The 144,179-nt window shown below is 37.6% G+C and overlaps 5 protein-coding genes across 6 annotated transcripts; 3 read left to right on the top strand and 2 right to left on the bottom strand.

Annotated features, from left to right (window-relative positions):
- The first annotated feature begins 69,029 nt into the window (after positions 1–69,029).
- kpna6 (karyopherin alpha 6 (importin alpha 7)) lies at positions 69,030–86,854 on the top strand. Its single transcript, XM_007249403.4, has 14 exons — positions 69,030–69,223; positions 74,292–74,425; positions 74,517–74,612; positions 75,157–75,256; positions 75,353–75,447; positions 75,554–75,685; positions 76,152–76,240; positions 76,386–76,485; positions 77,994–78,157; positions 78,295–78,373; positions 78,494–78,619; positions 78,834–78,961; positions 79,518–79,696; positions 80,027–86,854. Exons 1-14 carry the CDS (start codon positions 69,220–69,222, stop codon positions 80,212–80,214), a joined length of 1,614 nt encoding a protein of 537 aa, XP_007249465.1. The 5' UTR covers positions 69,030–69,219; the 3' UTR covers positions 80,215–86,854.
- Positions 86,855–88,169: 1,315 nt separating this feature from the next.
- Positions 88,170–98,992, top strand: txlna (taxilin alpha). Its single transcript, XM_007249402.4, has 11 exons — positions 88,170–88,328; positions 89,211–89,390; positions 91,327–91,587; positions 91,776–91,867; positions 92,964–93,134; positions 93,257–93,451; positions 94,136–94,255; positions 94,374–94,448; positions 94,607–94,699; positions 95,189–95,284; positions 95,849–98,992. Exons 2-11 carry the CDS (start codon positions 89,219–89,221, stop codon positions 96,173–96,175), a joined length of 1,602 nt encoding a protein of 533 aa, XP_007249464.2. The 5' UTR covers positions 88,170–88,328; positions 89,211–89,218; the 3' UTR covers positions 96,176–98,992.
- A 3,889-nt stretch (positions 98,993–102,881) lies between these two features.
- Positions 102,882–108,934, top strand: eif3i (eukaryotic translation initiation factor 3, subunit I). Its single transcript, XM_007249401.3, has 11 exons — positions 102,882–103,019; positions 104,637–104,729; positions 104,822–104,909; positions 105,519–105,584; positions 105,738–105,887; positions 106,031–106,158; positions 106,571–106,681; positions 106,775–106,864; positions 107,272–107,345; positions 108,327–108,419; positions 108,627–108,934. The coding sequence occupies exons 1-11, from the start codon at positions 103,017–103,019 to the stop codon at positions 108,706–108,708; spliced, it is 978 nt and encodes a 325-aa protein (XP_007249463.1). The 5' UTR covers positions 102,882–103,016; the 3' UTR covers positions 108,709–108,934.
- Positions 108,935–110,478: 1,544 nt separating this feature from the next.
- hdac1 (histone deacetylase 1) lies at positions 110,479–118,701 on the bottom strand. 2 transcript variants are annotated; one of them, XM_007249405.4, is made up of 14 exons: positions 118,583–118,701; positions 116,630–116,742; positions 116,418–116,535; positions 115,878–115,952; positions 115,633–115,771; positions 114,947–115,088; positions 114,700–114,792; positions 114,514–114,622; positions 114,286–114,426; positions 113,514–113,622; positions 112,500–112,627; positions 112,140–112,298; positions 111,469–111,517; positions 110,479–111,262 (listed from the first exon to the last, which is right to left on the bottom strand). In XM_007249405.4, exons 1-14 carry the CDS (start codon positions 118,632–118,634, stop codon positions 111,235–111,237), a joined length of 1,455 nt encoding a protein of 484 aa, XP_007249467.3. In that variant the 5' UTR covers positions 118,635–118,701; the 3' UTR covers positions 110,479–111,234. The 2 variants fall into 2 exon arrangements, with proteins under 2 accessions (XP_007249467.3, XP_007249469.3); XM_007249407.4 differs by having other exon boundaries at positions 112,152–112,298.
- A 5,052-nt stretch (positions 118,702–123,753) lies between these two features.
- marcksl1b (MARCKS-like 1b) lies at positions 123,754–126,405 on the bottom strand. The gene is made up of 2 exons (XM_007249408.4): positions 126,108–126,405; positions 123,754–125,102 (listed from the first exon to the last, which is right to left on the bottom strand). The coding sequence occupies exons 1-2, from the start codon at positions 126,186–126,188 to the stop codon at positions 124,539–124,541; spliced, it is 645 nt and encodes a 214-aa protein (XP_007249470.3). The 5' UTR covers positions 126,189–126,405; the 3' UTR covers positions 123,754–124,538.
- Between the last annotated feature and the right edge of the window lie 17,774 nt (positions 126,406–144,179).

Below are 144,179 nucleotides of genomic sequence, written 5' to 3'. Positions count from 1 at the left end.
CAGGAGCAAACTATGTACAGATCTTTTTTTCACTTTATAATAGATAAATAAAATGGGAAATCAAATGCACCCAGATTAAATTAAATGACAGGAATATAATTTGGTGGGTAGTCAGGGCAGGTGCACTATTCCAAAAGGACAATGCTCATCCACGTACTGATGCCATTAAAAAAAAAACTTGAAGCCTCTGAGCCTTGAAGATACAGATGCTATGCCATGGACAACCACTGTGCTAGCACTGTGGTTAGTGGCTAATGCTAATGCTGCTGCACGCAGCCTTAGTGCTGGAGAAACTTCACAAAAAAAACTCACCCTTATAGTGCTATACTTAAGCAGAGTGGCTTTACTGCTTCTTAATACCTGCCTGGTAAAATACATACATAAGGCGCTTTGGATTATAAGGGGCACTGTCAATTTTTAGGAAAATTAAAGGATTTAAAGTGAGCCTTATAGTCCGAAAAATGGGGTAAATCAATTTCAACTTCAGCCAGTTGCTAAGTTGTTGCTATCGTATTTGGGTAATTGCTGTGGAGTTGCTAATTGCTTGCTACAAGGATGCTATGGTATTGCCAGTGAGGGATTCTATTGGACACGCTATTAACATTTAATCCCTACTGCAAAATCAGGCTTCATAGCATGAAATATCAACCATTAGGACACCATTAGGAACCTCTACAACTCCATGCAGAGACATAGGGCATGTAGCGTTACACATTCTTTACACTCCACTAGTAATGACCAAGAGTTCTTATCAATCTGAATGTTTAGTCATTTATTTTTCTTGGTCATCTTTATCATCCTTCTGTGGAAGATTGCAAAACCAAACCTTTCAAAATATTTATTTGAAGATGAGAGTATAAATCAGCAATGTTTTTTTTTTTTTTTCAAGAAAACTGGAATTCCAAATCAAATAACTTGGTTTTGATTGGGACTAATGATGAAAAAAGCCTGGAGTTTCAGTGTCAGACTTTTTAAAATAAAAGATTGTGCATTTTACACTTAAAATGTTCCCTCCCAAACTGAACTTTCTGGATTGAAAAAATAGTAATTTTCGTCTAATATGAAATGGGCCTGAAATTAAGCTTAGGAGAATTGTCTCATTAGGATAGATCAAACGAAGCTTCACATTTGGGTGTCTTTCTAACGTTATTTCATCACAGAGGTTTCCTCCAAATGTGCTAATTTGTTTAATCGTTGCTTTAAATTACACACTGTTGAATAATAGCTGAGTATTGAGCTTTCGCTCCTGTTTGTTTTCCACAGGGGAAATACCCCAAACCCTTTATTTGTGAGAGTTAAAGCTGAATCCCTTTGATGACGGAGGAAAGTTAATAACATCACTGTTTTGTCTTTCATTATTAATGCAATGTGGCAAGACTGGGATGCACAAGAGGCTAATGTCTTCTGAACTCGATATCAAATGATGCCAAGAATCAATCCATGCTCTCTTTTAATGTGACGGCACAGAGGTGATAAAAGTATTCCCCTGCTCTGGAGACATGTATGCAGCATTCACTCACTGATCCTATTGGATTTAAAGAAGGCCTATAGTGGTATAGTGTTGTAGATATAGCTGTATTGATGGGTTTAGAAGGTAAGAATTTAGTGTCCATAAGGAAATGTGTCTTGGACACATACAATTCCTGCTGGTAAAAACAACAAACACTGACTATCTATAATGGTACTAACAAAATTCTCAACAAGAAATATTATTTATCATATTATTATTTATCACCATATTCTACAGGATAATGTGGGAGTGTCTGTACATAAGCTGAAAGTCTGTAAAAGTTTTGGCACATAATGTTTGTCAATAGCCTTGTGTTGGATGAAGATCAGATCACATTTTATGACACATTTATGCAAAAAAAAGCAATTAAATCCCAAAAGGTCCACATACTTTTTCTTGCAACTGTAGTTGCATCTATGGGTAAAGTGTAGCTCTGGAAAAAAATAAGAGACCACTTAAAAATGATGAGTTTATTTGATTTTTACCAAATTAAAAACCTCTGGAAAATAATTTAACAGGAAGATGGATAATCACAAGCCATCAAACCAAGCTAAACTACTTACATTTTTGCTTCAGGAGTTGCATAAAGGTATCCAAAAGCAGTGTGTAAGACTGGTGGAGGAGAACATGCCAAGATGCATGAGAACTGTGATTAAAAACCAGAGTTATTTCACCAAATACTGATTTCTGAACTCTTAAAACTGAATATGACCTTTTTTTCTTTGCATTGCTTGAGTTTTGAAAGCTCTGAAAGTATTGTTTCCTATAACTGTACGTATTTAAACTACAGTTGGTATACTGTAGAGTGTTTTGTTGTATTTATGGGTATGGTGTAGTAGATATAACTGTATTAGCTGTACTGCATAGTGTGTACAGTTATATTGGTTGCAGTGGCACAGCAAGTTAAATCTGTATCAGCTATGTAGCATAATGGTTATACATCTATCCATCAATTTATTGCTGTAGGCATATCTAAATCGGTTGGTATAGTGTTTCGTTTTGTGTAGTACCAGTCAAAAGTTTGGAGACCTTATATTTAGTGGGTTTTCATTATTTTAAAATGTTCTGCAATTTAGAATAATACTAAAGCCATTCGAAAACTATGAAGGAAAACATATAGAATTAAACAAAACAAAAAAGTTGGCACCTCTTGCTTACATGGCAGCTTGACATTTTCACAGTCAGCTTCACGAGGTAGTTAACAGCTGTGCTGAACTTGTCAAGAGTGTGCCTCCCATTGTGTTTAAGAGCATCAGTTGTAAAGTTATAAAGAGGTAGAGTTGGTGGACAGTGAATAGCCCTATTTGAGTAATGTTCTAATTCATATTATGGCAAAAACTTCTCAACTAAATACAGAAAAAAATACTTGAAGAACTTTAAAAGTATCCTCAAGTGCAGTCGCAAAGACCAGCAAACGTTATGATGAAACTGGCACTCATCAGGGCCGCCCCAGAAAATAAATACCAAGGAAGTTCAGGAAGTTCATCAGAGTTACCAGCCAAATTAACAGTACTCTAGATAAGAACACCTAGCATTTTGGTGTTTAACATGTTAAATCACTATATAATTCATTATGTGTTTCTTTATAGTGTGAATGACTTCAGTATTAATGCACAATGTAGAAAAAAAAAGGGAAATCTAAAACCATTGAGAAGGTGTGTCCAAATGTTTACTAGTACTGTAACTGTAATGACTGTATGGTAAAATGGGTTAAGCTGTATTTTTTTCAGTACTTCTGGATTATGTTCACATATGTAGATGAGGTATAAGTATCTCTGGGTGTGATGTAGTGCAGGGTTGGGCAACAGAGGCTGAAGTCCAGCAGAGTTTGCTGATTTCCATGTCCTATTGATTTCCAACAGACCTACTAAACCTAGCAATTAACAGGTGAGTTGAATCAGATATGCTTGACTAGAAAGAGCAAAAAGTGAGCCTGAACCCAGCCCTGCAGGCCCGGAACTGCTCACCTCTGGTAAAGTGGGTATAGCTGTGTCAGCTCTATAGCATAGTTAGTATAGTTGAATTGGCTGCATTAGCCTAATAGGTACAGGAACAGCAACGGTATCATTTACAGCTCTGGAAAAAATTAAGAGATCACTTTTGACTAGTTTCTGAATCAGTTTCTCTGATTTTGCTATTTATAGGTATATGTTTGAGTAAAATGAACAATGTTGTTTTATTCTATAAACTACAGAAAACATTTATCCCAAATTCCAAATAAAAATATTGTCATTTCAAGCATTTATTTGGGGAAAATGAGAAATGGCTGAAATAACAAAAAAAACATTCAGACATCAATATTTGGTGGAATAACCCTGGTTTTTAATCACAGTTTTCATGTATATTGGCATGTTCTCCTCCACCAGTCTTACACACTGCTTTTGGATAACTTTATGCCACTCCCGGTGCAAAAATTCTAGCAGTTCAGCTTGGTTTGATGGCTTGTGATCATCCATCTTCCTCTTGATTATATAACAGAGGTTTTCACTTTGGTAAAATCAAGAAATATGAAACTCATAATTTTTAAGTGGTCTCATATTTTTTTTCCAAAGCTGTATATAGTTGTAGCGGTGGGAATAGTGTAGCGGATAACATAATTGCCTTGTTTTATGTCCATATGGCACCCAGATTTGTATTTTTATTGAACTTTTATTCTAAATATTTACAAATGACAGTTTTTTAAATGTTTTTCTATCACTAAACAATGGTGACATTTATATTTCCTATTTGAATTCCCGTTTAAAGAGCTGTTTGTGCTTTTCTATGTGAATCGTCATCATTGTAAATGCTAAATGATCCTTGCCCATGTCTGAGTAATAGCAGCTTTTTTGTCACTGTCAGCTCGCCTAAACAAATCCCCATATTCATACCTTGGTGTTCTCTCATAAGCATATGCGTTCGTTCATCCCAATTATACTGTCTGTCTTCTGTCAGTGTTCGACTGCAGATAAATTCATCCATCTGGCAGAAGTTACTAATTCATCATCTCTACAGGATGGAACAAAATCCTGTCCCACACTCTCCTCCCACCCTCCCAACACTTTCATCCTTCTGTCAGGTCTTTGTTGCTGTTGATTAAATAGAGTATGGTGGCAATATGTTTTTTTTTAAGCTACAGATCTATTTATAGACTCCACTTCTTATAGTCTGAAACAGAGGGTGTTCATTAGTGGAGAATTGTACACACATGCAGCCGCCTATTATGTCTAATGTTGCTGCTCTCTGTGTGAGACTTTTAATCATGGTCTTCTACCGTAAATAGATCCATTCATTTAGTGTTTATTTAACTCTCTGTTCTCTTTTTCCCTCATCGTCCTCCTCCTCGTTCTCCTCACACATCACTAATGGAAGACAGGTTCCTGCTACTACATGCCATCAGGTCTGCACCAGCATTTGTCTTATTAGTTATGAGTTATTGTCAAAATGACAGAAAAACCCAGGTACTGTAAATAAAGGAAAGCTAAGGAAAATAGGCTTGATTATATCGTGGCTTCTGCATCTCAGTCAAGCCCACCCTATAGTTTCCTAGAACAACATTTGTGGAAATTACTTTAAATTAAAAGTAAATTATTATTATAAGGTGATTTTACAACCTAAACAGGGTACTCCACGTTACAGTTACTGTTGTTAGAAAAAAATATGCATGCAATGTCTGAATTATATACATATAACAAAAATTATCAGTTATCACCTAATATTTAAAATAATATAACAGATTTGGTTATTATTATTATTATTATTATTATTATTATTATTATGTATTGGCATGTCAATTCTGTCATATATTTACATTTTCTCCTGCGCTTTTATTTTTTTTTCTACTGAGAGCTCTTCTTAAGATGGTGTCCTTTTATGTAAAAGAATGTAACTTTAAGTTACATAGAGATTTTTATAAACATCAGGACATGTGGTCTTACTGTGAACTACAAATGAACAGAAGTCACGTTACAGCAGTATTTCTCAACCCTGTTCTTACATATTCTACTGCATATTAACACTGTTCTGCATGTTCTTGAGCTTCCTCTGCTTTAAAGGCATTTAATAAAGTGGTGGTATGATGTGTCTAATACACTGCTGGATTTACATGATTAATTTAGGCTCCATAGGGGGCTAAAGGATTTTAACAGGTAAACTCAGTAAATGACTGTTTATTAGCTGATCAGGTGGAAAACACAGATTTAGGGCAGTGATCAGGGTTAAGAAACTGCTTTAAACTACAAACATAAAGTACTGTACTAAATCCTGGCTATCCACTACATGTAGCTTCTAGTTAACTAGTTAGCTAAATTCATTTTCGTTCATTATAGCTCACACTAAGTCCTGCAATCCTAAATTAATAAACAGTTTGAAAATGAAATAGTGATTAGCTGATCAGGTACAGGTCAAGTTGAACATTACATATATATATTTTTTTCTTTAACCCTGACTCCCTATCTAATTAATTTAAGTTAAACTAACTCACTAACACAGCTGCAGTTTATTAATCACAGTGGGTTTAAACTGTGTGCTGATTCAGAGACGTGTATTTTTAACCAGTTATCAGAAACATATCATCACAGTTTACGTGGTTAGCCTATCGTTACCTTTCTGTTAGAAAAATCTCCGTATATCCAGATCTGTTTTAAAATCAGCTGAAGCGGCTGCAGCCCGATCCCGCTGCTAAATCTCACAGCGAGGGGGCGGGGCTTCCCCAACAGCAAACTGACTCTCCTCCTCCGATTGGTCCGGTCTGTCTCCTCATTAATAATACAGCTGACCTGAGCGAACTGATTTCATTTTTGGGGGGGACAAATCCACCTATTTCTAATATTGGGTGGGACATGTCCCACCCATCCCCCCCGGTTCCTACGCCTATGATCTCAGTAGTGGTGGAGCAACAGCGCTCAGCATAGCCAAAAATAAAGTTTTCTAACACTCAGAAAGTCTCCTCATGTCTCTGCGGTTGTCCCACATTGTCTCATGAATATCTCATATTGCCTTCAGCAGGCCTGAGATTTCATATCTGAGGAAGCTTTCATATGTGGCTTACATGATTTTTATGGTCAGCGGATCATTTCCTGTGGATGGAGGAAATTTTAATCCAACAGGTGAGAGAGGAGACCCTTCCAGTCAACACAGGAATGCATTAAACAGGCTTTAACACAAAACACAGGTAATGGCATTATGTATTAAGGGCACCAATAAATAGTAATTGTAATTTGTAACAGTAAAAAAAAAACATAGGTAATTAAAAGATTATAAGAAAGGATTACATTACATAAGGGTATCAAACATCAAGTCCAATAAAGGATCTTATCTGAGCCACCAAATAAAGGTACTAACTAAAAGAAATCAACGCTCTCTAAAACCTCACTGACATTAACCTATATAGGCATGTAGACGACCAATCTCAAAAGCTCAACCAATCAGAATCTCCAATTTGCTGGGGTGGGACAGTAAAGAGTCAAACTTGGAGGCAGAGCCAATCAGATCCTTGATATCAGATAGGGTGGATTCAGAATCTTTGTTTCGGGAAAATGTTGAATTTTACAAGAGTAAAACTGTTGCAGATCATTAATCCAGTTTTTTTTTTTACTGCAAGTACATTAACGTAAAGTGACCAGACCTCATTTTATTCCCTGAACATGCCCTCTTTTTGGATCAGATTGCATCAGGTTGAGACTTCTAAATTGCATTAAATGGGGGGGAAATTTATTTAATTTTTTTTTTTTCTATAGTCACCTCACTTTTTTAAATGTCCCAGTTTCCCAGACAGGGATTAAGGCTGGTCTTGGACTACAGAATATTCTAAATGGAAGATCTCCATTGAAAAGAGACTTTAGTCTAAGATTTTATTTTAAACCTCGTCTGAGAACCAGAAACTGAACTTCTCTTGAAGTGTCTCCAATCTGGTCTGTATGTATCTGCAATTACACAACCACTAGCCAAATTACTTACTAAGCTAATTACTGGTCAGCAGAACAAATGACATTAGCAGAAGCAAACTACAAACACTCTTACTGTTTAAAGTATATTTTATCTACTTTATTTTCCAATTATGTGTTGATGTACCAGATAAATCAAAGGACAAACATAATATTTGAGCTGTTTATGTATTTTGTAATATTATAAGCAGATAACTCCAAACTCCAAAACCTCAACATTAACTCCAAAACCAATGCTGCAGCTAGACTGGCAGGACTGCCAGCTCAAAGTGTGTGGACAAATATATACACTACAATTGTGTGTGTATTCTCCTTTTGCTCTCAGCCTAGCCATGAGTTGCACAACATGTTGGAAACATTCTTTTAAGATTCTAGTTAATTCCTTACACAGTTCATTAAGATATGTAAGGTGTAACTCTCCCATTCTACCTCATTTCAGTGGATGTAATGGCATTGAAACCAGTTTGAGACAACTTTCGCCTTGTGTTATGATGCATTGTCATGCTAATGGTTACACTTTAAACATGCATTTCTGGACATGCTGAGAGATCTGAAAGTAGCAACTGACAGGAGCATGTAGTGTTGTTTTCCTGCCTGCTTCACCAAAGTTACATAGTGTATATGTAAGGGGGGGTGGAGTGCTATACAAACAGCAGCTCCAACCACACAATCGGCAGACCCAGTCGCAGACCAGTAGATCTCAAAGCAGGTAAACCCAAGAAAAAGGGATAATAATAATAATAATAATAATAATTAATATATAATTGTTAATATATATATATTTATATATATATTATATTAATAGGATATATATATATATATATATATATATATATATATATATATATATATATATATATATATACTATTCTTATTATTGGACCCCACCCCACGCGGGGATCGAACCCGGGCCGCCGCGGTCGCAGCCCAATGCTCAACCACTGCCCCAGAGAGTGGATTGGGACGCGGCCGGTTTAATCGCGCTTAAGAGGCTCCGCTGAAAGGGGCGGAGCAACGAAAACGGGCGGAGGATGAAAACGAGTGGAAAACAAAATTCAAGCCTAGCGTGAGTCAGAGAGAGAGAGAGGGGGGGAGAAAATGTAAACAAGTATCGCGGAGGAAGATCAGCTACCTCTTATAAAACGAGGTGAAGGATTAACTAAACAAAAGAGCTTCCAAAGAAAACAAAACTGAACTAAGGTGCTTATGGATTAAATGCTGTTTCACCAGAGAGGAGAGAAACAGCGAGGGAAAGAGAGAAGGTGAGCAAACCGCGTGCCTCGCGGCTGCTACACACACACACACACACACACACACACACACAGACAGACTCGAGAATGGGGCGGCGGAGGAGAGCACACTGCTCTGCTCCACCAGACTAGAGACAGAGAGATGGAGGATGTGGAGCTCACTGCTCTACACAGCTACACCAAACTCGGAAGGGAAAAAACGGCACTTGCTGTGGATAGGACAGAATGGAAAAGAGATGAGCCGAAGCTCGCTCTGAAAACCGGCATAGATTCGCTCTGAGAAGCGCCAGAGATCCAGCGCCAAGTGGCTGGTTGGCGTTGCTTATAAGGTGTTGAAAGCAGGTGTTGATAATTAGCCAATTAACCCTCGGCGCTGGCCTGGCGCGCCCTCCGATGCCCCGGAGGACACCGCGATCGTGCACCAGCCCTTACAGTATAGTACATAGTGCAAGCGTGAAACAGCAAAAATAGAGATGCTATCCTTAGTATTACAAGCTCCCGAATACAGCATCAACGTAATTTTGTAGCCGTTATGTTAAGGTACAAGTGATACATAATCTGCATATAATCTCTTACATTGTGTTGTTGATTCATCCATCATTTTTTATGTTTTTATTTTTTCTTAACTGAACAACAAAATTTGATCAGAAACAGTTGATAAACATCAAAGTAAGACATCTGTGCATCTGTGAGCAACTGCTGTTTTATCACTGCCAGCGTGCATCACAAGATATCAGTCATTAGTCATATAAAACACAATTTGGCAAACACACTTCCCCAGGCTCTTTTCTGTTTGTAAAACTAAACAGGATTAGTGATTCAATGTTAGTCTGAAATGATATACTGTACATAACAAGCCCGAGGACGCCAGCCAGGCAGCTATTTTGCTAGTAATATGATATTCCTTTAAGTGGCTGCCACTGACTGCCTGCATTTTATCTCTTTAATAGAAACTACAGAAAAGCGAGAAAAACGTTACAGTGGGAGCATTTAAGAGAAAACAAGAATATGAGAGCATTAGAAATGTCCAATAACACCCCACACAAAGAGGCCCAGTGGATTAATGGATAAGGCACTGGCTTTCGGAGCCGGGAGTTGTGTATTTGAGCTCCATCTGGGTCAGTTTATGCATAGGAGGATGAAATAGCACGCTAGACGTTTGATCAAAGCCAGTGCTCTTGAGGAGGGCTTCCTGACCATACTAATGGAGATCAACAACCCTGGACAGTGTAGCTACAGCACTTAACTAACAAACCAGTTGCAGATGGACAAGCTTAAAGCCCCCATCTTTTGAGTATATACAGTACACTATTGATTATTACTACTATGAATTACTGAGTATTGTTCAGTACTAGTATTACTATGAATTATCTAGTATCTAGCTATTTATATTCGTTCAGCATCCACCTAGAGGACTGCATCGAGCACTACAGCATTTACCCAGGACAGAGTGCCAATCCAAATCTGGGCACACAGTCATACATACACTTACACACACACAAATTTACATACATACCACCAGTGATGTCAGTAACGCGTTACTCTAATCTGACCCTTTTTTTCAGTAACGAGTAATCTAACGCGTTACTATTTCCAATCCAGTAATCAGATTAAAGTTATTTATCCAAGTCACTGTGCGTTACTCTCTCTCTCTCTCAACCTCACACTCACACACACACAGACACACACTGATTGGCAGAGGAGAGCATTTGAAGATTTTGTGCCGCAGTGCGCGTATACCGTAAAGACAAGAAAAGTTCTGACGCTTTAAATGAACGCTGTCAAAATTAAATCCTTTTCAGTAGTTTACTGGTTTGGGTCCGCACTGGACAACGTGTGGGTCCAGACCCGGACCGCAGTCCGCATGTATGTGATCCCTGGCCTAGACCATATACACGGTTCTGTTTTATAAAACCACTCTTTGCTGCCCTGCAGAGAACAACAGGTTCAATGTTAAGATTTACAGTGTTAAATATTTCAGGTCAAGAAAGACTTTCTTTATTTTTCTTTTTTATAAAAACAAGTATTTATGTTAAGTGAAATCAAGAAAGACCATATTTTATTTTTTATAAAAAAATATATTTATGTTAAGTTAATTCAAGAGAAATGTCTTTTATTTTTATAAAAAAAACTTATTTTTTCAGGAAATAGTTAAACTTTAAATGTCTAGAGATACATTGTTGCTGTTAAAAATGCAATTTCCAATAAAGGGAGTATTGGCAAAACTGGTTATAGTTTTGATGTTAAGGCGGTGCTGCGGCGGGAGGTGGTGTCTGCAGCTGCTGAAAGTAACTAATAAAGTAACTGGTAAAGTAACTTAGTTACTTTTAAAATCAAGTAATCCATAAAGTAACTAAGTTACTTTTTAAAGGAGTAATCAGTCATCAGTAATCGGATTACTTTTTCAAAGTAACTATACCATTACTGCATACCACACACTTACACACCAGATCAATTTAGAGTATTTAATTTTCTGGTCAATTTAGATTATTCAATTAACCAGATCAATTTTAGAGTATTTAATTTTCTGGGCAATTTAGAGTATTCAATTAACCAGATCAATTTAGAGTATTAAATTTTCTGGTCAATTTAGATTATTCAATTTACCAGATCAATTTAGAGTATTAAATTTTTCTGGGCAATTTTAGAGTATCCAATTGACCTGATCTCCATGTTTTTGGACTGTGGGAGGAAACCTGAGTCCCCGGAAGAAACCCACACAGACACAGGGAGGACATGGAAACTCCACCCAGATAGGGACTTGAACCCAAGACTCCAGTGCTGGGAGGCGAACGTGCTAACCACTAATCCACCGTGCCGCCCAATGGGTGACTAAAGATGAATTTCCATAACAAACATATTCCATTCTTTTCTATTCTACTGCCATGTTGGACACTTTAGGTTGTCTACTAAACGACCTAAACAAAAATGCAAACTCACTAACCTGAAATCAAAAGACAAATACAGTGTTCTAACCTCTGAAACACAGCTTGTGATTCACTGTATTCAGGCTACAGCAGGGTACATTTGGTCTAGTTGGTAAGAGGGCAGGTGGCACAGGTGAAGCAGTACTGCAGCAGACCATCACTCTTTGATGATCTACTGACCTTTAGATAGCCGGAGCGCCCCCTGCTGTGACCAAAAGTAAAAAGTGACAAATCTAGACTCTTCCAGACACGTCCTATCACAGAGAAGACAAACCAGCAAAAGAAAAGCACACACAGCTGCACAAACACAATAAGTGTCACAACAATGTACCGACAGTGGTCCAGCGATGCTGAAACCACAAACCGGTGACAGTGTGTTGAGCTCCCTATGCCTTATCATTGAGCAAGTGTAACAAAGGCCTTCCAGTGTGGACTGAACTGACAGAAAGACTACTGTAGCACAGAAGTCACCGACATTTTAATGATGTTTACAGGAGAAATGTGTCTCTACATACGGTGCAGTGCATCTTCTGAATATGGGGCAACACACTGTAAATATAGATCTGTCAGAGTGACTATGCTAACACCTGTCCACTATCGAAAGTCCCTAAAATGGACAGAGAACTGCACCTTGAACTGCACCTTGGAGCAATGGAAGGATGCATGGTTTCAGGGGTCTTGTTCCTTTCTATCCTTCACATGAATGGATGGATGGATGAATGAATGAATGGATCAAACTAATTGACCAAGCAAATGCCTTAAAACACAAAGTAAAATTAAATAGGCATTGTATGTGTTATAGAATGATGTATGTTGTATACAACACTTTTTAGCATAGCATAACACACCTCAATAATTTCAGGTAAAATGCACTGTCACATAAATTCACAATTAGGATTAGCAGCCTTTTTTTAATTAAAACTTTGAGTTAGGGCCAATTAAACACTTAGACTTTTTTTTATTATAGAAACATTAACAGAAACATTAAGCTACCTTTTCCAATGGCGTAGTAATGCATTAGTGCATGAGTTTAAGCACAGTAACCTTTATCCAACATGAAGCCACGCTCAGCAGTAGAGAAAGGGTTAGCTTGCTCTTACAGCCTTAAACAAGGCAAATTAGACAGTGAACCATTACATGTATAGCTAAGAGAATAAAACCTGCAAGAATGAATATCGTTGCTGTCCTATGAAAAACACTTGTCTCCATTTTTGACGATTTTTAGTTTACTGCATAATTTGAACAGACAAACAGTCCCTTACACTGTGCCAAAATTTCTTGATAAACGGACCGATAGAAACTCTTCAAAATGACCTGAAATAAACTCTTTTTACGTTGATGTCCATTGAAAGTTTACAAGGGTTTTTTTCTGTCCGGTAAAGTTGCTGTTTTGGAGATTTCTCCCCGGAGTCAGTAATGGTCTCAATAATTAACTCATGTTGTAAACATAGTGTTGAAATCTGACAAGTGGTGCCCTTTAAAAGTGGTTCTGGGCAGAGTGAGGATATTGAGAACATGCTGTAAATGTACTGTGTGTTATACAGTATATTGTAGACCTAATGTATTTATAATTTGCAGATCATACATAAAATGTACTGTGACTTAAATTCACAATTAGAAGTAGCTGCTTTTATTTAAATCTGTGAATTAGTGTGAGTTGAACGCTTAGATTTTTTATTGAAATGTTAACAGATGCTACCTTTTCCAACGGCATTAAAATATACAGTATATACAACTAAGAGAAGATAGCTGGGAAAAACTACAGAGCTAACTTCTCCTGAGAGTCAATAATGGAAGTGTTAGACTGTTCCAATAATGGACTCTTGTAAAAATACTATTGAAATCAGACAAATGGTGCCCTTTAAAAGTGGTTCTGGGCAGAGTGAGGATTTTGAGAATATGCTGTAAATGTTATACTGTGTGTTATATATTGCAGACCCAATGTATTCACAATTTGCATATCATTTCTGAATAGTTAATGATTGTGTCAAAGTGCCTGCCTAACAGCACATCATCAAGCCATCATATTCAAAAGTCATTTGGCCGGAGGCGAGTTTAATGGCACTGTTTTCCTTCTTAATCCAGTTAAATTTACATTGCAGCATGCTCTATTAATGTACGCCCCAAACGGCTAACAGTGATAAATTGAGCTCTGACCTTGTCCACTCAGCTCAGTCCTACACAAGGCGTAGAAAGAGGCAGTGGAAGTGGCAGTGTCTCTTAATTATGTGGCTATAACAGCACTAAGGAGGTCCGGCCTCCTCTTCATTAAAACGTCTCTAAAAATAGAAGAAAGGGAAGAGCTGCTCTCTTAGCCTGATACAGAATCCAGCAAACTAACGAGCATAAGTGAAAGTCATTCTCAAGTGTGGAAAGTTGAGACAGTATGAAGAAGAAAAAATAGTGTTTCGTGCATTTACATTTACATATTCATTGTTTTGTCTGGTCAACTTCATTTAGTTTGTTAATTTACTGTTCATGCATTTCTGCATTTCAGGCCTGTAACACTTTCCAAAAAAAGAGACTATGCAAATTTAGAGCTAAAAAAAAGCACAAAATTTTACTGTAGGTGGCAAGTGTTTTTTTTTTTTTTTTTCGCCATGCATACCATCCTCCAAATAACAAAATTTTAAATCCATCAGTCCACAACACCTTATTCCAAAATGAAGCTGGCTTGTCCAAACGTGCTTTAGCATACCTCAAGCGACTCTGTTTGTGGCGTGTGCTCATAAAAGGCTTCTTCTGCATCACTCTCCCATACAGCCTCTCCTTGTGCAAAGTGCGCTGAATAGTCGAACGATGCACAGTGACTCCATCTGCAGCAAGATGATGTTGTAGGTCTTTGGAGCTGGCCTTTTTTTGACTATGACTTTTTTCACCATGTAATGGGTGAAAACGCGTGTGGTGGAGGAGCTAGCAGAGAAAATACACTTAATCCTGGCTTCCCTCGAGGCACACACACAGGACACACTCCATGCGGGGATAGAAGACGGGTTTAATAGTACATAAGCACCATCGCATCTCCCCATTACTGTCCAGATAGCTTAGAGTAGGCACATCAGACCGGAAGCCATACTACAGCTAGCTCACCGTCTTCCTAGAGAAGCACAACTCTGGCGCACATGCGCAGTAGTACAATACACATAAAACCACCGTTACAACCATCCTTTTCATCTGATTATCTGAGATTTTTCTTGTTCTGCCACTTCGGGTCTTAACTAGAACTGTGTCTGTGTTCTTCCATTTCCTCACTCTGTTCCTTACAGTGAAAACTAATAGCTGAAATCTTATCCTTTCCCTAAAAACCATGATGTTGAACAATCTTTGTTTTCAGGTCATTTGAGAGAAGAGTGTTTTGAGGCTCTCATGCTGCCGGTCTTCAGAGAAGATGCAAGAGGAGAAAAACTTGCAGTTGTTTACCTTAACTCTATCTCATAATTGGATTCACCTGTGTATGTAGGTCAAGGGTCAATGAGCTTAAACAAATTTTGTCTTCCAATAATTAGTGCTAAAGGTATTCAAATCAATATAACGACAAGGGTGCCCACATTATGCTTATTCTAATTCTTATAAACTTCATTTCACTTCTCAAATATCACTGTGTTCGTCTGCTATATGATATATTTAACTGAAATTACTGATTCAACCAACAACTAAAATATTAACAAATGAACTGATGCATTTCACTACCTTACAGTAACAACTACATTTATTGTATAATGTATTCTATCCATGCAACCCTATCTATAAATATTCGCAACATTGATATTCCTCTGCAATTCTTTAAAAGGAATTTGCCTGACAGCTGAGAGTGACAATATTAGAATTGGATTCTGTTTGTGTTGTTATATGTTTGTATAGCTGTGATGTTTCTATCTGTGTCACAGTGTAAGCAGTGCATTCAATCAGTGTTCTTGCTTTTGTTGCCTCTGTAGTGTGTACTTGAAAATTAATAATGAAAGTATCTCTCTCTTTCTCTCTCTCTCTCTCTTCCTCACTTCAGAAGGCCACACAGGCTGCATGTGAAGGCTGTATTCAAGGTCCTTTAGAAACTGCATTTCTCTATTTTGTTGCTGAAACAAAGCCATGCGTCTGTAAAACCATCAGCTTGCCCACCGAGCGCTTTGTGTGATGAGCACTTCAGAGCTATGAACAATCAGTGTGTGTGTGTGTGTGTTTTTTTTTTTTTTTTTTTTACTTGAGGGAATATGTTTATGCAGAGGTACGTGTGTTTTTGCATGCACATATTGTATCTTAAGGCTGTATAAAATGTGATTATATGAATGTGTGCACGTGCATGTGTGCATGTATGCTCTGGAGGTAATGCAATGCAATGTAATGCAATGCTGTTATACTGTATCTGTTTAGTGGTTTAGTTATAGTTATAGCTGTGTCTGTATTCAGATTTTAAACCCAAATTAGACATAGTCTAAACCTAAAAAATCACTCACTCTAAAATGTCCTTTTAAGTGGATGTTTCTATCCACTAAAATATTTATATCTAATATATAAAATAAAATTTCTGTCAATAAATGCACAAATAAAAGCATAATTTTGTAAATTCCTCATGTGCTGTGTCAGTTTGTATAGCATTTTTTGTGTGTACGCATGTGCATGTGTGACTGAGTGTGCGTGTGTGTGTGTGTGCGTGCGTGTGCATGAACGTACACCCTCCTAGCCCCCTGTGGCTGTTTGAATAGTCATGAGTCAGCAGGTTTGCGTTAGCCGCTGGGAGCTGAAGCGTGTTTAGATGTAAGAGCGTCTCATCACGCTGCGTATGCTAAGCGAAAGTGTGCCTGCGACTGCTGTGCCATTTACTACATGACTTACTGCTCACCCTTCAGGGAATTTCTTCATTTTGTGGTCTTCATGGATTAAACATTAATTTTATCGCTGTTAAAACATAAACCCTCACAGGACGTCTGCATCCATATTTAATGCCCTTTGTTTCGCTGTTTGCTCGATTGTTTATTGCTGTATTTTGGCAATATTGTAATTTATTCATCGGGAGCTGAGTGAAACTTCAGCCTCAGAAGCCTGAAGCCAAAGACTTTATGGGGCCACTTAGTCATTTATTAATGGCATTTTGATTAATGCTATTCATAATATATGGCATTTATCCAAGACAGAGGGAAATTAAGTTTAATTTTTTTTTAACGGATTATTTCACTGCACTCAACTTCTGAACTTTCAGCGGAAGTCTACGTAAAACAAAATACTTCAACTCATTCTTGAGCATTTTATTGGATCACCATAACATTGTAGCACAATGTGAAGAACTGCCTGATTTAAAGATATGTCAAAATATGATTTAAAGATATGTTAACAACATTAAAGTAATGGTTTGGTGGACAAATATATACACATTTGCACTTACCCCAGATATATTATTCAAGGCATATTTTTATACACGGGCTCACTCCTGAATATTTGCGAAACCTCATCTTCTCATATATTCTATTATAAACCACCACGATTACTTAAATCACAATGTACTGGTTTCTTAAAGTAGTTCCTAAAATTCAGAGGAGCTCTGCGGGAGGAAGAGCTTTCTCTTATAAAGCTCCCCAACTCTGGAATAACCTTCCCAAATATGTCCAGGACTCAGACACAGCCTCAATCTTTAAGTCTAGACTAAAAACTTACCACCACAGATCAGCTGCCCATCCATCATAGAGTTTATTCACCTTCACTCTCCACTGCTGATTGCATCAAAGTTTACATGAACTTTAACTGCTTCCATTACTCATGTTGTTATACACCTAAATATATAAGACCTGTGTGAATGCATAATGACTTAATATTAATTTAAAAGCTGTTTGACCAGTGGTAGGATGGTCCCTCTTATATGTCTTAAGAGTCTCACAAGGTGTCTTCTCCTCCAGCTCTGAGGGAGGTTCTCCTTGCCTTCACACTCTTAAGGCTCTTAAAACTCTTGCTAAATATGACTTTCTTCGTTCTTATCTCAATTTATTTACTGTTTCTAGCTAAAATGTAAGGTAACACTTTACTTGGATGGTCCATTTTATGGCCTTGTTGATGCTCAACTGACATTTAACTAACACTGAATAGAATGTCCATTAAATTTAACTTAACCCTATGTTGAATGTAAATGATTCAAAATAGAACCTAACCCTACACCTAACCCTAACCTTAACCCTTAATCAACCATAAAATCAAACCCTACAGCTTAAAATTTAAGCTTAAAATCTAACCCTAAACATAATCCTAAAATATTAAGATAAGCGTTTGGGTTAGAGTTGGATGTAGGGTTATATTCAATAGATAATAATTTACTTTCACCTTTTATTTCATTTGCATTTAATAGACATGTAGTTGAATGTTAGTTGAATGTCAGTTGAGCATCAAAGAGGCCATCAAATGGACCATCCAATTAAAGTGTTACCAAATGTATTTATTCAGTTTACTTAAGTGTTGTTTAAAGGTCGAATTTCGTTGTATTTTTTTAGATCTGTTTTTTGGCTCAGATCAAACAAGGTAGGTGTGAAAGTCCATATGGACTTAAATGTAGTCAAATAATCCAAAGGTGGCTGAAGCTGGACTGTTGGCATCTGGTCTGTGGAGGGTAACAAGGAATCCAGATGGTTTCAATCCTGTACATATGCAGCATATTCAATCAAGTCCTGTACATATGCAGTATTGACAATAAAACTATGCGACTTGACTTGACTTAGTTAAATTTCCATAATTTAAGGTTAAAAGATTAACTAGTTCTGACTGGATTTATGAAAATCAGAAAATATGAAATATTAGTGTGGCTAATGAGTCCCTCGATCAGTCCTGATAACTCTGCAACTCTCACTACCTCATTCTCTGCTTTTATCTTCTTGACTCCACTGCAAGAGCTGCTGGCCCAGGTTTGCTTTTATCTTAAGAATGACATTTCACTCCAATTCCCATGTATCTATCTGACCATTTCCTTATTTCCTTCAAAATAGCATGCTGTTAAAGTATATTTTCCCACTGAACTCCATAACATTGTGATGTATCACCCTCCTGGTCTTTCAGATGTTTTTCCCTCAATTATTTATTCAAGCTGTAGAATTCCTGACTTCTTCCACTATAGTTCTTTTGATTCCACCTTTGACCAGTCTCCTTCAACACAAACAGCATGCAACGTATTGGACCTGATCTTCAGTAGACCTGTACCAGTGTTGGATCTGACAGTAACTCTTCTTGACTTCTCTGATCAACACTTTTTGTCTGTCACATTCTTCTTCTCTGCTTCCTCTCCTGCACATACCACCTCTACATGTTTGTCCAGATTCAACCACAATAGCAATCTCCCACAACAAAAAATCCTTCTCCTTCTGGAAACACTTCCCCATTTCACCATTCTCCTCTTCAATTAATGTTAAGATCATTCTCACTTGCACCATGGCTGATGGCTGAACGGTACATCAAAGATTTTTGTACATTTGGTCAAGGGTAAGAGCAGTTTTTGTGACCAGGAACTGTCAGTTTCTGTTGAAAAAGTTCTGCTAGGAGACATGTGATGCTACAGCACTCATTTCCTGACCAATCACCAGCTTTCCCTGCCTTTAAGAGAATGTGACTCACACACTCTCTTTGCTTCTGAGAAGCCTAGATTTTTTTTCCCTCCATCCTTCCCACCATCTCTAGGATTGTCTGGACTCCACACCAGCTATAAATGTACAGCAGGACCTGATCCAGATCAAGTCCAGATTCGACAGAACCTGAGCTGGCAATGGGGCATTATTATAATCTTCTATATTTAATTGTTAAATCCTATTCAGATTAAAATATTTCTTCTAGAATTCTTGGTTTCTTGCATTCTTGGTTCTAAATGGAATTGTATGCAGCACAGGCATTTTATTTTACAGGGGAACCTGAATCAAATCCATGCAAACTCTATGCAAACTCCACCTTTACCTTTTTCTCTGTTATTCAAAACCCCCACACTCTCCAGCCACCTCATTTCCTCTCCCCAGAACAGAAGATCAACAAGAACTATAATTTTCTCCTGTCTCTACTCCTCTATCAGACAGTATCTTTATCCACCTAAGTCTAGACTTATTTTACCCAGATGTAATTCCACATAAATCTGAGATGACCTTCAACCACATGTCTGCTAGACCCTTTTCCAAGCACCCTCTTCCTTTTCTCAAGACCTCTGCTCAGAACTGTCTTTGAGCTCCTTGTTATTAAGTTTTCAGACCTCAGAAACTACAACCATGTATCTCTCATTTCTTTCCAATTAAAGATCACTGATATTGTGTATATAATACAAAAAAGAACAACCTGTAACACCGTTCTGGTTTTAAACCAGCACATTCTACAGAAAATGCCCTCATAGTTGCTACTGAGGGGCTATACCAAGAAACGGCATCCAAAAGTGCTAATCGTTTCTAAACCTATAATACAGTCAAACACAAGACCATTCTATCAATATTCACCAATCCTTGAATGCTGCCATCATTTGGGCAGCCGAGGATTTATTTTTTTTGGATACAATCCAGGTCAGCACCCGAACATCCCTTTCAGAAAGCTTCCTCTTGCGTCCACAGTTAATCCTGTTGGATGTGGTTCGTCCTTCTTGTGGTATGCTGACATTACCCTGGATACAGTGGCTCTTGATGCATCACAAAGACGTGCTGTCTTGGTCACAGATGCGCCAGCAAGACGTGCACCAACAATTTGTCCTCTTTTGAACTCTGGTATGTTACACATAATCTTGTGTTCATTGCAATTGTGTTCATTGTGCTCTTACCCTGCAAATTGAACCTTCACACTCTGCTCTTACTGGTGCAATAATGTGCAATTAATGAAGATTGGCCACCAGGCTGCTCCAATTTAGCCACGAAACCTCCCACACTAAAATGACATGTGAAAAAGGTTAAAATCTGCCTAATGCAGAGTTTCTACCGTTGTCCCACAAGGCTCAGTGCTTAGTCCTCTTCCTTTCTCACTCATTTATTACAGAATTATCCTCTCTTGAGTTCTTCTACCACTGCTGCTGTGATGACACTTCAGTCACCTTTCTCTCCAGCTGCCTGGCACTCAGCTTTCTGTTCATCCAGTATCTTGACATGTCTTGCTGACACTTAACACTTAAGTGTAGTAAATCACTCTGGATAAAAGCATACGCTAAATGCTATAAATGTAAAGGTAAATGCAAATGCGTGCCCACACATGTCTCTCAACCTGCTCCAACTGTATTCAGGTCTTCAGTAAGGTCATGCAGTCTTATTTGTGAGGTTAAGGCCAGATGACTGATGACTGACTGAGGAGGAACAAAACTTAACAAATGTATCTGAAAGAAGGTGATGTGTCTATTTAATCATATTTATTTTCCAGGCATCCAGCAGAAGAACAGCACCTTAAAGATTAAAGGAAACAATTAAAAATCTGACAGTGGTGATTTAATTAAAACAAATAAATACATTATTTTCCTACATGATGTACAAGAATACAGAAAGGATTCTGCAAGAAAAAGGCTTGGCACCATAATTTGTCATACAGCACCCAAAACCGCACTGGCAAGAGACCTGCATGTGTTTTGAGTGGGTTGTGAAGAAGTGTGTTGGCATATATTTTTGGAAACATTTTGGAGGATTATTGATTTCTTGTGTTGTTGTTTTTTTATGCCTGGCTCACACAACAGCTTTTTATAAATCTTAATCAATATTAAAAACATAAAGAGAACTCACACCAGAAGACATTTTTAATAATTTTATGTTTTAACTATTTTATTCATCAAACTCCCTACACTACACAATCTTCATTGAAAAAAAAAAACAGCAAACACTTGAAAGGTGCCATTTCACTAAAAAAACATTTAGTTCTTGCTCTTTTTGAAATTCTTTTTTAAAGTGTTTATTGAAAAGCAATCATACAAATTACAAATTCTTCACATCAGTAAATATTATTGACAAGATATACCATAACAGTTCAGTCTTATATGCATCGGTGTACACATACCCAGATACATTTACAGATGTCCACACCTACATACATGCATACACACTTGGGCATGCTCACATATATGCATATATACCCATGCATATACATACATGTACACATACATACTTTCATACACTCTTATACCTCCTCAACAGTTTCTACAATATTACAGATTATGTACCTCCTATTTACAGGGTTTGAGGGAGATTACAGTGAGTGTCCTATAAAACAAATTGCCTGTATTAACCAATAAAAACAAAATGAATGAAGCCTACATTGGCTTGCGACCGCTCACAAGAAAAGAACCATGGTGCAGTTAGCCAATCGGTGGCGAGACATTTGCAAGTCATGTATATTCATGTAAGTAAGAATTGAAATCCTGTCATTCTTCCCTGCCCACTAATCCTCATTTCTCACAAAAACACATACTATAATACTACCATACTACCAATGCAACAATTATAATAATAATAATAAAAAAACATGAAATGAGACCTTTAAGATTTTAAACACGCAACCAATGATTCCGATTTTCAAAACCTTGCAGAAGTTTTTTGCTAACTGGTACATTGTGGAAACAAGAGGGAGTTTCTCACAAACGGGATGTAAACAAACATGGAAAATGACAGAAAAACACTGAAATGCTAGTTGTAATGATTTCTGCTCAGAAAAAGCCAAGAAAAAGAAAAGGATATATGGATAAAACAATGGCTGAGAAGTAAAGCCCTAAGTCAATAGGGCTTATACATACTACTATATGTAGTAACACAAGTCTAAGGTAAATACACATACCATCGCTGTCCAATGAAAAACAAGCATCTCCAAAACAGACACTTTACAGTGAAGAGAAAAAACCTAAACTTTCAATGGAAGTCAATGTAATAAGAGTTTATTTCAAGTCATCTTTAAGTATTTCTATTGGTCCATTCCTCAAGAGATTTTGGCACAGTGTAAGGGACAGTTTGTCGGTTCAAAAATAGCCAAAAAATGGAGATACTACATACATACTACATACATAGCTATATACGTAATAACACATAATTCAAAGACATATGCAGTAGCTATAGGTAACATATGTATATTGCCGCTGTGCAATGAAAAACAAATATCTCCAAAACAGCAGCTTAACAGAAGAGCATTTAAAACTGCTTAGCTGTCAACAGAAGTCAATAAAATAAGAGATTAATTCTGGTATTGTTTTTGAGAATTCCTGTTGACACAGAGTAAGGGTCAATTTGTGGGTTTAAATTATGCAAACTACATAAATTATGTAGTAAAATAATTTTCATTGGACAATCATTTTAATTGGCAACAATACTAACCACTTAAAAATCACATATTTGAAATACCAGGTGTGAATGTTTTAAAGCTTTATTTTTTTTAAAGAGCATATTTTATTTAGTTATCACATCTGTTTTTAGAGTGGATGAATCTGGTGACTCTATCCAGCTCTCTTTTAGCTTGCCAGTTCAGCTCTTCAGTTTTAAATTTGTGTTTCTTTAGCTTTATGTTTTGTGAACGATCAGATAAACACTAAATATTGCGTTTTTGAAATTGTTGTGTTCGTAGTAGCTCTTGTATCAGCATCATTAGCAGTGCTACAGTTGCTCTTTGTGAAAGCTGTTGCGGTCACACTGATTTAATATATGAATATATTTGTCTTTGCAGGGATTGGTTGCATTTTTAGAATTATTTGTTCCTCCACCACTAAAGAATTGCTTTAAATAAAAAAATACATATATTAAGGACTGCTGCTTTAAACATGCTTTATATTAACAATTCATGATAGGACAGTTGAGACTGCTTTGAGAAAGGTCCGGAAGACTAAAGACAGAAATACAGACAACACACACTACAAGATAATCTGGAAAGATCATTATTAACAATCACCCTGAAATTGGTAAACACTTTGTGATTGTCAGGAAGAGCAAATTGGCCTTGAAATTGGCCTGATTATCCTGTAGTCTGGGCCAGGCATCAGCCATAGAGTGGAAATAGAAAATAGAGTAAAAAATGAATACCAGTTGTGTTCTGGCCAATCACCTATATTTGCTATATTTAGGAAATTGTATAAACTTAAACTGAACCTGTTATATAAGGCAGATGAGTACTAGAAGCTTATCTACAAGCTTAACAATTACCCATCATTATCAGAAAGTATTTGTACATAAGATCATTTTATTAGTGTAGATTAGATTTTTGCCTTGTGAATAAGGATTAAATCTGGTTTGAGGAAGACACACTGTAGAGTTCATTCTGTTTAGTTAGGTGGTTTGGGTAAGAGAGCTGATGTGAAAGCCTACTCAGACCATTCTAAATTGCCATGTATTTTCATTTCTGCAAAGGTAAATTTACAAGAAAAGATAATAACTCAGGAAATGAAACTGACTCATGGATGTATGCCCTTTAAAAACATGCATTATTCGAGTAATGTGGTTTTTAGAGAGATAATTGTCCTATGGAGGTGGAACAGGTTACTAACTTCAACCAGGAATAATGAGGCTTGCACATTTTCTAAAGAGCTGTGTTTCCAGTTGCTTCTCTACTCACCAAATTCCCCCAGTTATTATATCCTTTTACACATCTTGTGAGAAATGAAGGCCTGGAGCGCACATATAGGGTTGAAAATAACAGTTGCAAAAATGGTTATTTGGAACAATTCTATAAAATCCTATTTTTTTTTTCCTGCTTACCCTTTAAAATAATGATTGTTTGATCTCTATATAGTCTCTTAAGTTTTATTTTTTGACCCGTTGAGTGTAAGGCACAGGATCCAAAGTATTTGATGTGAGTTTAAAGACAGTAAAAATATACCACACTTGCAATGAGTTGTCTATGTTATAGGCATCAATGTGATGAGTATTATGCACAAAGATGGTCAATAGAAATATATATATATAATTTACACTTAATTTTGCTGTAATTAATCACATTTCCTCTTTTTTACATTTAAGTAATTAGTGAGAACCCTGAATAATGTAATTCTTAGCAACACAATCATTATTTCACACCCCAGATTAAAAAAAAAAAAACATTACAAACAAAAAGTAATTTCTGCTCAACATTAAATATGAATATGGATGAAAATCTCTCTCTATAATCTGTGATCAATTAATTCATATTTGTGCATACTCTCTGAAAGGTATCGAATAGCAGATAAAGATAAAACAGAGTAGTACGACTAAAAATCTCAGTCCAGGTATAATAAAAATTTACGTTGATTCTATTTATTTACACTGATGCATCTTTCACACCTTTTTTTTACAGTAGTAATTTATCATAACCTCCTCCATCACCATGTTTTTTGTTATAAGAAATTTTGACTCAAAATTGCTTTCTCGCCAATCTAAAGCAATGCTCATCTCAGAGCTCCAGTTTAAATCAAATAAAGTGAAATTTAAATAGCAGTTGTGTCTGGCAAATCACCTATTTTTGGACTATTTAAAAAAATGTATAAACTTAAACCAAACATTTTATTTAAGGCAGATCTTATAATGGTCTGAATATTAAATGCATTTAGAACAGTCATTACTACACACTTAACCATTAACCATTATTATGTAAGTATTACGTATTAAGTATTTGTACATAAGATCATTGTAATATTTTAGAAGCATATTCTAGTTTGAGAAAGACACAAACTAGTCAAGTTAATTTTGGACTAAACTGTTTGGTATGTGTAAGAGAGCTGATGTGGAAGCCTACTCAGAACAAATCTAAATGACCATTTATTTTCATTTCTGCAAAGGTAATTTTTACAAGAAAAGATTATAACTCAGGAAATGAAACTGACTCATGGAAGGATGCCCTTTAAAACATGCAATATTTGAGTAATGTTTTTGTTTATATGAAATTTTGACTCAAAACTCCTCTAAAGAATCTAAAATCTAAAGCAGTGTTTCCAAACCCAGGTCCTTGTTGGTGTTGTGCCTGATTTAACCCTAGAACACTAATGTTAAAATGAGTAACACCATCACTAACGTTGGGTATACACTGTGTGCCAAGTTTTGGAACCCTTCTTTAATTTTACAACATCACATACCATGGATAACTCTATAAAAAAGCAGAGAATTTGTAGGAAAATCTAGTAATCCTTAACAGTTAATGTCCTAACAAAAAAAAATGCTGTTGGAAACTTGGGCTTTGGTCCACCCATTCCTGGGACATGTGAGCGCCTGATTTAAACACACAAACACTAACATTAGGTAAATTACACCCATAAAATATGTTACTCTCTCTCACTAACATCAGATGAAAATTATCTGAATGTATGTCTCTTGAAAAAACATAGATGGAGGATGGAATCAACCATAACATTAAAGACTGGACTTTTACATTGTACATTCTATTTTTTTATTTTATTGTATTTATATGTATCGTTATATTTTATCCTTTTGTAACTCTGTGTATCATACCTGCTGCTGGATGTCTAGAATTTCCCCTCTGTGATCAATAAAGTGTGTGTCTATAGATAGATAGATAGATAGATAGATAGATAGATAGATAGATAGATAGATAGATATAGATATATATTAATGACATCAGTGAGCGTCCTGAAGAGACCCAAAGTCTCATGCAGACAGCAGCAGCACAATGAAAATCACATTCATTCATCATCAATTAAAATTGTGTGGGTGAAAACGCTTCATTATTAGCATTCTAGGGTTAACCCGCACACTAAAGCTCTGCAAAAGCACAAAAACCAATCTGTGTGGAACCCAAGCAAGGAGAACTTTCCAGCCTGCTACTGTTAACCATGGGTGATACAGTCAACTCTACTTAATGCACAATAATCACTCAGAGAAACCACTTCAGATAAAAATATATATATATAAAAAAATCACGACCCAAATCTGGTTTATATAAATTTTAGTAATTTATCCATATCAGTAAATCTGAGATTTTAAAAGAAATGTTCTGTGCCTGCCTGAAAGGGTTAATGTTGTAGTTTCAGCAGTACCAGACTGCTTTCTGTGCTCTGTTGCAGCTTTTTTCTCCCAGAATGCACCAAAGCTCTTTCAGGCAACTTTAATAACGGTTAAGTGAAAAGATAAATGAGCCAATGTAAACTCAAAGCCATTGAAACTCGCCCTCTAAGCAATCTAGCCCTGCTTGGCCTCTTTCCATGCTGCTGAATGTGCACCCGCTTCCCGGAAATCTATTAAACACATGTAAAAGTGGAGTTCAGCTGTCAGAGCCCCACATCTCGAAATATATCTCTGCAGATGAACCTGTGGCGGTCCCCGCCTGCTCCCACTCCCACCCCCAACCCCCCCCGGCCGTCCCCGCCCGCTCCCTGTGAGCCGTAGCACAATGAGAGCTGTTGGAGCGAGCGGCTTATCAGGAGAAACAGATGAGAGTGGGCATTTCTGGCAGGCTGGGCTGAGGGACGGACGCTGAGAAGGTGAGGAGGCCGGCCCTGACCTCTGACCCCTGCGTTAAATGAAATCGTCTGTGTGCTTATTGCTTTGTAGGCATGAAGCGATGAGATCTGCCGCTCTATGGGGAGTCGGTGTGCTGCCACGGGCTGAGTTCCAAATCGAACGTTTTGCAAACTATTGTCACTTTTCTGAAACGTTGGTGATAGATCACACAAATGAATCAGTGTTTCCATTAGTGACTGTTTTGCACTGGTTCTCAACACCAGGATCTCCTTCATCATGCGTGTTCTGTTCAGGCGTTTATTATCTGTATTTAGAGCGGTTTTGAGCAACCTGTATATATGGCTGCAGTTCTGCAATCCTCCTGATTGTCCATCTGATTGTCTAATCTGCCTTTTCAGCTCCACTAAGCATACAGAAGCACTTTGTAGTTCTAGAATTAATAACTGTAGTCCTTATGTTTCTCTGCACACTTTATTATCCTGTTCTTTAATGGGCAGGACCTTGCAGGACCACCACAGATCTAGTAAGTGTGTTGGTTAAGCCCTATACTGATGGGATTCGTTTCTCAGAGGGTCCTGGGTTAATTTCTCCTTTTACAGGGGGGTCCTCTGTGATTTTATTCCTGTCCAAAATGACCAGATATGTGTTTTTCTCAGACGTTCTCCAGTACTGTGTGTGTATGGAGGAGCTATTGGATAAAGCAGCTACTGGTTAAAAGTTTGGACACCCCGCACGCCCAGAGCAACCTAGTGTCCATCGCCACACCATGTATAATCTGATTTATGCAAATACATTACTCAGCTACCACCTAGCAACACCTTAGAAACAATATAGCAACAACCATGGATCCCATAGCAACACCTTAGCAACCACCTCCAAACCACTTAGAAACAACATAACAACCAACAAGGATACCATAGCAACACCTTAGCAACCACCACTGATACCGTACCAACACAAATGCCTTAGGAACCACCAGGCAACACCTTAGCAATCACCTTAGCAACCACCTAGCAACCACTTAGCAACACCATAGCCATGGCAAGGCTAACTCTAATCACAGGATTGTGAAGGTTATAGGTTTAATGCATGTTTTGTTTTGTTGTGAGAAAAAGATTGACATTAACAATGCATTTGTTTCTGTTGCTTACGCAAAGAACACAGTTGTATAAGGGCAGAACAGGCAGTGATTCATCCTGGCCTGTGCACTCGCTGTACACTTTCTGCCTTGTATCTCTCCTTGCAGCAATTTAAAGCTCATAGGGCTTGAGTGCAGGCAAAGGTGTGCATAATGATAGTGGCCAGCAGCTGAATGGAAATCTCCTCTGTTTGACATTCAGACATTCAGAGAGGAAAGCATTACATACTTCCCTTTGAACTGCCAGTGTGAAGAACCGTGGGCAGGCACATGTACATGCACAGCGGGCAGGCCTTACACGTGTGCATGCACTCATACACACACACACACACACACACAACAAACACTCATTCTGATGGATGTATTCTCTGTGAGAGCTGTAGTGAAACTGACTTATTTATTCCTTCTGAAGATTACTTTTCTCTCTCTCTCTCTCTCTTTCTCACTTTCTCTCTCTCTGCCTCTTTTTTGGATGTGAAGGGGGGCTGATGGGACGCGGGGCAGGCGAGGGAGATTAAAACAGTTTTTTGAAGTCCCTGAGGAGGTTGCAGGAGGTGTGCTGACAGGGCAGAGTTTTCAGTAAGCGCTGTCGCTCCTGCATTATTTATGGCACTGGCGCTCCCATTATCTTCCACTGCGCCACTCCGCTGGCCAGACACCCAGCCAGCCTACACTTCTTCGCTCTCTCCCTCTGTGTATGTGTGTGTGTGTATACGTGTGTGTATGTGTACATGTGTGTGACTGTGTTTTCATACATTTCCAGGACACTGTATGTCTTGACTTTGTATGAAACCCAAAGAAAGCCTGCAGGGTCAACAACATGGTCCTGAGCTTATGTAGTGCTTTCTAGAAAACCTAATTTAATGTAATGCTCCTGTACATGTTTTATACCATAGATAATCAACAAGTATTCAGATAAACATCTATTAAATGCAAAAAAAAAAAATAATAATAATAATAATAATAATTAATATAGGTCTGAAGTGAATCCTAACCATAAACCAGCATCAACCCAAAACTGAAATTTTTACCCGTGAAAAATATAATCCTAACCCTAATTTCGATAACACCTAAATTGAGAGGTCATTTGTAAATATTTAATAAACTCTTAACCAAATGTTAGTAACATATTAACCACATATCAACAACATATCAGTGTAGTAGCAGTAGTGAAGCTTCTGAATATATTTAGGTAAAAAATATGATGCATTACTTACATTCAGTAGTTATGGTGTTAATGTGATCCATTAAATACATTTAATATGTCATTTCCATAAAGCAAAACTTACCTCACTCTTACCAAAAACCTAACCCTAAGATTAACCTCAGTACAGAACCTAATCCTAACCTTGGCACTAATCCTTATTCTAACCTCAGCACAAAGCCTAATCCTAACCATCATCCTGGTCCTTGTTTTAACGTTAATCCAAAACCTAGTCCTAACCAAAACCTAAATCCAATATCTAAGCCTATCCCTCTGTCTGGCCTCCCTAATCTCAACATAATCTGGTTTAGTGTCAGTTAAAGGAAAGCAGCAGTGTGTCCATAAAATAGGATGTTGAGTCTGTATTAAAGCTGTTATTTGATCAGTAATTAATCCCCAAACCCAGTCCTATCCCTAAATTAAAGCCAAAACCTAATTTTAATCCTAACACTAAAACTAATCCTATCCCTAACCTCAACTCAAAACCTAATCCTAACCCTTGATTCATCTCAAAACCCAATCATATCTCTAAATTAAAGCCAAAACATAATCTTAATCCTAACACTAAAACTAATCCTATCCCTAACCTCAACTCAAAACCTAATCCTAACCCTTGATTCATCCCCAAACCCAGTCCTATCCCTAAATTAAAGCCAAGACATAATCTTAATCCTAACACTAAAACTAATCCTATCGCTAACCGCATCTCAAAACCTAATCCTAACCCTTGATTAATCCCCAAACCCAGTCCTATCCCTAAATTAAAGCCAAGACATAATCTTAATCCTAACACTAAAACTAATCCTATCGCTAACCGCATCTCAAAACCTAATCCTAACCCTTGATTAATCCCCAAACCCAGTCCTATCCCTAAATTAAAGCCAAGACATAATCTTAATCCTAACACTTAAACTAATCCTATCGCTAACCGCATCTCAAAACCTAATCCTAACCCTTGATTAATCCCCAAACCCAATCCTATCCCTAAATTAAAGCCAAAACATAATCTTAATCCTAATACTAAAACTAATCCTATCCCTAACCTCAACTCAAAACCTAAACATATCATCTACATATCTTCAATCTAAAATTTAATCCTAAACCTAGCATCAAACCAAAACTTAATACTAACCCTAAAATAAACCCAAAACCTAATTCAACATTAAATTCAGTCTCAAACTTTTAACCCCAGTGTTAACCTAAAACTCAATTCTAACCATAAATTAAACCTAAACCTAATACTAAACCCAGAATCATCCCAAAACAAACTCTATCACCCCAAAATCTGAACTCTAACTTTAACCCAAAGTGAAATCCTAACCTCAACATCAATCTAAATCCTATTTTTAACCCTAATTTCAATTCAAAACCTAATCCTAACTCCACCTTCATCCTAAAACCTAATCATTGTGTGTTATTGAGCATTTGTCTAATCTATCTAGTTACATAAAGTGTTTTCTTTTCTTATGACAAACTGTATGATTTAAAAATGGTGGAGATAAAAGATAACAGCAGAATTAAAATGTACTAGAAAAATTAAAAAAGGAAAGGATTATTGCAGAAATGCCAGCTGGGATGCTGAAGGGAGAAAAAGTATAATTATTCCTGAAACAGAGCACACTCACACCGTGTGATGTTTTTATTTGTGTTTCTTTTCAGTTTGGTAGCAGAGGGTTTGAGTAGTTTAATAATGCACTACTTTAAGATGCTCGTTTACAAGAAGAGCTTCAATTAAAACAGCACATTCTAAACTTTAGCACTTATTAAAGAAACTAATCTGGGAATCTGGGAAAAGACACAGTATTAAAACCATCTATCCAGCCAAAATAGCCACATGTATCTGCGTTCATGTTTTAGCTGGGGTACTTTTCACGCTTAACTAAGTACAGGAAGAGTATCAGACTGGATTAGACGTCTGTGTGATGTAAGGATGGTTTACATGAGCACTCAGTCGCTCTTTGGAGATCATTTAAAGCACTTGTGAATACGGATGCTCAATCGAGGCACTTATGAATATGGATGCGCAATTTATTGGAAAGTGGTTTATAGTGGTCTAAATCATTCGAGGTCTAAAGGGACCCATTTATGGTGGCGTGAACATAAATCAGCAGTCAAAAGGCCTCGTCATTGTGAGCAGTTGCTCGGCGTCCCAGGGGGTCTCCTCCAAACGAGGGCTTGTAGCTGTTCCTCACCCTGCTCCCTGTTAATCGACCTGCTCCCTCCATTCATCACCACTGACAGTGATGTGTGAGAGAACGAGAAGTAGAGGACAGGAACAGAGGAGGAACGGATCTGGAGCAGCTAAAGTGAGGAAAAAGAGAGTAAGGCTGACCTTTTGACCGACATGCCAACATATGACAACATAAAACACATTTATAGTCATATTTGTGTGAAACGTGTGACATGAACGTGTAAAGGCTCATGCATCTTCATTTTTTGACTGAAATGCTAAAAAAAATATATGAACTAAACTGATTTTTAAACTACTTTTTCCAACTACTGTCTATCAAATGCAACATTTCTGCATGAGTTAATTGCTAGACATACCAAAAGAATAGAAGTATGGGATAGAAGTATGTCAACTGATCATGAAGTTAAACTGTGACAGAGCTTACAAATATATCTACGCTGCTGGGCATGGTTGTCTGGAAGTGAAGTGTGTTCAGGTAAATTTCAGATAAATTGCTATCTTGGCAATGGAAAATAGGTGCGCCTTTGACTGATTTGAACCCAGACAACAGTCAACAGTCAGACATCCATTGCTATCTTGGCAAAAAAGATGCAAGATCGTTAAATACACGTGGACACACAGCAGTTAAGAAAGTACTTTTACATCAACAATAAACAGAAAGCAAACTACGATAACATTGCTGTTCCTGATCACGCACCTTTACAGGTGAGTTTCCTCTGCTGAGATCAATCTGCCAAAGTCAGAGCACACTTGGCTCTTAAAGAAAAAAGCAAGTGACATACTGATTAATTAATTAAGAGAAATGTAATTTTCCAGTTGTTACGATAGCAAAGACACACTGACACACCCTAAATCAATTGTTGTGGTGCGCAGTAGATGGCTTGCTTATAGAATGCTAAAATAGGGCCATTAGGGTTTGTTTACTGGTCAGGAATTTAGCCAAGTCCTAGACTAAATGTTTCGTTCAATGTCAAATCTTTATTCACACTGCTGTATAGTCCTGTCTGTGGAAACCAATCCATAATTTAACTACATAATTAGCATTTTGTAGTTAGCATAATTGTATACATTTTTCTGCAATCACATGTTTAGACGTGAAGGCCCTGATAGGCCTGCAAGCTGAAAAGTTTCCAATATACATTTTTCTAAGTAAAATATGAAGAAGAGTATATATATCTTGGAATTTTCATGCTGTTTTTTTTATTAAGAGCTGCCTTGTTTTAGCTATATCAATACAATTTTATAAAATTGCACTTTCACATTACAATGATATTGGGTTTATATTTACAGTTCCACAAAACACTGTCAGGCTAGATCTCTGGTGCAGAAGGACATCAGTGCAAAGATAGACATTACACAGAACAAGATGCGTACAGTAGATTGCAGAAAATATATACAATAAATACAATTTAAAAGTATCTACATGGTGCAGCTATAACTAAATGTGGAGAATATGTAGTGCAGTGATATAACTGGTTGATGTGCATATAGTGAATAGTTCAGAGCTGAGGTATCGTCTGTAGAGGTAGAGGTGCTATAGATTATTTTGACCTAAAACTATATATGGCTGATGAGAGGATGGAAAGTCAGGGGTTATCAGATCATACTGTCAAGAAAATGGTGGTTAACGAGCCATATTTCATGTTCTAAAAGAACACACACATACAACTACTTTAGGGTTAGAATTATAAGGGTAAGGAGGTCAAAACAAACACACAGGTTTCTCTGCTCAACACGATGAAGAACATCAGAAGGTCAGCTAAGGAATGTAAGTAGGCGGCCTTGAGAAAAGACCTCCGGGCCCTGATCTTTCCTTTCCTTCTCTTTTTCTTTCTTTTAAAAGCACACTCACTCAGATGCTCATACACACACACACACACACACTGAGAAGTTGAGCTTTTCATATTGCAGATGCCACCGGCAACTGGGTTGAATGTATGAGCCAGGGTGAGGAGGGTAGAGTAGTCGTCTGTGACAAATATGTCTCCAATCCCACAAATCCCCTGCAGACGCAGTCCTGCTCCACCATGAGGAATCATATTACAGTACGAAACACAGCATGAGCCTGCTTGTCTCATAAATTTGACTGCCAAAACAGCACTCATATTTAGTCATATTTATAAACAGCCAGTGGACAGATTTTTGAGTCATTCCACCGACAGCGTACTCAATAAAACTTGACTCATAACGTTCGCAAACAGCCATTAATGATTATATAATTAGCTGTATTAATGTACATGGAGGGCCAGAGCCGAATGAAGGATATCGTGTCAGAATGTAGTTTAAAGACCTGTTCTCATATCGTACACAGGACAGAGCAGCTGAGGTAAAGTTTATCATGTCCTCTGGAGATCACAGGGGATAAAGCGGACAAATAATTCAGACAGCTCATGAATGGCTTCAAGGTAATGCATAATCATGCGCATTTGTGTGTGTGAGTGTGTGTGTGTGTGTGTGTGTGTGTGAGAGAGAGAGAGAGAGAGAGAGAGAGAGAGACTGAGGCTGTTGACAAGAGAACAGTTTGGATTGGTTTCTCAGACAGGAATTAAGGAAATAAGCTTAGTCCTGTATTATACGGGTCAAAGACAAGTCAGTGTACAAATACTCTTGAGTCCGAGAAAAAAAGTATAATGCTGTTTAATGAAAAACAAGTATCTAGTTTTTTTGTCGATTTTTAGTTTACTATATACAAGAGTTGGACAATGAAACTGAAACACCTGGTTTTAGACCACAATAATTGATTGTTCTGACAGACAGTTCTGGTTGAAACAGGAGAGCTGAGGTGAACATTGAATTCTGTCGTGATTTGAGCAGCCGTGGATTTATGTTTTTTGGATACTATCCGAGTTAGCAACCAAACATCCCTTTCAGACAGCTTCCTCTTGCGTCCACAGTTAATCCTGTTGGATGTGGTTGGTTCTTCTTGGTGTTATGCTGACATTACCCTGGATACCGTGGCTCTTGATACATCACAAAGACTTGCTGTCTTGGTCACAAATGCGCCAGCAAGACGTGCACCAACAATTTGTCCTCCTTTGAACTCTGGTATGTCACCCATAATGTTGTGTGCATTGCAATATTTAGAGCAAAACTGTGCTCTTACCCTGCTAATTAAACCTTCACACTCTGCTCTTACTGGTGCAATAATGTGCAATTAATGAAGATTGTCCACCAGACTGATCCAATTTAGCCATGAACCCTCCCACACTAAAATGACAGGTGTTTCAGTTTCATTGTCCAACCCCTGTAAATTGAGCACACATATTGTCTCTTACAATTGACCAAACTTTCTTGATGAATGGACCAATAGAAAGTATCCAAAATTACCTGAAATAAACTCTTTTTACATAGATTTTCAATGAAAGTTAATGTTTTATTTCTTTCCTGTAATATTTCTCCTTTGGACATACATGTGCCATGAGCACACTGGCCAGTGTTTAATTTCACTCACATGATAACACCTCACAACTACATACACTGGTGTGAGCTTTCCCAAATTCTTTCCTGAGCCAACATGAACAATTTGCTATCCCAAACTGCTATCCCATGACTTCTGCCATCACAGTTTATATCACTATTGTCAAGTTAAATATATTTTTTTCATGTTAAAAAAATAATAACCTTTTAGAAGTATAAAACAAATTATTATCTTTAAATGAAAGTCAATGTAAAAAATATTTATTTACAAGTTATTTACAAGATATTAGAGACTGTGGCCCATCTTTTGTTGTACAGTTTTGGGCAGATTCTCAGACTGGAATTAAGCTTAGTCCTGCTCTTCTCTGCATTCTGAATAGAGATTATTTTTTGCGTTAGCCATCCTCCAGAACTTTATAAGTCGTCTGATATCCAGAGATGTATCAAGTAATTCATACCCAGACTTGAGTAAAAGTACAAGCACTCTTTTAAAAAATTTACTCAAGTAGAAGATAAAGTTAGGGCTGCATGATATATATATATATATATATATATATATATATATATATATATATATATATATATATACAGTTGTGGTCAAAAGTTTACATACACTTGTAAAAAAACATAATGTTATGGCTGTCTTGAGTTTTCAATAAGTTCTACAACTCTTATTTTTCTGTGATAGAGTGATCGGAACACATACATGTTTGTCACAAAAAACAGTCATAAAATTTGGTTCTTTCATAAATTTATTATGGGTCTGCTGAAAATGTCACCAAATCTGCTGGGTCAAAAATATACATACAGCAACATTAGTATTTGGTTACATGTCCCTTGGCCATTTTCACGGCAACTAGGCGCTTTTGGTAGCCATCCACAAGCTCCTGGCAAGCTTCAGGTCGAATGTTTGACCACTCTTCTTGACAGAATTGGTGCAGTTCAGCTAAATGTGATGGTTTTCTTGCATGAACCCGTTTCTTTAGCACTGTCCACATGTTCTCAATGGGGTTTAAGTCAGGACTTTGGGAAGGCCATTCTAAAACCTTAATTCTAGCCTGGTTTAGCCATTCCTTTACCACTTTTGATGTGTGTTTTGGGTCATTGTCTTGTTGGAACACCCAACTGCGCCCAAGACCCAACCTTCGGGCTGATGGTTTTAAGTTTTCCTGCAGAATTTGGAGGTAATCCTCCTTCTTCATTATCCCATTTACTTTCTGCAAAGAACCAGTTCCACTGGCAGCAAAACATCCCCAGAGCATAATACTACCACCACCATGCTTGACAGTAGGCATGGTGTTCCTGGGATTAAAGGCCTCACCTTTTCTCCTCCAAACATATTGCTGGGTGTTGTGGCCAAACAGCTCAATTTTTGTTTCGTCTGACCAGAGAACTTTCCTCCAGAAGGTTTTATCTTTGTCCATGTGATCAGCAGCAAACTTCAGCCGAGTCTTAAGGTGCCTTTTCTGGAGCAAGGGCTTCTTTCTTGCACGGCAGCCTCTCAGTCCATGGCGATGTAAAACACGCTTGACTGTGGAGACTGACACCTGTGTTCCATCAGCTTCCAAATCCTTGCAGACCTGCTTCTTGGTGATTCTTGGTTGACTCTTGACCATCCTGACCAATCTCCTCTCGGCAGCATGTGATAGCTTGCGTTTTCTTCCTGATCGTGGCAGTGACACAACTGTTCCATGCACTTTATACTTGCGAATAATTGTCTGCACAGTTGCTCTTGGGACCTGTAGCTGCTTTGAAATGGCTCCAAGTGACTTCCCTGACTTGTTCAAGTCAATAATTCGCTTTTTCAGATCCACACTGAGTTCCTTTGACTTTCCCATTGTAGCTTTTGTAGCTGAGTCTAATCACTGGGTCAAATGAGCCCTATTTAAATGGGCTCATGAGAAGTCAACAGCTGTAGTCAATCAGAATCACTTACAAGAAGTGAAGAGGCCATGACATGAAGCTAATTTGATTGACACAACTCGCTACATCACCAAAATTGACAAATTTTGTTGCTGTATGTATATTTTTGACCCAGCAGATTTGGTGACATTTTCAGCAGACCCATAATAAATTTATGAAAGAACCAAATTTTATGACTGTTTTTTGTGACAAACATGTATGTGTTCCGATCACTCTATCACAGAAAAATAATAGTTGTAGAACTTATTGAAAACTCAAGACAGCCATAACATTATGTTTTTTTACAAGTGTATGTAAACTTTTGACCACAACTGTATATATATATATATATATATACACTGCTCAAAAAAATAAAGGGAACACTCAAATAACACAATATAACTCCAAGTAAATCAAACTTCTGTGAAATTAACACTGATTGACAATCAATTTCACCTGCTGTTGTGCAAATGGAATAGACAGGTGGAAATTATTGGCAATTAGCAAGACACACTCAATAAAGGAGTGGTTCTGCAGGTGGGGACCACAGACCACTTCTCAGAACCTATGCTGTCTGGCTGATGTTTTGGTCAGTTTTGAATGTTGGTGGTGCTTTCACACTCGTGGTAGCATGAGACGGACTCTACAACCCACACAAGTGGCTCAGGTAGTGCAGCTCATCCAGGATGGCACATCAATGCGAGCTGTGGCAAGAAGGTTTGCTGTGTCTGTCAGCGTAGTGTCCAGAGGCTGGAGGCGCTACCAGGGGACAGGCCAGTACACCAGGAGACGTGGAGGAGGCCGTAGGAGGGCAACAACCCAGCAGCAGGACCGCTACCTCCGCCTTTGTGCAAGAAGGAACAGGAGGAGCACTGCCAGAGCCCTGCAAAATGACCTCCAGCAGGCCACAAATGTGCATGTGTCTGCACAAACGGTTAGAAACCGACTCCATGAGGATGGTATGAGGGCCCGACGTCCACAGATGGGGGTTGTGCTCACAGCCCAACACCGTGCAGGACGCTTGGCATTTCCCAGAGAACACCAGGATTGGCAAATTCGCCACTGGCGCCTTGTGCTCTTCACAGATGAAAGCAGGTTCACACTGAGCACATGACAGACGTGACAGAGTCTGGAGACGCCGTGGAGAGCGGTCTGCTGCCTGCAACATCCTTCAGCATGACCGGTTTGGCAGTGGGTCAGTAATGGTGTGGGGTGGCATTTCTTTGGAGGGCCGCACAGCCCTCCATGTGCTCACCAGAGGTAGCCTGACTGCCATTAGGTACCGAGATGAGATCCTCAGACCCCTTGTAAGACCATATGCTGGTGTGGTTGGCCCTGGGTTCCTCCTAATGCAGGACAATGCTAGACCTCATGTGGCTGGAGTGTGTCAGCAGTTCCTGCAAGATGAAGGCATTGAAGCTATGGACTGGCCCGCCCGTTCCCCAGACCTGAATCCGATTGAGCACATCTGGGACATCATGTCTCGCTCCATCCACCAACGTCACGTTGCACCACAGACTGTCCAGGAGTTGGCGGATGCTTTAGTCCAGGTCTGGGAGGAGATCCCTCAGGAGACCATCCGCCACCTCATCAGGAGCATGCCCAGGCATTGTAGGGAGGTCATACAGGCACGTGTAGGCCACACACAATACTGAGCCTCATTTTGACTTGTTTTAAAGACATTACATTAAAGTTGGATCAGCCTGTAGTGTGTTTTTTCACTTTAATTTTGTGTGTGGCTCCAAATCCAGGCCTCCATTGGTTAATAAATTTGATTTCCATTGATGATTTTTGTGTGATTTTGTTGTCAGCACATTCAACTTTGTACAGAACAAAGTATTCAATGAGAATATTTCATTCATTCAGATCTAGGATGTGTTATTTGAGTGTTCCCTTTATTTTTTTGAGCAGTGTATATATATATATATATATATATATATATATATATATATATATATATATATATATATATATATATATATATCATGCAGCCCTAACTTTATCTTCTACTTGAGTAATTTTTTTTTATCGTGATATTATATATTAAAAAATGTTTACAAGCATGTGCCAGTCATGTGGTTACCTCGTGTTCACGCCTCTCAGGGAGCAGCAGCCTGTCACTCACATAGAGGCGCTTCTCATTTAGAAAATTAGAACGCTGTGTATCTACTTCTTGTGTCAAGAATAAAACATTGATGTGTTTGGTTTAATTGCCTTAGGTGACATTTCACCTCCTGCCATGTGATTATTGTGCAAGCGAATATCACGATGGCGATGTTTAAATGATATATCGTGCAGCCCTAGTTGAAGTGTTCTTTAAGCTCCACACTTAAGTGGAAGATCTATGGTATTCAACTTTTTTGTCCTAAAAGGAGAACTCCAGTGTGAAATTGACTTGGGTGTAGTAAAACATGATAAAGAGTACTAACCTTTGTTAAATACAGCCCACCTCCGCTCTCCCGCAGCTTTCTGAGATACAGTAAATTTGTGCTTTTTGCCCCGCACAACACTAAAAACAGCCCCTAATAAATTGCTTTTTACACCGTTATCCAGGCTCAAAGTAGCTTCACACCTCATTGGTAGAATCCGGAGAGACATTTTTAAATGAGGCATTAATAACTTCAAAACTGCACTAGAAGCTTATTAAAAACCAAGTATTGCTAGCCTCCGCTCCAGGAGCCGCCATCACTGTACTGATTAAAACATAGACATATATACATAGACACACCGCATAGCCTGTCTGCTGGTGTAGCAGCTGGCCGCTACAACCATGTGCCCCCAGTGCATTTATTTGTACTGAGGAAGGTGTTCAATACAGCTATATTAATCACAACTCTACCAATTTTTACCCAATTTTCACACCGTTTGGTATACTACAAATGGTAGAGATGTAGGAATGATTCAGAATGTAGTTCTCCTTCATTACTATACATCTCTGCTGATTTCTGAACGCAGATCTGCTTTTTTGCTGCTCTCTGCTTTTTACCAGTGGATCCACTCTCCACCTGCAATGTAGAAAACCCAAGCTAAACTGCCACACTCGCTACTGCGCCACTTTAAATGTAATAAACTGGCAACTCAGTGTGGATGAACGCCAAAGTCTGAAAGAATTAGGGTGCTGGACCTGAAATAACATCTCCTGTTCCTGACTCCCTTTACAGCAGATCGTACAAGGTCACCCATTTGTCTGTTTTGCGTGTAATTCAGTTGAGAGGGTGAATTGTAGCCCCCAGAGTTTCCACCACTGTCTGCGCTCGTCTTTGATTAGTATTGACAGGCTCCTCTCAGGGTCCTCTGGGCACATTCAGCAAGCTGAGAATAACACCGCAGTCATATTTATTCATAGCAGCGCGCCCACGAAAACTTCGCTTTTTCCCTTAAAAATGCAAATGAATTTCCCTGCCAGCAATTTAGAGCCGCTCTCCCAGGGCCACTTGAAGTGAAGTGTTGCTGGTTCGCTGAAAAAAATAAAAATAAAAAAAGAGAAAAAAATTGTGAGTGTGATGTGTGACACTATTACTCCAGCACGCCGTCGCTGATGACAGCCAGCCTGTCAAATCAGCCTCTCTGAGAGCACCACACTCAACGGCAAATGAACTTAAGTGGCTGCAATATTGTCAGAGTGTAAATGTGTTTTTTATTCTTCTTCTTCTTCCTGAGACGCAAATCTACTGGTGCGGTTATGCTGAAGTGTTTTCTGGGGGAGAATGGGCTGACGAATGCTCGCCTCACGATCTTCAGGCCCAACTGGAGATACAGTTGCTGGCAGACGACTCGTCTTCTCCTGTAGGGTCACAGCGTGGCTTTTTTCTAGCCGTGGGCCAGTGGTCTCTCATCAGCGAGTGACTGAGTGGGCTTCTCTTGCTCTAGCTGGTAAGTAGCGATGACCTTGATGCTCACTGCCAGTGGTTACAGAAAGGTAAGGGCCACCAGGCTGGTAATTAGTGCCCATGCCCTGCTCCCATTGGTCCCTCATTAGGACTGAAGTGTGTGTACAGTATGTGTGCTTGTGTGTGTGTGTGAGAGAGAGAAAGAGAGAGAGAGAGAGAGAGAGAGAGAAGTGGGTGGGTTGACTCCTCTAGCCACCTCACAGCCAGTAAAGTATTTTTTCACCTGCAGTGAAAATGATACAGTAAACTACATCACACTCCAGCCACTCATGCTGCTGCCACTGAATTAGAGAAAACTCTTTTTTAATACACATACAAGTTTTTTCTTTTTTTTAGCATTTCTATTGGCCCAATCATTAATAAACTTTTGACACAATGTAAAGAACAGCTGCTAGATTCACATTCCACAACAAAAAGGACAAAAATAAAGACAAGGTTTTTCCATGAAAGCCTTTTCTTGTAAACCACAGTTCTACATTTGGTCAAACTGGTATTTTTGCCACTAGGCCCCATTGGCCACTTCCTAATTCTGTAGGTGCTTTATCTTATGTGTACGCCCTTCTGTCAAGTTCCTGGAGTCCTATCCACTATAAGCACTCAACTGGCTGTATCTACCCAATACCCCTGATAAATAACACAATTAGACCATTTTGTGTTTCAAGATTTTCAACCATAGTTGTGTAATTGTATGTCTAATCAATATAAAGCATTTATTTTTTGTGGGTCTTAAATTTGTAAAAGGCCTCTTCACACACTGGGCCCTATCATACACCCTCCACAAGGTGCGTCACAATGGTCATTGCTATCTTACACTAGGCCAACTGCCTTACATCTGTGTCATTTAAATAGCAACAGTATAACTATGTTAAGGCATATTGATATCTTGGCGATAGAAAACACATGTACGCCACTGACTAAAAAAAACCTTGACAGTCGTTAACAGTCAGACGTTCATTGCTATCTTGGCAGTGAGCTGGCAACAGGCACATCCTCAACTCTCATACACCCCTGCTTGTTATGCACACATGAAAATGCAGCAGTGCACAAATAAATAATGCACGCCTATTGGCAGCTAGCAGCTGGTTGCAAACTTTATATTAACAAAAAAACAAAGAACAAGCATGAACAAGCTACTGAAAAGTGTTGGACACGTCCAAGTAGCCGCGCCCTTAAAACAGCAATGTGCCAAAGTCAGAGCACACTTGGCTCTTAAAGGTAACTGCAAGCAACATGCTGATTGTTTTATTGCATGTTACGTCCGAAACCATTGTTATGACAGCAAAGACACACTTAACACTCTCCCTAAACCAAGCTGCACGGTGTGCGGTTGACGGCTCACCTATATATTGCTCAAATTAAGGTCCAAAATGTTTAACCTAATGATTCTAGGAAAACAAATTGTTTTAAAGCCCCCAAAATAACCTTTTTTCCTATTTTTTGCTACTTGAAGAAGGGTTGAACAGATGTTACAATGCTTTCCTGCTGTGGTAACTAATGCCCTTCTATTTGTAAGCCAGAGTTAGCTCAACACATTGCTTTTTTTTCTGATTTGAGGTGCAGCTCTCACCAAGAGTATGTCGCTCTGCTCTTGTGGTTTACAATCCAGTCCCTCTCTGGTGGCCACTGGTGCGTAGCATGGAGCACCTGCCACTTCACACACCTCGCATCGTCTGCCCCGGCTCTGCGCGCAGCGCAATCCTGCACACACACACACACAAACACAGCGCCAGCGGGGAGGGGGTGAAAACACTGTAACCTCTTTTATTCCTCCTGTCTAGCCAGAGAGAGAGTGTGTGTGAGGGAGAGAGAGAGAGAGAGAGAGAGAAAGAGAGAGAGACGTGAGGCTAGCAGACACACGCCACGAGGCCTGAGTGTGTCATGTCTGTTTAGTTTTGCCAGAGGCCTCGCTTTAAATGGAACAAAGCCTGGCTCTCTCCAAAAAGAAAGAAAAGAAAATAATGTAAAAGGCTTGAAGGATGATGTCTCCCTTCCTCACTCGTTCTTCTCTCTTTCTTCCCTCCACTTTCTTCTGCTTCCATAGGCAGCTCTCACTGCTTTTTATCCTATTTTCAGCCTAGGCCATCTCTTTATTCGTCTTTCTATATTTCAGTCACCCTCTCTCATTCTTTTTCTCTCTCTCTGATACACACATGCACGCACAGACATTGTGAGTGTGTGGTTTAAGTGGTTTGATGTAAGTAGAGAACTCAGATACTTTGTCTTTAAGCTTTCCAGAACAGCTTTACAGTAAAACTTGAACACAACATAACAGAAAATACAATCATTTGGGTCGGATTTGGACCAACTTATTTATTTTACTTAAAGGGCCATTTAAATTTAGAGACATGTGTCTACTAAAGACGTGGTGTTGGTGTGTAGTGGGCTGATTACATAAGTCTCTCTCTCTCTCTCTCTTATTCTCTCTTTGATATAGTCTACAGCTCTGGAAAAAAAAACAAGAGACCACTTAATGATAATGTTTTTCTTTGATTTTCCTTGATCAAATTGAAAACCTCTGGAATATAATCAAGAGGAAGATGGATGATCACAAGCCGTCAAACCAATCTGAACTGCTTGAATTGTTGCGCCAGGAGTGGCATAAAGTTATCCAAAAGCAGTGTGTAAGACTAGTGGAGAACATGCCAAGATGCATGAAAACTGTAATTAAAAACCAGAGTTATTTCACCAAATATTAATTTCTGAACTTTAGAACGTTATGAATATGAACTTGTTTTCTTTGCATTATTTAAAGGGATAGTTCGGTATTTTTGACATGAGTCTGTATGGCATCATCATAACCAGTGTCGTGCATCCACACTGACTTACCCCCCACAGCGTCCTGTGAGCCGAGTTCTTGTCCAGTTTAGGTCAAAGCGAAAGTAGTCCGGCATGTTTGCTGGGGTCAGGAAAATAACTCCTTTTTCTTCCCAAAGCAGTACGTGTTCAAAAGAGTGATTTATTTACATCACAAAAAACTAACCCTGCAAAAGTCACGCCTCGTAAATCACTTGGGTCCTACTTTCTCTCATTTCGTATCAGTGCGCGTCATTCTGACAGCGAGCTGCGCACGCGTCAACTTGTTCTGTGTTTTGGCAGTGCTTAGCAGCTGTGTTCAGACTAGCAACGCAAACGAGCTAACTTTAGGGAGAAGTCTATTGGCTTTTATAAGCTTTGTAAACACACACATATATATATATAGCTAGGTGTGTGTGTGTGTGTGTTAAAATGGTGCGGACTTGTGACTATCCAGGCTGTAGCAACAAAGATGTGGCTGATTCTCCGCAGAGTTTTAATCGTTTTCCTGTGACTGATGTTGCTCTGAGGAAACTTTGGGTACTGGGCATCCATGTGGACACAAAAGTGGAAAAAATAAAAAAGCTTCGTGTTTGCAGTGCGCACTTCAGCGATGATGACTTTTTATCCACATGTCCTGGACAACGACAGATGAAGAAACGGATTCTGAAGAAATCTGCTGTCCCTGCACCCCAGGTAAATAAAACTGTAGCCTACCAATGTTCTCTACAGCATTCGCTCATAGCGTAAAAAAAGTTCTCAACACACCAGCATTCAGGAGTGCAGGGAAGTCACTGTTGTTTGTGATGCAAGCAGCTGCCCCGCTGACATCCTCATCAATGGTCTTGCATCTCGGGCATAACTAAGTCCCACTCGTGGCAACAGTAGCATTCCACCTCGGTCTGCATTATTTCGCACTTGAAACAAGTGCACCAGGATTTGTCGGCCACCCTGGGTATCGCAGCTCCAGCAGTGGCTCCAGTTTCATCTTCCACCACTTCTCTGTCCACCCTCTCTCTTTCTGCCCGATCTAATTCCATTTGGCGAAATTCAACATCTGTATACTCGGGTTCATAAAGATATCCCCGTGGCTCTGAGCGGTGATCAATGTTTTCCTCGTCACTCTCGTAGTCAGACATGTTCTCGAGGCGAGAAGTAAACAAAGCGACCCAAACACGTAGGCTAGCTGTCAGGTTGCAGCGCTGCGCGCATTGATATGAAACGAGAGAAAGTAGGACCCAAGTGATTTACGAGGCGTGACTTTTGCAGGGTTAGTTTTTTGTGATGTAAATAAATCACTCTTTTGAACACGTACTGCTTTGGGAAGAAAAAGGAGTTATTTTCCTGACCCCAGCAAACATGCCGGACTACTTTCGCTTTGACCTAAACTGGACAAGAACTCGGCTCACAGGACGCTGTGGGGGGTAAGTCAGTGTGGATGCACGACACTGGTTATGATGATGCCATACAGACTCATGTCAAAAATACCGAACTATCCCTTTAAGTTTTGAAAGCTCTGCATCTTTTTTATCATTTCAGCCATTTCTCATTTTCTGCAAATAAATGCTCTAAATGACAGTATGCTTATTTGGGATTTGGGAGAAATTTTGCCCATGGTTTATAGAATAAAACAACAATGTTCATTTTACTCAAACATCTATCTATAAATAGCAAAATCCAAGAAACTGATTCGGAAACTGAAGTGGTCTCTTAAAATTTTCCAGAGCTATATCTAAGTTTAAGTGTTAAGAAGTGAGTGAACTTGAGTGTACCTGACGAAAAATGCAAGGAAAGTTTTACAGAACATTACTCATTATTGCACCACTGAGGATGTCAGAACAGGATGTGTTGGGCCTGTGCCCTTTGCCTCTGCCTCTCAGTGCTGGGGAACTCTGGATTCGGTTCTATTATATTACCTTTTTTTTACCAAGAAATCCTCCCACAGTTCGAAACCATGAAGATATGTGACTGCTGTGTAGAGTGACAATAGTAAAGCATCCTTCAAACACATGGAAAATGCAAAAGTGAAAATAAAATTACCCTGATGTAAATATGGTACGATAAAGGTGAATGGTAATATCCTTGGCGCTGTTGAATGATAAGCATTTTTTTTTACTTAAACAGCAACAGGTAATTAAATCAATATTTCAAATAATTTAGAAACAAAAAAGTCAATAAAAATAATATACTGAAATGTTAAACTACATATATATGCTGTTGTTTTGGAAGTGATTAGAGATGTTAATTTTACTTTACTTTTAATAACGCATCAAAATAAAGTAAAAAAAAATAAAAAGCTGCATACTAAAAGGCTTTTATGTGATCATGCCTGAGCATAAATTAGCCCCCCCAGCTCAAAAAGAGAGGGACAGACATGCTTTCCTCTGGTCCAGTGTCACACGCCCCCTTGTGTGAGTGGTGACAGCCGTGACTGTGGAAATGTCACCAGGATAAAGGCCGGGATATCACGACTTCACAGACGAGCAGCCAATGCGCTGACAGCAGAGAAGAAAAACACAGCGACAGATGTGTAGATAAGGTAAACACACACACACACATACACACACACTTCAGTTCAAATTGCACGCTAAAGATTGACACGCTGGCCAAGTACCCTGGCAGACTAGGAAATGTCTTTTAGAGAAAGGTCATTCTCAAAAGTGGAGTATCCTAATCTTCACATTTCAGTGTTTGACCAGACTAATGTTAGCCTTTAGTCTCCATATAACACAATGTACACTTACCCGCAACCTTTACCATCAATAGAGAGCTGGGGCAGCTTTTACACATGTGCTTGTGATGCTTGCAAATGTTTAAAAGGCCAATATTTGTGTCCAATGTATGCCACCAGTACTGAGTGTGTTTGAGATAAACCAAATACACATAAAATACCTGGCCTAGCTGGATGTGTGTTGACTGGGATGTTTAAAAAGATGTTAGAAATAAGGCTCATAAGTCCAGAATCCCTGCCAGTGTGCAAGTCTGCAAGTCTATCTACTCGATTGACAACGAGTGTAGTATCTGATTGGCTGCAGTCGAAAATGATTGACACATGCTCCGCCCTTTAGCCACGCTCACTGGGGCTCCGGTCTGCAGCATTACATAGATGAAAAAACAAGGACTATATACCAAACAAAGAAACATAGAAACCAAACCAGAAACTTACACAATAAGACATGACTGAGGGTGAAACTGACAGAACTCACATTATAAAGCAGGGTAGAACACAACAGAGAACAACAAAAGAACACATTGGGTATTTATGCATAGGCACAGACAAGGGACAACTGGGGAAGTAACAAGGGGGTGGAGTTACAGATGACAATAGGGCAGGACTGAGGGTGAAAAACTAACAAAAATCACACTATAACGCAGGGTAAAACACAACAGGGTCAAACGAAAAACACAACAGAGAACAACAAAAGAACACATTGGGTATTTATGCATAGGCACAGACAAGGGACACCTGGGGAAGTAACAAGGGGTGGAGTTACAGATGACAGGGAGGGGCTAAGGCGAAGACAAGACAATAAAAAACACAACACAGACACAGGCTAAGGTGTGACAGTAAAAAACATAGTTTGCAAGTTTGCAAGTTTAAATATTAAAGAATACTGGCTACACTATCTGGACTTAGCAAGGTAGTGTTTCCTCAGGTGTGGCACAACACTCAAACTCAAAAGATTGACTTCTGATAATGTTTCTCGCAGCTTTAGGCACACACATCATTGTGTAGCATGTCCTATAGCCTATTAATTGGTTACGTACATGTAGCTGCAATTTTTTTTTATTAAATGATTATTATTACAATAATGAAGGAGGCGACAACAGTTCATAAATGGAGTAGCCACTCCCATTTCAGACACTTATTTTGAGATTTTTTGAGGAATGTTACATATGTCCTGTAGTAAATATACAGTACTCTAGCTTTCCATGTAAAATTAACCATGTTTGAAATGAGCTTAAGTATTTTGTTTGTTACCAACCTTAGCATCTGGAAGAAAAGCAGAAGAAAAGGCTGAACCATGTCTAGCTTGGTCTTAATTCACAGCCACACAGCCTGAATTAAGCCTGACCATGATGTCATGTCAGATGAGACCTAGCGGCTGGGCTTTTTTTTTTTCTCTCTCTTTTTTTCGACTCTCTGCCTCTGGCCGGCCTATTTCAATGACGGCTCTAGGAAGGGAACAAGGTCGTTTTAAAAGCAATCAGCTTTGTGTTTTTTTTCCTCCCCTTGTTGTTGTTGTTTATCATTTATTTATATATTTGTGATATTTATACGTGCTGTTTTTGTGTCCGTCTGCAATGCCCTTGTCGCAATATCTCACCGCTATCTCAGCTTCAGCTCCTAAGAGGCTTTGCTGGGTCAAAGCATGTCTCTTCTTTTGTATCAGTGTGTGGTCACTGTATGTGTGTACTGTATATATGTGTGTGTGTGTATGTATGTGTGTGTGTGTGTGAGTGAAGATAAGCAGAGTGAAGAGTGGAGGCATGTTATTTTTCCCGCTCAGTGTGAGTGTCTCTGAACCCAGCTGAGTCTAACAAGAGGTGTGACCTTTTTCGGAGGCTGTGTTTCTGTTTTTGGCCGTTAGTTGAGGCCGTCCAGGCAGGACACAGTCGTCCAGCGGCGAGCGGAGATAAACAGCCCGGCTACAGCCGTCACCACTCTACTCCACCCCGCCATCCAGCACACAAGGACACTGCTGTGCTGCAGGTTTATGGTACTTGGACCACTAACGCACACACATATACACACACACACAAACACACACACTGTGGAGTCAGCACTACATAGCAGGGCTCTTAAGCTGCATGGCAAAGTGCATTTAATTTTTTTGTAAATACACCTGACTCTGCCCTTTTCCAGCATTATTAGCACAAAGCTCCCTTTCTTTTACTGCTCAGTGTCATGAGCTCAGCAAATGGCGACACATAGAAAAAAAGCTATTTAAAGTTCATTCTCACACTGATTTGTTCTTATTTCCATCCTGAATAAAAAATATACAAATATAGTGCATGTTAAAACAGAACCCAGAGAGGCCTTTCCCAAATATCATTTCAGTTTGTTTATGTTATGGCTTCTTTTTCAGCCAGCCTCACTGCTGCTAAAGCTGAATTCTATCACAAAAAAAATCAGCTCCCTCACAGACTCCCGGAAACTATTTGCTACATTCAAAACACTACTCAACCCTCCACCTCCTCCTCAGTCTACCTGCCTTACGGCTGAAGCTCTTGCCTCATTCTTTACTGGGAAAGTGGCAGCTATCAGCAGACAGTTTACTGATGCGACATGTAGCAGTCCTACATCATGCTCTGCTGCCCGGTATCCCTCTACCGAAGGCGTCGCTTTCTCCTCGTTCGCTCCTCTCACTGAGAACGAGACACTGGCTCTCCTAACGCGTAGCCGTCCTACTACGTGTCCACTTGACCCGATTCCTTCAGACCTTCTGCAAACCATTGCACCTGCAATCATTCCGGCTATTACTCACACGATCAATGCCTCTTTAACATCTGGTGTGTTCCCGACTGCTTTTAAACAAGCACAGGTCACACCACTGCTTAAAAAGCCTTCTCTCAACCCCGCCCAGGTTGATAACTACAGACCGGTCTCACTACTGCCTTTTCTTTCTAAAACATTAGAAAGAGCAGCTCTCAATCAAGTCTCTGGCTTCCTCACCCAAAATGACCTCCTGGACCAGAACCAATCTGGTTTCAAGAAAGGGCACTCTACTGAGACGGCTCTGTTGTCTGTGACAGAAGCGTTAAAAACTGCTAGAGCTGCAGGACAGTCCTCAGTGCTCATTCTGCTGGACCTCTCGGCTGCTTTCGACACAGTCAACCATGACTTCCTCCTAACTATACTCTCGAACATGGGGATCTCAGACAATGCGCTGTCATGGTTCAGATCGTACCTCACTGGGCGCTCGTTCAGGGTGTCATGGCAAGGACGGCTGTCCCCAGCCCACTCGTTACCCACTGGGGTTCCCCAGGGTTCGGTACTGGGACCTCTTCTCTTCTCAATATACACCACCTCTCTAGGTCGGGTTATCCGCTCACATGGTTTTTCCTACCACTGCTTTGCTGACGACACTCAGCTATACCTGTCGTTCTCACCAGATGATCACTCAATCTCTGCACGAATATCACAGTGTCTCTCAGACATATCCGCATGGATGAAGGAACATCACCTCCAACTAAACCTCTCAAAGACTGAACTTCTGGTCATACCAGCAAAACCTTCTATTCAACACAATTTTGCCATAACCATCGACTCTCTCTCTCTCTCACCGACAAAGGTTGCTAGGAACCTGGGTGTCATGGTTGATGACCAGCTTCTCTTCACGCACCATGTGGCCTCAGTTGCTCGATCCTGCTGCTTTGCGCTTTACAACATCGGAAAAATTCGACCGTTTCTGACGCAACAGGCCACCCAACTCCTGGTACAAGCTGTGGTAATCTCACGCCTCGACTACTGCAATGCCGTACTAACTGGCCTCCCGGCCTGTGTAGTAAAACCACTACAGATGATTCAGAATGCAGCAGCACGTTTGGTCTTCAACCAACCAAAACGGGCACATGTCACCCCGCTGCTCATTGAGCTCCACTGGCTACCGGTTGCTGCTCGCATCAAATTCAAAGTGCTTACAATTGCCTACAAGGTGATGACAGTACAGGCTCCTTCCTACCTGCACTCGCTCCTGAAGGCTTACGCTACCTCCCGGCCGCTGCGCTCCTCCAATGAACGTCGCCTCGCTTTGCCAAACACTCACACAAAGCAATCCAGACTGTTCTCATACAGAGTTCCCCAATGGTGGAACAAACTACCTTCCACTACCAGATCAGGAGAATATTATGATTTTTTAAAACAGCAGGTGTAAAATGAACTTGAACCTGCTAACTTTTATTAAATGTTCATTATTACTATAAATAGTAAAGTAAACTTTAAAAAGTAGGTGGCCGCAGTTCATAAATGGAGTAGCTACTCCCATTTCAGCCATTTATTCTGCGATTACTTACTTATTCTGTCTCCCGCTATCTTTAAGAAACTCCTGAAGAGAGAGCTCTTCAAAGAGCACTTACTCTCTTAACACCTCTAACAAACTAACTAATTCTAACCTCATCTCCTTCTTCCTCTTCTCTATTCCTCTATCCCATTATTTCCCTCTGACCTCCTTAAGGCCCTATCTATAGATGCTTTATTTTTAACTTCTATTATTTTTGTACTTAACCTCTTCTATTATTTGCACTTCAATATTGTAAGTCGCTTTGGACAAAAGCGTCTGCCAAATGTAATGTAATGTAATGTAATTTATGTCTGGGTCAGCCGGCTCAGATGCAATAAAGCCAGAGGCGACTGCTTTTCACTGGAAATTGCAAACCTGAGTTTGCTCCACTTTTGCGCTGCAAGAAATAAATATAGTATAAAAGTATTATATAAACTTAACTTTAAATCAATTGTAAATGTGCTGTAAATGTTAATTTCTACCTTTTGTTTGTCTGCATGCTTCTGATTTTTTAAAACAGCAGGTGTAAAATGAACTTGAACCTGCTAACTTTTATTAAATGTTCATTATTACTATAAATAGTAAAGTAAACTTTAAAAAGTAGGTGGCCGCAGTTCATAAATGGAGTAGCTACTCCCATTTCAGCCATTTATTCTGCGATTACTTACTTATTCTGTGATTACTTAAGGAAATGTTATGTCTTGAAGTAGACTACTTTTCACTGGAAATTGCAAACCTACATTTGCTCCACTTTTGCGCTGCAAGAAATAAATATACTATAAAAGTAAAATAACTTTAAATCAAGTGTAAGTGTGCTTTAATTTCTACCCCCTCATGCTTCTGATTTTTTAAAAGAGCAGGTGTGAACGGTACTTAAACCTGCTAACATTCATTAAATGTTCATTATTACTATAAATAAAGTAGTTGGCCGAAGTTCATAAATGGAGTAGCTACTCCCATTTCAGCCATTTATTCTGTGATTACTTGAGGAAATGTCACTTACGTCTTGAAGTAAACTACTTTTCACTGGAAATTGCAAACCTAAGTTTTCTCCACTTTTGCGCTGCAAGAAACAAATATAATATAAAAGTAAAATATTTTTAAATCAAGTGTAAGTGTGCTTTAATTTCTATCTTTTTGGTCTGCTTGCTTCTGATTTTTTAAAACAGCAGGTGTGAAAGGTACTTGAACCTGCTAACTTTCATTAAATGTTCATTTCTACTATAATGAAGGAGGTGGCAGTGGTTCATAAATGAAGTAGCCACTCCCATTTCAGCCATTTACTCTATGATTAATTGAGGAAATGTTACATATGTCCTGTAGTACAGATACAGTACTCTAGTTTCCCATGTAAAATTAAATATGGTTTACTTGAGCTTAAGTATTTTGCTTGTTACCAATCTTAGCATCTAAATTAAAAGTAGAAGAAACAAAACAATAAAACTAAAATTTGGTCTGACCAAAAGGTCTGGTCTCGACCTGGACATTAAACCCAACCATAGGTTGGTTTGTTTTTAGTGTAAGAACCAAAGAAATAATCTATGTCAAGTACACTGAGATGCCAAAAGTCATGGGACAGCAGTAAGTAACTTGATAATGGAGCAGGAATTTGGTAGATATTGTGAGGTGATATTCTAGTAAGGCGCACTGATTGGGTGAGTGGGTGCTAGATGGACCAAATAAGGTGATAGAATCCTTTGTTTCCAAAGGAACATGTGTGTGTTTAACATTTCTCAATCCACAGGGTCACTCGTGTGTGTGCAGTCAATAAATAACAGCAAATTGTTATTTTAAACAAAGCACCTCTATTGTCCATAAGGTATGAATATTAACAAAATAGAAAACAACTTTACCCTGCTATGCTGTTCTCAGATTATCATTATTATAGTTATTTCTATTAATTTTAGTTTAACAATCCAGAAATCCAGGGGTACCTGGTCCTCTCAGCATCCATACTCAACATGTGGAGAAGAGTGAACATTTAATGGATTGTAGAAAACACAGTACTTTGTGCAGTGGAGTCAACTGTACACTGGAAAGCGTAAATAAGTTGGGTATTCAGTATGTGTGCTGTAGACGTGGGTTGGATTGTTCATATTGAAAGACAAATAGTAAATTCCTTTGTGAAGATTTTGGTTAAGCTCATTAAAATCGTCTCCACTCTCTTTGATGATCCTCCTGCTTTCATCCAACTTGGCCTGCATTACTAGCTCACTATGATCAGGGAACATGGCACAGAAGCCAGTGGAGCTTCAATCCTGGACTTTATCTTCCTCTTTAGAACAACAGGTTCAGTACTAAGCCAATAACAGTATTAGTCTAAGGTTAATAAGCGACCAAACGACTTTTCTGATTATGTTTTATATAAGCAGCTTCAGCTTTTACAGCAGCTGCACACAGCTGCTCAGCGCAAAATCCAAAATACATTGATGGGCAGAACAGAAGAATGCATGAATCTTTTTGCTGTGGCTATTTGAGAAAGCAATGAAGAAAGAGCCTTTGATGCTAAATGCTGCTGACAATGGCGGTATAATCAAGAGGACATACTTTCTCCTAGGAGCAGTATCAGAAAAATGGCTCTCATGTTCAGGATAAAAGATATTTTCCCCCAAAAGAGATCCAATCACAATTAAAACTGCTGAGTTTTTGAGTATATGGTTCTTTGAACAGTGATAAAAAAATAGTATAAAAAATGAATGTCAGTGAAAAACCATTCAAATGTTTGAACACGTTCATTTAAAAAAGTTCTTAACCAATTTAAAAAACATTTAAAGGTTTAAGTCAATCAAAATAAAAGGTTCTTAACAATTTAAAAAACATTTAAAAAGTTTAAATCAGTCAAAATAAAGGTTCTTAACCAATTTTAAGAACATTTAAAAGGTTTAAATCTGTCAAAATAAAGGTTTTTAACCAATTTAAAGAACATTTTAAAGGTTTAAATAAATCGAAATAAAGGTTCTTAACCAATTAAAAAAACATTTAAATGTATAAATCAATCGAAATAAAAAGTTCCTAACCAATTAAAAAAAAAAAAAACATTTTAAAGGTTTAAATCAGTCAAAATAAAGGCTCTTAACCAATTTAAAGTATGTCTTAATGGTTTGAATCTGTTGATATACAGGTGTTTAACCAAGTTAAAGGTCCTTACACTCCAGCATACTTGGAGCAGCTTATCATAAGCTGCTAAAATGCAAATCTACAGTAAAAATAACAATTTGAACCCAGCAGAGCCGTTGTGGGTTGTCACATACAATTATTCTAAAAACAACCCCATTTAGTCAAACTGCATTTAGTCAAAACAAGTGCATAATTCTGACAAGGAATTAGCACTACAAAGAAGCTAATCATATAAGCAATAATCATAATTGCACAAATGCAATTTCCAAGCATTTGTGTTTTTTTTCCCTCTTTGTCAGAACCAAACATCCAGTTACCTGCTTTAATAAAAAAATATATCAAGCTTACATTTTATTAGAGAGTGTGATTAAAGATCCCCACAGAAATTAAATATGCTGAGAGAAGCTGTGAGAGGCAGATAGGGTGGGAAACAATTTAGACTTAGAAGATAAAGCACATAATGCTACAAATGCTTAGAGGTATGAACGTGATTGTTTAGAGAGATTCATTATGTGAATGGTTTAAAAAAAATTTTAAGTAAAATAATTTATCTTAATTCACTGCTTTCGATAATTAGAGCAACAATTCACATGGCAGGTCAGAACTTCCAAATACTTTGCAGACACACGCACACACACACACACATACAGTGTACATATGGCAGTCTCTTAAAAAGTAAGGGTATGAAAAAAGGGAACTTCAGGGAATTAAAACTTTTTTAGTTCCTTAAAGCAGGTTTTCATAAGTCATTCCTCAGGGAACCCATAACGGCCCATATTCCTGCTCTGTCTGGATATGAACTATCTGGGGATTCCTGAGGACTGGTATGAAAATCACTGACCTAAAGGAAATTAAATGTTAAAAAGTGAAGACTATTTTTTAAGCTGTTAATAACTTAAAAGTTCATAAAGGCTCTATGTGAATGTTACATTAAGTCTTTCAACCTGCAAAAGTATATTTTTATATTTATATTTAAGTGGTGTCAATCACTGTTCTGTGATTAATCACAATTAATTAAAAAGAAAAATTCTTAAGACTTAAGAATTTAATAGTGTATAATTAAATGTATCAAAAGTATTAAAGTTAGATTGCCATTTAAATTAGTGATGTTTTATTAAAGGAATAACTTTGAATAATTGTATTAATCGTAATAACTGTCTGTTATTAGTCACAATTAAAATCCAGATAAAACATTTTTTACTGCTGGTACACTCTTATATTTTGGGAAAGAGGCAAAAATAAATGTTTAATGGATCCTTTATTGAAGACTGTTGAAGACTGACAGGTTTCTGGCATGATGGGCGTGTCCTTTGTGATTTCCTCAGTATCCACTGGTCAGTTTTACTCAAACCATAAACACAATCCACCAATTACAGATGAGAGGCAGACACGTGATATCATCAGTCATTAGTTGGAACAAGCATCTCAGTAGACTGAAAACATTAAAGTGGTCAGATTAATCACATGTCTTAGCGTGATAATATTGAGAGCACTAATATGTATGTATATAAAATATGAAAATGAGATGTAAATGTACATTCATCCATCTTAATCGCTTCTTCCTTGTCAGGGTTGCACTGTCTCTGGAGCTTACCCAGAATAATTAGGCACAAGGCTGAAATAGCCCCTGGACATCATATAAATCAATTTAAGTAGTATTTGAATTTTAATTTAAATATACTGAAAATCATTGCAATTGAATGTATTTCTGACAATAAGTGGAAGCCAGTATGCACAAAATGCACAACAGTGTGCATTTTTCAAACAGTGTCAGATTCTCCACATCAACCTAAATATCTTAATCTTGGTAAATATTTTAATTGTGTTTCACAAATAAATTCAGAACAATTCCCGTTACAGTTTTTTTTTTCTATTAACCCTTTATGTCACAGATTTTTGTTATTTTTGGTAGGAAAATAATAACCACCACTGCTTTAGAATTATTCCCAACAAAAGTGGTCTTGCTGCATAATGTTTCCCAAATTTAATAAATAAAAAAAACACTGTTTTTACACATTTTGGAACAGAAAGGGACATTACAAAAATTATGGTGTAATAGTCATAAAAGTGGTTTGTTGCGCTTTGTTGCAACACCATGCCATAAAGGGTTAAGATTATCAGTAATGCTGAAATATTGAATAACGTTTTAATAACAATGGCACCTGTGAATATTTCTACACCAAAACACCGAAAAAAATACCTATCCAGATGTCAACTGTCAGACGTTCATTGCTATGTTGGCAGTACATTGTAAACACAGCTGCATTCCCAATGTGCATACACCCTAACTTGTTACACACGTGAACACGCAGCAGTGCACAAACCCCTAACACAAAGAAACACTGACATGCCCGAAATCAAGCCGTGCATCGTGTGGTTGATGGTTCGCCTATAGAACACTAAAATCAGGCCCCTTATCTCTAATCAATATATTTCTTGTTTGATGTTCATGACTATTATAAGATTAATTCAGATTTCTAAATGTTTTTTAGCTCCTCAAGAATGATATTTGGCAATGAAATATATTGTTTTTTCAGATAAAATGACTTAACAAGTAAACCAACAGCTAGTAGTAAACAATAATCTTACATAATAGACTTTTTTCCCCTTTTCCCTTTAAACTGTCATAACCACTACGTTACATTGCAGTGAACACACTGACATGCATTATTAACAATAACACCAGCCAAAGCAATAACAGCCTCCTGTTAGGAATGAATGCTGATGAGAGGGTCTCCGGGCCTGAGGCAGGGCCCGTTCCGTTGGGGGCTTTATTAGGCCAGGTCTGTCTCTGTGGGTTTGGGGATCAGGCTGGGCTGAGACACTGCTCCAGAGAAACACTGATTTACTACAGGAGTGGGGGTCCGTAACCCTGAGGCTGTCTGTCTCTCATGTCCACTGCTCTTGGATAACTGTGAGGATTTATGAGCGCAGCAGCGTGTCAAGTGGAGTTCTCTCTAATAACACATCCACCTCCAGGGCCACTACCACCTCCTGCTTTACCACTCATATCAGCTCTGAGGGGGAGGCCAGCAACACAACAGCCCTGTACGCTCCTGTACACTGCTGCTGATCAACCGTGTACACTCACTCCTCACTGCGGCCTAATACTGAACACAACTGCCGGCATCATCATAAAATTCCCATAGCAAATTAAAATGATGAGCCATGAAACACAAACAAGCTTAAGCTTGATAGCTCACCATAAAAAAGTATTTGTGACAGTAATACATGTAATTACAATAAAAATGAAATAAACTAGTTAAACAAAAGAAATGAAAGTCCAAGTAACATTTCGAATGATTATTATGTGCAAGCATTTCACTCAACAAAGCAGAAGTCTGAAATTCTAAAAGACTATGTATCACCCAGTTAACAGTTCGCATATACTGTACTGACTATGGCTTTTCCTGGTCTTTTTTTTTTTAAATTTAAAAACAGTGTGAGCAAAAAAGAGATACAGGCTGAAGAGTAATTCAATTCAAAGTGAAAGAAACAGCTATACATGGACTTTAAATGCCCTTGAATGCCAAACTACATTCACTAATAAAGTAAAATATCATTGAAATGAGTTCCTTTCAAAACTATTTACAGGAGTAATCAGAAATCTGATTATTCTTTCAAGATAACTACGACATTACTGTTGTCAATTATGTTGACTATTCAATGCAGCCCTATACAACACTACAATACTCACAGGTTTTATTAAAGAAAAAAACATGAAATAGAATGGGTTCAAATGATGGATGTGTGCATGCTACCTTTCTACACTCTAAAAAACAGAGGTACGATATAAGTACTTTTTTGTACTCAAAGGTACACTCTTCATAATTGTACCCTCAAAGATACAATATTGTTCTTTACAGGGTCACATGTGTTCCCTCTGAAGTACAAAGACGTTCCTAACAGCAATAAGTACATATTTTTACCATTTATCCAGCCAAATGGTACATTCAGTATTCTGTATAACTGTATTGATAAGAAATCTATATTTTAATTGCACATTTTTTAATTTGAAAGCCAGACAATTTTGGATCATCAACTTATTGACACATATTAAGTTGATGATAATGTTTATGATCTTTATAATCTTTACTGGCACAAAAAACATGGGTACAAAAAAAGACTTACACTGAAAGGTACTTCAATGTACCTCAATATAAGAGACAGCCCCAGCGACAAGCTTTGTACCCCTTTAAGTACAAATCTGTACTTATTTTTCTTGTGTGTAAATGTTCTTTATGGATCAATAATCTTACGACCAGTCATAACTTAAATAGAGTGCTCAGATCAAACGCAGCCCTGTGCTCTAATGTGCACAGCAATGTTGTGTATGCCGTGATAACCTTCCACAAATGTGTTGTGCAGAACAGACTTCTATGAATCCCTGTTGTTAAAATTTAAACAGGCTCCACACATTCAGACCTGATTGTCATCCCATTGATTAAAAACACCTGACTTCAAATGATCCGCTAATCCTAAAGCTTCACATATGGTCGGTTCTCCTTCAAGACTGTTCTACAAAGAATTGTTTTCAGTTGCCTGTTGGTCAAACATTTGAAAAAGTCTAACTAAGGTTTTTTAGTGATGCCACAGTGATTTGTAGCTTTGTAGTGATGTCTCTGACTTTAAGGTGCAAAACTTGTGTTATTTTTTTATTTCTTCACAGAAATCATTGACAAATTATTTCAAAACATTTTAAAAACCAAACATCAAACCAGTCGAGTCTTCGTTTCCTTGCATTTTCAACCAGTTTTCGTGGTGCTGTCTTCCTTTGTTTCTCTTACCTTGGACATGTGCAGAGAATTGTGGGTAAACGAAGGCTGTGAAGGATACATCAGTGGCATCCTTCAAATCATTGTGAACATTGGCTGCATTTCTTGGATGCATTTCAAGGGTCCTTCAGTTTGGAATAGCTTTCTATTAGGAAGCAGCCGAGAAATGCAGCCCACCATGGATGCAGCCTAGGGATTGGTATGCAGCTATGTAATATTTGATCAGTTTCCTCAATAAATAATAGTCATTTTGAGTGGGATAAAAGCAGAAGTAAGGCCTAGGCCACTAGGTTTAATAAGGCTGTTTCCACTGGCTACAACAGCACAGTCTGGCTGAACAGTGGAGCACAGTTCTGCATACCGGAAATTGCGTGTATTTTAGAGACATATATTCATCAGGTTAAACAGGATTCTTATCAATAATCTATACATCTAAAACAGATTATATTTTATAAATCTGCCTTGTGTTTCCTTCTCTGATTCGTATCCTGCACACAGGATTTTTGTGCAGGGAAAGAATCAGTAAGATAGAATTTGAATTGTTGTGGTGTTATTGGGTCTATTTGATCCCATTAGAATCGAACAAACGGTGAAGCAATGACACTCCCTCCACTGTGTTCATCAGCCGCCGCCTGTGTACAATAATTGCAGCGTATTGATCCAAGGGAGTTTATCTATTAACATAGCTAAGTGCTTTCCGATGTAATACCCTGCTTTGTCTCTCCTTATTGAATAGCACGCTCAACATCCTGTGCTTACAAAGTAAGACTGACACCGGCTCTTCTACCAGCTTATAATGAACTACAGCACATTTGAATCAAAGTACAGTGGAATTATGTAGCAATGAGCAACAATTTCTCTGTCACAAAATCTATCTTTACTAAAATGCCTTGAATACAGCTATGATTTCAAGCTTACAATTAACATTTTAAGAGTTTGCACTGTGCTACTGTGTGACCATTTTTTTGTAAAAGTCATATATAGTCAATATTAAGGACAATATTAAGTGATATTACACTACACACAGATATATGATGTTGGTGGATACTAATATGCAGGAAACACCAACAGAATTAAATTTCCTCTAAAAAATAATTATTAAAATGCAGGAGACTCACATGCCTTCTGGGATAAGTAGGACCTCTGGAACAACTGCTTTACCTGAGCTCCTGAACCGAGTCATTTGTCTGGGATAGGATGTTCTAGTGTTGGTTTATACTCTATAAAATGGTAAGAGCTAGGGGCACTGAATGATCCAGCTGTCTAAAGAGCTGCTACTATGATCGGAGGATCACTGGTTCGAATCCCGGTCATGCAGCTTGCCATTTGCTGGCAGAGCCCTGAAAGAGCACAACTGGTCTTGCTCTCTCTGGGTGGGTAGATGGCACTCATTCCCCTAAATATTCCAAAAGGTGATGTCGATCAGCACAAGGCATCTGTGAGCTGACGTATCGGAACCTAGTTGCTGCACTTTCCTCTAAGCGAGCTGTGATGCTACTCGGCAATGCTGCATCACATGTGTCGGCGAAGGCATGTGCTTGTCTTTACCCTTCTTGTGTTGTGGCTAGTGATGGGGGATTAACAACTGACTAGCAGCGATATGGGAGAAAAATGAAAAAATGAATTATAAAGGCATATGGGTGTTTGGTTAAATGTGATCAATTTAGCCTTATCAAATATAAACAAAGCAAACAAACAATGCAACTCTTCAAGACCCTTATATGTTTGTGTTGTGTTAAGCAGAATTGTCCTCATCTTGGGTGTGACATCCTGTAATTAACTGAGTATATTGTTTTACTTATTATGTACATTTATTATCACTTTGGGTGTGACCCATACAGTATTTATGATCTGTTGCTTCACCGGAAGATCTAACACAAAGTAAGCAAACATGGCCCCCTCCTTCTCATCATGCAGAATGGATGTGGATAGGACACATATGAAGATAGTCATGTGATAGCTTTAGATGAACTGGACGTTGCCATTCTGCATGCATCTCTGAGTGTGGATTGTGCAAATAGGCCAGGCGACGCACACTCTAAGAAATATAAGTACAGATTTGTACTTAAAAGAGTACAAAGCTTGTCGCTGGGGCTGTACCTTATATTGAGGCACAAAAAAGTACCTTTCAGTGAAAGTCCTTTTTTGTACCCATGGTTTTTGTGGCAGTAAAGATCATAAAGATTATAAACATTATCATCAACTAAATATGGCTCAAAAACTTGATGATACAAAATTGTCTGGCTTTCAAATAAAAAATGTGCAATTTAAATATATATTGTTCATTAGTACAGTGATGCAGAATACTGAATGTACCCTTTGGCTGGTTAAATGGTACAAATTTGTACTTATTGCTGTTAGAAATGACTTTGTACTTCAGAGGGAACAAATCTGACCCCGTAAAGACCAATATTGTACCTTTGAGGGTACAATTATAAAAAGTGTACCTTCGAGTACAAAAAAGTACTCATATCGTACCTCTGTTTTTTAGAGTGCATATCACTTTATTTAACAACCAAAAAAAACTTTAGTGAGCACATAGGCCTGCTCAGGACCAGAATGCTGCGTACAATGTGAGCACAAGCCAGCAGAAAAGTGGGGTGGGAAGCTGTTATGCTCTGGTATGGTATAATTAAACCAAGCCTACTCTAAGTATGCCCTTAATGTTGGATTGGTGAGCTGAGAAAAGGTTTAAATGCTAAATAAATATTTAATTTGATTGAATGGTTGTTATAACTGATTTGTAGGAACCCTATTATACCAGTGACCCTCCTGCCGGTTTTAACTCAAGGCCAAATCGAACACACCCAGTCAGGGACATCTGATGGCAGTAACTAGATCAGATGGAATGGATTAGGGATTAATCAAAAGTCTGCAGGAAGAGACCTCTCTAGAAGCAGGGCTGGAGACCACCGTAATAGACTATTATTTTTTTATCCACCCAACCTGTTACGCGGGAGACGGAGGGATGGACGTAAGTGCAATATATTATTTATTAAACAAACAAGATAAAATAAAACAGTAAACAAAACTCGGGTAACGCACAAAACTACAAAGAAAACAAGGCAAGGATAAACTAGAACTAGGAACACAAAACCAGAGTGCACGGAAGACGAGGATTCATACGAACGGCAAGGATACAACGATCGGCAAGGATGCAAAGATACAAAAGATACAAAGGATACAAAGGATACAAACGATACAAAGATACAAAAGACTCGACACTGAACATTCTAACAGAGGGGCTTAAATACAAGAGGACAGTGAGAAACACCTGGGCTTGGATGACGAGGGGGCGGGGTAACAGACAGGACACAGGTGAGAACACTAACTGGGGCGGAGCTAGGGTGGAGACAGGTACAAAACACAACAATAGCACATGGCTGGGAAACATGACAGGTAAACAGAGGGGCAGGAGCACAAGAGACAAAATAAGGGAGAAACAGAAGACAGACATGGGCTAAGGTGTAACACAACCAAAAAGGGACAAAATAATATCCCAGTGCTGGAACAAGGTAACCTTATATTAGAGTAACACTAATGGCTTAGTCTGATGGGTTATTTATTTAACCTAGCGGTGCTACATCAAATGAACTTAGTGTGAGTTATATATGGACTTAAGAAAATGGCCTAAATTATGTTGTTACCTTAATAGAGCATACAGGTGGTGCCACAACCAGTAAATCCATTGTCTCTGACTGAGAAACACCGTACAACACTGCATCTAAAATGGTGAAGACGTTGAATATCTCACCATCTACAGTACAATGTATAATTTACTGATTCTGAGAATATCATCTAGTGCATTACAGTGGTATGAACCCAAATGAGGTTTGGTGCTTAACCCTGTGATGATGGCAGGCCTGGCCACAATACCAATTACATTACCGCTGGGGACATTAAAGAGATACTTACATGTTTGCTGTTCTCAGAGGGATTCCTTGGGAAAAGGCGGCCATTTTAACTCCTGTTCCTGAAGTATTCTTTGAGCTCTGGATGTGCTACAACATGACTCCTTACTGAAACACCTGTGAAGAAAAGTTAAGTTAAAGTTAGAACTTTAGTTAGAATGTCTGAATGTCTAAAATCTGTACAGCTGTAAATAATGTTGACATTAATGTCTGTAAATGTGTGTGTATTCTTTTTGGCTATATCATAGGAATGATATAGTCCATTTAGGATAGGGGTGTCTACAATCAGTTTTGTGTGAGGGACTGATACAGAGCTAGTGTTTACTATTCAGATTTCACCTGTTTTATTTACAAATTTATTTTATTGTTTGTACAGTTTTTTTCTTACATTTTTATCAATGGTGGTCGTTCAGTAAAATCACTTTCTTCTTCATGAAACAAATCCCATTTTCCACTACCCAACACTCACCTGCACTAACAACAGGGGAAGCCCATTTTCACAAACCCATATATACAGTACCACTGTATGCAAGGCCTCACTTTGGTTCTTTATTCTAAAAATTACAGTTCTATATTCATTAATGTAACTTTTACAGGCCCTACTGTAGAGCCATGTGGGACTCCACTAGATCTAATAAAAACAATGGTTACCAAGTAATTATAAATAGTTATAAAATAGTTTCTGCATCAGGATTAATAACTGATTAATTAATTCAATGTTCAAGGGGGTGGCATGTTGACATCATAATTCACAACACTGCACTTCTATTGTGCCTATCTGTCTCAAGCTCTCTGAGATGTTTCAGTAAGGCTATTGCATTGAATTCAGCAAACTCCCCCTTTAATAATCATCATTATAAAAGAAATGTTTGGTGAATATATGCGCACAAGCTGTTAATGTCCACTTTTTTTATTAATTTCCTACAATTCAATTAAAGCACACTTTTGTTGTGACAGTGATGATATATTGCTGTGCTCCTAAACCTGAGCCACAGAACAGTTTCGAAGTTTAGAAGGAAACCAAATTGGAAAACTTTGGCACAAGTCCTGGAGTGCTGCTAAAACTCCTCACAGGGAAATCAGAGACTGTCAGTCAAAAGTGACAACTCTCCTGGAGTCAAGTCAGGCCTGCCGGTAGTGGCACCTTATAAGCACCTAACCACATCCGTCAGAGATACCACAGTCATCTGAACCCTCTTTTCCTCTTTTTTCTCTCACTCTACAATTCCACAAGCCACTCACTCACACTCTCTGCTATCTCTCTTGCCACCTTGCTGGCTCCACATCGACACAGACAGATAAAGAGAGACGAGGGGAGCGAGAGAGAGCGAGAGAGAGTGTGGATTTAATTTTATATTTTATTAATAAAGACATTTCGCTTCCTCTGCGCTCACACCCTTCCTCTCGATGTCAATTCCTCCCTCTTCTGCTATCTAACACTCTCTTTATTAGAGCAACACAAAGCTGCATGTGCTCCAGGGTATCCTCATCCAGGCTTCCTGTGTGACAGCCAGTCACTTCCCATTCTTGAGCTTCTTCACTCTCGCTCATTAGCATATGCACTATAATTGAATTGGAGAATTAGCAGGCATACTGGCATTACCTCAGATGTGTGTTGTTCTATTTATGTTATAATTATATTTCAAGTGATCATTACTCAGTGTGATTATTCCTAAACTTACAGAAACCGGTAAGACTGGAAAAAACTGGAAAACTCAAATTTGGTGTATATGGTGATGTAACTATATCATCTTTCTGCAATCAAATTTGATAAAACAATAAGATTAAATCGTTTATTTTTTCTTTAACTTTTTTTTTCAACTGGATAGGACACTTTTGGCTCTGTTTGTGAAATGTTGTGGCTTTTTGTTGAGTTGCTAAGGAGCAGTGTGCCTGAAACTTTGAGAAATGGTGAGAACTCCCTGATGCTCATTTGTTTACCTACAAATACATAACACCAGTTTTCTTTCAGTTTTGTAAATACATTTTTTTCATTTATAATTTCATTTATTTATGAATGTAATGAGTTTCACTTGAGAGGACTACAAATCAGGTGGAAAATGTGTTTTATGGCAAAAAAAAAAAAACAATTAATTAAACTATATTTTAATGCTAATCTATTTTGACCACTGTGCTCACAATTAACTTAACAAAGAGCCACAACATTTAAACACAGTTATGAGTATAAACTACTGTGGACTTGAAGGCAGCAGTCCACCTCATCCTGATCTTACTTCCTTTGGTTTTTGTAGAATTTTTACAGTGTTAGGGGATCATACCTATCAGAGCCCTCTGTCAATGACTTCGTGTGGAACCTTAAAGAGAATATGTAAAATGTACCTGTCTTAACTATCCAAAAAAAGACTAACTTTAGCCTATCTTGATAAGTGAGGATTCAAGTACACCTCAGAAGTTCACACTTGGGGACTTTGGAGCACATAAGTACAATGTGATTTCACTTTAAGTGATTTTGGTCAGAAAAAACACAAACACTCTGGTAAAAGTTTTTTTTAATTTAGTCATGTTCTTCTGCTGTCAATAGATATCAAAAACAGTATCAGTCAAAAGTTTGGACAGACCTTTAAATTTAAATTCAAGGCATTTGCATTATTTTAAAATATTCTGAATTGTAGATTAATACCAAAGTAGTCCAAACTATAAAGAAAAACAAGTTGAATTATTTGGTAAACAAAAAAGTGTTAAACAAACCAGAATATGTTTTATATTTTAGATTCTTCAAAGTAGCACCTCTTGCTTAGATGGCAGCTTTGCACATCTTGGCTGGATTTTCTCAGTCAGCTTTATGAGGTAGAGTCACCTGGAATAGCTTTCAGTTAACAGCTTTAAGAAGTGCATGTCAATTTTAAGAACTTTAAAACTATCCACAAGTGCTAACAAAAAGCCCATAAAAAACATAATGATGAAACTGGCTCTTATCAAGACCAAGGAAAAGAAGACCAAGAGTTACCTCTGTTTTACAGAATAAGTTAATCAGAATTACCAGCCTCAGAAACCGCAAGATAACAGCACCCAGATAAGAGCACCTAAATGCTTCTTCAAATAGTATGTTTTAGTTGGTTTAACACTTCTAGGATTCCTTGAGTTCCTGCATAGTCTGGATGACTTCAGTATTCATTTACAATGCAGGAAAAAAAAAAAAAACATTGAATAAAAAAGGTGTGTCCGAACTTTTGACTGGTATATTTACAATTACTGCAAACAAAACAAACTTTAGGTACAGTGACATTTAGGTGCAGGAGCATTAGGTGAGCAACATTTTAATCCAGTAAAAACTACCAGTAGCATGTATGTACCTATTTTTGTCACATGTGGATGTTCATGTGAACTCATCTCATAACTAGATATGAGATATAAATCACCATATCATTATACATCAAAGGAAATTGTGGTTCAGTATATATTATGAACTCATTTTGACTTTAGAATACATTATAGACCATGTTTATTTTAAGAGAATTTGATTTCCTGGATTGTCTTCTGCTAATTTAGCTCTACAACAATTGCCAACCAAAGTCTAGTTAAATAAATAAGCCTGCAGTGGCCGAGTAATTCAAGTAATGTGTCAAAAAAGTGCGCCCCCATTAGCAACTTGATCTATTATATTAGTCTTTGCAAACCCACGCCTATTGAAATAAATAGCTAATAAATGGCTAACTCATACAAGTGATGCAGATGTCGCAAAAAGCACCTCATTAGCAACATGATCTATTATATTCAACAGTTTTGTAGCCCAGTCCTCAGTGTAACCCAGGTACGGTTTCTTTGGACTACATAATAGGATCTGAGCGCTTTGTGTTCAAGGGGAATGGAAGTAACGTTAAAGCAGAGGAGATAAGCCAAATCCAATTATATGTAAATGGATCTGAGCTGCTGCCCTCAGCAAGACTACATAGAGAACCCAAAGCTTTAACTTCACAAATAAAATCACATTCTGCGTCAGCATAAAGCTTCCTAGCTACCTGTAACACACATGATAACACTGTAAATACTGCATATTTGGGTTCAAGACTTGCGTTTCGATGTGTGGCACTGATGAATAGCTCTGGATGGATCTTGGATGTTAAACTGCAGAGCTACACAAGATCAGGGCTGATGGACCTTTAAATTAAGAATTAAGAAAAAAAAACTGTCCACTGTTCCAAGGAAACTTTGTTATGGCTTGCAGATCTAAGCATCATATGACAGGCTGGACAGCACTTCTGTTCCATCACTCTAACACTCCCTCCACCCCCAGACACAGGACACAGCTTTGGCAAAGGCTTCTGTTTGCTGGTAACACAGAAAAACACTAACGTCCTGTAGCCTGTGGGGTAGGCAAGTGAACATCTCTGGTTAGAGGGATTGATGTATTAGCCTGAGCTTATGCAACAGTGCCCCCATGTGAGCGTATTGAAGTAATACAGATATAAAGTTAAAGGCCTGTCAATGTGTATCAAGCACAGACTGTGGTATATAAAGTATCATGAACAGAACATAAGACTGCAATGTGCTCGAATACTGTGTTACTTGCTTACTAACCAGGATTGATATTATAGCTTAAAACCAAACTTATGTAAAAGGTACTGTCATTTTTATTTTAACTATAACATAAATACAAGCTGTTTCAAGGTTTCAAGAATTTAAGTTGTCAAGGGGGGGGGGGACTTCTGCCACTTAGAAAAAAGTAAGGGTCCTCCACTAAGTCATAATTACGAGATGGTAACTCATAATCACGAGATGGTAAGTCATAATTATGAGCTGATAAGTCATAATTATGAGATACTAAGTCATTATTACGAGATGGTAAGTCATAATTATGAGATAGTTAGTCATAATTATGAGATGGTTAATAATAATGATGAGATACTAAGTCATAACTATGAGATGGTAGGTCAGTTATGACATACTAAGTCATAATTACAAGATGGTTAGTCATAATTACGAGATGGTACGTCATAATTACGAGATGGGACGTCATAATTACGAGATGGGACGTCATACTTACGAGATTGTAAGTCATAATTATGAGATACTAAGTCATAATTATGAGATGGTAAGTCATAATTATGAGATACTAGGTCATATTTATGAGATGGTAAGTCATAATTACGAGCTGGTAAGTCATAATTATGAGATAGTAGGTCAGTTATGACATACTAAGTCATAATTACAAGATGGTAAGTCATAATAACGAGATGGCAAGTCATAAGTAAGAGTTAGTAAGTTATAGTTATGAGATGGTAGTCATAATTATTATGAGATACTAAGTAAGGTTCCTTCACTGAGTTATAATTATGGGATGGTAAGTCATAATTCTGAGAAGGTAAATTATAATGAGATACTAAGTCATAATTACGAGATGGTAAGTCATAATTATGGGATACTAAGTCTGGGGGTAGTATTTAATAACTATCTTAGTGAAGGACCCTTGTTGTTTTCTAAGTGGTGGATATGGGCTTCCTGAGGCGGGAAAATTAAAAAGAGCACGTATGCAGATATTCTTGAACGCGGGTGAATGGAGCTAAATGCCTAAAAAACAAATAAAAACTAATAACTATCCAGAAACATTTATGAAAATTTATGAACTCTGATTTTGCTAAATTGCTTATTATAAACACGTTCATTTTGGACTAGCTCGGTGCGCCCTCTGGTGGTCAAACAAACCCAGAAGAGGTTTTGAAATGGGTGTTCTCCTCTCTATTATATATATCCTCTGGCCTTGTTTCTACAAGGCTCTGCTACTGCACACACAGGCCCAGCGCCAAGGAGGGGATAAACGGGGACGTCGCCCCCTTAAGAGAAGTGTCCAGCCACCTATCTAATACTCACTAATTTAATAATAACTTTTCAAAACTTACCAGTAGTATTTCCCGCGGTTTTGTTTGTCCGTCGCAGTAAAATAAAATGGCTGATAATCGTCCGTTAAACTCGTGATTCAGGCTGTTAAGGTTATTGGTCACACTTATCAAACGACAGCTGATTCAGATACTTAATCAAATGGTGCAGCTTCACCCTAACAGGTGTCAAAATCAGTTTCACTTGTATATCTGTTCTCCGGGTACACTCACCTGTAGGTGAACCCTATTTAGCACTGCATACCTTTTTTCCAGAGCCCCCGTGTATAGGTGGCACATAAGCATTTCATTACTGCACCCTTTTCTACTGTGGAAGGGCAAAAGGCACTCTTCGTAACATTATATAACATTATATAGCAATAAACATTATCTACACTTCTTGATGTTGGGGGCACTTTAGTGGGCACTTTTGCTCTTTTTTCAGAAAAAAAATTCATCCATGTCAGAGAAGAAAAAATATTAAAAAGAAAGAAGAAATACAATGTGAATGATAAAAAATTATCCATACTTTTATTACAAAACTCGAATATAATAATAATAATAATAATAATAATAATAATAATAATAATAATAATGTTTTTTTTTTACATTTAGCACCACAAAATCAGTGAAATTAGCAACAACAGCAGATAAACAATTTACTTTGATACTTACTTTGTAATATGTAGACATTAATATAATGAAATATAAAATAATGGAATATAAAAGTAATAATACAATAAACTTTACATTTAAATATTCAAAAACAATAAAAGAAGAAGGAACATATACTATAGCAAAAGTATACTTTACACTAAATTGAGCTGACATAAATGAATACAAATATTCGTTCAGTCTTTGTAAATATTTTAATCTTTGTAAAATTCGTTTTATTAAAGGTAGTAAAATTAACAGATTAAAAAACGCTATTTTTTTTTCGTTGGCGTTCTCATGCGGACCTGATTTTCCAGCGTTTGTCTTCTTAGGGCTTCCGTAGATCTCCGACATATTGTTTGTGAGCAGCAGTTTGCTGAGGGAGCGAAGCTTCTGTCCTTAAGGTTCTTTACAGGCCGACAGCAGACACCTCCGGTGGAGACAGCGAGATGGGTGAGTGTGTGAGGGGCTTCCCTGAGGGTCCGTGTCCGGAGGTTAGTCGGCGGCGGTGTGTGTGGGCAGTGGTGAAGCGGGACTGGTGAACACGCTCACCGCCGCTAGCTGGCTTTAACCAGCTCATCTCATCCACCATGACTGTGTGCTAGAGGTGGGTAACCCAGATCCAGAAAGTATAAATCCATCCCAGGGTTCTGCCCCAACTGCCTTAGCTGTACAGGCAGGTGGTACAAAACCGTGGGATGGAGTTTTACTTTCTGGACCTGGGTTACCCACCTCTACAATGCTGCTGTAGCTCTGCGCTGTGGGGGAACTCTGTGGAGTGACAGATTCAGGTTCAGTGTTAAAAAATGTTAGAGTAGGGTTAGCTAGAGTTTAATGTGCTGTAATTAATAAATAAGCTAGTAATATTACGGAAAAAAATAGAGTCTTATTGTGGGAGTATCGTTGATGATGGTAAAATCCTATTTTAACGTTACCTGTTGGCCATGCTTTAGTATTGAACGTTAATATCTGTGTGACAAGCACTAGAGTTAATGTAGCTAAAGCTATGTTCGGCTAGCTAATGTTCACACGCCTTACATTCACTGAATTCTTGAGGTGATTTATCAGCAGACACAATATCTCCAAATAGGGAACTGTTATGTTACCTAGCTCAGGAGTTTCAAACAGTAGTCTAGCTAAACAATGTAGTTAACCTAGCGTAGGTTAGGTTAGTTAGCTTGCTAGCTAGAGTTAACTTATATCTTGTAACTGCATATTAATTAAGCCAGCTAGGTAGCTAAGCTAGCTATATAGTTAGCTAGTCAGCCAACAGCTGCTGTAGGGACCTAAATATTTTATTTTTATTACGTTTGGTTAGCAAACTAGCAGTTCTTTCTAGCTAATAGATTACTATCGTGTTAAAACAGAAGTAGGTTAGCTTACTCATGGTAACTGTGTTTAGTAGCTAGCCATGTCAGTGCTGTTGAGAAATGTTTACCCTAAAAGAGAGAGAGGATGTCTAGTCATTTTGGACCCACCTGCTGTTGTGCCTCTTCACTAATGAACATACTTTGCTATAGCTAACAGTTTGTTTATTAAACTGTCTGAAAACTGTAAGTTAACTTATGCCCCTCTTTCCAAGTTTGTCATTTTACCTGATTTACAGTAGGTGTGAAATACAATAGGTCTCTCTGAGTTGTATATACATGCTGCACATGAAACTTTCCCTCAGCTTCCATTGTCTGCAGTAGCTAGTAAAAGAAAAATTATTCAGAAAAAATCAAGGCAGGAAGTGCCCCCTTGTCAACGTCAACCCGTGAGTTAGTATTCATGGCCTCACCCACCTTGGCATAAAACCACCCACAGGCAGAGCTGAAGCCACCCAACTTGGGGCTAACAGCATTAGGAACAGTATGGCAGCTTGTTCCTGTATTATTTGTGCAAATAACACATCAGTGTTATATGCTTTGGCCAGTAATTCAGAGCTAAGGAACAATTGATTAGAATTTGTCTATGGAACACCATCAGCGAAGTACAATTGTGATGGGTAGGTGTATTCCTAGAACAGTTCTCTTTACACTAGTTAAAAATTAAAAATAAATGGATTTTTACTTTCTGCACCTGGACTACCCATAGGTTTATATAGGATCTCTGGTGGATTTTGCATTTTACAGAGACTATAAGACTAGGTCATTGGCTGAACTGCACTTAGCAGGGCATTACACATGTTGTAAAGTAACATATGACATTGCAAAGACTGTTATTAGTGTACAAATGTCTTTATATTGACAACTTTTTTTTAACTGTTTGTGTCTGTGCCTTTTTTCCCAAAAAAAACAGCTCACATGGTATTCATTCATACAAGAGACCCCAACTAGACATTCTAAAATGAGTAAAAAAAAAAAAAAAAAAAAATAGAATGAGACATTAATGATAGATGGAGAAAAAATGAGTGAGAATAGCAAAACTACGGCAGATAAACCGTTTACTTGAGTTGTACTCTCAGACTGCTTCTCAAAGACACAAGCTTAACCTTAAACTAAAGCTGAATGTACCATCCTAAGGCCTCATTATTAGCCTACATAGCTAAAGCTATTAGCTACTGAACAGAGCACCTTACCCTGATTTACCTCTCTGTTCTCAGACTCTGCTGTAAAGAGCATGCTTAAACTGACAGCTGTCAAACAAAAGGCAAGCCTGTGAGAATGAGCTCCTAACATGTCGAACCTGTTTACACTATTATTTCTTTTGCTGAAGTGCATAGAAGATTGTACGTTTATTCTATCAGCAGAGCCAAACTCGTACACATTAATAAGTTGATATCTAAACCTCTTAATGTAAATATTTTGTTTAGACAATATATTTTTCAAAACTTAATTGTGATAAACGATATTGTCATATTAAGATATTTTATGGCATTGATATATTGATAGCATACATGTAATAATAAAATTGCACTCTTAAAATGCAGGGAATTTTAATTATTAACAAAATGCAGTCAAAGGAATTTGATTATAATATATAAAAATATATCTTTCAAATGCTGTTGTTTTAAAATGAAGTCAGCATATCTGCTTATTCATGTTAATGTGCTCTACAAAATAAGAAAAAAAACACACATTGGGCAGTACTGAGGTCAGGAAACAAGATTGTCCAAATATTGTAGAATAAGTCAAAAACGTGATTATCGTGACAGACCTAATAATATCTATGTAAATATGTTCATATAAAGGTCGTATGCTTTGTTCTCTATCACTATTTCTTCTTTCTTGGTTTAAACTCATGAATGTAGTTTTGAACGTAAAGAGGTGTGGGGGAGATGTTCAGGGTCTTAGGGGTTAAAGAATGGAACGCATGTGCGTAGTCAGTTCAGTTGAAATAGCTCCTGTGACTGGGGCCTAAGCCACCCGGCTATTTTGGAGTAACATGTGATGGACAACTATAACTGTAATGGTGCACTCATTGAGTGAGGTAGAAGCCCAGTTTGCTTTGTTGGCTGATTATATTTGTAACACATGGTGAACAGTTTTGTTCTGCTCTTTTTTTTTTTTGCAGGATGGCTAAGTTTAAAAAGTTGTCTCATGTATTGAATGTAGTTCTGTGTTAATGGACTGCTAGCTTATTGCAGGGAAACAAATCTAAAATTATGGTAGTAAATACCAAATTATACTTCTGCTTTCACGGTTAGAATGCATTTTTGTGTCTGTGTTGGTATGTCAGTAACAGTAGTAACAAGTAAGTTAGTAGTTTTGGGCAATATTATTATTATTATTCAAAGCAGTAACACATACTTTTTCGATTAGATCATATTTGTAGCAGTGTTCAATACTCTTAATAGCAGCAGTACTGTTAAACGTATGATTCTTGTGCTGCTGCTCTGTGACAAGTGGAATGTCTTGTACACCTGACTAGAAAAGGTTGTACAACATGGATTATTAGGTTGTTCTGGAATGTATTTCTTCTTAAATTGCTCTAACATGAACCTGTTGTGCATACATAAAACAAATTTGCACAGTTGTATGTATTTTAAACTTGAAGATCACAGATAACATGTCACTCATTAATTAACTAAAACTTCCAGGTACCACCTCCAAACCATTTAATAGGAACTGTAAACTGTATATGACCTCTGTACATCATACAGGTTATCGCTTTTGCCACTAGTTTTTTTACTAGTTGTTTGGAGCTTACATTTTAAAATCTAGTGTGTACATCTAAAACTAGTGAGCTAAGATGTTTAATTTAATGATTTAATGCTGGTCAATGCAATATACTTACTAAGACATATTTTGAAAGCTTTAGACAGGGTAGTGCACTGTAGTAAACCCACGTGTAGCACACGTGTTATATCCTAGGTCTTTTGGTTAATTCTTAAAATTTTAATCCTAATGCAGAATATTTGTGGGAGTTACTTGATAGCTGGTTGGTTTATCATATTTTGTGGAATTTCTCAGGGTTCTATTGTAAGACCTATAAAACATCATGATTTATAGTACTGTAATAATGAAAGTGACTTACATACAGGGTTTAACATGTTAAAGACTACATGCAAACAAAGTAATTTTATTAATTTTATAGTTTGAGAATCACTGATATAAGCAGTTTCTGTTGTGGTAAAATACTTATTTTTTATGTTAGTAAATCTTTTGTGTAATCTTTTGAATGAATGCTTTATGTATCAAATCAGAATTGGTTAAACATGTTCAGGCCATGTTGAAAAGTTAAGTCCTGCCAAGCTCCACAGTGTGTATTCAAGTGATGGGTAACTAACTGCAAAACACTGAACAGAGTGATCTTATAATTCAGGTTTGTAATGGAAGATATGTGTGTTTCATTTCAGTTAAGGATTTCTCAGTAAGAAATATACCAGATCTAAGTCATTGTCAACTATAGATGTATCTGACTTGACAGCTGTTAACAACATCTGTAGTTTGTCATAATGAATGTGCAAAATACAAGCTTATTGAATGTGTAAGAGCTATTCCCTCATCTGCACTTCAGTGATACAATAGAGTAGTGCACTGTTGCTGAGAGTTGGAACTTAAGATGCTTGCTCATGCTGTCTGCAATTAGCTCTGCTCTGCAGTTTGGTTCTACTAAGCGATTCTGAATGGTCCTGCATTAGTGTTGTAGTTCTCAGCAGCCTAAGGAGCAAATGAATGTGTTGTGATTGAAGCTGCTGAGAGACTGCTGTACACTTTTATCTTCATTTTGCTTATTTTTATTCATTTTTGGCAGAATATCAGCATTTATGTAGATGTTGCTTAAACCTATGCAGAAGACATTATCACGCACAATAATTTATTGTTCCTGGTCTATCGGCTTGCTTGAGTATGTTCTCTGTCTTTATAAAGCCATGCTGATGCTGAATTCCTCATCTTGTTTGCAGCATTAAAAAAAGAGCCCGTCATTCATTTTCTCACCAAACTGCATTACTTACCACTGATCCATGTGTAATGTAGACTTAGGCCCTTCTGATTGATTTGTTAGCTGCTGTTGAGTTTGATTGGATGGAAGTCCATGTAGTAAATTATTTGTGAGGTTTACATTGGCATATTGTATTTCTCTTCTTGTCCCGCAGAGCCGTCAGCAAGTCCTGCGAAGGATAACTACAGGATGAACCGCTACAAAAACAAAGCACTTAATCTAGAGGAGATGCGCCGGAGAAGAGAAGAGGAGGGCATTCAGTTGAGAAAACAGAAAAGAGAACAGCAAGTAAGTCTGTCTTTCACGCATATTGTATCCTTAGCACTTTTTACTCTTGTGGCACAATGTAATGCATGTTAATTTCTGCTTTGTCTGCCAGCTGTTCAAGAGGAGAAATGTGGAGCTGCTGAATGAGGAAGGGGGCATGTTTGACAGCCCACTTATGGACTCCTATGTCAGCTCAACCACACTGCAAGTAAGTCACACCTTCGCTGTGCATTCCACATATACTGTTGGCCAATTAAGAAACCAGCTACTCTGGATTTTCCCTGAAAGCATTTTTCCTAATTAACAGCACTTTAGTAGTTTTTTTTTTTACCCACTGTGAAACTGTAAAAAGTGAAGTATGAGCACTTGACCTCTTGAGTTATAGAGTGGTCTTGTTTTGGATTGTGTACGTTTGTAGGTGTAACGATTCAATCCAGTATGAACTTCTCTACACTGTTCTTGTCATTGTATTATTGAGGAGCTTCAAGTCAAATGGACACTGGATGTTAATCTACAAATTTCTCTCCTGAGAACTGTTTATTTGAGTTTTATTTAGCAGCAGTTCTAGCTGCAGTTAGAAACTATATAACACTGTACTTCAGCAGTGTGGCTTTACTGCTCCTTAATACCTGACTGGTAGAAAATTAATATATAAGGCACACTGGATTACTTATTAGGTGTACTGTTGCAAAAGTCCTAATGGAGTTAAATTTGTGTTCCGTATCTGGTTTTACTTGTCATGTCCTTTTTAGGAAGGAGTCATTACAAGAGACATGGTGGAAATGCTCTTCTCAGATCATCCTGAATTTCAGCTGGCAACAACACAGAAATTCAGAAAATTACTGTCCAAAGGTATCCAGCGCAGTTTAATGCACTTTGTGGCACACGTTAAGAGGGATTTTAATTAATTGGTTCTAATTTTTTGGCTGTCTTTCCTTTTTTTTTAAGAACCAAACCCACCCATTGATGAGGTCATCAACACACAAGGAGTCGTACATAGATTTGTAGAGTTTCTTGAGAAAAGCACTGATAGCACATTACAGGTAAAATAATTGCCATTATTACTTCTTGCAGTAATATTTTTTTTTAGATTTTACACAATGGCTTGGTTCTGTCTGTTTGTTTATTTTTTGTGTTAATTCTTCTCAGTTTGAGGCAGCATGGGCACTGACCAACATCGCGTCTGGGACGTCCCAGCAAACAAAGTATGTGATCGAGGCAGGCGCTGTCCCAGTGTTTATCCAGCTCCTCAACTCTGAATTTGAAGACGTCCAAGAACAGGTATTGGCAGGCTGTACAGAATCCGCAGTAGTTGAAGATCTGAAATGATAACTGGCCTGCATTGTGTCACATTATCCACTTATCATACAATAAATGGACACTACCCTCAATAATATTTGATAATCGTCAACAGTGTTTTAGCCGTTCATGCAATGACCAACGCTTCAATAACTGCAACTCCATATACAAATGTGTATATATATTTATAATTGCTTTGTTATGCTGTACTATTATCATTAAGTCAGTGACGATTAAATGGTCTTAAAATGTTAAAATCGTTTATCCCAATAATTTCTGGGATGTTCTATGGTCCACAAAAAATGCTATTGTGTCAGGCCTAATTGTGCACTTCAAGTGTGTTCAACCTGGAAGTCAGTTAGGTGTTCTCCATTAAAGCTACAAAGATTTAAAAAAAAATCTTTAGAGCTTTCCTAAAATCAAATTTTCCTCATTCTCTCTCTTCCAGGCTGTATGGGCACTTGGCAATATTGCTGGAGACAGTGCCGTATGCAGAGACTTTGTCCTGAACTGCAATATCCTTCCACCACTATTAATGTGAGTGCTCATGTACTGCACCTGCTTGTCTGATTGTTTTCATGTCCTTCATATTAATTTTAGCTTATTTCAGCAACTTTAGCCTCTGATTTCTTTTCTGATGATGCCTAATGATATAATTAAATTCTGTTTAATTCCCCCTCAGGCTGCTGACCAAATCGACTCGTCTCACAATGACTAGGAATGCTGTGTGGGCCCTGTCTAACTTATGCAGAGGGAAAAGTCCACCTCCTGAATTTGAAAAGGTCTGTCTTTTGCTCTCTCCCCTGTCCTCTTTCTCAAACACATTTCTAAATTTTATTTTGTTTTTAACATGCTTTTATTTGATTTCATTTTATTTGAACTTGTTTTCTGAATTTAAGTTTTTCAAGGAATTTGCAGTGCCAGATCAAGAAAGTAAAATGTCCTCTTTAAGTAGGTAGATATGCTACACAAAATATTCAACGATAAATTTAAACAAATACTAACCATAGAAGCATGTCTTGCGATATCACAATACTTTGCCCACGAAATCAATTATATCATAATACTTTCCCCATTGTAACGAAAATTATCTATCAATCAAAGACAGTTCTCTACTAAATGTCATGTTCTAAATGTTACTGAGAAGGATAAACTACTTCTAAATAAGCAAAACCAGGAATTGTAGCTTTATTGGTGTTGGTTTCACAGAATTCTTCCACCAATATTTTTCACTGCAGATTTACCCTATCTATTCAAAAAGCACCACCACATGGAGTAATAAAGCAGTCAAGTTGTCATATCGTCAAGAGTATTGTTATCGCGAAAATACCATGAAATATTGGGATACTATATCAGAGCCATATCGCCCACCCCTACTTTTTAAGGCTGTCTATAGAACATTACTTGTGAAGTTCTCCCATGGATTTCACATTTGCCCTTTTTTTGTTGCTATGAGGTCACATTGACCTTTGCTTAGCACTTGGGAACATTGAAATTTCCTGAAAAGGTTTTTTTTTAGGGTTGGTATAGCTCTTTAGATATGAGTGAGTTTTCTGTTTAGTTGTCAGACCCAGATGAAGGAGCAATTCCTGTGTCACATGGGTGACTTTTGACTGAATTTAAATGAAACTTTTATCACTACCATGAGTTATAGCTAACTGTTTGAGGCACGTGTTTTCCTGCATTCCTCTGTAAGTGGGTAAGATGTAGGTGGAGAAAGAATTTATCAACCTTGCATGTGCAAATAGCATTCTTCTTGCCCAGCATTCTTCAGAAAGATACAGATTTGGCACAGAGAGCACTGGCTATTTCAGTTGGACCTGTGCTCTGCACTCTTTAGGCAGGGGTGTATTATTGTTTTGCTTTGTTTTTGCTTCTTTATTTTGGCTTGAATGTTCCACTTTTCCCAGAATATAGTCTGTAATGCTATGACTGGCTGCCCCGCTCCTGTAGCTCTACCTTCATGCACACTTCAGGTCCATACTTACTCAATCCTACCTGATCCTTCTAACTATTGTCATCAAAAGTTGCTTGTTACCTAATGAGGTGTGTTTGGTTTGGACTGGAGATAAAACCTAAGGTGTCCAGAAAGATGGTTTGTGAGCTGCTTTAATGGACTGCATTTATAAAAATGCACATATAGGCTGATTTCTTCAACCAGATTATATAGTTTTAAATAAGCTACAGCTGTTAAATAGAACAAGAAGAATCCTTGGAAGGCTTTTGGGAAGAAAAAAAATATTCCTATTCATATTTCTCCAACTTTCTATGGATTTGTGTGTGTATATAGGTGTCCCCATGCCTGCCAGTGCTGTCCCGTCTTCTGTTCAGCAGCGATTCTGACCTCCTGGCCGACGCATGCTGGGCCCTGTCCTACCTCTCAGATGGGCCGAATGAAAAAATTCAGGCTGTGATTGATTCTGGGGTCTGCAGAAGGCTGGTGGAGCTTCTCATGTGAGTCTCAGTATCTAGAAAATAAATTTATGGAAGGTTTGCCTGTGTAAAATTCCAATTTCACTCACTGTAATTGGTTTCACTTTTGATTTTCAATACTGTTCACTGAGGTGGTTTTGCTTTTGTTCCTCTTGCAGGCACTCTGATTATAAAGTGGCTTCTCCAGCGCTGAGGGCCGTGGGAAACATAGTCACTGGAGATGATATTCAGACACAGGTTTGTGTGTGTTTGTTTTTTTTTTTGGCTTGGGTCTGTGTAAGTGTGCATTTGTGTTCTGGTTTTAAACTTGGGCTCCCCCTTGCCCCCTCATCTTCCTTCCTGCTTTGTGCTCTGCAGGTGGTGCTGAACTGCTCAGCACTTCCCTGTCTCCTGCACCTGCTCAGCAGTGCCAAGGAGTCCATCAGGAAGGAGGCCTGCTGGACCATCTCCAACATCACAGCAGGAAACCGAGCACAGATACAGGTACAAAACTTACAGACCTTACCCCTCGTGGTGTAACAGTACAGCCTTATCTTTGACTTTTAAACCTAATCTTGAGGCTTAATTGCCAATGATAAGTCCTTTTTAAACCCTTTTTAATCCTAGTCTTGGGCATATTTTGGGTCTGTTGATTATTATGGAGCAGAGAGAAGTGTTTTATTCTAATTTATATCACCTTCCCATTTTATCTCCTCAGACTGTAATAGACGCAAACATCTTCCCTGTTCTGATTGAAGTCCTTCAGAAAGCAGAATTCCGTACCAGGAAAGAGGCAGCATGGGCCATCACTAATGCAACATCAGGAGGCACACCTGAGCAGATCCGGTGAGCCAAAGACTACGGCTTAATTCATTTTTACTCAGCTAGACCAAGATATACAATGTTTGTATGAAAAACTCATTCCTAATTTCCACAGTAGTGAGGCATCACATAAGACAAAAGGAATGATTAAAATACAAAATGACTTTTTTGAAATGTAATAGATAATTTTAGACATTATTTATTTATTTGTTTGCTTTAGACATTAACTTTCTAACACATTAAATGATGGAGAAAACTAAACTAAAAAGCCCTTGATATACCAAGAAGAAAAATAGGCAAATTATATGAACATGTTGGCACCAAAAAAAAAAAATCACCTACTAAATCTGTTATCGTAATTATCTACTAAATCTCTGTTGTTGTTGTTTTTTGTTTTTTATCTGAGAAAGTGGTTAGTCACTTCTCATATTTATATAAAAAAAATATTGATTAAAAAATTATTTTTAATAAAAATGTTCCTGTCAACATTTAAATACATTTTAATTTATTTAAATAATCAGTCCTCATTTTCTTTTTCTTTTTTTTTTTATAAATATTGCTCCCACTTTTTTCCCTGCAGGTATCTGGTGAATCTGGGCTGCATTAAGCCCTTGTGTGATCTGTTGACAGTGATGGACTCTAAGATTGTGCAGGTAGCTCTGAATGGACTGGAGAATATTCTGAGACTTGGCGAACAGGAGGCCAGACAGAATGGAAGTGGAATCAACCCATACTGCAGTCTCATAGAGGAGGCCTATGGTAATTTTTTGCATTATTAATCATGTTATTAGTGATTAGTATTAGTAGTATAAGTGCGTTCATTCTTTTATTAGAGTAATCATTCTTGCAGAAACAAAAATATATATATCCATATAATGGTTGCAGCCCTAAATAAAATATTTGATGTGTCCCTCCTTGTTTAACACATCAAATATCTATGAGGTCTCTGGCAGTTGAGCTGGATGAGGTGTGTTTAATGAGGCATAAAGCTGAACCCTGCAGGACTGTGTGTTTCCAATATTGCAGTTTACTACCCCTGTTGTCTTAAATTGCGACGGTACAAATAACATTTCCCGTTTTCTCCATAAGGCTTGGACAAGATTGAGTTCCTTCAGAGCCACGAGAATCAGGAGATCTACCAGAAAGCATTTGATCTCATCGAGCACTACTTTGGTGTAGAGGAGGAGGATGCTACTCTGGCACCACAGGTGGATGAGAACCAGCAGCAGTATCTTTTCCCCCAGCAGGAGGCCCCTATGGAGGGTTTTCAGCTCTAATCAGCTTTCCAACACTTTCCTAATCCTCCCCTAGAGCATCTGTACCCTTCCTGTCCCCATACCCGTTCTGCAGACTGAATAAAATCTGCTCACAGCTCAGCCAGTCACGCCTGACTGTCGCCTGAGCTGATTCATCTAGACGCGTTGAGAGAAAGCGGGCTTCCTGCAGAAGGACATTGCCGCTGTTGTCACACATGCAAGACTTCAGGAAGTGGAGTTGTGTTTTGTTTTATTTCATCTTAATTTTCACCGTTTGAATAGTGTGGTTAAAAAACGGATCCCCCAGGAAAAAGTTGAGAGGATGAACTTTTTTTTTTTTTTTCTTCATCTTTCTTTCATACTTTTATTTCCTTTATTTTTTTCTAACAAAAAAAATCTTCACTGGGTGTGCATTCCCAACCTGGTTAATTTGTCCTTGTTAGAGTTTCATTTACCACAGTAGCTGAATATACAAAGTCAGTTAACATGCCATTCGTAAAATTAGTAGTAATAAAACTTGTTGGTTGTTTAGTAAGCCATGCTTATTAGAGATGGCTATTACTGTTAGTGCTATTACTGGAGGTTGTGCTAGTCATTGAAAAAGTACACCCCTTTTCAGAGGCTTTATAGAACTTTTTTTTTTCTTTAGGGCTAGTTCTTTTTTTTTTCAGTACTACACTTTTTGGAAGAATCTGGTTGTGCATGAATAATACATGAGACGAGGTGGGGAAGTTTAATATCCAGGCTAGTGGCAGTTCAGAGGCAGAATAATTAATTAGTCGTCCAATGTTTGTGGTTTGTGGTGTTATGACTAGTTTTGAACACACTGTGATTTAATTATTACATGCGAGATTTAAGATTAGCACACAGCTGAGGGCTGAGGTTTTCACAAAATTAGAACACCAGAGCTTGGTAGAACTTAATTCTGCGTTCACTTGATTTGAGTTTTGGGTTTGTCTTTGTTGGAATATAGATTTTCTTGATTGCAGCATAGCTGGTGCAGGTCAGGTGTTGTGGTCTTGGTTTGGACAGCCCTCGGTTTGTGCATGTTAGGCTTTTGCATGGTTTTATTATTGTCAGCAGTTTTTATGTGTCCCTTGCCAGATCTACACTCAATCACTGCTTTCACAGAATTACGCTGATTAGCTAATCAGCTGCTAAAGTGTTTTTTTTTTTTTTTTTTTTTTTTTTTTTGCACAAGCTGGAAAATAGCAAGAAGCACAGAAGACACTGGTCAGCTTTCAAAATACCCCTTAATGATTAATTGTGTTTTGTTTATGGTTACACATATGAGCAATAATACAATTCTAAAAGATATGGCAAGGGATACACGTATAAATCATGACTAACCTAACAAGATATTAACATATATAAGGAAAAAAAAAATAATATATGTATTTGAATATTATGCTATATACTTGCACAACACCTTTTGCACACATGCAAACAAACAGCATGCATTTTACACACCATACACAGATAAAACATAAACACGGGGGACAATGGCTTCCATAATTTCTGACTGAACACTTCTTCTGCACCTTCCCCCTCCCACTATTCTAGTTTTCTGTATCAAGAGTCCTTTAAATCACATCACTAATCCCAGTCCCAACGGGAAATTTCACAGATCCTTTAGAAGTTTCACCAAGATTCAATCAGTGAAATCTAGACAAAGCCATTTAGAGTGGATATTATTAATGTTATTGTTATTATTATTAATATTATTACAGTGGTGGTGATGGGATCAATGGAATTCAATGTTCACAACCCAAATATAGCCATTTTATTTACTATCCAAAGCCACCAGTGAACCTATATGTGCCTTCTGAGTTTTATATGTGATGATGATAAAATCGTCATGATGGTGAAATGGCTTCAACCTCAATGCTCTTCATGTATCAAAGTGCTTTTAAATCTGGGCCTTGAAACTAGTTTTAGATCCTGAACCTAATTCAAGGTCCAGATATGAAGATCTATAATGTACATAATTATCTGCTATAAAGTAGTGTAAAAACTGTCAGAAAACCTACTTGTTTCTACATTCATTATCAATTTTATTAGCTCCACTGACCAGGAGCATTTTGTTGTTTTAGAATAACTGTTTCTCTGCATACTTTACTATTCTTCTTTCACTCTGTTCTACAGGACCACTACAGAGCAGCTATTAATTTGGGTGGTGGATCATTCTCAGCACTGCAATCATGTTGACTTGGTGATGATGTTAGTATTTGTTGTACTGGTACAAGTAGATCAGACACAGCAGTACTGCTGGAGTTATTAAACAGTGTCCAAACACTTACTGTCCACTCTATTGTACACTCCTGTCTGCTCCACACTGTAGTTGTAAGGTTACAGAAAAATACTCTGAACCTTTTGCTGCACATCTTGTGTTGGTTAACCAGTAGTTAAAGAATGCTGCCCACAGTGGATATTGGCTGGATATGTCTGGTTGGTGGACTATATTCAGTCCAGCAGGCATATTGAGGTGTTTAAAAACTCCAGCAGCACTGCTGTATCTGATCCAGTAACACCAGAATAACACACACCACCACCATGTCAGTGTCGCTGCAGTGCTAAGAATGACAAATATGGGGGGGGGGGTTCCTGACCATTGAAGAACAGGGTGAAAGAAGGGTAATAAAGTGTACAGAGATACAGATGGACTACACAGTTTGTCAAGTGTTTTTATGGTCAGTGTAGCTGATTTAAAAAGAAATGTGATTTTTTTTTCCCCCCATCACCACCACTGTGACTCAACCCTTTTAGCATTTTCTCAGTAGCTAACAACTCGTCCACTTTAAAAAGAATAATAAAAAATTGTGTTCATTTTCTCATCATTTCTTTACAGGAACTGCTTGCAAACTAATTTACCTCTTGATCAAGGAAGTATAAAACTGTGAGCTTGAGAGAGTTTGTAATTTTCTTGTTATTATGGAAGCATTGTTTTCTCCTACCTCTACACCACACTGACTTTTGGGTGCTTCAATGAGTGTTTTTTTTTTTTTTTTTGTACAGAAGGGTCAAAAGGTCTGGATGAGTAATAGGACAGTGACTGACAGGTGATGTGTGAAGCAAGGGAAAGGACTTTCGAAGCTGTGTGTTCAGATCATATTATATCTTGTGTTGCTTCAACTGTTGGCGGTGAAGCTCGTTATAGTACGTTTTGTTGCTGGTTGCAGTTCTGTGTTTCTCATGCACATTTTAGTCTAGTGCATGATCAACATTTGAAGATGGTGTACTGCTACTTTTTGTGAGCATTTTGGTCTAAGATTTTGAATCTTTTGACCTGATTATCTTAGTATTGCAGCTGCTGCAGGGGAATCTCTATAGTATTTAATACTGTGTTGTGTTTTTTTTCCCCCAAATCTAAAAAAAAATGTGGTCATGGACCAGAGTGGATTATTACAAAAGCAAAAATTGATTGATTTATTATTTTCGTCAGACATTAGATTCCTTTCCATTTTCTCTGGTAAAGGATATAATTCTATAGATGAGAAACTATGGTTCTCTTAAGCAGAATTGTGGATGTAGACACTTTTTATCAGTTCAGTGCAAGTGTACTGCATTTGATATAGTTACAGTATTTTATATGTATAAAACCTGTTGCGATTCAGCTCTGCTGTTGCAGTCTATGATGTTTTCTGCTATTTGGTGCATGACAATGTCCTCTGTTTACTGTAGCATTGGGTTTCTCAGTGTTTATAGAAGTTGCTCTTTTGTACACTATATAGAGAATGATTTGCAGTTTTATTGCAGTTAAGATTATAGCATTTAAGTATTGGAGTAAGAGGAGCGATGCTCAATCTGCCGAGTCCTGTACAGAAACATTTAGTTGGCATGAATTACCTGATCAGCTAAAGCAGCCAGAAACCATTGTTTTAGATCACAACAGGAGATGCTAGGCTAATTCATGACCAAAAACTTTGCTGTCATGGTTTAAGAACAAAGTTGTGTGGCTCTATCCTCAGAGCTTAAATGTTAATATAATTAACATGTTAAATGTTAATATGTTAACATAATGTCTAATCATGCAGTTTTGCACAACAAGTAAAGAAGAAAAAGTTTGCCAAAATATTTGATTTTTTTTAAAGCATGCCATCTGGCATGTTTTTACAGAGATTAGATGGACCTGGTGAAATTTTAGGTTCACTTTTTGTTACCAACTTTAGCTTAGCACCTCCTGCTCTAAACTAAGGAATCGAAAGGCTGTCAACAAACAGGACTTAGTTTCCCAAAAGCATCTTAGCATTAAAAACATCTTAACATGGACACAGAGAGAGAGACAGAGAGAGAGAGAGAGCTCGGGGTAAAGCTTGCTCGGCCAATTAAGAATAAACTTTGTGCTATGAACCTTTTGGGAAACCCTGGATCTTTACTGATCTGCATATTCTGTTTGTGATGAATCATATATATTTGATAATTTGCCAAATTATCCATTTAATGTTGGAGGTGTTTACCTTTTCTAAAGTTGTTAGGAATACCTTTTTAAAAAAGCCTTGGTGTAGAACAGTAGCAATGCCTGGCTTCTATATTATTAGCTAAATTGTGGCAGTCCTATAAGAATGAGGTGGTAGGATATTTTAGTGTTTTGAGTTCCTTGTCACTTTAACCAAGATAGCAATCTATTTAAAACATCAGCTGCCCTTTTAAATAGTTTGATTGTGTAAAGAATAGCCAAAGTGAAAACATTTATTTGGAATCAAATCTTGCTCGATTTAGCATTTTACAGGCCAAAATTAAGGCTGTTTTTCTAATAGAAAGTGATCATTTGAAATATGCATGGCTTTGTTAGAATCGAAAAAAATATATAGAAGTTAATGTGATTTAATGATTGAAAAATCATTCAATTTAGAGGAATTGCTGACTGGAAAAATGTTGCTGGATATTACACCCTCAGCCCAAACAGCATGCTCAAAATCTAGATGTCCATCCAACATACTAGTATTCTCCTCATAATAAATAAATAAATTAAAAATATATCAGTTTTTGACCATTTTATTTAAAAATACAGTGGCTAACTAGACTTTAGAGACTTTAAGGTGCCCTTAAAGGGAATAGTCAGAGATCAGAGCAATCAGCAATGCTGCAGCTACCTGTACCTGCTTATCCGTGCACATCAAAGAGGAATAAATAGGATTATAATTAACAGGGAGGAATGGGGGAGGCAGTGTATACACTATTTCTCATGTTTCTCATGGGGAAATATCAGGTGCAGTAATAATAAAAAAAAAAAAAAAGAATTAACTAATTTAAAATGAAAATGCACTCCTTTTCACAAAAGTGCCAATCAGACCAACAAAGACTGGAGGTTGATGCATATCAACATGTCTAATTTTGTATTTGTTATTTTTTCCTTCCTTTTTTTTCTTTTTTTTCCCAGACTTTGTTTATTTACTTGAATGTGCACGCGTTTGTGCAAATGTTGCTGCTCTATTTTCATATCTTATATTAATCAGAGGTTACATTATCTGCACAGTTTCTGTAGACATGTGGCAGTCTGCTATTTGTACACCAAATTGGTAAACTGAATCAAAAATAGAAATTGAAATGTAAAGCTAATTTATTATGCTGGACTAATTTACATTGGTTTGTTTGCTTGGATTGATTGTGTCTCCTTTTGGAAAATGTACCTTTCTTTCACAGTGGCACAGAAGAGCCAAGAAAGATACCAGCTGTCATCGATATTGTACACGTTCTTTTCTGTTCGTTCAAGGACTTTCAGTGTTTTTGATGTTGCTTGTATTTATACAATCTCAGTTAGAAGTTTCACTGAGTGTGGAGACCCAATTGACTGTCCCAAATCTGACTTCCTCTTGGCTTTACTTGCAGCAAAACTGGTTGCAGCTCTATGAGAGTCTTTTACCATTGCAAATGAAGAAAATGTGCAGTAAAGCTTCAGAGAAGAAGGCCAGGAACCACAGTCACCTGCGCCACTTTAAATCTGCCATATCCAGGGATGTATAACGCTTTACTTCAGGTTGTGCTCACTGAAGGACATCCTTTAGAGAGATTAACAAATCAGGGCTTCATGAATCTGAAATTAACAGACCTATTCTTATTGTTGTTATTATTGGCAGAATTTACTAAAGGAATAGTTCACACACTGTCCCTGATTAACAATGACTTCCAAGAAGTGCAAAAAAAAAAAAAGATAAAAGGCCACACATGTACAGTTAAATTGAGTCTTTCTGGTCTTCCGTCCTAGATCTTGTAGATGTTTATACCTTGAGACTTTTTGTCTCCTCCAAATCCAAAGCCAGTGCGTAATGCTTGGCTGTGTGTCGTTAAAAAAAATAGAAAAAGAAAAGAAAAAAGCTAACTTGTTTACAATATGTTTATTTCAGTTATTTTTTTTTTATTTCCTACTTTCTGTTTAGTCTCACCCTGGTTGGTTATTGTGTCCTGGTCCTGTGATTTTGTTTCTTTTTAATTGTATTTCTCTCCTTCTTTTGCCAACAATTAACCATCGTATACTGTGACTGACTTGACTTTACCGACGGTATGAATGAGTGACTAGAAACAGATACACAAACTGAACATGTCACACGAAAACATAAACATGTACATTAACATTACTGAACAAATGTTTTAAAGAGGTATAAAAGGTTTGTCCAGAATGCAAATAACATGCAAAAAATAAAAACGGCGATTATAAAGAAAACGTCTTTGAATGTCTTTTATTTATATATAAAGCCGTTTGACACACACATGCACACACTTTATTTCAAATAAAAACTTGTGCTTAAATATACAGTTGTGGTCAAGCATATCCATGTAATCATTATGGACATAAATTACTTGTAAGAACTTGTAAACACCATTCACATGTTTAAGGGTAGCAGTGAAGGTTAAAACTAGACCAGTGTTTTTTAACTTATGGCACACAGCAGTGAATCTTCTACAGAGATAATATGGTTATAGGGTATTATAGAGAGAGTGAAAGTCTTCAATAATTAAGGTGTCTTAAAGGCATCAATTTAACAATATAACTAATTTCTATGTCCCTTTCCTCACAACATATAAGCATGGAGGGAAGGAAAGGAGCATTTTTCCACTCATGATCTGTTACAGGGCTGCTGGGATTATCATCAGTTATGTATATTTCTAACCTGCTGCTTATTTATGCTCTGTTGCTACAGTTAGATAATACAGTGTCCAGATGTTCCCATGGTGGCGTCCCGGTAGCCAAGCCTTCAGCTCCCTCGCCGCGAGAAACCTCCAGTGTGGTGAGTGCTCGCACTGCTTAGCAAAGATTTACCGCTGCCTTTTAGATCATTTTTTGCAAGCAAAGGAACATAAATACAGTAAATTCCTGTGAAGTATACATGATATGTGCATTATCAATGTGGAATTGTGTTTACTGAGTTCTTATATTCAAGTATAATTTCATAAATATGCCATTATAAGACTTAGGTTTTTATATTATATGGTAATATTGCGACTTTAATCTCGTAATATTGCGACTTTAATCTTGTAATATTGCGACTTTAATCTTGTGATATTTTGTCTTTAATCTCATAATATTGTCTTTAATTTCGTAATATTGCAATTTTATTTTCTTGTGATATTTTGTCTTTAAACTCGTAATATTGCGACTTTAATCTTGTAATATTGCGACTTTAATCTTGTGATATTTTGTCTTTAATCTCATAATATTGTCTTTAATTTCGTAATATTGCAATTTTATTTTCTTGTGATATTTTGTCTTTAAACTCGTAATATTGCGACTTTATTCTTGTAATATTGCGACTTTATTCTCGAAGTGATTTTTTTTAAGAGTGGCCCTAAAACGCCGTCGTAGATAATGTTAAATAAAGGTTGCTTAAAGTTTTTTTTTTTTCCTAAAAAAGATATGTAATGCAACAAATAATGACGTTTATACGATTTGCTATCAGGGAATGGAACAAATGACGGTTTTAATGGAGGGGGTCTCCGCGTTTAGTTCTGAGGTATTTGGGGGCTTTTGTGGGCTGTGTGTACTCGCGCTGTGCCGGTGTCTGTGTCGGAAGCGGTGTTTCTACCTCGCCAATCCGCTTTCACTCTTTCTCTCTGTTTCCTGTGTCCGCTGGCAGAGCAAACACACTTTCTTTTTCTGCGGAGAGAAGAGGATTTTACCCGAGCTGTTCGAGACCCAGGTGGTTAACTAGCTTTATATCACTACAGCCTATTGAAACAGCGGGGTTGTTGTTGTGGGACTGTGTAATATAATGGTTTTAATCGCGGTGTTTGGCGTTGATCTTGTGTTTTATCGCGGCGCTAACTAGCTTTAGCTCTCTGCTTAACTTAACGATAGTTTAAACTTGTCAGAAAGCCAGAAAACGCTTCAACAGAAAGTCCGGGAGGTTTAGCTAGCTGGATGGATACCTAACCCAACTCTAGCGAGGCTATAACCCAGGCAGTTTGTCAACAGAGGTGCACTTATGGGTGTTACTGTTTATGTGGGGATTAATGGTCATGATTTAACTCCGATATTAGCTAAGTTAGCGTTAGCGAGCTATCTAAGATAGCTGTGTTAGTGGTGTGCCGCTGTACCTTACCTTAGCTTTAAGTTAGCTGTCCTTGTTTTTCAGCCCTTTGCAGTTTATTTCGGTTAGCTGACTTGTTTATAAAAGCTCGAAACGATTTAACACAAGCTACAGAAGCTCGCAAAAGGCTAGCTATGGTTGCTAAGCTAGGTTAGCTAGCCTAGCCTGTTAAGCAAGTTGCGTGACGCTGGCTAACGACGTCGCTCAGTGTCGTTAGTCAGTGTTGTGACCGTTGAAAGATGTTGCTAGCCAAGCAGATAGTTAAGTTAGTTAGCTTTAGCTGTTGAAGTAAAACATAACTAAAATATATCATATATTACTACGTTTTGAGTTAAAAGTATATTAATTTATGATATGTGACATTAACGTTAATAAAGCAGGCCTGATGCCTGTTTTTCACCCTAAGTAACATTTATAAAGGATTCTTTATGTCCTCTTTTGTGATTGTGAATGAATGAGAGACTTTTACTTACTTTAACATTTTGTCCGCAGATTGAAAAATGAAGAGACAAGACACAGAGGATCAAGTTGTGGAAAGCAGTGGAGGGTCTCCTGGCAGCGCTGATGGCACAGGAGAGAGTACAGTTAGTCCTGAAGGAACCGACAGTCCAAAAGAGCCCAGCACTCAGACTGACAGCTCTCCAACTATTAGCTCCAGAACTGATGAAGGCCGTAAGTGAGGAACAAATGCATATGTTCATCAATTTTAATTTAATCATAATTTCACCTGGATTGCCATTATGGGCTACATTCTGTAATGGTAATCCATCTGGATTTGGTCAAAGTTTGTATTTCTGTGGCTGAACAATATACAGGTACGCTACATTTACATTTACGTTATTTATTATCCAGAGCGACTTCTGCTTTGTTAAGATTAGTTTAAGAACTGAAAAATGAGTCATCAATCAGGGTTTGAAGTAACTGCTGTTCTGACGCCCAGTGGAAGTTTGTTCCACCACCTTGGTTGCAGGACAGAGAAGAGTCAGGATGTTTGTTTCCAGACATCTAGACTCTTCTCTGTGCTGGCACCAAGGTGGTGGAATGAACTTCTACTGGTTGACAGAACAGCAGAGTCACTCGCGGTCTTCAAACGTCGACTAAAGACACTAAAGACACATCTTTTCAAAGAGTTTCTAAACTAAAAAAAAAGGTTCCTAGGGTTCTAAACATGATCAAGCTCTGTGTATCTCTTGATCCTAGTCTACAAACTAGCTTTGGATATTGTAAGTAACATCGAAGCACTGTTGTAAGTCGCTCTGGATAAGGAGGTCTGCTAAATACCTTAAATGTAAATGTTTTCTGTTGGTTTTGAGGGATGGTGGTTCAAGCTGAGCGGTACTGAACGCTCTTCGAGCTCTTGATACAGATCTGGCTTCGACCATGGCTGTCAAGTAGGAAGGAGCTGGTCCGTTTTTGGCTTTGTAGGCCAGCGTCAGGGTTTTAAATCTGACGTGAGCAGCAACAGGAAGCCAGTGGAGGGAACGCAGCACAGGAGTCACATGACTGAACTTCGGAAGATTAAAGATGAGTCGAACTGCTGCATTCTGAATTAGTTGCAGAGACCTGATGCCTTGCAATAGAAGACCAGCCAGTAGATATTTGCAGTAGTCAAGTATTGAGATGATAAAAGACTGCACCAGCACCTGAGTGGCTTCCTTAGACAGAAATGGTTGAATTGTTCGGATGTTATACAGAAGAAATCTGCATGACTGAGTGACCAGTAAATTCTTGAAAGAGATGGAGAGATTGTGGTGAAGACCTGTAGTTCCTGGGATGAACAGGAGGTCAGTCTTGCTGGGGTTAAATTTCAGGTGATAAGAACTCATTCATGATGAGACTTTGGGGAGACAGTGTTTTTTTTTTTTTTTTTTTTTTTTGCTTCTTCATATAAAAGGAATGTTTTGAAATCCCTGTTTATGTGAACTCCCCCATCACTATTAATGCTCCCAACACTAGTAGGGTGAAGGTCAGCACATACCATCTACCAACTCCTAAGAGAGCAAGGCCAATTGTGCTCTCTCTGGCTGCTGATGGCGAAGCATTATGATTTGCGATTCACACCTTGGTTTATCCCTGGTTAAAATTAATATAATTTTGGGTTCCCTGAATATTTTATTAATATCGGGATTACTGAAAGATCAGGGACTTCTAGGAAAATTCCTGTGTTTTTTTATATTGCAACATGTGTTACAAAAATAAACTATGTTGCATTGTCAGCTTTTTCCTCTATATTGCTGTTTTATTTACTGAAGTAGGAAAATTAATAATTTACTGGATACTAAAATGTTATGCTTTTCCAAATGACAGTTACATCTAATTTATTGATTTAGAGAGGCGTGAGTATGTCAGAAGATCAGCATCAGTATATAAAGTTACACCATGCTGGTATTAACTAAATGTGTTTTTAAAAGTGTAGCAAACTTAGTACAATATATATATTTTTAATTATATTCAAAACAGTATAATACAATGTAAAGTGTACTGAAAATAAAATTCCTAGGAAACATGCATATTAAAAATAGAACATCCTGTTATTTTCTTGCAAATGACATATATACATTGATATTACTATTATGTTCACTAATAATGTACTCTGCATTGTGCTCAGTGGCTGAAGCTGGAGCAATTCCTACTTCCTGTGACGTGGCTGAGGAGCTGAGCAGAAAGCTGGAGGATATCCTTAGCACATATTGTCAGGAAGATGGTGGTGAGGACCCAGCTGTGCCTAATGGCCAACCTGATGGCGTGGAGGTCAATGGGCTGACTGAACGAGAAGATGGCAAGTCAGAAGATACCAAACTGAACGGCGGTGGCAACACAGAGAAGGATCAGAAGAAGCTGCAGGAGAAAAAGAAGGTTAAAGGACTGGGTGAGTGACTGGCTCTTTTTGGAAAAAAAGCCAGCATCACAGATATGTAGCAGCACGCTATTTGAAAATATTGTGTTAACAAATTAGGGGAAAAAAAGCAGTGTTTTTTAAACTTCTGCATATTCTAGGGAATTCCAGTAGCAGGGTTGGTGCGTTTTTAAAAAGCTCTTCACCTCTGCTTTTTATAGGTAAGGAGATAACACTGCTTATGCAGACTCTGAACACACTGAGCACTCCAGATGAAAAACTTGCTGGTCTGTGCAAGAAGTATGCTGAGCTGGTAAGAGAACTGATACAGGTGGCCGTGAAAGTACAATTGTGTTATTTATTTTGTATGTGAGAAATTGTTGCTTTACAATTTGTTATTGACATATAAGCATATATATATATATATATATATATATATATATATATATATATATATATATATATATATATATATATATATATATATATATATATATATAAATGAATACACAAAAAATAACCTCCATTAACATTCAGTTAACCTTCTTTAGGTTAATTGAAAATGTACACTTATTGTTGACAGTGCTTCGGCTGTTTGTTGTTACTGGACAGTTGCAGTATCTTGACCTTGTTACTGTTTCTCTGCCGGTAAGCTGTGATGTAGAGAACACTGGCGCACTGTCAGCTAACAGCCCACATTCTTGGCAGGCCGTGCTCTGCCATTTCAGCTGTTTGAGTTTATGTATTGAGCCTCAGAGGCTGTTCAGTCCTGCAGAGAACAATAGTGGGAAGTAAACTTTTGTTTCACCAAGCCTCAACACAGCAGTCAGAACTGATGTTATCTTTTACACCGAAATTTTCTTATGTTTTCCCATGGAGATGTGCTAATTGTTCGCTTCCTTACTGACAGATTGTTTTAAATCCTTGGTCTGTTAGGGGAATAATTGAATTGTGCAGAATATGTAAATAGGTTAAAAATGATTAATTTCCATATTCCAATCTATGTACAGATCTGCTATCTGTTCCTTCTTTCAATATTGTCATGCATTATTAGATGAAAAGCTTATGCATAGTGAACAAAACACGCTGGACAAAATTTATCACAATATTTTTTTTAGTCAATGTGATAATTCTGATATCAGTGAAAACAATAAAAAGCCACTGAAAACAAACTGCCTAGTATGCAAATAATGGATGTCTGTACCTACATATGTCTGAAACATGAATTTTTAAATGTATATAATGTAATGGAAAATGTTATTGTTCATGCTATATTTTACTGGTTGATAAGCTCATTTAGATGGACAGTAGCACATGTTGACCCTATATGCTATCTAAATGACTTGTATGTGTCAAAAGGATCCTTTGGGGATTGTTGCTTTGTTAAAAATGCCTGATGTGTTGTACAGCTAGAAGAGCACCGCAACTCCCAGAAGCAGATGAGGGCTTTACAGAAGAAACAGACCCAGCTGATTCAGGAGAAGGACCACCTGAGGAATGAGCACAGCAAGGCCATTTTGGCTCGCAGTAAGCTGGAGAGCCTGTGCCGCGAACTGCAGAGGCATAATCGCACACTAAAGGTACTCACTCATTACAATTTAATTCTTCAAGTGTTTTGTGCCAAATAAGGACATAAAGTGTGCAGAACCTGTGATTGTGTGCTATCACCATATAATCGCTTGTGATTTTCTCTTCTTCGCAGGAGGATGGGGTGCAGCGTGCTCGGCAAGAGGAAGAGAAGAGGAAAGAGGTCACCTCCCACTTTCAGATCACACTAAATGACATCCAGGCACAGATGGAGCAGCACAATGAACGCAATGCCAATTTGCGGCAGGAGAATATGGAGCTGGCTGAGAAGCTGAAGAAACTCATTGAGCAGTATGAGCTGAGGGAGGAGGTCAGTGCTTCATAAAGAAAGTGAAAGTATTAGGAAGAGCTTGGGAGTTTTACATTTAAGGGAAAAGAAAGTGAAAGGCTAGGGGTGACATCATCTTAAAAATCCTAGGGGGAAAACCCAAACTATTATGAGACCCAAATGACTCTTTACTGTATGCTGTACACGGCCAGATTGAAAAGAGCAAGGTTAATTAGAAGATAAACACAGGTTAATTGGGTCATAATGTTAAGTAAGTTAGTACATAAACATGCAGAGGCTTTAATTATCACAGTAGATAAAAGCTAACAAATTTCCAACAAGAAAGTGTCCCATTTAAATTAGTAGAAGTGTGGATAAAGTAGTAAAAGAAGAATGCAGCTACTTAAAAAAGACCCACTAAATCTGCAGACCAGGAGAGAGAGAACCAATATATTGTGCTTATATTCATTAGCCATAACTGTAACTATGTTTCTAGTGTGGCCAGTTGTTTATTTTTTTTATTTTATATGCTTTTAATAAACACAGTGTTTATTATGGTATATAATGTTAAACATTATATGCCTGGTTCTGTATTAAATTGTATTAATTGTGAAACAAGTGTGAAAGTGATTGTTGTTTTATTGGTCTTAGTGAGTGATATTTTGACAGAATCCTGTTAGATAATTTGTAAGTATTTTGCTGAATCCCGTTCTTTCACTGTTGCAGCACATAGACAAGGTCTTCAAGCACAAAGATCTACAACAGCAACTGGTAGATGCCAAGCTCCACCAGGCTCAGGCTCTGCTCAAGGACTCGGAGGACCGCCACCAGAAAGAAAAGGAGTTTGTGAGTATCTAGAGATGATTTTGTTCATGACATTAGAGGTGTGAGATTTTGCCCTAAAATGATATCAGTAAATTTAAGGTGCTTGGTGATATGACACTACATTTTATTTGCTTCATAGCTGCTGAAAGAGGCTGTAGAGTCACAGAGAATGTATGAACTCATGAAGCAGCAAGAAGTTCACCTCAAACAACAGGTGAGCATCTGTTCCCATTCCACGGCAGATGGTCTATAAAAAGGCGTATAGCAGGCCTGTTTTTTTTTGTTTTGTTTTTTTTGTCATTGTGAAACATTCAAGGATGATTTCTGTGTTTATGTATGTAGTTATTTTTTTATGTACTTTTGCCATTTCAGTTATCGTTATACACAGAGAAGTTTGAGGAGTTTCAGAACACGCTGTCCAAAAGCAATGAGGTGTTCACAACATTCAAGCAAGAGATGGAGAAGGTAAGCAACTCTTAGCTGTATGAATTTAAAACATTGGCAGTAGAATAAACATGAACATTTGGCTTTTTGCCTAATGCCAGAGTGGACTTGAAGGTTAAAACCCCCCCAACTTTGAGCTGTGGAGCAGGGGAGCATGATTTGTGCTCCATCCTGTACTAATGAGTTGAGGTTGGGCTTAAGCTGGAGTGCTAATCGTCAGTCATCCTGACCTCAGTAACACTCTTGTTGCAGAATACAGTCAGAGCCTTAATGCAGTGCCCTAAAATCTAGTACAGAGCCTTCTCTGGACAGTAGTAGAGACAATTACTTTCACAACAGCGAGAAGAACTTTTATATTTAATGCCCATGTTTTTAAGAGACAATAAATAAGCAGATGTCCTAAATTGTGCCTTTTCACTCCAGTAGCTAATTGTCAAGCCTCTCACTTTGTGCATTGCGGAACTGGTGAACTGATGAGATGGAACATCTGTTTTTGTGTGTTGCCTGCAGATGACAAAGAAGATAAAGAAGCTGGAGAAGGAGACCACAATGTACAGGTCACGATGGGAGAGCAGTAACAAAGCACTGTTAGAGATGGCTGAGGAGGTACGTGTTTGTTGATGGAATACAGTATACCAAATGCTGATGCAGTATTCTTAATTCAGTTCATATTATTTTTGTCTGATTGGCTTATAAAAGTATTTTGCATACAAGCGAAATTTCACATGGTTTGTCTGTTTAAGAACAAAATTGTAGCATTACCACCCCAAACAAAAGCCATGTTACTTTCACATTATGTTCTAATAGTTGGCAAAAATAGGTTAATTTGTGCAAAGGGTTGTTTTGAGACTAAGAGACAATTGTAAATTCTAAGAATTCTGTTGTGACTGCTCTGAGTATTAAGCTTCCATCTTTAAATTACATCACATATGGCAAATAAATGGGGTCCAAGCACTATGCACCATTACATTAGAGCTGTGACATGAAGATAACGTTCATACAGGCCTTGTTTTATCATAGAACTGGGGTCTCAAAGTGTTTGAGTATTTTTTTTTTTATTATTGGATTAGGAGTTTTAAAGTCTGGCTTCCACTCACAATAATAGAAGTTAAAATACACAGAAAACATTTTGTGCTGCTGACATTTATATTGTTCTTTCTTTTCTTGCAGAAAACACTTCGAGATAAGGAATTAGAGAGCTTGCAAGTGAAGGTGCAGAGGCTGGAGAAGCTTTGCCGTGCCCTTCAGATTGAACGCAACGAACTGAGTAAGAAAGTTCAAGGCCTCAGCAAACCAGAAGATGATCAAGGCCTAGATTCAGGAGTAGCAACAGAAGCTGACTCACAACAGCCAGGCATGGACTCAGAAGAGGGAAGCCCCGCCCACCGGAACAGCCCTGAACCAGAGACTCCACCTACCACCTGTACTCAGGCATGTCATTGTGGTTCAGAGGTAGAGGCCGAGGCACAGAGAGAGGTGTTCTCAACCCAGGATTGAGGTGTTCTGTTTAGGCTAAACACTCCTCACAATCTCCCCACCTCTGCCAGTGCCCACCAGCTATCAGTCTCTGAGGTTGGTCCTGTGTGTCTGCCTTTGCGGCATTGTTGTTGTCCATTCTGTCAGGGAAGATTGTGCCTTCAAGATGGCTCTTATGCTGCATTTTTACTTTGTATTTTCTCCTTTTGGCTTTCTTTGTTACTCTTTCATCACTCTGAAAATTCCTCTCTGTGGAAATCTCTCACTCTAACACGCTAAAAAGGGGCATGGAACATTGCTTCAGCTGCTGCTTAAACTTGATGGAGTATTATTGTCCACCTCTCACTTAAATTTACAAACGTTAGCCTCGATCTTCTTTTTTTGGCTGACAAACCTTTAAGAATCTAGATGGATGGCAGGATGTGCTGCTTGAGAGCATCGCCTTATTTTCTTACAAACCGAACAGCCGTCATTGTGTGGCAGTAGCTGTACCTGTTGTTGTTCTTAAATCTGTGTTTAGTATCAGAATGTGTCCATACAATCGCTCCCAGCTTTTTCATTCTTTTCCTCATTTATTTGTTTTGTTTACCTATTTATTTTCCAGTTCGATTTCACAATTTAAGGGCCTAAATACACTAGTGTAATTTCTCCATGCCATGATTTAATGTTGGCAGAGATGCAGGTTGATGTTGGAATATTATAAGTGTTGGCAAATAATTGCTTATAATGAAAAAAAAAACAGATCAGCATCAAATTGATGTATTTGGTAGTGTGTTTATTGAACTTCAGAAAAGTAGAATGTTTAGATGACCGAGAACTACAGCACTAAAGTGTCTAACATATATTTACTATTTTATTATTTTTACTATGTTTGTAACTAGGGGTGGGTGATATAGAAAAAAGATTATGGTATTTAAAGACATTTTCACAAAATAGTTTTGATATGCAGACAAAATGCATTACAAATTGACAAATTCTTAAAAGCTGACTCAAATACTCTCATATAGTGGTGCACAGGGATTCATAGTTAAAATGTGATTCACTCCGTCCAATTAAAAGAGTAAAAAAAAAAAGTCAGTGACCACATTGTGTCACAATATTATAAAATATTGTCTTATTGCCCATCCCTATTTGTAATTCTACAGAAATAAATATTATATTTTTCTCTAATACTACTCCAGATGGTTTCAGCATTTTATAAATTCTGTATCAGCAGAACCGAGATGACCCTTATTCCTCAATCACTAGAGTTTGATAGTAAACGCTTACAAATAAAGGTGCTACAGAAGGTTCTTTAAGTGATTGGCATGGAAGAATTACTTCTGGTTCTATAAAGAACATTTTTTGTAAAAAAAATACTTTTTCGTTATGTGAAGGTTTTTTAGAGACCTTTAAGGTTTTCTTCTTCACTTACTGTCATCTCCGACATCTCTGTCATAAAAATGCTTCTTTATGGAAACATAAGTGGTTCTATTATGTAGTAATGCACCAAATAAGCAAAAAGACAGAATTACTTACAGAATAGTGTATAACAAAATTGAAGCAGTGGCAGCAGTCTCTAATTAGGTCAGACACTGAAAAGGTTGGTGGGAAAGAATATTTATCAGCATTTTCTGATGTTTGTAGCAGAATAAAGCAAGTTACTGATTGTCTTGTTAGAGTAAATTGTTTGTTTTCATCATTATCTACTTCATTATCATTCTCCATCATTATCGAACTCAGAACATTAGTGTATCAAGGCCCTCAGTTTGATGATACTGAGAAAAACAAGATTTATTTGTCTGTTATTTCAAAAAGAGTTTGCTCAAAGTTCGAAATTATGTAGACCTATTTTTTCATCTACCTTAAATACAGTTGTAAAATGTTTAATTCTGCTAAGTGTTTGCAGCTCATTCCAAAACCCTTTTCACTGCTTTTGCAGAACGTGTTTGTGTTTTAACACTGTAACACTACACTCAGAATTCTTTTTGAATGGGTCAGTTTCATCAGCAGGTCATTTGGCCAGTTTTACAGACAATTCTCCAAAATCATTCTGAGAGACCCAAAGGAAAGCATGCATCATTCGAACGAGGTTCTGACCACTACAAAAGGGTGTAGTGCATTAAACTACACATCAATACACAGTCTATCATTTTAATCCAGTGTTTTCTCTCATAGTAAACCACTAGTTTGAAATTTTGTTGTTGCTAATGTACAGTATGTCTCTTAACATGATTGAATACAGATTAAAATCAACTTGCATTAAACTTACAAAAAATACTTACATTATAGAGATATTTAACTGCATCCCATATCCAATTTTCTGTGTGATCAGGTTCAATAAAGAGATTCTAAAATGTTAAACTCTATGCAATTTTAGTGCCGTTCATGTGATCTTTATTTAGCTCCTAAACAAAGATCTGATATGCTAGGATTTGAATGTACATTATTATAATCTCATCATGGCTTCACAGTAACTGCTGTTGTCATTTCTGGTTCTAATACATTTTTACTTTAAGGCACTGCATTTTTCTATCTGTTTTATACTTGGACACATGAACATTAGGGTTTCATTTATCTTTACATCATTCCCTCTGAATCCACATGACATCTTCCCTGTGTTGAATAACAGTCAGATGTCAATATGGATCCAGAACAACTGTTCTTCTCCACATTCCATCACTTGCACAATAACAGCACGCTGGCTTTTATGGGTTCCTCTCATTTGTTGTTCAGTAATGCTGGACCCATCCACAGTTGAAAGGTACCAAAGATCTTTGTTAGTTTGTTTTTGTTTGATTTCCTCTTTTTTGCACACCCTGTAAACATTATTTGCAAATTAAACTACACAGAAAATAATCAGCCTCCATGTCTGAATTTATTGATATTGATGTTTTGTTTATATATGGCAGCCAAAAGCTTGGACTCCTCTGGTTAAAAGATCTGTTACTGTTAAATAGTTAAATGTGCAGAAAATGAACTGATCTCCAAAAGGCATACAGTGAATGATTTGTAGATTGATTCTCTCAAATAATTTTTTGCAGGGGTTAGGCATTGAATAGCTTGTTATAACTGTGGCTGCACCCCAGTTGTGTACTGCACATAATATATACAGGGGGTTGGACAATGAAACACCTGTCCTTTTAGTGTGGGAGGTTTCATGGCCAAATAGGACAGGCCTGGTGGCCAATCTTCATTAATTGCACATTGCACCAGTAAGAGCAGAGTGTGAAGGTTCAATTAGCAGGGTAAGAGCACAGTTTTGCTCAAAATATTGCAATGCATACAACATTATGGGTGCAATACCAGAGTTCAAAAGAGGACAAATTGTTGTTGCTGGCGCATCTGTGACCAAGACAGCAAGTCGTGATGTATCAAGAGCCACGGTATCCAGGGCAATGTCAGCACACCACCAAGAAGGACGAACCACATCCAACAGGATTAACTGTGGAAGCAAGAGGAAGCTGTCTGAAAGGGATGTTCGGGTGCTAACCCGGATTGTATCCAAAAAACATAAAACCACGGCTGCCCAAATCACGGCAGAATTCAATGTGCACCTCAACTCTGTTTCCACAAGAACTGTCTGTCGGGACAAATTATTGTGGTCTAAAATTAGGTGTTTTAGTTTTATTGTCCAACCTCTGTACTATAAGTTGTATTATACTACAGTTAGTTCTGACCCTGCAGTTGGATTGGCTCAGAGGCATTCTATGGGGGCCATTATCAGCCGGTAATGCACTGTAACAGAAGCTCTCAATGCATTACTCCGCCACATACAGGTAACCTAGCAACGATGCAGCATTACCAGGCAAACAGCGCAGCTACAAACAGAGCAGCAATGAAACTATTTTAACTTGCAAGTTTTTATAACCAAACAGGTTGTGTTTTCTTGTCCTCTTTTACTCAAACTCTTTCAATAAACAGTAATAATGGAACTGTGGTATAATCGCAATAATACCCTCAAGGGTCGTGCTATAACGTAATATTGGCACTGCTGTGCTGATCTACGACTGCAGCCCAGCAGTGCCAATATTACACGTAATAGCAGGAACCTCAAGTGTATTATTGCTTAATGCTACACTGCTCAAAAACATATAACACCATCAGTTAAAGTTCAGGGATATTGATCTTCCCAGTTGAAAGGCATAAGCAATAAGTCAAATTCATTCAAACTAGTTTGTTAGCTAGCTAATATGTTCTTACATTGTGTTCAAAATGTTAAAATCTAGTTTATTAGGCTGCATCCTATTAACATGAACCTATCAACAACTTACTATTACCCCATATCTTTATTCTGCAACTTACCTAGTATAACTGCAACTATTTAATTTATCTCTGCTGTTCTATATCAGTTTAATGTGTGTATATTTTAGATTAAAGAGGGAAACCCTAATGATATAAAGGCCTGCTTCATACTTTGTCAATAGATCAATACTTGACAGTGACATTTAAACCTGCCCAAAAATGATTGGAAATTGTTAGTGGGTATAGATCAAGCTCGATTAGCAGGTGGACAAGATGCAAAATTGACTGCGCTTATAATAAGCAAGCAACATTAACCAGCTAATACAGTGGTATGAAAAAAGTTATTGCACCCCTAATAATTTGCAGTTGAGTTATACTAACTGTAGTAAACTGACTTGTGATAGTAAAATATTGTGACTGTGTCTTACTTTTGGACAATGCAACTATTATTGGTTGTATTTATAATGACTGTCTGACCCCTCACTCACTAATCCTGCAGGCTAACTCCACATCCCCCAAACTCAACTCAACTCACAACTCATCCCAAAAGTATCTAATGAAGCAACATCATTCCAAAGAACAGTTTCACTGCTCCTCAGCTCAATGCTAACACCTGACCTTTGATATGTTACATTACATTTGGCAGACGCTTTTGTCCAACGCGACTTACAATAGTGGAGTACATAAAGTAACAAGTTAAAGGTAAAAACACATTTTTAGACATGGCTTAGAGGAGGTCAAAGGGAGATAATGGGATAGAGGAGTGAAGGAGGGGAAGAAGGAAATAAGGTTAAAAGTAGTTAGTTAGGTGTTAGTGCTCTTTGAAGAGCTCTGTCTTCAGGATTTTATTAAAGATAGTGAGAGATTCTCCTGATCTGGTAGTGGAAGGTAGTTTGTTCCACCATTGGGGAACTCTGTATGAGAACAGTCTGGATTGCTTTGTGTGAATTGTGTTTGGTAAAGCGAGGTGACGTTCACTGGAGGAGTGCAGCGGCCGGGAGGTGGCGTAAGACTTCAGGAGTGAATGCAGGTAGGAAGGAGCTGTTCTGTCATCACCTTGTAGGTGATTGTAAGAGCTTTGAATTTGATCAGAGCAGCAACTGGTAGCCAATGGAGCTCAATGAGCAGTGGGGTGACGTGCTCGTTTTGGCTGGTTGAAGACCAGACTGTCTGGATCTGGATGTCTGTTGCTGCATGTCTGGATCATCTGGAGTGGTTTTATTACACAGGCCGGGAGGCCAGTTAGTAGGGCATTGCAATAGTCGAGGCGTGAGATGAACACTGCTTGTACCAGGAGTTGGGTAGCCCATCAAATTGTTCTGATGTTATACAGCGAGAAGTTGCACGATCGAGCAACTGTGGCCACATGGTGCCTAAAGGAGAGCTGGTCATCCACTATAACACCCAGGTTTCTAGCAACCTTTGTCCGGGAGAGAGAGAGAGAGTCGATGGTTGTGGCCAATTGGTTCATAGTTAACTGCTCCGGAGAATCAACATATACAGGTGGGCCCACAGGGGTTTTACCAGGGTATATTGGGCATAAACAAATGTATGGGCTGTGACTTGGTACCACATGGACTTCCCATTTGGTTCCCTAGTTGTCAGCTGCATGTGGTATATTTGGGCACTGTTTGGGCTAACCATTAAGCTATCTGTGTTTTACATGGGCTTAAGTGGGTGTATTATTGGCTATCTGATGGTTTTTGTTTGGGTCCCACATGGAAAAACATTTAATGCAGTGTTTGAATTCTGAAAGCCTGTTGTCGGTGCGTATATAGGACTAGCTAAGTTTTAAACTGACTTGGGCTGTGTTTTCTGGAAAATAACTTAAAATGTGTACTGAAAACTGAGAACTGCTCAGTAGAAGTAAAGATGGGCAGATGTAAGAGAAGGAGATGTAAAAGCAGATGAGCAGCTCTGTACACAACTCCCTCCTGCTAAACACCTCCGCTGAGACAGTCACGGCACAGCATGTAGACCATACAATTCTTCAGCTCCCTGTTTACATTCAACTTTAACACTGAAATCACTAATTTACTATAGTAAAACTCACCAAAATATGTAAATATTAGACATTGTATCTACATAATAATATATACACACACAAAAGCCACATCTAATTACAACAGGAAGTTACATCAGTTCAAAAAAAAAGATTAAAAATAAGTTTAATTTGGATTTACAACAAGCAATTCGGTGGCACTCATTCTGTGGAATTGCCCAAATATATTTTAATAATAAAGAATAAAGGCCAGACAATTTAAAAGAGAGCACAAAAATCTGGTAACGTTATAGTTTAAATATTAAAGTTCGTCTGATCTAATAAATTCACATATACGTTTTTTTATGTTTTATTATTATTTATTCTTGTCCGTAATTTTTTTGCCTAAGTGCCTAAAATACCATAAATATAAAAAACGAATTAGAGACGAAAATAACAGTACGATAAAAAAAGAAGAAGAAAAAAAAAAAAGACTGTGAACCTTTATTTTGAAGTGGTTGACGGGGCGCAGGCGGTAGTCGCGCCCTCTGTCGGTCGGTTCGGTCCTTGCGCGGTGCCGGTGATACACGCGGCTGGTGTGTGGAGAAGTTTCTTCCGATCTTTTAAAAAAAGGGAGGAAACAGAAGATCCGCAGCCATGGTGAGAAACACATTCAAATACCGAGTAATACCTGGGTATTACTCGGTATTTACGAGCTATATTGGTCTGTTATTAACCAGAACCGGGTGTGCGTATGTAGTTAGCTAGCTAGCAAATTAGCGGGCTAGCTCAGTCGCTATGTTAGCTAGTTAGCTTAGTTACATATTCTCCGTTCATTAAACCGAATTAGTCACTTATACTTTAACGTTGACTGTTTTACCTGTTTCGCTGTGTGGATTGGTAGTTTATGGGGTATCCAGTAGACAGTATATGAAAACACAGTCAGTGTCAGTGCCAGCAGTTCTCTCTAATTCTAATAATATGTGAACTGGCTAAGCTAGTTAGCTTAGTTTAGCGCGGCGGCTCTTATTATATGAGGGTAACGTTAACCAGCTCCAGCTATGCTAGCGTTAGCTGTTCCTCAGATGTTGCTTTATTTCGCGATGCTAACAGTTAAAACATTAGAGCATTGCCTGCTAACGTTACCTATCTGCCACCGAACCATATTTGTCAGCGTTTAAATGTCTAACATACAGCTCTGAAAAAAGAAAAACACTGGACGAGTTTCTTTGATTTCACCAAATTGAAAACCTCTAGAATAAGGGTAGTCAAAAGCCATTAAACCCAGCTAAACTGCTTGAATTTGTGTACCAGGAGTGGCATTAAGATCCGAAAGCAGTGTGTAAGGCTGGTGGAGGAGAACATGCCAAGATGCATAAAAACTGTTATTAAAAAAACAGGGATTTCTGAACTCTTAAAACATTATAAATATGAACTTGTTGTCTTTGCATTATTTGAGGTCTGAAAGCTCTGCATCTTTTTATTTCATCAATTAAAATAAATATTCTAAATGACAATATTTTTATTTGGAATTTGTCAGAAAGGCTGTCTGTAGTTTCTAGAATAAAACCATTTTCATTTTGTTTAAATTATTATTTTTTTCCTGAGCTGTATATCAGCAAAAAAATCACTAGGAAGTTTGTTGTCTAAATATTAGTTAGCTAGGTTACGCATGTATTCTTCTGACTGGCTCTTGTTATCGCATATAACCTATATATTTGTCTTACTGTTTATTAACTATTTAGCTAAATTAAAACTTAACCTAGCTAGCTGGTTATATAGCCAGTAGTTTTTGATGATATGTTTTCTTAGGCCTATGTTCATAGCTATCTTGACTTTTAATGATACTGATAATGATAATGATGTAATGATACTGTAATATCAAAATAATGAATTTGATAGTTCAAATCATAAGATACACTGGTGTTTCACCTGGTGATGTGTTACAGGGCAATATATAGCAATATTGCATTGTGATACTGTAAGCGAATCAATATGTATTGATTGTTTTAATCAAATTTCAGAAAAAAAAACTTATTTATTAAACTCGTTTGAAAGTTAAAAAAGGGATTTTCACACAATTATAACAACAACAGGGTAAAGCACTGCTGTCTAGTGGTCAGGTCCTAAACTAAACTGCAAATTGCAAAACAAACTGTCAATACAATGCATATATATTCTATATATTGTAGGAAATGTTGGTAATGTAATTAAATGTAACCGGGCTGGTTTCTCTGGTGCTGTTCTAATAACTGATGATTCTTTTCTTTTCTCCAGAAACCAATTCTTCTACAGGGCCACGAGAGGTCTCTTACTCAGATTAAATACAACAGAGAAGGAGATTTACTGTTTTCTGTGGCTAAAGATCAGGTATGTTAAATTATTTTGCTCAACTTGGTTTCTTTGTTTCCTAAATGCTAAAATGTTGCTCACTAAAAAAAATAATTATCTTTTTCCTTCAGTTTGCGAATGTGTGGTATTCTGTGAATGGAGAGAGGCTGGGCACCTACAACGGCCACTCCGGGGCGGTCTGGTGTGTGGATGTTGACTGTATCCTTTTGTGCTGATGCTTCTGATGTTCCAAGCTTTAGTTATTTTCTTAGCTTTGTAAATGGGTTAAATCAATGTACCTTATTTAAATAACATGTAGTTAGGCTTGTTACAAAATGTATTTTCCCCAGAAATGCAATTCAATTAAAATGTATTAATTTGAAAAGCGTTTTTTTACAACAAATATTGTCACAAAACAGATTTACAGACAAAACAGACCCAAGCCTCTCATGAGCAAGCACCACAGTGATGCCAATTATTGTGTTGACAACAGTAGCAAGGAAAAACTATAAGACTCAGTCACATGAGCCCATCTCCCTCAGGTCGACCCGGACAAATTCATATAATAAATGTAATTTTGAGGTATCGAGATGATATCATGATAATATAATTGTGTAATCGTACAAGAACATTCTTTTAAAGGACATACTATTAGTTAATTTGGAATGCATATTTTTTCTTCCCATGCCACAGTTCAGTCTGTATTTTTGTATGTGCTGCTGTTCATGCATCAGTCATTGTACGTTATTTGTTAATCTTACATATATATTGACATTACATGCATCTGTTTCTTTACCTGAGTTGTTTTACCTTAACCCATGTTAAAAGGGGACACAAAAAATGTGTTGACTGGTTCAGCTGACAACAGCTGCAGACTCTGGGACTGCGAGACAGGTTAGTTAAGTCCTGCCATGGCACAGGTGCAACAATCACCATGATTTTTTATTTATTAATTATAACTATAATTAATAACTATAACTGTTTTGTCTGTAAAATTGGGTTATATATTTTCCAGGGAAATTTAATTATTTTTGCATGTGCGTTCAGGTAAACAATTGGCAATGCTCGAGACCAACTCAGCAGTGAGGACGTGTGGATTTGACTTCAGCGGAAACATCATCATGTTTTCCACAGACAAACAGATGGGCTACCAGTGCTATCTTAACTACTTTGATCTGCGGGACCCCCAACAGATTGGTAAATATGCTTTTTTTCAGTTTCGGTTGATATATCATTTCTAATTTCTGTTGTGAGTCTAAAAAATGCAGCTGTATGGAAACCAGACTTACTAAAATGCTTAATGATGACATGCCTGTATTTGATCTTTTGTCCAATTCTAGAGGACAACCAGCCTTATCTCTCAATACCATGCAGTGAATCAAAGATCACAAGTGCTGTGTGGGGCCCTCTGGGAGAGTTTGTGGTTGCTGGTCATGAAAATGGAGAAATCAACCAGTTCAGCGCCAAGGTTGGTTTATTTTTTGTAATGGGATGTGCATGTATACTGTTGCTTTGTAAATTTACTAAGGGACTGCAGTTTCTAGAAACTTGCTGGGGATTCTATGCTGTAACATATTTTATTTGGGAATACCTGGCTCTGAGACAAAATGCAGCTCTCGGGATTTGTCAGTTTTTGAAAATTATATTGCCTTTATCTGATCTAAGAAATTACTATATACTGTTCACATGCCCACTCTTTGAGAAAACATGTATTAAGACAGTATGTCTGCGTCCTTAATAAAACTAAAATATTCTATGATGCTTATAAGGCAGTAATACAACAGCATGTTTTAATTAGATAAATAATTCAGTCTGGTTTTCAAATATATTTGTTACATTTAAAATAAAAGCATTCAGTTAATGTATCTTTTTATGTGTAGTCTGGGGAGATTGTGAAGAAGATAAAGGAGCACACTAAGCAGATCAACGACATTCAGACTTCTGTGGATCTCACAATGTTTATCACAGCCTCCAAAGACTGTGCTGCTAAGGTTTGTATAAGTTTTTGACAGAATGTATCATGTTTAAACATATACCTGAAAATGTAGGTATTCTTACAAGACATTTTTTCTCTTTGTCTGCAGATGTTTGATACAACATCATTAGACCACATCAAATCCTTTAAGACTGAGCGTCCAGTCAATTCTGCTGCCATCTCGCCCAACATGGAACATGTAAGAGATTTCATCTGTAATGCTGTGTAGTGATTTTCATTAATAGTGTCTCAAATAGTGGGGTGCTTTCATCCCAATAAGCTAAAAAGAAAATATATATGTATTTATTTTTTCAACATTGTGTGTAATCTGTAAGAATGTAATGAATGATTTTAATCTGATAATTATTGAATGCTTAAGATAGGGCTTGTTTTTGGCAGTGTTTACAAAACTTACACTTTAGAGTAAAAATAAAATGTTTAAGGGTATAATTTGTTTGCTTTTAAATATTGTTAAGGGTTTTTTGGGGGGGTTATATTTTGTTGGGAGAGTGAGGACATGTTGTGAAGGACAATTTTCAGAATTGTATTCTCTTCATTGTTAGTAGAGACACGTTCTCTCACACTCTGTATTGTGTCGACACACAGGTGGTCATGGGAGGAGGTCAGGAAGCCATGGAGGTCACAACCACCTCTACTAGGATTGGAAAATTCGAAGCTAGGTTGGTACAACTGGCAAAATCACCTATATCTTTGATAGTTTGGCTCATCAGAAATGTCAGGCTACCAATTGTTACTGTTTATTTTGAATATATATTAATAATGTATTTAATATGTTTACTTGTAATACTACATATACACCATGACAGGTGAATAAGGCTGATACTATGGCTATTCATTATATATAAAATAAATGATTACTATATAAGGCGCACTATCCGTAAACGTCTATTTTTATACACAAGGCGCACCGGATTATAGGATGCATTTTATGCGACTCTAGTAAAAAACAGGGATGTTGCAATGTTTTCCTTCTAAATTCAGCAGGTATTGCTGCTGGGTAGGCGAGACATGTAAAGCTAAGTTAAGTAAACAAAACTGTAATTCCTAATAATAATGAAAAAAAAAAAACATTTTAGACGAGTCAGATAAGTCAAACGAGTGCTGGATGTTCATCTACACAGATTTCTCTCCTGAAAACTGTTTATTTGGGTGAGTTAAGCACTTCCGTTTATTAACAGTAAGCTTAGATTTTTTTTTTGATTTCCACTAAAGCTGGAGCATTAGCGGCTACTGCTAGTGGTAATGCTAATGCTGCTCCAGCAGTGCTAGCTGGGGTAAGCAGCGGACTACAGGCTGATAATACTCAACCTCCAAGTCTCAGTGCTGGAGAACTAAACTAAAACTCCTGTATAAAGCTGCACTTTAGCAGAGTGGCTTTACTGCTCTTTACAACCCGACTGGTAAAATTCTTACGTAAGATGCACTGGATTATAAGGCGCACTGACCATTTTTGGGAAGATTAAACGATTTTAAGTGTGCCTTATAGTGCGAAAAATACGGTAGCTGTTACACATTGATCAGTGTGGGTTTTTGTGCTAGCAGTAAATGTTATTCAAAGTATCTCGTTGGCTCTAAAAATGTACAGGACTGAAAATGTATGTTATGGTCCCATGTCTGATATAAACGTTATTCCCGGACAGGTTTTTCCATGCAGCCTATGAAGAGGAGTTTGGAAGAGTGAAGGGTCATTTCGGACCCATCAACTGTGTGGCATTCCATCCTGATGGGAAAAGGTGTGGTTTAGTTTCATTTCTCATTACTCTAGTTTTTTTAACTTAAAACAATTTGTTTACTGGCATACTGATTTAGTAAAATAGCTTAAATGTGTTCTCTCCTGTCTGTGCTTCAGTGGCACTGCACCACTACCAGTACAATACTGATTAGTAATGTAAAAGACTACTAAGCTTAATCTCTTGTGTCTGTCCCGTTTTGTTTTACAGTTACAGCAGCGGAGGAGAGGACGGCTACGTCAGAATTCATTACTTCGATCCTCAGTACTTTGACTTTGAACTTGAGGCTTAAATCCAGTTACACAGAGCATTCCCTGACTTCTTGGTATAACTGCCAGCAGTCACCCAATAACATCTACATCTGAACATCAGTCAACCACATCATGCGCATTATCTGTCAAGGATGCAGCCTGTTTTATATGATCAGTTTAACACAGACATCACAAATGGCGTCTATCAGGTTCTACAATGTATTTAATGAATCAAATATTCTAAATAAATGGAATTTGACATACAAATGTGCTTTGTTGGATTTCTTTGGTGTCAACATACTTTTATTAGTAGCTTTAGTACACAGCTTCAGGGTTCCATTAGTTCACTCTGGTCATTGTCAGTGCGGAGTTTAAGGTTTTCTGCCTGTGTCTGCATGGGTTTCTTTCAACATCCCAATAACACATGCACATTCTCTTATAAACAAGGGGATTTTCATTGAAAGATGTCATAGAGCTTGTTTGTTAGGGAAAGGGTGTAGAAACTGTTCTTGATCTGAACAGTTTCAACCAATTACAATGCACATTATAACATTTCTATTAAATATATGCTTTTGTGGCATAGCTTAAGATCCATTTTAAGTGAGTAGGAGTTGGAGGGTGAACAGGTAGCACTATATGATGGACTAGTGCCCTGTTCAGGGAGTATTCCTGCCTTTTTCCCAATTATTCCAGGAATGCTTTGTTATTAATGAGGAAGAAAGGTAAATGTTTTTAGGTAGTTTTAATTAAATAATTGTCCTTAACTGGGCAGAATGTTTTTTTTTTATCAGCCACACTGTTTATGATAACCCAGGTAGAGCAGTAGCAGGGCTATTATGCATACAAAAAGACTGTATAACTACTATTGCTCCAGTAATTTTAGAAAATGTCTGAAAAACAGTAGAGGGACCCACAAGGCAACTCTCCAGTTTTCTTGTTGCTGATACTTTTGGGCTTTTCTATAACCTCTTTTACAATTGTCCATTGTGCTCCTGGTGTGTCTTCTGTGCAATCTGAACAGCACACACTCCTAAAGAGGATAGTATCTCACATACAATTTTCCATTTTGTAGTTTATGTACACATGTTTTTGGAATGCTTTTATAGCCTTTTTTTAGATTTTACACATCCCATACTTGAGAACAGATATGCCAGTAATCAGATTGTCTCAAATAAAAGACAAACAGTTCTCATTAATTGACCTCCTTTTACTAGATTGGGGCTAAATAAACAGTTTTACTAATGCTATTTAGCCTGGTGGATGGCTAATTAATTTGCTCTTTAAAAGATATGAACAGCATCATGTTACTTTACATAAGACTAAATAAGAATAAATGCAGAAATCCAGATAATAGATTAAACTAAGCTCTTTATATCATTTAATTACACACACACATATATATAAATATATAAAAAGGTATGACTACTTTGATAAGGTATAGTAATCAAAATGTTAGATTTAATCCTTATGCTGCTAAAGGGGAGGTCTTTAGGATGGCAACTTTAACTGTAAGCCTTAGAAAAATTGCAAAATAAAAACACCTTAACTTAAGTCTGTGTTAAACCATTTTATACCAGATTTTTTTTAGCATTTATGTTGGTCCCCTGATCCTAAGATTCTTACAATAACTACCAGATTCACGTCATCAAAAATGTAAAAGGGAGATGCAAGCATTAATATGTATATGACATTTTAAAATCTGTCCCAAGGTGTTGTAACATTGAAAGTTGCACTAGTTACCCTGATTGTTCTGGTGCAAAATCCTAAAATACAAAAAAATAAATAAGAAAGCAATGGAAAAAGACAAGACATGAGAGAACATCCTCTTTATTTACTTTACCAAAGGCATTGTTATAATACGGACATTTCAAAACCACTGAACTCTGGAACTCTATACTGCTATATCCAGCCAGAAGTGCAACAGACTTGCTAGCATGGCCACAATGGGAAAGAATCTGGAGTCTAACGGCAGTAAACGCAAGTCTTCCTCCATATTCAGAACAGACCAGGGAAGAGATTCAGAGCCAAGCCATCGATCGACACGGACATTAAAACAAACATTATCTCTTTAAAATGAGGTAAAGGACACTGCAGCAAGAACCAGCATCCACAGATAAAACAAGACCTAATAAGGGAGAGAGTGATGCATGTATGTGTTTGTATTCAAGTCCATGATTTAAAATAACTTAGAGGTGAAGTCTCCCAGGTGGGGAAAGCAAACGACCAACTCTTAACTACCGTTTCTGGTCTCATTTGACTGATGCTACTTTTGGTAGACATTGACAACTTAAAATGAAAAAAGGGCAAGGATTCAAAAGTACAAAAAGGGGGGGGGAAGGAAACGTACATCTTACATTGCAATTCACATTTGTAATGCAAAAAACCTTTATACTGCTCATCAGGAATACAAATAGTAAAATGAGCCTTAGAAAATAATTTACAGTCTTTAGCCTGCGAGCTAAGATTGTGTCTGTGTGTGTGTGGTGTGTGTGTGTGTGTGGTGTGTGTGTGTATGTGTGGTGTGTGTGTATGACAAGTACATGCATCCATTTGGACTCGGTGTATTCTCAGGTTGTTTTCAATTCTTCTTTTGGCCTTCAAGAAAACAAAACAAAACAAAAATCTATTAAATGTTATGGCTCAACCACAGTGTTTATCTTCCTTTTGAAGTAATAGCAGATACATTAGTATATATTTAACAAAAAATATAAGCTGATACATTTGAATAAATCTCTCCACATATCCATACAGCAAGTTAATATTAAAAATAAACATTCCAGAATAGCTCAAAACACACATACCCCTTTGTGTCCATTTTTTCCTCTGGAGTTTTCTCCTCCTCCTTCACATCTGTAAGATTGTAAAACTTAGCATTACACACTTTAAGCAATTTTACAATGGAACACATTTAACACAAACCACATAAGGATAAACTGTTCAGGTTAAAAAGGCCAACTCATTAAAGGCCAGCTTGACATCATAATATGGGATTAATGTTAACGTGTTCAGTCACTGTGGCTAAAAGTCTGAGGCACATTTTAATTGCAACAGCTCAAATAAAACCGTAGTAACTAAGGGAAGCAGGCACACAAATTGTTGGAGGCCTTTTTTGTAGCAATTCACAGCAGAAATCATGAGTGCCAAAAAAAAATAATAATTGGATGAATTTAGTATGCATTTGATTCTGAGGTTGATTATTTTGATACTAATAATAAAGCAAAAAATGTAAAATAACTGAATTAAAAATGTTGTGTTTACAGCTTAACAGCCGCACTGAACGTCTGACACTTTAATTCTACTCTACACAAACTTAACATGAATCAAATTTCTGTTCATTAACTTTATATACTTTCAAGTTTTGACTGCATAGTAACAAGGACAGGCAACTTATTGGCTGATATTTTTCCCAATACTTGATAAAGCCATGAAATCAAAAGATGAGATGATCAAGGTGAAATTCTGTTGGCTGTACCTGTCTGCTCACCTTTCTTCTCTTCCCCATCCTTGTCTTCTTCAGTCTTCACTCGTTTTGCTTTCTTGAAGTTTATGGTGTTTCTGCGGCCACCTTGTCCTTCATCCTCAGAATCGGAGAACTCCTCATCGCAGGCTATCCGCTTGTCATGGGCACGAACTAGTGAAGGAAATAAAAAGATAATTAAAAAAAGCTGCTTACTCTCAGCAAAATGTGACTAATAAAAGTGAATCAGGTTCTCTCTAAGCTTTTGTTTTTGGAGACAAACCAGAATACAAATTCTGCTCCATAAAAACTAGAAAAATGTAGAAATAAGGATAAACTGAAGTAACACAGCAAAGACAAGTAATCAGCACTCACTGGGGATTCGTTTGTCTGGATCATCCTCCTCATCTCCACTGTCCTCCTGCACAGCATCCTCGGGGATAACCTGCATTTGCACTCCTGGAGCATGAGGCAACATGCGCAGGTTCTCAAACAGACGCTGTCTATTAACAGACAAAGCAAAGGAGAAGAAACAAAATCAGCAAAAATACACTTGTGTAGACTACATACTGCAACAAAACATTGTGTGCAGAGAAAGGCACTGAAGAGTGTCATTTAGGAAACAGTAATAAGGCTACGTTAACATTACCAGGCTAAACTAACTCAAATCTGATTTTTTTTTTTTTTGGCTCAATATGGCTCAGATCTGATTTTTTTTCATGGCTGTCAACATACCAAATCATTTTTTTAATAAGATCTCAGCCACTTCGATATGTGGTGCTAAATCAGATACATATCCAATCCATGGACATGTGACAAATGTGGACTGTCAAATCGGAATTAATAAGTCTTTACATTAAAGTTTCTCTTTCATGTCCACACATCTCTTGGTGCAGCTGTGCAGCTATAGCTGCAAAAACAGCAAAAGCAAACCGCCTGGCCTTTTTTTCACCTCCTCAACCTGATCATGTACTTCAGACCAGCTGTTTGCTGTTTCTCCACTCCAGCAAAAGATGCTCCACATAAGCTGATATCCATTTCCATTTATAAAGCTCGTCTCTCAAATATGACGTTTGTTGATGGTGAAGGTGACGTTTATGCACGTTATCAATGTGCATGCGTGAGATGTTTCAGAGACAGATTCATTCACAATACATACAGAGACAGGCCAAATTTGATCAGAGTAAAATTTGATTTGAGCAATATGGCTTGTAATGTGAACATAGCTTAAGATAAGTAACTGCAAACAAAGCTGCTGCATTAGAACAAATGCAAACACTAGTCTCAGGGTAACAATTTAACACATTTCACACATTTCACACATTCTAGTGTGTCTTAGTTTGTGGTCATTTTTCAGCAGAAGGTGACTGCTTTCTGTAGAACACTTACTTAATCTTCTCCAGGTAGTCATTTGTGTTCTGGTTGGTCATGTTGGAAGGGCTGATGTGGAGCTTGAAGTCCGGTCCAAAATATTCGAAGTAGTCATTGTATGGAAGCTCTATATATTAGAAAAAACGGTGGGAAAACAAATTGTAAGTTAGAAATACCAATAGAGAAATAGAACAGCTAGCTGTTGACATTAAGGAGTTAGCATAGAGTTAAACCTGTCTAGCTTCACATTATAAAATGAAGTAATGCAATTTCTTACATGAAAGGTGCACAAGTTTTAGTTTACTCAAGTCGTTTAAAGAGCTTCCAGCTCAAATTACATATTGTAGGAACATTGTCATTTTGATAAATTAGATATTACTAGGGTTTTGTTTAATTTGATTAATCAGCCATAACATATCCATTTACAGCTAAGGTTTTTGCAATATTTCTGCAATCAACAAACTGGTAATTTGCCAAATTGAAAAAGGAGAAAAATTAATTAATGAAAATTATACCCAAATCAATTTCTATTCTATGCTGCTAAGAAACATCAGTAAGGCCATAGCCAAAATACAGTCTTGGTATTGCATGGCAACTGATTAATTGTGTCAAGTTAGGCTAATTTCAGTCACATTACACAAGTAAATTTCCACTAAGAATCAGTCTTGAAATCATCTTATTGTCAAACAACTCTTGCAATGGAAGTGCCCCAACCAAGATCCCATGGTCTGTTTATAGAGAACATTCAGAACAAATATTAATAATTTAATTAAAACAGCACAGTATTCACCGTTGGGAATAGTGCTGTCCAGGGCTACAGCTGTCTCATAGGTCCAACAGCGAGCCACGTTCCTAATGGTGTATCCTCCTCCTCCCAGCATCAACAAAGGCAAGTTAAAGCTCTTCATGTATTCAACACACTTAGCATGGCCTGCAGAGCACAGAAACCCAGTGTTATCAGTCAGAATGAGAGCAGACAACTGCTTGGCTATGAGTAATGCTCAGTGCTGAAAGTGACCTTTAATAGTGAGGTTGAAGCAGCCCAATCTGTCTCCAGATAGAGAATCAGCACCGCACTGAAGTACTACAGCACTGGGTTGATACATCTCCATCACTTTGGCCATGATCTGAGGAAGACATTTTATTAATTCAGACTGGTCAATTTTCAGGACATCTCTGTAATGCTACACTGATTATGACTTACAGGTTTGAAAATGGCTTCATAAGATTCATCATCAATCCCATCCCTGAGCGGGTAGTTCACAGCGTAGTATTTTCCCTTTCCTGCACCAATGTCCTGGGGAATAATCATTAGCCACACTAAAGTTAGAACCCACATCTATTTGTAAGCAAAAAGTACTGTTAAGTAGTGTAATTGCAAACAGTCTATTTAAGCAAAAATATTAAAATTAAAAAAATAAATAAAAGAGGCAAAGGAACTGGGAACTCACTCTGAGGTCACCTGTGCCAGGGAAGTACTCTCCATATTTATGGAAAGAAACAGTCATGACACGGTCTGTGGTGTAGAAGGCCTCCTCTACTCCATCACCATGATGGATGTCAATGTCAATATACAGCACTCTTTGATGGTATCTACCAAACAGTATTAAAACAAAGCCTCGTATAAAACAACTATTCAAGTAAGGAATTATCAAATATCTGTATTAGAGAAATTTACTAAATTAAAAAAGCTTAATTAAAATGTTCCTTTAACTTTTACCAGAATACAAATATGTCAACTGACCTAGACAAGACCGGTGTATAAAATTAACTTCCTTAAGATTGTTCACACCTCAATCACACAAGGGCGCCATCATTTAAAAATGAACACACAGCCAGTCTGTCTGATGAGACCTACGTGCCTCGGCAGACAGATTGATAAATTTACACTGCTGTGGCGTGTAGTGTTGTAAATTGCATACATTAGTCTTAGTATTACATTTTTGCCTGTAACTTTTTTTTTAACAAAAGCTGCTCTTTTTTTACTGATATGAGGTTAGCTGATCTTATAGGAAATTATTCTAAAAGCATGACAATAATTCAATAAAAAATAAATGGATAAAAAGAAAAACATGCAATTAAATTTAAGTGAAATACTGCATAAAAACCAAAATAGTAATTGTTAAGAAAAACATACTTGAGCAGTTCCAAGATGGCAAGGACAATGTCATTGACGTAGCAGAAACCAGAGGCCTCAGACTTCTTGGCATGGTGAAGACCACCCGCCCAGTTAATGGCTATGTCTGTTTGCTGCTTGTTTAGTTTCACAGCTCCAGCTGAAAGAAAAAGGAAACAGCACTATTAAATATAGGTCATTGGTCACCTGCAACAGGCTTGCCTACTTAAAGAACCCATCCAGCTAGCCAGGTTAAACGCACTTACCAACAGAGCCACCTGTTGAAAGCTGACAGAACTCAAATAAGCCATCAAACACAGGGCAGTCTTCACCCACATTAACTGGGAAGGAAACACATTAAACAAATCAATTTTTTATAGCAAAAAAACAAACAAAAAAAATAGTTTTATAACTTAAGAGCTTAATTGCTGTGTTTGTTATTAATCTAAAAAGTTTGAAATAATTAGATTTAGTTATATGAACTCTTAAACCACAGGTACACATTTTTACAATATCATATCAACTGTGTTTCATCACTGCAATAAAATAATTTCCATAATGGCAACAGCATTTATGACAACTTTAAATATATGCACAAATATGCAACTGATTTGGTTTTCAATTATTTTAAACCTGTCAGCTTAAAGAAAACATGGCTACTATCCGAAAAGAGCTCAAAAATCACAGTTCCTGTTACATGGTCTGTTTCACAAGATTGCATTCTAACCACTTATATTTTGGGTGAAAAGCACCTTAATTAAAAGTCTGGGTTCATATCAACTCATATCAACATATTGAATACTCACATCTCTGCATCTGCTTGCTGTATTCTGACATGTTATCTGGGCGAATGGAACGCAAGAACTTGATGTAATCATCACTGTGATACTTGGTCATCTCTTCACCATTGGCTTTGTGTGGTCTCTGTAAACAGACACAAAAAAATACCTCATTACCATAACGTCCGAGACACTTAACATAAGGATGTAAAATTCTGAAGTTCTGAACTTCCTCTTACATAGATCTCCATCTTCCTGTACAGTCCATAGTTCAAGAGGAGGTTGTGGGTCATGCGGATTCTGTGGGGCTTCATGGGATGACCCTGGCCATAGTAGTAATTGCCAACATCCCCTAAAGAGAGTGTAGAACAGTGGGTAAAACATTTGAAAAACATAAAAATGAAGTTCACACAATACATGAATTACAGAGGCAGGTCATTATTGAAGTTAAAACGTTATTAACATACTACATTAGACTTTCTTTAAAATGATCTAGTAATGGTTTTCATGGACTTGATCTTCTTTATCTTAGTGAAATGATTGTTAGATAGGTTTCAGAAATGGCTTTCTACAGTAATCTGTTGGTAGTACAAAAGCTGCTTTCAAAACTTCTTTCAAGCACTATGGCCTAAAGCTCTGGAAGGCTCTTCCTGAGGAGCTCAGAACCATTTCCCTCTATGGAAACTTTTAAAAAGAGTGTTAAACCAGATTAGGGCTGCAATGATTAGTCGATATATAAAATCAACAACGTTGATTATTAAAATTTGTCAACTACAAATTTCACTGTCCACTAATCATTAATTTGTAACAGTACCACATTACACAAAGTGCTGGGGAGTGTCCAAACACAACAGATTGTATATTTACTCACTACATATCATTACTTTCCACGTTCAAACATCCAGACATTTAACAGCTTTTTAAGTGTAATGTTTAATTGTTTCAATCGTTTTTTATAGATAGAGGACATGGCAGAAAGAATCGTTGAATAATTGACTAATTAAAAAAAAATAATAATAATAAAATAAACTACCAAAATCATTAGTTGCAGCCCTAGTTCAGATTAGCATTCATTTAGTCCATCTCTCTTAACTGCAAATCTTCTAATCATATTACTTCCCTTCTAAATGTTTACTGCACTTCTGCTTCAATTTATTTGCCATTTATACAAGTATATTATTTTTTAATAATGCCTGTAATTGTTTTCTCCCTCCCCATGAAATTTTATATTAATCTTTACATTTAAAAAATTTACTTTTTCGTGGTGAAACTTCGAACTGCATTAATGTATAAAAGGTTATGTCCAAATATTATTATTATTATTATTATTATTATTATTATTGTTATTTTTATTAGCTACGAGGGAACTTGCAGACACAACAAAGCAGGCGCTGAGAAAACTAAGCAGACTACCGGGTTACAGAGAAAGGGTCACAGCACTACAGATCCCGAATATAACCTATAAATCTTTAGAGTTTTGTTTATACTGCCTGCATTGCTGGGCTTTAGCATAACTCTGCACGTAATAGTAATACAATTCTGGGGAGAATTTTTACTTTCTGTATTGGCTGAATTGGCTAACTAGCTAGCTAGATTAGTTAGCTAACGCTAAATAACTGCACTCAAACAATAAAACTGCTACATCAAAACCAAACAGACCAGCCTCACTATTACTCAAAGTAGCTGTTGAAGTTTATCATAATGAACAGAATGAGCTCAGTGGTTTCCTTTATTACAGTGAAATGATTTTACTTCCAAAGATAAATGGCTAAGCTAGCTAGCCCTGCTAACAGATAGATAAGCTAAGCTAAGCTAAGTTCAGTCCTCTGCGTGTTAGGTTATCTAGCTAACTGACCACGAACGAGCATCCTACACATTAGTTAAATGATTAATTAGCCATAGCCACAGCGGAGCCCGTTTCTCATCCCTGCGCTGCCCGTAAAAAGAGTTTACAGGCGGGAATATCAGCCCGGACCCCGCAGGGTTTCTCTCGTTAGCTGAAGCTGGGGATAAAGAGGGAGCACTCGCTGCTAACCGGCTAATGCTAACACACTACTCCGGGTACCGAACTCAAGCGGCTAACCGGCTAAACTTAACGCAATTACAGACCGCTGTCCCGGCCGACTGGTGCATTACTCGGCTAAAGCGACTGAAAATGAGTAAACCTGCTCGCTCCGAGCGCAGCTTCTTACCATCATAGTAATAGCAAACTTTCTTCTTTGTTCCTTGCGAACTCAGCGCCATTTTCCCTCCGGTCAGCGTGCGGCCCGCCGGCTTTCAGCAGCGCAGCACATCGGGGGCGGGACATCAGGCCTCATCATCCAATCACACTCAAGAATATCCTTCTGGGGGCGTTTCTGTCCGTGTCAGGACCAATCCGCTCAAACCGCACTGTTCGCTCAATTTGTTGAGTTCAAACCCGTGGTATAAAGATATGCGTATACATTGTATATACAGCTTTGGGGAAAAAATAAGAGACCACCTTAATATGACGAGTTTCTTTTATTTTACCAAATTGAAAACCTCTGGAATATAATCAAGATGAAGATGGATGATCACAAGTCATCAAACCAAGCTGAACTGCTTGACTTTTTGCACCAGAAGTGGCATAAAGTTATCCAAAAGCAGTGTGTAAGACTGGTGTAGGAGAACATTTCAGCCATTTCTTATTTTCTGCAAATAAATGCTCTAAATGACAATATTTTAATTTGGAATTTGGGAGAAATGTTGTCCATATATTTATATACATTACCGGTCAAATTGTTTAGAACAGCTTTATTTTTTTAGTTGTCCAGTAGCCATGCTGTACGGCCCAGACAATCTGCTTTTTTATTTTCCCATCTGAGCAATGACTTTATTACTGTACTTCACCTGTCAGATCTCTAAATCCTCTCCTCACTGCTGAAACTGAGACCTAGTCCAACGTTAAGCTTAGCTAAAGGCGCTGCCATGTGAGTCCTTTGAATGTGTAGGAAGCTCTGGCTTTATCTGTAAATTCTCTAAAGAAAAGACTTATGCTTTTAATAGTTATAGAGTTGTAACTTGTCTGCATTTTTAAGTCTTTTTTACTTATTATGATGAAAGTCTAAATGTGCTCTGTGTAAGTGTGTAAATGCTGCAGTTAAAATATGCGATCTGTTCCAATACTGCTTTAATACAGACAAAGGCTTTGTAAATTGACATTTTTTTAATCCATTTCCAAAGCTCTTTTTGTTCCATTGCTACTTACTGCTACTTGCTGTTATCCAATAAATTGTTTGCTAAACATCACACCCTCTTTTTTAAAGAATATAATGATTTTATTTAGGTTTTTTATCACAATACTAAAATCACTTTTTTGGTTTTGTTTTTAGTTCATTTGTTGTACTTAAACACAGTTTAGTGCACATTTTTGTACACTGGATTTTCTACCATTTCTGGTTCTTGACTGGACCTGCAGAGATTAGATATCCCAAAAAATTAAGGGAAAAATAATTTGCTACATGTATGTGTGTTCTAAACATTTTGACTGGTACTGTCTATGTAACAAACCATTATAAACAAACAGAGGATTTGGGCTTTATTTATTCACTAAAGGTTCACAACCAGTGTTTATATTGTTTGAAACCAAATGTAACCTTACTCAGTATCTGCTGATGCAACAATTAGCCAACTTTATTGGAAGGAAATCATCCCTTAAAAATATGATTAAAATATGGAATTGTATAATAAAAGTATTACTGCTGTTTGGGACATCATCCTATTGTTTACCAAATGGAATAAGGCCTACATAGAAAATAACACAGTACCTACAGTCAAATATGGTGGAGGTTTAAAGATGTTTTGTCTTGACTGTGTGCAAGGCCTCATTAAATCTGAAGATTATTAAATGGTTTTGGGTTACAGTGAAGGGCCCAGTGTTAGAAAGCTGGGTTTGCATCCTAGGTCATTCTTCCAGCAGGACAATCACCCAAACATACTTCAAAAAGCACCCAGAGATGGATGGAAACGAAGCACCTGTAGAGTTTTAAAGTGTCTAAATCCTAATCACCTGTAGAGTTTTTTTTTGAAGGTTGTGGGACCAAATATTAAGTTGAGGGTGCCAATAATTTTGTTTTGCATGAAATTATATACATTTATTAATTAATTTATTTTTCTTTTTAGCTGTTCCAATACGGAAATAAGGAAATAAACATGTGTATACGCAAATATGTGTAAATGCAATATATATCCTCATGTCTCTGTATGTGAGCTCATTATGTATGCAAGTCTTTGCTGCATGGATTTGTTAAAGGCAGAGGTCATATTCCATCTGTGTCCAACACAAATGGTCAATGTGTTTGTCTTAAAACGTTGTGATGATGTATGTTAGTACTGTATTTTCTGAAATATCGGAAACATAAATTAGCCATACAAGTAGCCATTATAGATGATTGGTAAATTGTGGCCATGAAGGGATGCACATGGTCAGCAATACTACTTAAATAGATTGTGGCATTTACACGATTGATGCGTATTACCAGGCCCAGAATTGCTCAGTAGACCAAGACACTGACCTGAGGCCTGAGGAATCTGATTTTGAATCTTGGGTTATGCTGCTTAGCCATCAGCATAACTGGCATTGCTCTCACTAGGTGGGTAGATGGCGCTCTTTCCCCTTATGACTCCCATTGTGATGCTGGCCAGATGCTTTAGGGCTGAGGATACAGCACTTTCCATGTTAGAAAAGAGGCGGTGGCTGACTCACCATTTGATTGTGGGGGAGAATTGTAAGTGATGGCAGGTCCTACAAATAAGATGGGCTAAGTTGCTTAGTTTGGGAAAAGAATTGAGTACAAATTAAAAATGCAACTGTCTAGTTTTGGTGAGTTTGTGCCCACTGCAACCTCAGCTTTCTGTTCTGTTTAGACCAAGGTTCAACCTGGTGTAAACTCAGACTACTCTAGCCATTCTTTGCTGACATCTCTCTACAAGCTTAAACCAAGAATTAATAGAATTCTGCGTATTAAAAACAGTCATCATTCTGGGCATTATAGGCCGCACAGTAGTGAAGTTAGATTAGGATGTTCTTATAATAAAAATAAAATGTGTAAATGTTGGATGTTCAGCACAATAGAAAAATATAAACAAAATTTAAACTAAGCAATGGAGCATAATATAAACTAGTTTGTTTAAATGCATTTTAAACAATTTGTGTAAACAAAAAAAATAGGTTATTTATAATACTAAAATAATAGAAATTACTATAATGTGCTGACATAGCAAAGCTTCATTGCATCATGTTAGTACAAAACATGTGGATACATTAATATTTTATATACTTACCTGCCAAACCTGCACAAAGTTAGCATATAGAATATACCATGTAGTATTAATGTCTTGTACATTGACCTAATTGTAAAAGTTAAATATGTAAATAAAACAGTTTTAAAAACTACTTAGAACACTGAAAAAAAAGAATTTGTCATGTGTCCCCACACTCTATCTATAAACTTTACCATGAAATATAATTATTAAAATCCTTCAGCGATGTCCCTTTTTTGTTGCATTGTTGTGTGACTCCAAATCCCATCTATGCTTTAAAAATATGTTTTCATATTTTAGATCCATAAAATAAAAATACACATTGTGTCACTCATTCCTGTTACCGTAACACATTACCCCATCTGAAACATCTGGAACATTTTACAAGTCACATCTACAACAGGAAGTTACATCAGCTGGTTCTTCTGAAGACCATGGGAAGACCAAAATTAAGTTCCCTCATTAGTTTTTCTGTATATTTGATCTTATTGTAACGATGACTGAGGAGGTCAATCCCGACACTCTTTCATGTTACCTAAATTCATTTTTAGATCTTATGTTTATTTTTAAAATACATTTTTTTTTACAATCACTAGAATGTGCTCAATGGCCTCATGCTTTTAGCATAGCCACAATTTAGAAAATTATCTTGTTTTTGCTAATTCTATGTTCAAATCTCTTTCCGATTACTTTAATTCCTGTTACTCAAAACATAAAAAGTAACAGGAATGAGTTCCAGTAACAGGAGTGAGTTCCAGTAACAGGAATGAGTGCCATTAACAGGAGTGATTTTTGTCATAAATATAAATTATATGAACATGCAGTCAACCATTACTTTCTTGAGAGAAAATTAAAGGAATTAGTGGACTTGCTTTTAAACATGCTTTTTAAATGTCACATGAGTTTTGTAACCATCTAAAGTTTAGAAACCTTAGAAACATTAAGTAAAGCTGCATGAGTTTGACCAGTACATGTTTTGAATTGTTAAATACATTTGTTATTGGATTCGAAGTAAAAAAAAAAAAAAAAGATTAAATAAGTTTAATTTGGAACAAGCAAATGGCATCCATTCAGTGGAATAGCCTATGAATACATTATTTTATACGTTATTATTTTATAGATACAGTACACCAGTCTGACACTAGGTGGCGACATATGCCCACATTTGACTCAATACCATAGAACAAAAATATGTTTTGGAATTGAAGGAGCGTTGGAGAGAAGCTTATCAAAATGGAGCGTTAAATGGCTGCATTTTAGAATAGGCATACAGGTCTACAACTGATAAGCATTACGGTATAGTCAATTAATCCTACACCAAGTCTCTGAGTTACCAATAAATAACCCTCCATAACATTTCTAGTGATTTACAACAAACAGCTATTACTGAAAAAAACATGATCAAAATAGAAATTACGTTACACCAATCTGCGACTTGCTGTCGAGTGACGCATTTCATTTGTTTCAGTACAGATACAAAACTATTTTTACTGATGTAGTTTTACATAGAACCATATTTACATTTACGATAAGTAAATTCTACATTCTCACCCTCTGCTCCTTGTTTAGGAATTTGTGACACTAATAAACTGTAAATGAAAACAGCACACGTGATTATAGCTTACATCAGGCTGCTTCTTAACACTACATTTGAGTCTGGCATGTAAATGCCATTAGATCCACTTACAAGGGTCTATAGGCCATTATGGTCTTATATAATTTCTTTGGCCTTCATCAGGCAGTTTACTTCACTGCTATTATGCAATGTTTCTGTATGTAAGGTGTAGAATTCTAGGTGGTAATTTTGATACATATTTGACACCTCACAGTAACATTCAAAACAATCCTGGGCCTGTTATCAACAGGCCACCAACCCTGTAAAACCATTCTAAAATATTGTCAACCGCAACTGGAAGGAAATTGTTTTTAAACCTTATAGCACATTTAAAGCTAATGTGGTTGGTGTTTTGTCTCTACTTATTGATATAGTTTAATAAATAAACATTATGTCAATATGCTTGAAAACCTAGTGCATGTTTTCTACCCCATCAGTGTAAAGAAGGACACTTCTCAGCTTCCATTAGGTAACCAACATTTATTTACCATTATCAACTTTACAATAAAACCAGTAACATCTTTTAACATTAGCAAAATAAAGAACAAAATCAGTCAAATGTATTTACAGAGACAAAAAAGCAGATCAAGGCTCACATTTAACACATAACAACTCTGCTTCTTTTAAAACCTCAAATGTGAACATAGCAAGCTCAAATGTGTTTTTTTTAGCCAAGATGAAAATTAAAATGCGATTTCAAACAAACAAGACAAAGCCTTCTGGATATTTAAAATGGTTCTCTATACACCACAAAATACTTAAATTTGGGTTAAAATATAGGAATGTAGAAAGTTGGCAAGTCTTTTTTTTCTTTTCCGTTTTTTTAACAGTCATTATTATGTGGTGATGTTTATCTTGCACTTCTCTTTTTTTATATTATAGCATCTTTGTGGTGATGGGTTTTGAAAGATGCCTCTTCTTCTTTCCTTCTTTATCCCGCTCTCAAACTCACACTTCTCTCACTCTTGCATTGAAATCCCGGTCCCGAAGTGATTTCAACCTAAATTCAGAGTCCCGGATCTTTGAGCCATTATTAGGGAAGTGAACTAGTGAATCTAGTCTGTCATTTCATATTAATCTTGAAGAAAGTGGCACGAGGAGTCTCTCTTTTTTTCTTTTTTCACATACATGTGTATATATACATATACATATATCCATGTATATATACATATGTATACATATACACATATATATAAATATATATATTTTTTTTCTTGAAAAACAGTTCACAAAGTCCTTGTGAAGTACAATCACTCATTCTGTTCGGATGGTGCGGGTGTGGAGTTGGTCTCCTCTGTGGGTTTTGTGGGCTCAGCAGCAGGTGCGGCGGCAGCAGGGGCAGCCTCTTCCTTGGGGGCGGCTGCGGCGGCCTCTTCGGCCTTGGCCGGGGTTTCCTCTGCTTTGGGGGTCTCGGCTGGGGCGGGGGTCTCCTCCGCCTTGGCCTCCTCCTTCTTCTCCTCCTCTGCAGGCGCTGCAGCGGCCCCGTTCTCCTCGGGCTTCTCCTCTGTGGCCTCCTCTGCCTTAGCTTCCTCCTTCACCTCGGCGTTCTTCTTGCTCTTCTTGCTCAGCGAGAGGCCCTTGAATTTGAAGGAATTCTTCAGGGAGAACTTCTTCTTCTTCTTTTTGGGGGTCTCCTTGGTGGCCTCGCCCTCAGGCTTGGCGGCGTCCCCCTCGGCAGCTGGTGCTGGCTCGATGGCATCTCCCGCGCCGGCCTCAGCCTCCTTGGCTGCCTCGGCCGAGCCGTTGGTGGTGGCGGCTGAATCTCCCTCTGCTTTAGCGGACACGTCACCGTTGGTTTTGACATGGCCGTTCTCCTAAAAGGGGGGAGATAATGATAGTTTAGACCATTTACATTTAAAAATGCATTTTTGCTTCTTTTGATGGATTTACATGAGCTTTCCTATTAGTATTACATAGTTATTACTATTTTTTTGGCAAAATCCTACGTGTAGCCCTTCAATCGTCGACGATTAACTACGCTTGTGGCCAATCACGTACACAATGCAAGTGATGGAGGTGGAGGTGACGCCTTGCAGTACCGCAACCCGCCGACAGGGGGCGACGAGAGCTCACAAATCGGTGGAGACTGGTCGAGACGGCGGCTTTCAGACAAAAGACTGAAGCGGATCGATGCGCGGTGCGTCGTCGACGATCGGTTTAGCGTAAAAAACACGAAAACACGAACACACCCCTCGAGCACGAGCGGAAAATCGCGTGGAACTGGTTTTTATTGTAAAAACATGAATAGTTTGATTCATAACTAGCGCCTATCTGACCAATTACACGTGGATTTAGCCGCTACTGAGCGCAGTGTCTAGACTGGTGTGTCTGGAGAAATTTGGGCTTCGATTATTCGACGCATGAATGAAAAAAAGCTGTAAACTCGGAGCAGGAAAATACAACAAAACCGGTGTTAAACATTAAGGATTAGTTGGTAAAGGAGTTTATCTAGATGATGCTTAAATTACACTGAGGGTGAGCATCCCCTCCTACGCGGCGGTGAACCTTCCCTAACGATAATTATCGATGATAAAACACATCTTAGGCCAACTGTGGATCAGTCAAACACGCCGTGCCTGCGATTAAAAGCCCCGCTACTCTTTATATACAGAAGATTAAATGCCCGAGCGCGATGCAACGGGTGGGTGGGACGGTCGGATGGAGGTTTTTGACTCTCCCGCGTGTGGAGAGGAGGGAGGGGGAGCCTGCTGAGCACCGAAACGCTCCTCAACCAGCCGGAGAGAGCTGCTGCTGTTTTTCTCACAGAAAACCATCGTGGAAGAGGGTTAAACCATATGAACGCATCCACTGGTTCCTACCTGTCCGTTCGTTTTGGCGGCGGACGCCTCGGCGGCTTTGCCCTCCACGGCCACTCCTCCCTTAGATGCCTGGGATCCCATCGTCGCGATCTCTCGGAGAGTTTCGAGCTTTTCACAGAAAGAAAAACCGAATCAGTGAGTCGAGAAGTAAATCCAAAGCCTCGGGCTCGCTGCGCATCCAAAGGAGCGAGGATTTCTCTCTGTTTTTCTGTTTATAAAACTCTGTAGACCTCCTGGTCCTCCTCCACCCTTTCTCTCCGAGTGCTGCTCCACTACTAACAACACCAGTTGAACGGCGCTTCAAGAAAACCCCGGGCTCCGCCCACGGGCGTGGCTCCGCCGCACCGGCCTATCAGGGGGCGCCTCACGCCCTCCCATAGCCCCCCGCCGCGGCCCTCCTCCTCTCCGCTCATTATGTGGGAAAGCAAATGGCATCAGAGCTGCTGGAGACCCAGTGGAGACTGTAGTAGGACCTGTTGAGCTCTGTTGATATTATTGGACGTTTGGAGGAGATATGAGACTCTAGAGCTTAAATAAAGTACAATAAGACCTTAATGGACTCCCAATATACATAAGGACCACAGAATAACACTTTAAATAAGACCTAATAAGTGGAGGACTGAGCTAACTAGCTGAGTAAACAAACTATGCAGCTAGCTAGTTAGCTACTTGGGTCAAAATACATTTATTAAAATTTAAATATTTTTTACTCCAATAAATGTAGAAAAGAGGACCCTTTAGAACTCCACTTAAGAAAAAAAGTACCACAAAATAAAAAATAACCAATACATTAGCAATTTACCATGTTTTTTTTTTTTTTTTTTGTAACTTTTTTATTTCTTAGGCTACATTCACATTACTTTGCTTCCATCAATCCATGCATTCATTTTTTCATCTTCTAAGTGCTTTCTGGTCATCACTGGGCATAACGCATGAATACATTATTTTATACAGGTATTTAACTGTTTAGTTAGTTATGCATTGCAACATAACGAAATATACTTGACATTTTTAGCAGTTTTATTAGAATCTTGGTGCTAATCTTGTTTAATCCATGTAAGTAAGCAAGGATTAAGTAAGTAATAAAGTAGGTAAGTGATAGAGCATGAGATATGTTATAGCTCAAATCTGATTTTTTGTTTTGCTCAATGTGGCTCAGATCTAATTTTTTTCATGGCTGTATGAACGTGCCAATTTTTTTTTCAAATCAGATTTGAGTCACTTTTGCAAAAAACAGGAAAATCAAGCCGCCTGGCCTTTTTTCTCCCCCTCAACCTGAGCATGTACTTCAGATGAGCTGTTTGCTCTTCACTTGAGCAAAAGATTCTCCACATATGAGCTGCTAACGCATCCATTTTCCTTTATAAAGCTACAGGTCGTCTCTCAAATATGACGATTTTTTGTTGTTGGTGAAAAAGGCAAAGTTTTTACACATATCAATGTGCGCATGCGAGGCGTTTTAATGATAGATTCGTTCATATTACACAAAGATACAGGTGACTTTGTGAATATAATATAATATAAACTGTCAAGGTAGCCAAATCTGATTTGAGCAATGTGGTTTGTAATGTAAATCTAGCTTTTGTTAGGATGACAGTCTGGCAAGAGGTAAAGTCTCTAGAGACAAATAAAATATCGAGAGAGAAAAAAAGTTTAATAATGAGTTATTATTATGGTGCTAATGTCCTATTATCATTTTAAGAACAAGACTCTTGTTTAATTATCTCATTTAAGGTGAAAAGACTTTTGGTGTCTTATTGTCACTCTTGTTACACCAGTATTTTAATTGAATGTCATTAATTAGTCTAACATTGATGTCTATTAAATTTATTATAAACACATAGCACTTAAAGCAGTTTCCATTAGGTTTCCAGTAAACAATTGAAGAGGGGCATTAAAGTAAATTGAATATACATCATTTGTTCCATTGATAACATAGTATGAAGCATGATTAATGCTCACATGACAAAAGCCACGTGAAGAACACCATATATCAGCTGTAAGAAATATTTTTCTTAGCCCTGTACTTGAGCGAGAGTGTAATAGAAAAATGTTTTTAACTAGGCCTTTGCCTGAAGAGCTCTAGTTCTCGAGAATGATGCTTAATAACAATAATGTAATGGTAAAAAACGTAGTTTACTTCATGTTAAATGCCCTAAAGTCAATAAAATATTATGTACTTCATAAAACATCCTAAACAATTATGTATTATGTACATTACTCAGCTCTTAGATGGGTGTTTCTGGTATGGAGGGGTTAGAACCCAACACAAGTGGTGCAAACAAGAACAATCAGTAAATTGACAGTGGGGTCATAGAGGTTCAAGGCTTAATGAGGCATGTTGGGGCCAAAGACTTGCATGTCTGGACAGAACTAAGGTCGGGAGTTGAAAAATGTAGTTCTAATGTTATGGCTGAGTGGTGTATGTAAATGCTCTTGTGTCAGGCACATGTTGGTGCTTTCCCTGCTCTGACACACCTACCTGGCAAATAAGAAAGGTGAATCAGGTGAGTCTGAGCAGGGAAATCACCTAACTGTTTTAGACTAGTGTTTTTCTATTTACCTCTGAAGTCAGATGCCAGAGCTGGAAATGATGTAACACCTGAGTTGACTGTGTTTCCAGTAAAACATTCACGTATACAAACATCATGAAAACAGATAAAACTGAGTGTATGACTAATTTAATGGGCTGTTGGGGAGCTATTACATTTATGTTATTCAGGGGCTCTGGTGGTCCAGGGCAGGCTGGGGCACTGCCATGATGATCAGAGGAATGCCAGTTTGAATTCCAGGTTATGCTGCTCGCCATCAGCAGCCAGAGTAAGAGAGGGCACAATTGGCCTTGCTATCTCTGGATGGGTAGATGAGGCTTTCTTCCTACTTCACTCCCAAGGTAATGTTGGTTAGCACAGGTGTCTGTTATCTGTTGTTTTGGAACTGGGCTGTTTCCTCTGAGCACTCTGGTTACCCAGCTACACCAGTGGCAGCTTCACATTTCTAGTTTTGGGGTATTACTAATGATTGGAGAAGTCCTTATGAGAAGCATTCTAACTTGTGGGTAGAAAATGGGAGAAATAAAATGTCATTCAGCAGATGCTTTAATCGAGAGCAGATTTTACACATGTTGGTGAAGGTAGTATTTGGAGCTTTGCTGCCTAAGAACTCACATGAGTAAGCACACCATGCTATACAAATGGTGCAGCTGATTATATTGTATAAGCCTCTATTACAAATGTACTTCATATTCAACAATATGTGTGTATACACAAGTGTCCTTGATTTGCACTTTAGCTATACTCATTTTGCATTATTTTTGCTGTAGCCAGGAATTGAACTGGTTCCATTAAACTACTTTGAATAATCAAATGATTCATTCGGAGCATTACGTGATTTGAATAAAACCAGTTTGGTTGCTTATACATAAGTTTTTATATTGCAACAGTGCATATTGTCATGACTGATTACTTGATTTAAACTGCACTGGCTGCAAAAGCAATGAATGAAACATATCCTGTCATCGGGAAAGTTGAAAATAGTCAACAATTAAATACCCGGGAAAAGGAAGCCCAAAAAGTCCAAGCTTCAATTTCTCCTACAAAACAAATCAACACTATTACTATATATAATTAACTCTGTAGGAGTAAAATGTTCCCTGGCAAATATGTTTATATCTTAATCGCAAAGTTTGTTTGCATATTTTCCAGAAAATGTTTAAATACATTTTTTAAAACCAAGATGTGTCAAATGGTTCTTGAAGTATTGCCACATAAGAATCACTTTTGGATTGATATAGAACCCTGTCTATAATATAAATGCGTGAGTGTGAAGCGTGAGACCTTTAAGGGGATTTTCACACATAAAAAGTCTGGACCAAAGTCCAAACCAAGTTAATTTTTTTCTTACATTGTAAACATTAGATCCAGTTAGTGTCAGTTTCACACTGTAGTTCAGCTAACACACTGAAGAACTCTGCTATATCCTGTCCTATTACAAATGATATGCTACCTGTTCACACATACTGAGAGTAACACGTAACCCTAGAAGTCCTTTGATCCCGTTTCTTATATAAATATGTATTTATCTACAGTGACCAGCATAAAGCAGAAGTTACCACTGTAAACTGTTGCACCGACATATAATGCTTTATGATGCTTGTGGACATAAAGGTGAGTTGCATTTTGGCACAGTAACATAGAACCACGTGGAACTCCATAGTTCCCAATAGTTTTTGCATTGATACAGTAGCTAAACAATTAACCTAGGGTTCAAGAGGAAGTATTCCTGTTATTTTCCTCTGTCTCAAGTTTTCTGAGATATCTCAGTAGGCGTGTTCCAAGGACCATAATTAATAATCTGCCAATTGCAAAAGTAAGCAAAGCAAACACATTACCTACAGTAGGTGGTACTTGAAAATTACATTTGATCATGACTGATACATGTCCTAAAAATTTGAGAACCACTGTTCTAGATTATCTCAACTTCCTGTAATTGGTCTGAAATTCTGAACCGTTCAAAAAAAGTGATTTTACACTGCAGACGAACCGGATCATGATTCAGTTGTTTCAGACTGAGACCAAATTTTGGTCCTTTGCTCCAGACTGTGATTTACGGCACCACTCAGACTTCCCATTATGATTTCCGACCAAACAGAAAAGTCTGAAAATCTGGACCAAAAATCGTTCTTTTCACTAGAATAGAATATGAAAGAATTTGCCTCATGGACAGAATCAAAAGTGGTTCTTCGATGGCTTCAATTGAAGAACCATGGCTTCTTTAGCATCAACTGTAGATAGAGTCTAAATTGTATTTAAAATGTAGCTTAAATCAGTTTTTAGTGAGCACGGAGAAGTATTGATTTGTTCTGTTCACAGGTTTTGACTGGGTCTCTCTCTGTTTCTCTCCCTCCATCCCTCTGTACCTCCTTCTCCATCCCTTGGCCCTCTTTCTCCCTCCCATCCTTGGCCTTGCCAAATGACATAAAGTCTCTACTGTCTTTGGAAGAAGGAGGAATGTGAGGCATGCAGTGCTCATGAAGCCTTTTTTTTAACCTCATTTGCGTCTTGCCTCTTTCTCAGAATGGTTACCACCTCAGGGGGGGTTAGAATGCTTTTGTGTGTGTGTGTGTCAGATGAGGGAATGTCATGCTCGTATATTGAAACAGTCCCTTCTTTTTTATCTTGGGGAGAGAGAGAGGAGAGAGAGAGAGAGAGTTGGGGGTAGACAGTGAAAGAGGAATGGGGGGTGGGGGGGGTGGAGTCTCTTAGTGCCCGGAGCTTTTGTGATGTGGTTTATTTTCTTGATGACGGGTCAGGACACATCATCTCATTCTGTATGCTTCATACCCCCCCCCCCTCCCCACAATCAGCTGGTGTGAAAGGGCCTCATTGTCAGGAGATCAGTCGGAGAGTCAGGGGTGAAAGCAAATAGCTGCAGTGCTCCACAGAGGAGCCAGCATTTCACACGTTCCTCTGCTCCTCCAGAGAGTCCTCATTGTGGTGGTGTTTAATGTCCCTGCAGAGCGGCCTTATCAGAGAGGAGATAACTGCGACCTCAGGCATGAATGTGAATGGGCGTGTTGATGGACTTGTGATGGGACGGCAGCGATGGACAGTGGAGCTGAGGACTGTTATCACACATCTTATCACACACCTTTTCCCCGTCACCACTGTTTGGACCACGGCAGGGAGCGAGACTAGTGGGCGGAGGTGCTGTACGTAAAAGTCTAAGAGGACTTGGGACACAACATACTGGGTAAAATATTGGGTAAAATATTGGGTTAAAAAAATCAACATGAAAACAAATTCCCAGCCATATTATAGTTCCATGGAGAACTCTTCCAAAATACTTCTTAGGCACCTTTCTAACACTCAAAAACACAAAAAAAAAACACTCAAAAAACTCAAAAACCTGGAAATGACCTGGGGTGCTGTACGTGAAAGTGTAGAAGGACTTAGGAAACAACATGTAAAAGTTATACATGCAAAATATTTGAGAACAAATTCCTAGCCATACTGAAGTTCCATGGTGGACCCTTCCTAAATACTCCATGAACATCTTTCTGTCACTCAAAAACACTCAAATGCCTGGGTATTTCTACCAGAAATGTATGGGTTTTAAATCTTATCAGCTTCCGTTCACACTAGGGAAAACAGCAAAAATCACTTTTGGTGTTCTGAAAGGCAAAATAAGTAAGAAGTATACACAAATTTAAGATATTTAATTTATGCAATGGTAAGAAATGGCAAAATGAATAAAAATTTAAGACTAGCACCAAGCAAGAAAAAAAGCCAACGATTCCTATTGTGAAACTCCTAAAACAGCTTGAAAATTGCAGTAATAGTGAAATTGTATTACATAGCTGGAAAACAGATAAGAATGTAAGCTGCAGAAAAATTGTGCTGTTTTCTTTATATGTGGATCCTCATGTAGTTTGTTGGTGGACAAGACAAATTTGAGCAGTGTGATGTTTCAGGTACTGTCGAAATGAACAACAGCACTGACAAGATTCTTAAAAACAGTGTGATTTCAGGGAATAGAAAATGAAAGCAAATGGTCTTATGAGGGAATATTGATTCTGGTGTTAAATATCTGACAGGTCTCAACCAGTCACAGAATGGCAGAATGGCAGAATTTCCTATTTGATACCATTATTTGACGTTTTAAACTCAATTTCAAGCCTTTATGCTTGAACACATATTTTGGACTGGCTTCTGCTTCTGGTGAGAAATAAGGATTAAGAAAAATGAAGGCTGGCAGTCCTGCCTGTTCAGTCATAACACACAGTTCAGTCCTGTTGTCCTCTAAGGCAAGCAATAACACTAGCACAGCATGAGGTTTAGCTGAATTAATGTTGTCTTGTTTTGTGCTTTAAATCAAAAATGGTGTTTTTGCTTAGTAATGGCTTTATAATTTGAATCATTTCAAAGCACATTTGTCCAAAGACATGTGGATCATCTAATTGCCTTCTCTGTTTTTCTTTATTCACCTGTTTATGATATTCTCATAATATTTCAAAGATGACAGCAGAGCAGAGCAATCATATTTTCTTTAGTTTGTTTTCTTTTTATAGATGTTCTGTTAGTTTATGAGTTTAGAGAAGACAATGAAATGCCAAACAAAATAAACTATTAATAAATAATAAAACGTACATGAACATAAATTCTGCTCTTATGTCAATGTCCCTTGCCTAAATCAGTTCTCAAAAAAAGAAAAACACACACTTTTCCCACCCCAATATTTAAATCAAGTCAATGACCATGCCTCCGGGTATTTTAGCTAAGTTTGTATAGTTTAAGACACCTTGTCAAATTATGATAGATTTCATCTCCAGGGCATTTTTTTCATTTGGGATTGTAACACTCACATGATGGAACACTGGTCACTTACCACACGCCTAAACACGTACATGTTTCATTTACATCCTGTCTTTTCAAGACATCTAGAAGTTTCTTGTCATGAAACCACTTTACACCCACTTGACCCTTCCTGAAGGCCTCTTGGAACGTGTCAATGATTGCTCACTTTTCGGCAAAGATCTGTACACGGGCCCCAACTGTTACAAATCTAACATGGCACCGCCGTGGAATCCCTGGTGATGCCATATTCATTCATGGCAAATTGGCCAAGACAACATAATTGGCTGGAAAAAAATTGTGTGGTTCTATTCAGTATGTTAGCATTCTTCTGCAAGCGTGTTTAACTGTCCAGTGACAAGGTAGTGCTTTATATGTCTCCAAAGATTTACTCCAGCTTGATGGAACTGTGTGGCCTAGCTATCAAGTGGAATAAGGACACAACTAAACTGTGTAACAGTAAATATTTTTAGAAAATATAAAAGTTATGTTTTTAATACATTGTTTAGAGGTTTAAACAAATGTTCAGAATCTATATAATAACATATACATGCTTCTTCTTATTCAGATGTCTCATCTCATAAAATGGTGGCTCTTTAAAGATGATTAAACTGAATTATTCTTTACTAAACCAAAAATATATGTATTTTTTTCAGTGAAAAATTACCTAATTTAAGTTTTCTGGCATACAACTACAACAAGATTCTTTGTTGTAGTTGTATGAAGTTCTATCAGCTGTTGAGTAATGACCAGTTTAAAGGATTGTAACTGCTTTATGAAGTCAGTATTCTGGTATATCTCAGTGAATGCTGTATTAATGTATAATGCATTTAAGTAGAGTCATTAAGTGGAGAGAATCTTCTTTAGTCTTTTATCTTCTGTGACCTGAAGTTCAGATGAAAAATTGATAATAGACAGTCTAAACTCGAGCAATCTGTCCAGAGCACATGAGCCGCAGTACATGATTGATTTCACCAGCGATAATGAGTGAAGATGATGTTTTCATGTTAGTTGAACCACATTGGCCCCGGTGTTTATGTGTCTAGTCAGCTGCAGATAGACCATTTCAACTTTTAAACTCTTAAACTCAGCCTCGGCCCTACGAAGCAGAAGTGCAGGGTCATTTGTGTTGTTGACTCATGTAGAGAAAGCTGTTCCAGATAGAGGAACGAGAGTAGGGGAAGGACAGAAAAGAAAAAAAAAAGGTGAGTGGGCCACTACCCCCACAATTTTTGGTTTGTTTTTTTGGGATTGTTTCTAAGAGCATCTTGCCCCCTCTCTGGCTGTGGCCCTGGGGTAGTGAACTGGTTTCAGCGAGGCTCGACGTGGGGCATCTTATCTCTCCCTTTTTTTCTCTTCCCAACGAGAGTCAATGGCTCTTTTTGTTTGGCTGCCCAGATTTCATGCCTGAACACAGAGTGAGATTTATATCCTGAAAAGGCTCTATTGTTCTCTTTTCAGAAAGCCAACTGATGAGCATCACAAGCTGGGGTGAGGGGAGGCTAGCAGGAGAGTGTGAGAGAGAGAGAGTGAGAAAGATAAGTGACTTCAACATGATATTAGTGTATTAATTAACCTCTTTATACTCCAAGGACCTGCGTGTGGGCTGGCATTTCAATTTCTCACTATAGTAACTGATTGACTTACATAGTGTCACTGTGAAGTCAAAAAACCTTCTAAACCTTCAAAATAGCAACTTTCCAGGAGAAGACAAATACCTTCTCAACTTTCACTGGAAGTTAAGTAAAAAAAAAAAAAACAGTTTAATCCAAGTCACTTTGAAGCATTTCTGCCACTGGCAGTAGCTGGCATTATTTCAAAAATGGAATAATGGAATATTAAAAATATGGAAATGCAAGACTTTTGCGTGTTATATGGATAGTTTGATAGTTTTAACAGTAATGGCTAGCAATTATAATATGGGGCAAACTGTAGCAGATTATTTGCAGTTGAACAGGTAAAATCTGTGAATTTTAACCCATACAAAGTGTTAATTGGCCCTGATCTACCCTATCGTTCCACCTTAGGTAGAGGTACAAAATGAAACTACTACTACTTAAGTACTGAGTAACTTATAGAATGGGCAATGCAGCATCCATCAGCCCAGCAACCAAGGTTTGTTGAACTACATTCTTTCTTTTTTCAATAATTTTGATCTGAAATAAAAAAGATAAACCTTTACAGCCAAAGTTTTTTATCAATTACAAAGCAATATTAAAGCTTTCACCAAAGTAACTAAATTAAATTAATCATAAAATCATAAAATCCTACTGTATGCTTTGTAGATGCTATCAACTAATTAGCTTTTATATATTTACACTCTAAATATCTAATAAAATCACCTAAAGGAACTATAATGCCATGTTTAGACATTAGATATAATTTTATATTACGAGTATCTGGATTCTATCCTAATCAAATGTAATCATATGCTTTAACAAATGGTAGACAAACGTGTCTTCAGTGAATCCGATTGAAACTGGATTGCTCTGTGGGATGGGACATGCAAATTAACTATTTGCACATCAATTATTTTTTGTTTCTCTTGTATTGGGATAAGTTTCAGTTGTTGAATTTTAATTGAGGAAACGGATGTGTTTACACTGCTATAACATGGCTCAAATGCATCTCAAACTATGATCGCATCTGTGTTTGCTTTAAATGCATCTTTTGTGCGTTTAAACTTTTTAGCAATGTGCATGTGGTTTGTTTTTTTCCTGGTATAATCCTCATACTCAATACAAATAAAGTGCACAGATATAATCCAAGCCTTCGTCATATTTTTATTTTCTCCAGATTTGTATTGTTTAGTTTTACCTGCTGTAAAACATCTAGAGGGGCTAACTTGAATTAGCTACTAAATATTAGTCATGAAAATTTACTGCAAAGTTACTTCAGATATCGTCGCTCTCCAATGAAAAATAAGTATCTCCAAAATGGCAACTTTAAAGGGAAGAGATAAAATCTTCCTAACTTTCAGTGGAAGTCAATGAAAAAAGAGTTTATTTCAGGTTTATTGGAGAATTCTATTGGTCCATTTATCAATAGAAATACATTTTGACACAATGTAAGAGACAGTTTGTGTGTTCAAATATAGTATATAGTAAACTAAAAATCAACAAAAGTGGAGATATTTGTTTCTCATTGGACAATGATGATGTACAATATGTTTATTAAATGTATTAATAAAGAGTATTAAAATAAACCCAAGAAATGACAAATCCATCCAAAATATTGCTTGAGTATTTTCAGCTGAGTTAAATGTGACTATTTTCTACTCACCTACCTCTTTAAGTTAGTGGTAGTATATTAGCATACTTCATAAAAGCCCATTGAGTCTTAAGATTAAAACCTGAATAATACTGTAGACACATACACATTAACATTTACAGCCACCTCAGGTTTTTCCCCACTTCCACTGAAGTGAACACTTACTTTTCAGCACACAGTGTGAAGAAATTGCTGGAAAATTCCCAAGAATGTAAGTCGGTATGTAATACAGTGGCTGTTACTGTAAACATGTTTATCCAGTACTGTATTGCTCCAGCGGATTTCCGCTTTTCTTTTGTGCTCAGAATTGCTGTCTATTGTTTCCTTAGATCCTGTCAATCCTCATTCCAAATCCCGAATGTGGCCCCACCTCTAATAAATCTCTGATAATGAGTGCTTATTGATCTGTAAGGAAAGCTAAGAACCTTAGCATGCGTCTTAGGCACTGTGAGCATATGGCCAGTGTAACTATCAGCCAGATGTCCAACTTGAACAGGGCTGAGGGGGTGCTTTGACTTTAGCTTTGAGCTTTAGTGTGGAGATGTTGGGGTCAAAAGGTCAAAGGCTCAGGATAGAATGCCAAGCCATATGTGGGCATACACACATTCACCCACACCAATTTAGAGTCACAAAATCACCTGAACTTTGGGAAGCGGATGGAGTCTCTAGAGAAAACCCACACTAACTGGGAGAAGAAGCATGGAGGCTCCACCAAGACAGGGACTTGAACCTGGGACTACAGTTCGAAAAATGTTCTAACATGCTGACCTCAGATCTGTAAATGGCCTCAGCAAGAACCCACCAATTTGACACTGGCAAATAGAGAATGAAGAAAGTGTTTAGACTACATCTCCCTTCATCTTCATATCTAGATATCTCATTTACACAAATGATTCTCTAAAGATTCATGAAAGTATTTTAAAAGACATAAAAGTGTTAATTTAATTTCTTAAATTGGTAACACTTTACAACAAGAATGACAAATAACAATACATAGTAATAAACATGGTTAAATGGTTAAATAACTCAATATCTCAACTAATTATTAAGTGACACTAATTAAGTCATCATTAATCATTGCAAATTTTTATTGTTCATAAATATTGTAAATAATCAATTAATCAACCTTTATTTTCATTCGGGAAAAACATTAAGGGTGACCCTCATTTACAATGTTGTCAAGCATTTACAGCATCAAAGTGATTGAAAACATTTATTAAGAAATTAGAAATAAAAAGGAATAAACGAGTAAAAAATAAACAAGATAAAGAAATACTCATTTTAAATGAACATTTATTATATGTGAATAAAATATATATGTAAAATAGAAATTTCTAAAAGACTTTAAAAAACAAATTGACACACAAAAAGTAAAGAATTTTTATAAAATATAAAATAAATAAAAAGGTAATAGTAAAAGTAAAGTAAAATGATAAAAATAATAAGAAATGATAAAATGAATAACAATGAACTAAGAACAAAATAATCAAAATATAAAACCAATTAAAATAAAAAATAAAAATAAATTAAATCAATAAAAAATTAAATTAATAAGAAAAAGATAAACTAATAAAAAAATAATTTAAAACAGTCATAATAATAGTGAATTAACACATTAGTTAAAACATTTGTAATGATTGTGATTAATAATTCCTTTACTAGTTTCAATTAATCATTAGATGGGACTAATGATACTCTTAATTAATGTACACTTAATTCATGTAAAGTGTTACACTTAAATTGACCGCAAAGAACACAGATGCATACAAAATGTGTACAGAACATTCAACACATATTATCATGTTTTATGTTTTATATTTTATGTTTACCCAGTTGTTTTCATTAAATTAGAAAAAAGTCACTAAATATGAAGTTAAAAAAGGATCATTGCAATCATTTATTTAAAGACATTAAACATTGAATGGGTTCAAATTCACCCCAAAAATGGTAAAAGGGTTAATATTCCTCAATCCGTAGTATTATATGTGTACCAGGCTTACATCATAGAAGGCATTACCTGTCCACTGTCTACAGTGGACAGTGCAGTGGATGCTAATGGTCATGATTGGTGGCATCTGACTAGAATTGTCCACCTGATTTATTGACTCTGGCAAAAAGCACATCCACGTTCCATGCAGAAGCCTCAATATTAATATTTTCAGATAAATACAGTTTCCATTGGACATGGCAAAAGTCACTGGACATGATATAACCTCTAATTGAAGACATTTTTTTAAAGTGTGAGGAACTAATAAATGGATGTTATTCTAATGAACTGTTCCACTGTTCTATCACCCCTCAAAGTGTATTAAGTATATATGTTTTAAAGCATGCTTAACATGGAAAAGTACATACTTTTTAAAATGTAAAATATGTACTTAAATACACACTAAATGTACTATTTTGGAACAACTTTGGCAACTTAAGCATATTTCAGTTGTAACTAAGCTATGTTTAAACACAACATAAAAGTATTAAATTTTGCTTTTGAATGTTTTTTTTGTACAACTTCTGCAAACTTAATTAGATTTAAGTATGTGTTTATTAAAACCCCTTTTTAATACACTTGAAGTTTTTATTGTAAAGTTACTACTTTGCATATTGATGCACATATTGTGTACACCTTAAGGACACTGGAAAACAAATACACTAAAGTGCACTTTAAGCAGTATTTAAAGCCACTATATATGTTTTTTTTCTATCTACACAATGTATAATTTAAATCATATTGCTTAAAAAAACAGAGAAAATATAATTAATACATATTTTTATAAAGTATATGGAATTAATAATGCACTTTTAGTATTCTTCACCTAAATTGAACATTCTTTTAATGCTCTTAAGTATATTTTCTTTTCACATGAGACAGTAAGGAGAATTTGTGTACGATAATGACCTTGACATGGCTGGAATCCACCTCTAATCCCCAGCGTGACGGCCCAGAAATCTCACCTGTAATCACTAACACAGGCCCGGCTGTGTGTTTGCCACCTAGTTTGAGAAGTGCCAGCAGAAGGTGCTTTCCTCAGCAAGGATTCTACTGGGAATCCCAAAGCTGAGTTCATTATCATGTAATTTGATCTAAAGTGTTACTCACTGATGGCTGTGGCTTTCGCTTTCACTTCGTCACTTCACTCACTTCTGCTTTTGCTTTCCCTTATTCGGACACTTCTTCCACGCTGTGCCGGTGAACAGGAGGGGGAATCCCAGGTGGAAAGTTCCTGAGATTCCAAGCGAAATGTCAAATAGCCGAATAACTGAGTAATATGCTGGAATTTCTTAATCTCTGCCGATGTGTCAATTTATTAAGCTACCGAACCGAGTTTCCCCCTAATTTCACACAGGTCATCGTGACCCAGCCACACCTAAGCGAATCAGCTGTTTAAATCTGAAAAATAAGAGGTGGATTTACTTGTCCTCTGTATTCTATTATCTGCCACCTAGCCCTCATTCACCCATCCACTAACGAGCCACACAATGGCCCTCATGCCAGCTCAACTGTGGAGCCTCTGTTCCACAGCTATCTCCAAATGAGAAAAATGGTTTGTTTACTGCAAGGAGGAGAGATATTGCGAATTCAATTAGGACAGCCACTCAAGCTGCCTGGATATGGAGAACAGATGCCTCCCTCTATCCATTTCTCTTTCTCCATCCCTCTCCCACACACCGGCTCTTTCTCTTGCACGCCTCACCTCTACACACAGTGGCCTGTGAGCAGCCATGCATGAGGAAAGACCTTAGCTATGCATCTGAATGTATCAGAGGAAGAGTCAAAAAGTTTCATTTTACTCAGTAAGATTCTGTAGAAAATGTGTTGTAATATTCATAGTAACACACTGATCATTTCCAAGTAATAACAAGTAATTTCCTGTGTTACAAAATCACAATAACTAACTGAACAATTAATAGAACAATTAATGACTGTAAAACTGGAAAGTAACTGACAGCAATAAAACAGTTAATTGCTTTAAAATGTAAAATTACAACAGTTAATTGCTTTAAGATATACAATTACTGTTAGCAATAAAATGTATTAGTTAATTACTGTAACAATTTAAAGTAACTGGCAACAATAAAACAGTTATTTTCTTTCAAATGTAAAATTACAACAGTTATTTGTTCTAAAATGTACAATGACCGTCAGCAATAAAACAGTTATTTACTGTAAAAATATAAAGGTACTGGCAGAAATAAAACAGTTAATTGCTTTAAAATGTAAAATTACAACACTCAATTACTCTTATTGTTAATTGTACAGTGATTGTTAATTAACATGAAATAAACCAATCAGTGTGTCACTTGTCATTCCTCTTAAGAGACAGGTGCACTCTGACTTTGGTGCATTAATATCTTAATAGCACAGTGCTTTTAGGCGTCTCAGCAAAGGAAAAATGAACTCTGTTTTCATGCAGCTCATTTAAGGTAAGAGCAATGTTATTTTATTCTTTATCCTGTTTATTGTTGAGGTAAATATTGGGTTTGTGTGGGGCAGTGCGTATGAGGGTGCACCCGCTTTGAGGGTGCGCAGTGCACTTGGCCCTCCTTCATGGCTAAGATAGGATTGGGTGGCTGTCTGTTGACTCTTGTCATGATTTTAATCAGTCAGCGGCGCACCTATTTTTCCCACCATCAAGATAGAAACACGCCATGTATAGCTGAAAGATTGCTAAGTAGCTGGCTCCCAGAGTGACGCAATAAACCTGAATTGTTTCTATGCCAAAGCCAGGAAAAAAGGAAAAATATATTTTGCTTTTATAGTATTACAGTTTGCTGCATGAGTTAGAAACAGCTTTTTTCTGGGGTTCAAAAGGAAAATGCATCAGGCTGCAGTGAGAGGCGAGGGGCAAATTTTGTTGCCAAAGTCGACCCTTGTGTTCACTCTGTCTCTCGCTTCTCTGAGGACTCATATATCCACCCTCACTTGGATAACACAGTAATGGAACAGTTCTTCTTAAATGGCATCTGAGAGTTCCCCTAAGGGTAAGTGATGAGGTCAAGTGGAAGAGGGCACATTAAAACGGGTTCTGAAACAGGGGGTGGGTTATAGAATTAAATTCTTCAAGAAACATAAAATATAAGAAATAAAGATATTTCTAAAACAAAGCATACATAAGGTGTATAGAAACATTGTGTAATAACTAATAGGTAACATGTAGATACATGTATGTACATGTTTTTTTTAAAACCCTGGACATATGGCACATTTAGATATACAGGTATATTAATGTATGGTGTGGGGATTTTGTACAATGATAAAGTGCTCAATTCTTAACAGATGATGCATATTCTACTGTGTGGTGCTGAGCAGTAAAGTTTTGGGCTGTAGAAAAGGGGTTTCAAGGTTAATGTAGAAAAACAGATGGAAAACAAAAACAAGGTTTGGTCTTTTTTCTGTCTTACTCACACAGGGCTGAGTGTACATGTGTGCCATTAATAGCAAGCTCTTGATTGATACATGGGATTGGTGAAGCAGGAGGTAATGTGCACAGCAGCACAGCAGTGTGTGCATGAGTGTGTGTGTGTGTGTGGTTGGCATTTGATGGATAGCGGAGTAAATGGATTTTGCCCCCCCAAGCTGACCAGCATCTTGGCCCATTTGTTTTACATCATGTGCATGTGTGTATACAGCAGTATAGCACTACCTTTTCTGGATGCACACTCCAGTGCACTATTCCACCAGGACAATGATTGTCCACATACTGTTCACTGTGTATCATCACTATACAATTCCTCAACCATGTATTACCACTATACTACCCATCCACTGTGTATTATGACTATACTATCAATCCACTGTGTATTACCACTGTACTACCCATCCACTGTGTATTATGACTATACTATCAATCCACTGTGTATTATCACTATACTATCAATCCACTGTGAATTATCACTATACTATCCATCCACTGTGTATTATCACTATACTATCCGTCAACTGTGTATTATCACTATACTATCTGTTCACTGTGTAATATCACTATACTATCCATCCACTGTGTATCATCACTATACTATCTGTTCACTGTGTATTATCACTATACTATCTGTTCACTGTGTATTATCACTATACTATCTGTTCACTGTGTATTATCACTATAATATCCATCCACTGTGTATTATCACTATACTATCCATCCACTGTGCATCATCACTATACTATCCGTCCACTGTGTATTATCACTATACTATCTGTTCACTGTGTATTATCACTATACTATCTGTTCACCGTGTAATATCACTATACTATTCATTCAGTGTGTGTAATCACTATACTGGCCATCCACTGTATATTATCACTCTGCTATGTTATTACTGGACAATACATCCACTGCGTATAATCACTATACTATCTATCCACTATGCTATTTATTTACTGTGTATCATCACTACACTATACATTCACTATGTATCATCACTATACTATCCATCTACTGTATATTATTACTTTGCTATCTATCCACTGTGTGTAATCACTATACTATCATCCACTGTATATTATTACTATACTATCATCCACTGTATATTATTACTATACTATCATCCACTGTGTATAATCACTATACTATCATTCACTGTGTATTACCACTCCACTATGATATTACTGTACTATCCATCTACTGTATATCATTCCTATAATATCCATCCACTGTGTATTACTACTGGTATGTTATTACTGTACTATCTATGCACTGTACATAATCACTATACTATCATCCACTGTGTATTATTACTGTGCTATATATCAACTGTGTATAGTCACTATACTATCATCCACTTTTTATTATTACTATGCTATATATTCACTATGTATGATCACTATGCTATCCTTCCACTGTGTATTATTACTGTGCTATATATCCACTGTAAATAATCACTATACTATCATCCATTGTGTATTATCACTATATTATCATCCACTATGTATTATGACTATACAATATACACGCACTGTGCATCATTACTATTCCATCATCCACTGTAATTTACCACTAAACTACCCAACCCCTGACACTTCACATCCTCTTTCTTTTCTCTATAAGTCCTCCATGATTCTAGTTTCAGCCTGGCTGCTTCCTCTTCTTCCTTTTCTGCTTCTTTCCTCTTTTTTCCTGTCACCCACCTACCCAGTAAAGGATTTGGGAGTGAAGAAGACAGGAGGATGGCGCTGTGTGCATAAGTGTGTGTGTGTTAAAAGAGGGGGGAGGAACTGCTGAATGTGCTCACATGTATGAAAGGATGAAAGAAGAAGCGATTATTTTTACCTTCAGCGTGGGCACAGCAGCCTCTCCACATGCATGCACAGGCACACACACACACACACATACACACTCGTGACTGTGTGAGGAAGTGAGAACCATCTTAGGAAACATGTCCGTGTTTAGAAGACGCATCAGATACCATGCACACTACAGATTAGATTCAGTTAAATTCAATTCAACTGCTGCTC

The sequence above is a fragment of the Astyanax mexicanus genome, chromosome 3 (assembly GCF_023375975.1).
Source record: "Astyanax mexicanus isolate ESR-SI-001 chromosome 3, AstMex3_surface, whole genome shotgun sequence".
NCBI classification, from domain to species: domain Eukaryota; kingdom Metazoa; phylum Chordata; class Actinopteri; order Characiformes; family Acestrorhamphidae; genus Astyanax; species Astyanax mexicanus.
The sequence above is the reverse complement of the archived record's forward strand: the minus strand, read 5'-3'. Positions and strand labels throughout refer to the sequence as shown.

What these genes read in the sequence shown, in the direction of transcription:
- kpna6 (XM_007249403.4), top strand. An exon ending in AGGCTGGTGGAGCTTCTCAT is followed by an intron (nt 78,158 to 78,294) that starts GTGAGTCTCAGT and finishes TTCCTCTTGCAG; the next exon opens with GCACTCTGATTATAAAGTGG. An exon ending in GAAACCGAGCACAGATACAG is followed by an intron (nt 78,620 to 78,833) that starts GTACAAAACTTA and finishes TTATCTCCTCAG; the next exon opens with ACTGTAATAGACGCAAACAT.
- txlna (XM_007249402.4), top strand. Translation starts at nt 89,219, where the DNA reads ATGAAGAGACAAGACACAGAGGATCAAGTTGTGGAAAGCAGTGGAGGG. An exon ending in AGTATGAGCTGAGGGAGGAG is followed by an intron (nt 93,452 to 94,135) that starts GTCAGTGCTTCA and finishes TCACTGTTGCAG; the next exon opens with CACATAGACAAGGTCTTCAA. An exon ending in ACCAGAAAGAAAAGGAGTTT is followed by an intron (nt 94,256 to 94,373) that starts GTGAGTATCTAG and finishes TTTGCTTCATAG; the next exon opens with CTGCTGAAAGAGGCTGTAGA.
- eif3i (XM_007249401.3), top strand. An exon ending in CCAAAGACTGTGCTGCTAAG is followed by an intron (nt 106,682 to 106,774) that starts GTTTGTATAAGT and finishes CTTTGTCTGCAG; the next exon opens with ATGTTTGATACAACATCATT. An exon ending in TCTCGCCCAACATGGAACAT is followed by an intron (nt 106,865 to 107,271) that starts GTAAGAGATTTC and finishes GTCGACACACAG; the next exon opens with GTGGTCATGGGAGGAGGTCA.
- hdac1 (XM_007249405.4), bottom strand. Translation starts at nt 118,634, where the DNA reads ATGGCGCTGAGTTCGCAAGGAACAAAGAAGAAAGTTTGCTATTACTAT. An exon ending in GACTACCTGGAGAAGATTAA is followed by an intron (nt 112,628 to 113,513) that starts GTAAGTGTTCTA and finishes GTCTGTTAATAG; the next exon opens with ACAGCGTCTGTTTGAGAACC. An exon ending in GAAGAAAGGTGAGCAGACAG is followed by an intron (nt 111,518 to 112,139) that starts GTACAGCCAACA and finishes ACAATCTTACAG; the next exon opens with ATGTGAAGGAGGAGGAGAAA.
- marcksl1b (XM_007249408.4), bottom strand. Translation starts at nt 126,188, where the DNA reads ATGGGATCCCAGGCATCTAAGGGAGGAGTGGCCGTGGAGGGCAAAGCC. An exon ending in CCGCCAAAACGAACGGACAG is followed by an intron (nt 125,103 to 126,107) that starts GTAGGAACCAGT and finishes CCCCCCTTTTAG; the next exon opens with GAGAACGGCCATGTCAAAAC.